This window comes from Notamacropus eugenii, chromosome 3, assembly GCF_028372415.1.
Source record: "Notamacropus eugenii isolate mMacEug1 chromosome 3, mMacEug1.pri_v2, whole genome shotgun sequence".
Taxonomy (NCBI): Eukaryota; Metazoa; Chordata; class Mammalia; order Diprotodontia; family Macropodidae; genus Notamacropus; species Notamacropus eugenii.
The window spans coordinates 139,697,233-139,841,411 of NC_092874.1; the positions used below are offsets into that span (position 1 = coordinate 139,697,233).

The window sequence follows — 144,179 nt, forward strand, 5'->3', positions numbered from 1 at the left end:
TAGTTACAGGATTAGACTTTAGAACCGAGGTATTCCCAATTCGAGGCCCAGCATTCTAACAACCATGTCATGCTCCTTCAATTGACTATCCAAGTCACCTGAGACTTGATGGAATGAAACTCAGAAAAGTTAAGTTTTGATCGGGAAAATGGAATCAGGGAGATCTGATAATGGGATACTACCTGGAGGAAAGATTTCAGAGGAGTTCTCCAATAAGCGTTCTTTGATTTCTGTTCTGGACGTCAAAATGAGCAAACGGGAATGAGGCAACTCAGAAGGGCAGGAAAAGACAGTGAAAACAACTACCTACTGCATAATTTTATGTCTAGCTAGTTCTTGCACAGACCCTTAGAAGCCTAAACCTTCAAAGGCTTATGAAGTCCTGAGTTCTTTATGAGCACTGAGTTCAACATTTGGCCACATAACTGGTAGGGGTGATAGTGCCAGGTCTTCCTGACTTCAAGTGCGGAGTGTTTTCCACATCAGTGCTTTATGTTTTGTGGCTTAACTGTCCTGATTGGTAGATGACTGAAAACTCACCTCATCACCTGTATCTAGACAGTTCAAGATCATGCTTCACATCCAATCTAGATACAGACCAGGCAGATAGGACCTGTTATATCTAGAACTGTTACTGTCTTTTATATACTTCTGCTGTTTCACAGCTCAGTCTTGGGGGGCCTATAAGTTTTGGGGGCTTATGTGTTCTGGGGAGAAGTCTGTTTACTGCCCTTCTGATCTGTAGTCTACTTCTTCCATAAATAGGCCTTTATTCCCTCATGAGTCCAGTCATGACTACAATGCCACTCTGCCCTGGAACCAAGTAATGGGTGACAGAGATATCAAATGGCACTTGTTTGTATGCTCAATGCTAGGTCAGGGGTCTCACAAGATCTCTTTTTGCTCAGGTTTTCAGTCCCTTTACTATCACTGGGCTCTGGGTTGCTCTCCACAACTGCTGCCTTTGCTGAAGTCAGCTGCTGCTTCTATCTTGCCTTACTACTACTGCTTTGCTCTGCTCCTAACCATCTCTACCCCAGTGTCTGCAGATTTCTCTGTCCTCCTAATACGTCTTAGGTTGGAAAAATGACTTACTGTGACTTTGTGTTTTTTTTTTTTTTAATTTCCTGCATGGAATTGAGTTTGGTGCATTTTCTGTGGCTTATTGTAGAAGCGGTTTTAGGGTAGCTTTGGCACTTATAACTTCTCACTCCACCATCTTGGCGGTTCCCCCTAGTCCTGAATTTTATTCTTATTTCTGTTTTTAGATATTACTGAAAATTACTAGATTTCTGTGATAATTTTCTTCCTATTTTGTACCTGCCACTCTTTATGTCTGCCTTTTCAAATATGTGTGGGCAGTTTTCTCTTTCTTTCATTTTCTGTTTCAAACTCTTTTGATCAGATTTTCAAGATACTAGGCAAATATATATTTTACTAGCCTTCAATATGTATACTTTACCCAAGGCCAAGATTCCATCATTTTTATGTTTTACATCTGTGAGCAATCCAAATCTTATTCCCTGTCACCATCTTAAATAATTTTCCCTTTTGAAATGTCCCTTCCTCTTTTGAAATCCCTGTATAAAACCTACCACTTATGCCCTTAAGGTCTTGTTTCTTATCCAGGACTTTGTAAACCCTAGAAATGCTTTCTCAGATCCTTCTGGCATTATCATTTGCCCCCACATGAGTTACTGGGGGAGTGATGGTCCTGGGTTTGATTCCTAGTTTTGGTTTAAAAATTCATGGTGGGGAAGAAAGTTGCTCTAGGGAAAAGGCAGAAGATGAAAGCAGCAGTCTAAGAGTTTCTATTTTTTTAAAAAAAGAAAAGAAAGTATTTTTAAAACAGCTTAGAAGGGTCTAACAATGACCATTGTTACAGATGGAAATAGCTTGAAACAGTTCCCTCATGCCAGTCATTCGGTCAACAAGCATTTAAATATTAAGATATGTGTGAGACATTGTTCTAACTACTGGAGTGTCAAAGGGAAAAACTATGCAGTTTCTGTGCATATGGAGATCATATTATTCTAATGAAGATAGTATATACAGAATACCTGTGGATGGAATATATTTAAGTATATACACATTTGTGTATATATACACATATATGATAGAAGCAATTACAAAAGACAAAATGAATAATGTTTATGAGTATATTGAGTATATGAAATTGAAAAGCTTGAACATTAACAAAATTAATGCACCTTGCTTAAGAAAAGAATTAGTTGAATGGGAAAAAAAGATCTTTGTATAAAAATGTAACAAATATTTATTAATCAACAACAAAAATAGAGCTTAAAGACACTTGCCTAGATTCACACAATGAGTAGGTATCTGAGACTAAATTTGAACTCATTTTTCTGGCACTTGACCCATGATTCTATCTACTGTGCTACCTAGCTCCCTTATTGTAAATAAGATTTCCTGTGCCAGGAAAGAAAAATAATGCTTGATCCCTATCCTCATGGAGTTTACATGCAATATTTGTTCAGCTAAGTAAATTATAAATGCAAGGATGTTTTTATTTTCATTCTTGTTCTTCTTGCTCTCATTCTCCTTCATTGTTTTCACAACATCAATTAAGAACCGAGCTGAATGGAAATATTTTAAGTTTTTGATGCCTAACTCTGAGCCTCCCCTGTTAGCTGAGGGTGGACTCACTTTTAAAATCTCACCAAGGTCAAAAGGATCTTTGATTTTTTAGAAATAAACAACTAAATAACTGGCACAAACTTATACTAAAACAATTTAATCGCATACAGTGTCTATAATTGGTATGAGACAATTACCATCCAGGCTAGGTCTCTTTCTTGTTTAGGAGCCATTATTATACGATATGTAGTTTTTTTATCTTACTTTGTTTTTTAGAAGAATTGGTTTGGCATAGCATATTGGCATTATAACATACCTGAAAGGAAAAGAGACAAAGAAAATGTGCTGAGATGAGAGTTTTTATTAAAAAGCATGTAGCTTCTAGTGTCATAGGTTTTACATAATTCTTGGAGCTCTTAGAAAGTGTGAAGTCATTGGTTATGTACCTTGTACTACACTTTCAGCAGAAGGTAAAAAACACAAAATGTCTTGGTAAACATATTTTGAATAGCAATGGTTTGGGGAGTAGGAAATCCTTTGCTAATTTTATATTCCTTCCACATGCTATTTTAAATACATAATTAGGAATTGGTTGGCCTCTTTCTTTAGAACAGAATGCAGACATGTTGCTTTCTACAAACCACTTTGACTTTCTAGCTGGAAGGAATGCTCATACAAGGATTAGCCCTAATATTGCCACAGCATGTCCAACTTTTATAATATGGGTAAAATACTTCAAACTCTATCATGTGATTGTGAAACTACCCTTTGTTTTCTAAAACCTCTTGGTATACTATTCTAAGTGTGATGTTGTAAGCATATTCAAATAGCTGTAGATCTTGACTTATGATGTAATATAATATATGATCTCAAGGTTGGCGATCTACTAAAGAGCAAACAATATTCCCAGTATTGAAGGGACTCTTAGTTGTGCATTATCATTTTTATCTGTGACCTAACATAGAATGATCATCATCACTCTCCAAGGATAAGAATCTATATTTGTCTTCTATCACATATATACCCTGAGATAACAAGCCATAGTAGAGAGAATGCTGGACTTGGAGTCGGGAAGATTGAGGTTCAAACCTCACCTCTGACACTAACTCTAAGACCATGTATATGACACTTAAGCTTTCCATTGTATAGGGTAACTTTCTTAAACTATAAGTGGTAGACAGGTTGTTATTTGTGTTGGTAGAGGGAGTTCCTAAAATATGTGGACAAAAAGTTACTGGTCTTTCATGTATTGTTATTGATGTCTCATTGTGTCTTTAGCTTAAAAGACAACAAGATATTGCAGACAAGCAGTGGGCTTAAAGAAGATCTAGGCTTATATCTATTAGTTGTGTGATCTTGGGTAAATCATTTAACCCCTTGCAGGAAAGCAAGTGCCTCAGTTTCTTCAATTGCAAATTAGGAGGGGGGTAGTGGTGGAGGGAGAGGAAGGGATTCAGATTCATTAGCTCTTTAATGTTCCTTCTAGATCTGAACCCTGAGTTCTTGAAGGCTAGGCATGCAAAGTATAAGCTAAAGAAAGTTTGGTCTTCCAATCTGGAAAAATATTGATTTTTGGCCCAGTAGAAGTTTGTGTGTTAAATTCAGTGAAGTTTGTAACTACAGGATTGTCCACAAGGAAATTAATTTTTTTCATCCCAAATAATTCATGAAGATGTCTACTTAAGCTGTGTAAAGGTGTCCGTCTTTGTTGGTGAAGGGATTCTCTACATTCTGTCAAATTATGGAACTTTGAAGTACTGAAATAACTTCATTTGAAACATTAAGGTGATAAAGCCCTTCTGGTTTCTCAATCCTAATCATCCAATATAGCACTTAAATTCAGTAAGGCAAGCTACCTAGTACTATCTACTCACAAGCACTCGTCTTTGTTTAGAAAAGTCCGTCCCCTTTTTGGGTGTACTCTAGTTCCTTAGATGCTGGAAAAGAGTCTATTATATAAGTGATAGAGTAGAAAGAGATGACCAATTCACTTCCTTCCAATTCCAGGATTCTATGAATCTAGGAGATAAAAAGGTCTTCCTATAACTTTCCTGGAATTAAAGCCATGGTATTTTAGGATTTAGTATAAGAATAAACCTCTGAGATCACTTGATCTATCTTAGTCATTTTACATACAATTAATAGAGGTCAAGAGAGGTTAAGTGATACCAATGAGGTCACACAAGTAGTAAGTACCAAATCCTTTGATTTAAACCCACATATCCTGACTTCAAATCAACGGAAATGGAAGGCAGGCAAGGAAATTTATATAGGGGCTCTCTCTGGGGTTCAGCTTCCATTGTCCTTTTGGGGGAATGTGATTCCTTATTCACTTCATAGGACCATAGAGAGTATTTCCCTAGAGTCATTAGTTATCCTTCCTTCACATTATAGAGAACTGTGGGAATCAAGGTTTCTAGGAATCCAGACTGGATGTTGCAGCCAGCCAAGCAGCCAGGCTCTGAGGAATACCAGTCCTAGACTCTAGCTCAGCAGAAGGCAGACCTTTGGCTTTGGACTTGAACTTGACCAGATTAATGTTATATAGGAATTTAACTAAGCTGTTAGTCTAATCCTCCCATTTCCGTTTTCCAGAGACCCAAGTGGTGTAGAGAGGATTATGCCCCCATTGTATTAGGGGTAATGTCTATTCTTGCTACATCTCTGACATAATTATACCTTTGAAAACAAGGTTAAATAAAGTTGGGTTTCTAGTTATCAGGCCCCTAAAGAAATGGAGGAACAAAACTGGAAAGCAGCTTGGCAGAAATTAGATATAGAACACCTCATACTATATACCAAGTAAAATCAAAATGAGTACATGATTTAGACATGAAGGTTATTACTATAAGCAAATCAGGGGAGCATGGAACAGTTTAGTTGTCAGATATATGGATAAGGGAAGAATTTATTACTAAATAAGAGAATATTATGGAATATAAAATTGATAACTTAGAATATTTTAGATTAAAAATGTTTTTACAAATAAAATCAATACAGCTATGATTAGAAGAAAAGCAGAAAACTGGGGGAAATTTTTTTATGAGTTTCTTTGATAAAGATCTCATCTGTCAAATATATAGAGAATTGTGTCAAATTTATGTGGCTACAAGTCACTCCCCAGTTGATAAAATGGCCAAAGCATATGAACAGGCAATTTCAAATGAAGAAATCAAAACTATCTAGAGTCATGAAAAAATGTTCTAAATCACTATTGATTAGAGAAATGCAAATTGAGTTGTAAACTGATCCAACCATTATGGACAGTAATTTGGAACTATGCCCAAAGGGCTATAAAACTGTATAGGCTATAAAACCCTATGACCTACCAATACCATTTCTAGGTCTGTACCCCAAAGAGATCAAAGTAAAAGGAAAAAGACCTCTATGAACAAAAATATTTATAGTCCCTCTTTCTTTGGTAGCAAAGAGTTGGAAAAGGGGATGCCCATCAACTGGGTACTAGCTGAACAAGCTGTGGTATTGTTGTTGTTGCTGTGTTTCTCCTTTGTTCTTGAAGAAGACCACGACAGCAAGATGAGGACGTGACTTGCAGTTGACTTTGATTTGAGTGAGGGAGGGTTGTGCAAGGTCACCAACCTCACTTTCTTCTCCTGAGTCATTTGCGTCCAGTGGCCTGACATTCATCAGGAAGACTGGAGATGGCCAAGGATGCAGTGTGAGACCCTGGCTCTTTCAGGCTAAGGTCTTATCACATTCTCACTTTAAGTGATATTGTGGTATTAGATTGTGATGGAATGATATTGTCATATAAGAAATTATGAGCAGGATGCTTTCAGAAAAACCTGGAAAGAATTGCATGAACTGATGCAAAGCGAAATGAGCAGAACCCAGAGAACATTGTACACAGTAACAGCAATATTATACAATAATCATCTGTGAATGACTTAGCTATTCTCTGCATTATAAAAATCTAAGACAATTCTGAAAGACCTTTGATGAAACATGCTATCCAACCCCAGAGAAAGAACTTATGGAATCTGAATATAGACTGAAGCAAAATGGTTTTTTACTTTATTTTTCTTGTTTTATTTTGTATGTGGTTTTTTTTCCAACATGATTAATATGAAGATAGGTTTTGAATGACTATACACATATATCCTTTATCAAATTGCTTGCCTTCTCAATGAAAAAGGAGGGGAGATAAGGTGAGAGAGAATGCAGAAGTCAAAATTGTAAAAATGGTTAAGATTGTTTTTACATGCACTTGAAAAATGCATTTTAAAAATAAATTTAAAAAAAGATAAAGGAGAGCACAGTTGGAGGCTTGAGCTGATCAAAGAGGAAAAAAATCCCTAGCTCTTTTTAGGGTACTGGAGAATCCTGAGGTAATTATAAAACAGCCTTGGTCCTGAGAGAGTAAGGCCAGAGCAGCCATATTATACATAAATGTCTTATTTTTACAAAGAATAGATACACCCAATAATATGATTTAAAGATCCATATTCAGAAATAAAAATTAAAACCATCAGGGTTTTTATGTACAACCAGCCAAAAGAATGTTTTCACTTAATAAACTTCAAAATGTTTTTACTGGCAAATGTTTTCTCCTAGTATAAAGTCAATGACAAATTCCTCTCTCTGTCAGTTAAAATAACGTAAATCAATAATAATTCTTCCATTCCAACCTCCTCCATGTAAAATGAATAATTACATTTAAATTGAACATTTGTTGAGGTTAATGAATACAGTCAAATGGAATCAATGACTACTGTATTGATGGCCAAGATCTTGTTTTTTGCTCTACTATATTTTTTAACTGAAGGAAGAAAACATTATCTTGTGACAGTGTTTAGTTTGTTGTCCTGATCTCTTAATTAAATATGAAATATTCCTATTAAATTAAATACTTACTTCTGTACAGACTACCCATAAATTCCCAATCTACTTACAATTGGTTAAGAAATCTGAAGTCTTCTGGTTTTTTCTCAGTACGCAGAAATAGTGTTGGATTGTTCTAACATGAGACACTTAAGTAAAAAAAAAAAAGATTGACTGGTAAGAGTTCTGTTTAGTTCTTTTTTATATATTGAAATGGAGAATATTTTTATATAGAAATATATTTTATATAGAGAGAAATGGAAGAAATTACTTTAAGGATATGTGTGTGTCTGTAAGTCTGGAGTGTCTGTAAAGTTGTCTAAGAGCTTTCTACTGTCTCTATCAATCCAAAACTGACATCACTATTTACTAGATTAAGGCAATTTTCAATAATGTGATGAAAATGCCATAATTTTCAAATGAAACTATTTGAACTACAGCTCAAAGGTCAAACAACTATGAAATAAATTCTAATGAGAATGTCCCTCTCTTCCCCTACAAGACAATAAATAATAGTATTTATACACAGGCAACTTTAAGACTTAAGCCAAGAAATTATCAGAACATTGAGGGATCAATAGACAAGCAATTCACTTCTTTATTAAAATGTCAGTAAACCTGTTCTCTCATTTCCTCCCAGAAAAGGGATTTAGAAACAACAAAACACATGATAGTAGCATGTAAATTCTCAGTATTTTGTCCCTTCAACTATAAAAAGAAGCTATCAATTTGCAAAAGCTAATAAAACCTCTATTCTGGGAGATCTGGAGAAAGCATATAATGACCTTGAATTTAGGTACTTGTTACAAAATCCTCTTATGAGCTTCCAGGTTTTGCCCCCTCCTCCCACTAAAATGTCCAGTTTTTAAACTCAGGAATCTTTTAATATTGGGTATCTGCTGTGCCTTTGTAGATTGTTCCTTACTTATGCATAGAGATTTTTATTGAATACAGGAGCATATACTTGTGAACAAAAAGGATATAAATTAATATTGATTATGTCAAGACAAATTTAGCTCAAGGAACAAAACATTAAATTAAATTAAAGAACATTCAAGAGGTGGAGCCAAGATGGCAGAATAAAGGCAGGGCCTTGCCTCAGCTCTTCCCCAAACCCCTCCAAATGCCTTTGAATAATGACTCAAAACAAATTTGAGGGCAGAAAACCCACAAAAAGATGGAGTGAAACAACTTTCCAGTCCAAGACAACTTAGAAGGTCAGCAGTAAATGTCTGCTACACCAGAGTAAGAGGAGCACTGTCCAGGGCGGGCAACATCAGCACAGACCCAGCTCTCACAAACCAGGAGCAGACCTCAGGGCAACTGAATCAGTGGTTGCAGTGGAGGTTTCCAGATCTCTCAACCCACATACAGTAAGGGGATCAGATAACAGTTTAGGAAACTTACAAGGGTCCCTTTGCTGGCACCAGGGACAAAACTCTATTGCGTTGCTTATATTTGGATCTGGGTTATAGTCCTGGGCCGTAGTCCTAGTATGAGGAGGAGCATTAGCACAGCAGAGTTTGCAGCTGTAAGGGAACAGGCCTGAAAAGAGCGCTTGTGGTGGCTCACAAGTCAGTGCACAGTACAGGAGAGTAGGTAACACACCTCTCCCTAGATTATGCCACCTTGAAAGAGCAAAACTTACAGGCCCCCTAAGTACCTGTGAAAACAGCTGCACAAAAAAAACTGATGATTGGGACAGTGCTTTCTCCACTTGGGAAGCAGAGCCCCACTTTAGCAAAGAGTTAAAAGTGAAGAAATAGATTGGAGAATGAACAAACAACAGAAAAAAATTCTGACCACAGAAAGTTACTATGGTAACAAGGAGGATCAAAACATGCTCAGAAGGCAATAAAGTCAAAATTCCAGCATCCAAAGCCTCAAAGAAAAATGTGAATTGGTTTCAGGCCATGGAAGAGCTCAGAAAAGACTTTAAAAATCAAGTAAGAGAGGTAAAGGAAAATTGGGAAGAGAAATAAGAGTGATGCAAGAAAATCATAGACATATCTCAAAAGAGAAAAAAAAACAAAAAAGGAAAAAGACCCACGTGTACAAAAGTATTTATAGCAGCTATTTTCTGGGGGTAAAGAATTAGAAGTTGAGGGGATAGCCATCAATTGAGGAATGGCTGAACAAATTGTGGTATGTGATTATAATGGAATATTATTTTGCTACAAGAGATGATGAACAGGATGCTCTGGAAAGTCTTACATGAGCTGATGCAAAGTGAAACATACTGTGAACAAAGTAACAGCAATATTGTAAGATGATCAGCCATCAATGACTTAGCTATTTTCAGCAATACAATGAAGCAAGACAATTCTGAAGGACTTATGATAAAAATACTACCCATCTCCAGAGAAAGAACTGATGATGTCTGGATACAGAATGAAACATACTTTTTTTACTTTATTTTTCTTGAGTTTTCCTATGTTTTCTTTTACAACATTACTATTAATGAATATGTTTTGCATGCTTACACGTACATGTACAACCTATTTGTAATTGCTTATCTTCTCCATGGGAGTGGGATGGGGAGGAAGGAAGGGAGAGAATTTGGAACTCAAAGTTTTAAAGACAAAAGTTTAAAATTACTTTTACATGTAACTGTGGAAAAATGGAATATTAAATAAAAACTAAACGATTTTAAAAAGAGATAAAAATAAAAAAAAAGAAAATCATGAACACATATTCAACAGTTTGGTAAAGGAGGCACCAAAAAAAAAAAACCTGAAGAAAATAACACCTTAAAAAGCAGAATAGGCCAAATAGTAAAGCACAAAAATCCAGTGAAGAGAAGAATGCCTTGAAAAGTGGAATTGGCAAAATGGAAAAAGATATACAAAAATTCACTGAAGAGAAGAACTTCTTAAAAAATAGAATTGGCCAAAAGGAAAAAGATGTACAAAAGCTCACTGAAGAAAATAATTCCTTAAAAGTTAGAATTGGGTGAGTGGAAGATAATGACTTTATGAAACCAAGAAACAATAAAACAAAATGAAAAGAGGAAGAAATACAACAAAATGTGAAATAACTCATTGGAAAAACAAGAGACCTGGAAAACAGATCCAAGAGAGATGATTTAAGAAATATTGGATCACCTGAAAGTCATGATAAAAAAAAAAAAGACATCATCTTTCAAGAAATTATCAAAGAAAACTGCCTTGATACCCTAGAACCAAAAAATAAAATAGAAATGGAAAGAATCCACCAATCACCTCCTGAAAGAGATCCCCAAATGAAAACTCCCAGGAAAATTATAGCCAAATCCCAGAGCTTCCAGGTCAAGAAGAAAATATTTCAAACAGCCAAAAAGAAACAATTAAAATATCATGGCACCACAGTCAAGATAACACAAGATTTAGCAGCTTTTACATTAAAGAATCAGAGGTCTTGGATATGATATTCTGGAGGGCAAAGGAGCTGTAATTACAACCAAGAATTGCCTACCCAGCAAAGCTGAATAATGTGATTTGTCCTTCATTCTGGAAGAGGATCATGTCATCAGGGATGTGATGACATGACTTGCAGTTGACTTTGATTTGAGAGAGGCAAGGGTTTGCAAAATCATCAGCCTCACTTTCTCCACCAGAGTCATCTGGGTCCAGTGGCTAGATATTAATCAGGATGACTGGAAATAGCCCAGAATGAAGTGGGAGAGCTGCCCCTTTGAAACTAAGATCTTTTCAAGTTTTGAGTGAGGTAATGCCCATTCAGTGAATAGGCTTCTTTAAGAAGAGTCAAGGGATAACCCCTTTAATAAAGAAAGAATGTTAAAATTGTTTGTAGAAGTAATTGCAAAAAATACAATATTAAGATTTAAAAAATAAAAAGAACATTCAATTAATGAAATTACACATGTAAATGAGATATAGATGTATATGTATATATATATGTATTTATGCACATAGACACTATTAGCATTCAGACAGCACTTTAAGGTTTGCAAAGTGCTTGACATATATTATCTTCTTTGATCCTCACAACAACCCTGGGAGGCAGTTGACATTACTATTCCCATTTTAGAAATGCAGAAATGGAGGCAGGCAGAGGTCAAGTGACATGTGCAGAACCACACAGCTAGTACATATCTGAGGCTAGATTTGGACTTAGGTCTCCCTGACTCCTGGTCCAATACTCTTTATATCTCAATCTACACTATGAACACATCACCCCTCTATCAGGAGGTGGGTAGAATGTTTCATCAAGAGTCTTCTGGCATCATGTTTGGCAATCGATATGATCAATTCTTAACTTTCAAAGAGCTGTTGATATTTTGAGAGTCACTGTTTACCTTTTGTAGTACAGACAGAAATATTTGTGAAATTACAAGTATGTGTTGGTGCAGCTTCATGAAGATCATCATCAGATGTGATGTTCCCAAGAGTAAATATTCTGTCAAGTCCATATGGCAGGCTCACTGATCCCTGCCCTCTTGGAACATTCTTTGTGTACTAGATTTTAAGGCCACTACTTGATCTACCTGGATTTAACATACTTTATAATTTCTCATGAATAGCTGATTTTGGTTTTGATTCTGGCTACTCTCTTTAGTCATTTACATTCCCTAGATTATTCTACTGTCACCTACTTAGTCCTAGGATCCCTTTGAGGATGATTTCAGATTAAATCCTATAGACTTCTTCAACTTTCCTGTGAATCATTGCGTGTTTTAGACACTGGGTCCAGAGGTCCAAGAGCGCCTGAGGAATCAAGTCATACATGAGGTTTAAGAGGCCCATGATCACAGGATCAAAGATTTAAAGTTGGAAAGGATATTATTAGCCATTGAGTCCAAAACCCTCATTTTACAGAATTGGAAAATCATGCACTGAAAAATTAAATGACTTTTTTAGGGTCACATAACTAGTATCTGAGGCAAATTCAAGTCTTTCCCAGGTTGAGTATTCTATCCACTACACCCAACTTACATAAGTAGTAAGTGACAGAGACTCAAGTCCTTTGGTTCCCAAGCCTTTGTTGTTTTCACACTGGAAAAAAAGAGTAAAAGAAACTTCAAATCCTCAACTTCTAAAAGTGCTGCCCCCAGAAAGTACAGGCAACCTTATTCTCAAAGACATAGGAGAGCCTCCGGGTCAAATCTATAGCTCACTATGCATCTATTCGTTGTTGTTGAATCATTTCTACGCCCGCCTCCAAACAAAGTGAAGAAATCAGTGCTTTGAAGGGAGCTTCCCCAGATGAAAAATCCATTATCTGTGAAGAATGCTGCCAAAGAATGAAGGTTTCACCTCCCTTCTAGTACTTTAAGAGCTACCATTAGATAGCTTAGTTCTATTCTGTTTTGCTCCAGAAGGTAGAACAGAGAGCAAAATATATAGGTTCCAGTGTGGAAAATAAAAGTTTAACAGCAGGATTCCCGAGCAATTAGAGCTGTTACAGTTGGAATGAGCTACTTGGCTGGTAGTCAGCCCCCCACCACTGGATTCCTTCAAGAGGCTATATAACCCCTTATTGAGCATATGTAGTAGGGATCCTTTTCCAGATATGAGTTGCACTTGCTAGCTGATAAAAACTCTTATAATTTGTAAATTCTATAATTCTATAGTTTTGACTTTTCCACCAACTTTTGGTTTGGCAAAGTCACATTCCTGCCTGCCAGATTATGGCTTAGCTTTTCTTCTTCCATCTTTCAATGACACCACAGGTTTGTAGAAAGAAAAGCAGAGATGGATGAAACATCTTTAAAAAAAAATTCACCGTTATTTCCTGTCCCTTCTCTATGGCTTACTGTTATCAAGCTTTAACTTTAGAATGGGAAATGAACTTGCAGTCTTTGTTCCTACTCCAGTGTTGCTCATTAGAATCTGACAGTAACCTGTACAACCTCATGGAAAATACCTTGAGGAGGTCAGAGAAAACCTTCACCAATGTAGTCTGTAGTTTCTGTCCCTACTTTCATTTTTCCAATTAGGATTGGAGTTGTAATCTATCCTTTCATGGAAAAATCCTGCATAAGATCAGAGAAAACCTTCTCAATTTTCCATATATAATCATTTGTTTAACCTAACCACAACCCTCCATCTTGAAACTTTCATTTTAGATACATTCGTACTTATCAGCACCATGTTCAGCAGCTGGATGTAAACAAATATTGCCAAGTTATTCACTCATGGCCACGTCAGAGCTCTGGGAAACATTTAGCATGTATGCTCTGTGCAGGGACTCCTTTCGAGGTCAATAGGAACAATTCATATGGAAGGGGAGATATATTATGAGTGCAAGAGAGTAGAGCTGAAAGCAAGATATCTGTATCTCTGTTTTTATCATCTCTATTATCTATATCTGTCTATCACTATCTCAGATCATAGTAGCAAAGGAGTCCAGAACCTCAGTGATATGGTCCTCATATTTTTCTCTGCCTCAACTCTTGCTTTTTGCCCTACTCCGAAGTCTCAGATCTCTCTCCACTTATTATCTATCTCCTTTTCCATGTGTAGAGTTACTGTTGACCTCACAGGGAGACCAGGCATAGAGCATGCGTGCTACATGCTGGGAGGACAGAACGCATTGTAATTATCTCCATTTTATAACGGATGAAACTGAGATGCAGAAAGGTTAAGCCATTTGTGCAAAACCACATGTAAGTAAGCATTCTTTGAGATGGAGATAGAAACCTTTAACCAAGAAGAGGTTAAAATGTCATGATTCCAAATCAGAAATAGACGGTCTGAAATGGCAGATTCTTAAGAGAGAATAATTAAAGGAGTTGATGCCTCATTGTCTTTAACGATATTCCTTGCTGTTCCATCAAACCATTGAATAGATAAGAGGTGAGCAATAAGTTTCAAGCTGATCTTTTGTGTAGCCAGACAATTTAGACAAAAGCTCATAGGGATTTGGTGAAAAGTGAATTCACCCACCTGGCTTCCAAACTCCATAATCCTGAGCAGCAGATGACTGAGTGACAAGGAGTTATGTGGAGCAGAGCAAAATGACTCAATAGATTTCAGAAAATGTTTTTTTAATTTGAGGTATCTGAGTGCTGCCTAAGCCAGCTGTAATAAGAGTAGTAGTTGGGAGCTTGGAAAAGGAGACTGTTCAGACATGGTTGGGCCAATGCATTTTATTCATTTCCTACTTTTATTCGTCATAGAGTCTGCAGAATTTATAATTACACAGAGCAAGATTATTAATCACTGCTCTTCAGTATAGTCATTATTATTTTCAGAGCTTAAATGCTCCCCAAAAAATGTCACCTCCCAGCCAGTCAAGAGAAAATTTTCTATTATGTTCTCTCTGTGCCCACCTGAGAAAAGGTTCCACATTTTAAATCCTATGAGACACCCTCTCCACCCTCAATTTATACCCTGATTAGTCTCCTGGGGAAAGGAAATAGTCCATTCCTAAATTTAAAATCTTCACAACCAGGTAGAAATAGTGACAGTATCTATTTATCACATCTCCTCTTAAAACTTGAATTCCCTGATATCTGTTTGTAATGGATTATTTCTTTCACATATTCATTTTTTAATATAGAGCTATACTTTAAAAAAATGATTTTATAGTAGTCTAAGCATTCTTGGATTCCCAATTCAACTAGTCATCATCCATATCCTGTAGATTTTTGTTAAGATGATTATTGCTATATTTGGTGGAGTGGAGGTATCCAAACAGTAGCTACAAATCATGCCATGACATTCAGGCAAATAAATATAGCAAGGATCTTCATAAACCATGGCCCCTTATGGAATTCTCTGAATATAGTTCAGTAAATGGTGACTGGTTGACTCATTAAGAACTAATAAGTCTTGGTACTGAGAGGTCCCTAGTATGACTGGGGAGTACAGTGGGGGGAATCATTCAATCATGGCAATGAATGTGCATTCTCTTGCCACTGAAGGTGTGACAGGAGGGCCTTGTCATGTGTGGAGCCAGTTTCAAGTTCTTTATCAGCACTGGATCAACCTGTATTTGCAGGGGTAAAGAGGACTAGAACAATTTCCTTTCATGATTTAATTTATCTTAAAAATCTGACTCTCTGATTTGGGAAGGATGGAGAGTTAGGATGATAGATCTAGCTCTGAAAGGAACCTCAGAGGCTATTAAAGTCAAGTTCACTCAACTGTAACTTTTATGTATACTCTGGTGCCAATGGAACCACTTGTAAACAACCTTTCAATAATAAATAATAATAGCTAGCATTTACAGAGCACTTTAAGGATTGCAAAGTGCATTACTTATCTCATATGATTAATTAACTAAGGAATCATTTTTGACAAATAATTATTAAATGCCAATTTTGTTCAAGGGATCGTGTTAGTACCCTGAAAGAGATTACTAACTATAATCCTTTTGTAAACTATATCATGCCAGGTAAATTACTTAACTACTCAAGTTTCAATTTCTTCATCTTTCTTTTTTAAAGAGAGGGAAAAGAAAGAGCCCAGGGAGAGAAAGAGACAGTAGCAATGCTATTTATTTCACTCTTTCTGATTCACAGCCCAGTAGAAGGCAATGGTACTCTTGTTCCATAGTGAGGAATCTAGAGACCTTAACTTGTCAACATCAAACCATTACTTTCCTTCTTTAGAAAGATAATGCAAATCATCTGCTTATATCATGCCTTCCCTCTTTACATTATTGTTGTCATCTGCCAGACTCCAGGACATTGTGACCTTTCTAAATGCTTTTAATTCCTGGTTCAGAGCTTTTCTCTCCATCTTGGAAGATCCACATTACTCATGACTTTTCTCATCTTCTGAACTCAGAGTTCCATATCTTCATTAACTCGTATGTTCTCTATCTCAACTATATTTTATCTTCACACCAGAATAGCCAAACTTGAGGTCTTACCTTCATTCAAAATAATTCCATTCCCCAAATCCTGACATCCAGTGTTCCCCTCTCTGACCACTATGTCTTTTTATCTGTCTCTCTTACGCTTTCAAAGGATGATATTTTGGATTTAATGAATTTTAGAGTTGGGAATAGTAGAGACCATCTAGTCCATTACTGTCTCTTTCTTTCTCTAGGCTCTCCTCCCTCCCTTTAAAAAAAGATGAAGAAACTGAAAGTTGAGCAGTTTGGTAACTTACCTGGGATGATAAAGTTCATAAATGGATTACAGTTAGTGTAACGATTCAAATCTAGGTCTTCTGACTCCTAATCTGGTGCTCTTTCCATTATATAATGATTCTTCCTGCTTGAACCTGCCTTTTTCATCCTCATCATGTTTTCAGGCCCTTCCTAATTTTCTCATTTCATTACCTTTGTTTTGTCTTCATTCACCTTGTTATATTTCTTTGAACACTTATGGAGCAGGCATTTCACAAGATCACAGAATCATTGATTTAAGAGAGAAGGGACATTAGATATCACTGAGTCTAACATCTTCATTTTACAGATGATAACACTTAGACTCAGAGAGGTTAGGGGACTTTGCCAGGGTCACACAGCTAGCAAAGGTGAGATTTGAATCCTAGTCTTCCTCACTTTGAGTTCACTGCCCTATCTAATGTGGCACAGAACACCTTTTCAATCATGTACTTGTCTTGGATCTTGAATCCCTTGCTCCCTTGACTTTCAAAACCATTTCTTTCTTGTTAGTCTCCAACCTGAGTTATACTAACTATCTGCCTTCTATACAACAAAGCCGCCATACACTGTTGGATTGTTACATTACTGTGAAAATGGAACAGAATAAAAATTCATGTTATCCAAAATGAACTGATTCTTTGCTGTTACATGGTAATGCTATTTTTTACAAAATTTAAACTATTACATATTGAGACTTCATCTTTATCTATTGAATATTTTTATTTTATTTTAGTATTTAAAAAATTTTATTTTTTATAACATTTATTTTACCTAAATATTAAATAGTTATTTTAAATAAAATTTTTATTTCATTTATTTTATTACCTATTGAATCACTCATTTCTCTGACTCAATGGATGACATGAACTCTTACTTTGTGAAGAGATCAAGGCACTATAAGTCTCATAATTCTCCAGTCCATACCTCAAAACCTTTTGCTGCTTCTAAGTATCTTTTTCTCCTTCCATTTAATCTTCAAGAATGAGGTGATTTTTCCAAAGGTAACTAACCACTCCATCTGCAAAGTCTTCTCTGAGAGTTTTGCTTCATTGATCCTCATAGATTCATCTTAGAATCCCTAGCTCAGCATAAGTGCCATCTCCTATGTCAGGCCTCTTCCAGTCTCTGTACTTTACAATGCCTCCCTTCCCCTCATCACCTTGTGTTAACATTATAAATATTTTGTACCTACTTATGTGTGTACATTTATGTTTTCCCCAGTAGAAGTTAAACTCTTTGAAAGCAGGGATTGGTTTTTGGTGCTGCTCTTATCTTGTTATTCTTGCCTGGCATGGGAGCTGGTTGTCCCTTTGTGCTCCAAGATTACAAAAACAACATCGCTATGTCAGGGTCAAAACAGAGTGCCCAACTGCAGCTGATCAGACAGATATGAGCTGAGAAGGCTCTACCACAGGTCAGGCACAAACAGTCCATATGAACATTTGGAGTGGAGATGTCTCTAAATTGGGGCATCTTATTTCCTTTGACCTTCTGCAATTCTGCTTTGCTCACAGAGCACAGTGTGTTCTTTGATGTGAGCATGCCATGCTGGGTAGTCCTGTGCCAGTGTCCCCCATGTCTCACAATCAATTCCAAAGTCCCTCAGAAAGACCTGTAGAGTGTCCTTGTATCGCTTCTTTTGACCTCCATATAAGCAGTTACTTTGTGTGAGTTCTCAGGAAAATAGTCTTTTAGGCAAACGTACTTTTGGCATTTGAACAATGTGGCCAGCCCATTGAAGGTGTTCTCTGTGTTATAGAGCTGGAATGTTTGGCAGGACCTCAGCATCTGATACTTTATCTTGCTAGGGATCTTCAGAATCTTCCTGAGACAACTCAAATGGAAGTAATACAGCTTCCTGGAATGGTGCTGGTATACTGTTCAGGTTTCAAAGGCATAAATTGGGGATATCAGCCCAATGGCTACGTAGACCTTCAGTTGGATATGGACTCTAATACCTCTTCTCTCTCACTTTTTCCTTTGGAGTCTCCCAAATACCAAGGTAGTAGTAGTAGTAAAAGGAAGAGGAGCAGGAGGAAGAGAAAGAGAAGGAGATGGCACTTAATAATTGCTTCCTGGTTGATTAACTAACTGATTACTCTTTCTATGGAACATTTATCTATTTCCACTAGCTCCTATGACTTTTTTTCTATCTTTACATTCTCTTTCTTTTACCTTAGAATTCTTCCCCTCAAACTGTGATCACAAAAGTCAAATTACATGCCATGTAATGTTGAGTCTAATATAAATAATAATGACTGTTGGTATGTGAGACAAGATGATTTTTTGTGACTTATAAACATGCCTAATAAGAACAAGGACGCACTTGCTAGCTATATGACCTTGCACAAGCAACATAACTTTTTTGGGTCCTGGTTTTCTCACATTTAAGATAAAACTATCATCTTCTAAGCTCCCTTCTAGCCTAAACATGCTACGAGATGGTATTTTTATATAATATTTTTCTTCAAAAAATCTCAGGGTATTTTCAAATACTGTCTGATGAATCCTTAAAAGGAATGCTGAGGTAGGTGGGTGGCAGATATTTCATATATTAAAAGCCTCTAGCTCTTGAATATAATTATTCCAATTGGTTTAAGTCTAAACAAAATAATTTAGGAACACTGAACTTTTAAGGAACTTTTAACCTGTAAAGTCTCTTCCAACTTCAAGAATTTATGATTTTATGATTAAAGACCAAAAATAAAGTAGAAAAGATCTCTTTCTTAGCTGATAAATTCAGTCCTATCCAGAGCTTCAGTTGGTACATACTACCCCTGATTTTAGCTCTTAGAAGTAAAAAACAATAGAGAGTGTGCGAAATGAAGGGGTTAGACAATAGAAATTCAGCTGGCATTTACAAGTATTTCTAGTCATGCATATGTATGTAATATAGACTTCTATATACATATGAGCATACATTTTATGTTTAAATACTAAATCTTTGGTTTCATATGTTCCTTTATATGAACCTTTAAGGCCTTTGACTTCCAAAAAAAAATTTAAACTGAATAGAACAAAATAAGGTGATATTTTATTTATTAAGTGGCTAACAATATAATGCAATATGTTAGTTGAAAAGGAATTCTAGGAAGGAATCATGTTTTGTTTTGTTTTTAAAGCAGAGGTGATAGTACATATAAAAAAATGGATGTTAGTCTCTTCTCTGTTACTCAAAAGAAACAAGACAATGTGAATTTGGATGGCACATAGAAAAACACCATGTCATGGGGTTGCAGGTGGATCATGCTTCTCTCCACAACCCCAGAGAGACACATTCTATAGTATCACATTCATCTGCGGGCACCTCATTATCAGAAAAAATATAGGCAAACTGAAAGGAGTTCAGAAAGAAGTAACAAAATGATAAAAAGCACTGGAGGGATTGACATGTGAGAAAAGATTTAAAAAGATGAAATCTCTATGCTTTTGCTAAGTGGTGACTAAGGAGGAACATGACAACTGTCTACAATTAAATGAAGGTTATAAACTCCAAAGAGAGACAGTGATTACCATGAATCAAGGGAGTACTACTTTGTAAAAAGATAAGATTAAGAAAAGAAACTTTAGGGCAAATATCAGGGACATTTTTGAAAGCTGAGATGTATTATGTTCTTTATGACAGCACTTTTGTCCTTTGAAATGTTTAAAATGGAACAAATTGGAAGTGCGTATAGCGCTTGTTGAGGTATGCCTTCAACAACATGACTTGGAGTGGACTCAGTGACCTCAGTAGACAGATTTTTCTACCAGTTCTCATTATTTTATAATTTGTGAGCCATGAGAGTTGTAATCAGTTGCTTCTTTTCTAATTCTTTTACCCTCCTATCGCTAATATACTTCAGATACCTTGGATAATAGCTGGTCATAGGAACTAAGGTTTCAGGAGAATGTCTCTCTGTGGTGTGTTATGTTATATGTATGGGGTAAGGAGGGAATAAGAACTTGTATAGCATCATGACAACCTCTTTTCCAGTATTTTATTGGGTCACACAGAGTAATATCTTAGTTTTGTTGTGTTGGGGATATATGAAAGACTTGAATTCAATTCAATAAGCATTTACTTAACAACTACTTTGTACAAGGTGCTAGGAATACAGAACAGACGGTACCTTCATTGAATTTATATTCTATGGAGAGATACAAAATTTGCACAAATAAATAGATAATTTGAGGAAGGTAAGAGTATTAACCACAAGAGTGACCAGAAAAGGCTTCCTGTAGAAGGGCACCAAAATTGAGTCTTAAAGTATGTTAAATATCTATGGAGACAGATATAAGAAGGTAGTCCAATCTAGGCATAGAGATGGTAAATTGCATGCTGAGTTCAGGAAATAAAAATTAGGTTGGTTTGACTGAAATGTAGCGTTGTATTAGAGGAGTACAATAAGGGAAGCAATGTAAAAGAAGCCTAGAAAGGCTGAAACCAGATTGTAAAGGACTTAAATGCCAAACTGAGGACTTTGTATTTCTTTCATAGGCAGTTGGGATTCATTGAAGATTATTTAACAGTGAGTGACACAGACCTATGCTGAAGGGTGATTTTCTTTTTGGGGGGCAGATGTGTGTAGGATGGATTGGATAAAGGAGAAAATGGAATCAGGGAAATCAATTATGAGGTGGTTGCCCTAATTCAGATATAAAGTGATGAGGGTCTGAACTAGAGTGGGGGTTATGCGACTAAAGAAAAGAAGTTGAAAACTATAACAGAGTTAGAACTGACAGGAGTTTTACCACTGACTGGACACTAAGGGTGAGAACAGAGAGCAAAAGATTGAAGATGACTGAAGTTTCAAACCTGAGTGACTGGCAGGATGGTGCGGCAACTGGAAATCAGCTGAACATTGTGTATACTTGATTCCTTTCAGGGACAAGTTCACCTTACCAATGAGCATCTTTAATATGTTGAAGTCAAGTAGTTCATGGCATTTTTATGCATTTTCCTACAGATTAATTAAAAGGAATCAAATAATTTTTTAAAAAATAACATATTCAAGCAGATTCTCTCCAGGTGCAAAGTAGGTACTTCCTATTGAGAAATGTACTCCTCTGGAAAGTACAGTAGCACTTAGTACCTAACAATACCTATGTATGTACCCCAAAAGACTTAATAGTAACTTCCAAATGTGGAAAGCCTTTTCTGACTCCCTTACATGTTAATGTTCTTTCACTCTTCATGTATGTACTTATTTGTTGGTAAAATGTAAGTTCTTTGAAAAGAAGAGTCTTGGTACAGTGGAAAGAGTACAGGGACTGAGGGTTCAAGTACCACTTCTGATGTTTACTCCTTGTGTGACCTTGGGAAAGCCTCTTCATTTTCCAGGACCTCAGTTTCCAAATCTATGAAATGAGGTGTTTGTATTAGATGGCTTTGGAGTTCCATTCAGCTCTAAATGAATGCTCCCATGACTTTAAAAAAAATATATAGGCTTACTGGTTTGATTTAGATTGGTGCCTAATTTACAGCAGGGTGTAGCAGAGGCCTAGAGATCATCTGGCCTCTACGTATGCCAAAAAGATGCACTGATTTCATCCAAGACACGACTGAGTATGATAACAAACCAAACCAAACATCAACAAACATGAACAGTTTCATCTCTAATGGAAATTGGTTCAAGTGACACATTTTCAGACTTCTAACAAGGGAGATTCAGATTTCAAAATGCCACTTTGGGGGTTTGTCCATAGATGAACACATAATTTTTTAAAAGTGAGGACTAAATGTGAAGCTTACCCTGGACAGAGTAACATTGATGTGATCAAATTAAAGGCCTTTGGAAAACTGGCCAGCATAGTTTACACGCCAGTGCTTCTATTTTTAGGTGTGACTCCCTTCTGCAATGTCAACTGTAACATTATCCTTGTTTTAAATCTCAGTATCTCAAATATCAGTTGCTACTAGTTGTCCAGTTCTCCCTTGGTTTATATCAGAGAGCCCAATGGAGCCTTCTGAAGAAACTGTACAGATTAACAAGGATAACTTTTTAGAAGTTCCCAGTTTATCTGATTCCCTTTCTGAAGATGAAGAAATTAAAGAAACCTTCAAGCCTGGCTTCTCCCCTCTCCCAAGGAGACGAGGCTCTGATTCTTCTGAATCAGATTATCCATATGTGGATACTCCTACTTCAGGTTCACGAAGAGTTTCCTTTGCTGATACCTTTGGATTCAATCTTGTATCTGTTAAAGAATTTGACAGCTGGGAGTTACCAGGAGCATCATCACATTTTGACTTAAGAGATGATGTTTTCCACACAGAGGAATATACTTTGTCTCCACTGTTTGATTTACCTGCCTCAAAAGAAGTGCTGATGCAGAAACTGCAGCTTCAGAAGGCAATCCTGGAGTCGACGGAGTTCCTACCTGGGGTTACAAGTATGAAGGGCACTATCCGAGTTTTGAATATTTCTTTTGAGAAGTTAGTATATGTTAGAATGTCTTTAGATAACTGGCAGACACATTATGATATTTTAGCAGAGTATGTCCCTAATTCTTGTGATGGTGAAACTGATCAATTCTCCTTTAAGATTTCATTGACTCCTCCTTATCAAAAAGATGGCGCTAGAGTTGAATTTTGTATACGTTATGAAACTTCTGTTGGCACATTTTGGTCAAACAATAATGGCGGAAACTATACCTTGATCTGTCAAAAGAAGGAAAGGGAGCAAGATCCTGAAAAATCACGGGAAGTAATAACTAGCAAACAGCTAAGAGGCTGCTTAAAGGTAAAATCAAGGTGAGGTTACATCTTATGGTTTTTTTAGTCTTGAGAGGCATGAATATTTGATGTCATACATTTTTCACTAGTTAAAAGAAATAGTCATTGTACTTCAGACTGTATTGTATGATATGTATTTAAAACCTTACTTGATTTTAATGATGTTCATTTTATTCAAAGTCTTATTACTTAATAGAGCATACCTCTTCTAAATCATAAAGAAAATATATAGATGTATGGTAGAAGATGAGCAGGAAGCTGAGTATGTGCACTGTTAATTGATACAGTTTTCTGAAGGAGTCTAAAGCAAGAGAGAGCACCAAATATTTTTAATCCCTTAAGATCTCACAGTGCTACCAATGGCTGATTCAAGGTAGACTGGGAAATTTGTAGGTGCTCCCCCCCTGCTCCCTAATATAAAACTTAATTCCTTCACATGTAAAAATGATAAATGAAGCTATAAGTCCTTTGATTCCCAGTCAATGTGCCTAAAAGTGTACTCTGAAACTTAAATAAATGAAAAAGATTTCTTCAAAAACTGAATACTACTTGGTTTTCCAACTGGAAAAAAATTACTTCCCACAATCTTATAATGTAGCTTAAAACCTGAAACAGATAAATTTTCTGAGTGACTTTTTTAGTTCATTTGTAAGGAACATTTGAGTGATGTCCCTGATTAGTCATATTTTGAGAGCAATGATTACAATATTAAAATGAAAAAGACACAATGAGGTGATGGGTAGAAGTATCTAAGAATTTTGACTGTGATCAAGCAAGTCAGTATAGTACTTACATACTAAAATGTAATAGGCTATCATGGTAAATACATCCCTAAAGAAATTACAAACAATAAGCTAAATGTGGTTAAAAAAATGAACAGAGACCAAGCAATTCAGATATACTGGTCTATGTTTGGGAGCTGTTAACATCTTTAGTAGACTTGAAAACCCATTTATAATTATAATAAAGAATGTCTGGTTTTTATTACCTCCATACCATAGATTGATTAAATTCCCATGGTATCAGGCTACCAGATCATCCTTTTAAAAAGGGAAGGTTAGTCTACTGCTGCTTTTCCTCAGCTCCTGCTAGAAAAGTCCCCAAATAAAAAATAAAACTATTGCTCCATAAATCACTGATCTGACTGTTTTTTGAGATTGTCCATTCTGTCAGTTCCTAATGTGGGAGAGGAGTGTGCCTTCAAACCATGTTGAAAATTGTGCTATGGAAAAAGCACTGTACTTAGTGCTAAAAAATACAGGCTCTTGTTCCAGCTCTGTCACTAACATTGTGTGAATAGTCATGAATCACAACCTCTCTGTCATCTAGTTTTTCAGTTTTTGAAGATTCATCCAGATAATGTAAGTGACACCTGAAAAAGCAGAAAGTGCTGTATAGATAGAAGTCATTGATTTAAAAAATAATGGTCTATTATTTTTAAAATAGTTGCAACAATGAAGCATTTGTGTTTTCTCCCTCAGATTTCTTAGGGTTTGTGCTTTGTACTCAGCTCTGTTAAGTGTGAATAAAGTTCCCTCCAATCTGCATTGTAAAGTTACCTGTAAATTGAAAAGTAGAGTTATAGCATCTGTGTATGCTAAGAGGATTATTTGTCCATTCACCATAAGATTTGGTTAACCCTCCCTTAAAAAATCTTCATTTATGGAATTCTTGAAACATAGATAATATCATGATCAAAATTTCATAATACATATCTTCGGCATTATAAGTTTGCATATATTTGAGACATTCAACGAGATCTTCATGAGTAGATATTTATTTAGCATTTTACAACTTGCTACTTTTCAGAAAAACAGGACTTTGGAAACAGTTCTTAGGGCTAAAAACAAAATATTATTTTACCAAGTGGATTATTACGTAGGATTAAAATGTGGTTTTGAAAGTGTATGCATTATCTGCTGTAATCTGGTACAGATCGGAAGTTCTCTATGCTTACCAAACTTGACTTGATGCCAAGAACAAAGAAAAGGCATCTCAGGCTTAACCTATTTCTATTTTTTTTTTTCACTGAAGAAAACTATATAGTAATACTAACTGAAGTTTTGCCCAAGGAATGAATAAGCGTATCTAGGATAAAAATAAGTGCATACATACACATGTATACATATACATAACATACATATGTACATATGCATATACATTCAGACATATGTACATCTGCACATATACACATACATGTGGAGAGAGAGAAAGAAAGAGAGAAATTTTTCAGAAGAGCTATCATTGAATTATAACAGACACCACCATTCAAGTCCTAATATCACTTTAGGGAAAAACCTGAGTCCTAAGCCACAAAATGGTCTGAAGGCCTGTAAAGTTTCCTAATGAGTTATAAAAATGGAAAAAAAGTCTTCCCCCTCAAACCCACAAATACATTTTCTGCAGTTCTATAACTTAAAAATGACCAATATAATTCAAACCACATTTTGAAAAAAACATTTGCCTCTGGAGAAGGCTTTCTGTGCTGAGTTTCAGTCCAACATGAATTTTTACATCTGATTTATATACCACTCAAAATGGAGTGTATAAAGGAAATCCTGACAGATCCTTAGAACAGCATGTGCCATAATAGAATATTTATACAGCTTTTCCATAATATAATTTATATGCAATGGGTTTCAAATATTCCTAAAACTCACACAAGAGAGTGCTATCAAATTTCAAAATGAAAATTACAGTTGCTTTCCATTGCAAGGGGCTTTGTCAGGGAAAAAAAATCCTTTTACCTTATTAGTGTGATATCACAAAATGTAATATAGTTTCCTAAAAGAAGGATGAGCTTAGTCTACTTTGATCAAATGAATTATTGTTTTTGACACATGGTTGTTGTTGCATTAGTGAAAGTAACTTTACAGTTGTTACTAGGAAAGGCAGACAAGCACTGTAGACAGAGTGATTGTCTAGGTGTCAAGAAGATCTGAATTCAAGTTTTCTCTCTATTATATACTTTTGTTTGGAGGCAATCAGGGTTAAGTGACTTGCCCAGGGTCACACAGCTAGTAACTGTCTGAGACCATATTTGAATTCAGATCCTCCTGACTCCAGGGCCAGTGTTCTATTCACTACACCACTTAGCTGCCCCTCTTATGTACTTTGTATGCCACTCAAACTCTTAATCACCAACGGAACTCTGCACAATTGTATGTTACAGATAAGTTACTGATCTGCATCAGTGGAGTCAATTTCCACATTGGGAATTCTCCACGCTGGTGAAATTATAGATCGGGACTAAAAACAAATAAGTGATATATTTACATAGCATCTAAAGAGATCAATTTATTGGCCACTTCCTTCTAGAAGAGAAAAAAGCATGGGAGATTTACTTCATGTACGCCTGTGTGCATGGAGCCAAATAATTGATACTCTAGTCTATAAACAGTAGTTAAAATCAAAATGAGGGATCTCTTCCACAAGCAGTAATATCTGCTTGGATTCTAAAAAGGAATGTCAATTCTTTTTAAACTGTATTTCCTTTTGGGATCTCTTAGATTGTCCCTCATGAAAGTGTCAACAATCTCTACTTGGAAGTTTATAGTGAAATGGGGCAACACGTAGAGAAGGGAATAGTCTCTGCCATTCCAGTCACTCTGCCATGTACTATATTTCCTTTAAAATTTTTTTCATTTTAAAATTTAAACTTTTAAAATGAAAAAAAATTTAAATTTATGAAGTTAAGCATTTTCTTAATACAGTAGGAAAAAAGTGATTGTATATGAAACTGCAAACTAATTATCTACAAATATAGATATTCTCAAGCCAAAACTTGCACATCTCCACTTTGGCATGGCCAGTTTGTTTTTTATTTTACAGCTTATTTTATTTTTTGCTGGTCTGTCTGCTTTGGATTGACTAAAAAAATGAAGAAAGATAGGAAAATACAGTTACTAAAATCCTGGGCATTAAGGTATTTAATCAAGGACATTTAATTGCACTGAAGTTAAATTGAATGTTCAGTGTTTTTTGTTGTTGTTGTTGTTGTTGTTGTTGTTGTGTTTTTGGTCTTTCTTTGTATCTCCAGGACTCAGAAGAGAACCTAGCACATAGTAGGTGCTGAATAAATGCTAATTGATAACTGACATATAGGTCATGAGCCAATCTTCATAGACATGTCTTTGCTATATGAACAAGTCAAATGGACTTAGATGATGCTTTCAGGAAGTAGATACAAAAATATGTTATGAATTCTGATGTAAATGAAATGTATACAAACATATATGACTGTCTTGAGAAGATAATGAGGTTTAGTGAAAAAAGAATTAGCTTTGGATTCAGAGGTCCTGGGTTCAAATCCTGTTTCTGATACTCTCTGACTTATCCATGTGCAAGTGACTCAAACTAACTATACCTCAATTCCAGTCTATAAAATCAACAGACTGAATAAGATTATTGCTGAGGTTACTTCCAGCTTAAATTTCTGACCCTATGATCTTTAAGAGCAGGTTAAGTGTAATATCATCCGCCCAATGGAGGAAAATACTTCAGAAGACTCTACTGTGCCTCAAATATGTCACCCACTGCTTTCTACAAAGCCTGTAGTGTTCCCAATTAAAGCTCTTCATTCCTTTTGGGCCTTGAAGGACTTTTCATTCTTCAAGAGCCCTCTATTAAAATGCAAATATCCCTGAGAAGAATAACACCTGAAGCAATTATGAGTAAAGCCATAGTAAAGAATCTAATTCATCAGAGCATTTCCGAATATGATAGATAATTGGGAGTAAAACCCATTGGAAATGAAACATAGCTTAGTTATTTAGTGGGTGTGTGTGTGTGGGGGAATCAGAAACACAAAGAAGCATAGAGGAAAAGGGAAAATGCCAAAGAAAACTTCACCTTTTTCAAGGTTGGCCTTGCTGATTTGCAATGGAAATGAAGGAATCTATTACAGACTTAAAATAAATAAATTTAGAAGAAATATGTAGGTTACATTTTCTCTTAGTTAAGACAGGTGTCATGGAATGTGCAGAATGCATTGTTATCAGTGGAATCTGTGGTTCAGGGTGGTCTATGATAGGACGTCACTTGTTCTAGTCACCAAAAACATGTCTGTTCAGCTTCAACCACAATATTTTTTTTCTTAAACGAACCAAATCTAGAAAATTTCAAAGTAGAGAAATTATGTAGTATGGATACAAGGTGGGGTGTAAAAGCATGGACAGAGAGCAGTAAAGAAATCCCTGAGTGATATGAATGTCAAAGATAATGTTCAGTATAAACCTAAGAAGCAAGGCATAGAAACAAGCAGAGTCAACAATAAAAAGAAAAAAAATCTAACAATTTCATTTAAAAATATAGTTTTCCTATGCAGAGTGGTAAAATCATGACGAAACTGGAAAATGGAGGCGAAAGCACATGGTCATGCAGTATATTCTAATTACTGACTCTGAATTTACTGATTGTAGGTTTCTAAATGCTTTGCAATTTCTATCCAAGGAGGTGTAGATAGGTTCAAGGCAGACTCAAGGATTTGTTCACTTTGGGATCAGTTCAGTCCTGGTAGAAGGGCCTATTTAAAGGGAAGGAATCTTAGATGATAATAACTCCATCAATCCATCAGCAAGAATTTATCAAGTGTTTACTATGTTCCATGCTCTGTGCTAAGATCTGGGGATACAAAAGGTAGTTTGGGGGCAGAAAACAATTGTCAATGAGATTAAATTCTAATAGGAGCTAATAAGGATTTAGGTATATAAATGATATTTCCAGAGTATGTGAGGGTAATCTTAAAGGGGGAGACCCTAGTAACTGGGTGGGGGAGGGATGACCTACAGAAGCTGGGATTTGATCTGAGTTTTTACAGAAACCAGGAAAACTAGGAAGCAGCGACAAGGGGCAGAGCATTCCAGGCAAGTAACAGTACTCCATAAAAATTTAAGAATAATGTCTTTGGTAGATATTTCCATTTCAAAAACTCAGAATCTCCAAGATACATGAAACAAAAAGTTTTTGAAATATAGAGACCCAGCAGAGGAGATCAGAAGCATGTGGAAAGAGGATGAGATATCTAATCTCAATTGTCCTTTCTGCTAGTGGAGTTGCACTTAGGATGCTTTCAGTGAGTCTATATAGGGTGAACTTAACATCTTGATATTTTCTTAATTACAAAAAGCAATTATTTTATCCATATGTATTACAGTCTATAGGACATTAAATATAAAGGAATGGTATCAGAATTTTGCTTGGTTCATCAAGGGAGGTCCTTGTCTCAGGACTGTTTTTGATTGAATACCATACGAGAACAAAATGAACATGACGATGATGATGATAGTTGATATTTATATAGCACTAAAAGAGCTGAAAAGTGTTTTACATACATTTTTTCATTTGGTTCCTAGAGTCCTGTCATCAAGTGCTACTGGTATTATTATTTCCCTTTTATAAGTGCAGAAACTAATAGAGTTTAATTGATTAGTCCATGCCCAATAGTCATTAAATATTAGAAACAAGATAAGGATTCCAGATTTCTCCTGACTTTAAGTCTGACTATTAAACCTGACCTCAGTAAAGCCACATTAGGCAGCAGAACAGAAAATGAGGTTGCAGAGAACGTGCCAATGGCAGGTGTCTTGGGAGCTTCCAGTTGGCAGGCAGGGGATAGCCCTGCCTGTGGCACTGAGGAAACTGCCCTCCAGTTTCTATTTTGATAGGCACCCACAAGTGCCCTAATACATTTCTGCTCAGAGAAGGTCCACTCCAGATCTATAAACATTGGTATTGTCTTAAAGTTGATTAGAAACCCTGGAGGGAGAGTAGAGCCAAAAACAGCGCTCCGCCCCCCCCCCCCCCCCCCCCCACTGCCACCACACTCCCTTAGCTTATTGCAACCACTAGCTAAATGCTCATTCTTGGAGCTAAAAACAAAAATTCATTTCTGGCATCACACTCCCTAGAGCCTATGAAACTGCCTTGGGATATTGCATTCCAAGCAGAGAAGTCAGCAAATACATGAAGATGTATGTTTTTGGCATTTTTCTGTCTTCTTTCTATGCCACCTCTCCCCCTCCTGCTCCCATCCCCGGGAACCCATTATCTGCATGCTTCATGCTTTGGAATCCAACTCAAGACTGTTCTTCCCCATAACCCATCCTTGCACACTCTCCTATCAAAGCTATTTTCAGCTATTTGCCATGTGGCAGGGGATAATAAGTTAATGTATATTAAGGAGTTAATGACTGATAAAGTATTAATATTAATAGTGGACAATGCTTTCACATAAAGGAGTGAAACTCTAATGGTGACTATCAGTCAGCTAGTGGTATATATATATATATACACAAATGCACGCATTTATTTACACATATACATATATGTGTATACATGTGCACACATACATGCATATATAAACATAATTATACACACATATGAACATATTTATACACACATATGTGTATCTATCTATCTGAAAACAGGGGGCCTTCTCAGATCCTCACAAATTATCTAGAATAATTCTTACCCTAAGTATGAATTCCATCTATATCAACACTCGCCTCTGTTTGTATCCAGCTATGGGGAATTCACTATCCTCCAAGGCAGTCTGTCCTATCTTGGCATAGGTCTAACTGTTAAGAAGTTTTCCTTATTTTGAGCTAAAATGTTTCCTCTTATAATTTCCTTCCAATGAGCCTAGTTCTGACCTTTGGGATTAAAAAGAACAAAGCTCTTCCATATGACAATCCTTTAAATATCTGAATATGTTGTTATGTTCCACCTAAGTTCTGTCTTGTTCAGGCTAAATGGTATTAGAGACTCTTGTAACAATGTTTTAAGTCACTTTACCATCCTACTTGCTATGCTCTGGAGACTTAGTGGATTATCAATATTTCTAACATGTCTCTGAGAAAGTGACATGAAAAATTGGACATTTTTTGGATGTGGTCTGTCTTAGGAAAAGTAAAGTGGGAATAAAACCTTCTTAATGTGAGATTTGTGAACTTGCTTTAAAAATATTTTGAAAATGATTTTAATAGAATTAATTTCATTTGCAATCATGTCTGTGTATATGTATATGTATTGCACCGCTCTTTTATTTTCTGCATTTAAAAACATTATTCTGAAAAGGGATAGTTTCACTAAATTGCTCTCCATAATGGGTGGATCAGTTCACAACTCCAGCAACAGTGCATGTATCTGTATTTTTCGACATCCCTTCAACATTTGTCATTTCCTTTTTCTGTCACAGTAGCCAACCTGATAGGTATAAGGTGGTATCTTAGACCTATTTTAATTTGCATTTTTCTAATCAATAGTGATTTGAGCATTTTTTAATATGACTCTAGATAGCTTCCATTTCTTCTTCTGAAAACTATCTGTCCATATACTTAGACCATTAATCAATTGGGGAATGACTCATATTCTTATAAATTTGGCTCAGTTCCCTATATATGTAAGAAATGAGAACTTTATTAGAAAAACTTGCTGTAAATTCTACCCTAACCTCCCAAGTTTCTTGCTTCCCTTTTAATTTTGGTTGCATTGATTTTGTTTGTGAAAAACCTTTTGAATTTGATTTAATCAAAATTATCCATTTTACATCCTCTGTATCTCTTGTTTGGTCATAATATTTATGTATATATGGAAACTTTTTTGTTAATGATTTCCTTGGGTATATGTCTAACAGAATCCCTGTGTCACAGGGAATATATATATATGTGTATATGCATGTGTGTATATATGTGTATGTATGTGTATATATATATATATATATATATATATATATATATATATATATAAATATATGCTTTCCAGAATAGTGATGTCAATCAACAATTCTACCAATAATAAATTAATGTCCCTGTCTTTCTACAATACTCCAACATTGACTATTCCCATCTTTTGTCATCAGTGGGACTTTTCTGACTGTGAGGTGAAAGCTCATGCTTGTAATTTGCATTTCTCTTATTATTAGTGATTTGGAACATTCTTTCATATGGCTGTTCATGGTGTGCATTCTTCTTTTGAGAACTTTTTTGTTCATATCCTTTGACCCCATATGTATTGAGAAATGGCCTTTGATCTTATACATTTGTTGGTTGCATATAGATCTTGGATAGCCCAAACATTTTTAAATGTCATTTTTATGTGTTCATCAATCACATTCAACAACCCTGGGACATAGTTTGGGTCAGGGGATTTTAATTCATTTCAGGCAGCTTAGTGATCTTGTACCATTTCACTTTGGTGGGGAGGACCACAATTCATGGAGCAACAGGTTCATAGAAATTAGAGCTAGAAGAAAATTCAAATAATATCTAGTTTTTCCCATGAAATATTTTTGTTTTGTCATCCTTAGTCTACAGATAATTTTCTTTGGATAGGAAAAAACAGGCATGAAATAGAAGTTATGGAATTCCTTTTTTTCCCTCAGAAATCATTTATTTCTTCCCCATTCATCCCAAGCGGGAAGTTCCATCCATGGCAGTCTTCCTCTTGTTCCCAACAGAACTTTAAAAGAATGAACAACAAAAGATATTTTTGTTTTCTTTAGTATTTATGAATTGTAAACATAAACTCACATTGGATTTCCTGTCACTGATTCACAAGACCTCAAATCCTTTCAATTTATCCTGAGTTTACCTGTCCTCTTCTACATGTCACTTAAAAATTTGAGTTCATTAATGAACCCCTTAAGCATCTACATCATTCTCTTTAGACACCACTGCCTTTCCCTCCTTATTGGAATCATTTGCTTCTGTTTTGTCAGAATTTTATTCTTGAAACTCTCTTATCTCTCTTGGGTTGATTTTCCTTTAGGAATGTCAGGCTTTTAGATGTGATTTTTTTCTATCCCTGAAATCTTCTAAAAACACTCTTTTAAAGGCTAAGAGGGAGGTGAGATTATGCTTAATGTGAGGTCACCAAGAATAACAGCATGGTTTTGGAGTTGAGGATGATTGCAAGCTAGTCTTCCTTCAGAAAGGTAGTATGGTGACCTTGAAGTCAGTAGGCATTAAGGATAAGACTGTGGACAAGATGAAGCAATGACCTTATCAAAACACCACAATAATTTAGATAGTGTCACTGTGTGGGAATTTATTCTTTGGGCTCTCTGATTATTTGCATTGTAGTTTATCTGTGGTTCTAGATTTTCTACTGTGCACCTTCTACTACCCTTTTTTCCCTTCCTTAGTTGCTAATTTGGAGAAGAGGTAATATTAAAAGGAAAATATGGGGATTTGAATAGGGACTAGATCAGTAACTTCAATGGTGTACAAAGTTCCTAGTAAGGAACTTCATTTGCCAGTGCATGTTGGCACCTTCTCTGCAACTATTTGAATCCTTATTAATGAACAATGCTGGCAAAAGTGAAAATGGAAAAATAAAGAAGGGCCAAGTTGCGGTTTCTAGATTTCTTGTGGATTTCAATTTCATTTTACATGTATACTTGAGATGTGGCTACATATAATTTGAGTGTAGCTATGCTTTTACTGGATTGAATTTATACTTGAATTTAAGGTAAAAGAGCTACGATTTCAACAGTGTGTGTGTGGGGTACCCACTGTGAGAACTCATTCCACTAACACATTTTAAAATTAACTTTGATTTAATGGTTACTAGGGAGTTACCAGACTAGTCAGTTTCAAAATTGGGATTTGAACCCACAAAGTCTTGACTCTAAGTCTAGTATTCTATCTGCTGTATAACACTGCTTGTTGTTGAATTTAGATACAGAAAACAAACTCGGTTTTTAAAAACATTCCGGTAATTTTTTCAGTCTTCTTTGTTTAAAGACTATATGAAGGAAAAAATCCTCAGGACAGAGCTCTGTAAGCCCCACCATTTTCGATTTCTTTGCTGCCACTCTAAAAGAATCACCCTGTTTAACAGACACAGTGGTGTTATTATCTATTATATAAATAATAACCAGTTTTGAAGTCTTAATCATGCCATCCTGCTGCTTAAAGATTTTATGACAAATAGAAATAAATTGCTAAATTGGACTTTTATACCCCATTGTTTAGTGACAGAGACCAATTGTACATTAAACAAACCTGTCATAGAGAATTTTAACATCCTTTTTCTACCCTCTCCCTCCCCAGGTGATTCTGGAAATGGTCTGTCTGTGTGGCACATGAGGGCTATTCAAATCACAATAAATAGAAATAGAATTCTAACAAAAAAAACTGCTGTAACTGGCATATGTGCAGCTGTGGCTGTGATATTTTGATCCTTTTTCAAATTTTCACTAATACTAATGAACTAAAGGACCTCCTTCTTCCCTCTATCCTCAATGATCTACATAGTATGCATTTGTAATAATGAAACACTGTGCTTGAGAATTATGTAAGACTCATTTCATTAGTAGATTTTATTCTAATAATATTCTGGGTGATTTTTTTTCTAATTCAAAAAAACTTTTTGACTCTGAAGTTTAAAAAAAAAGATCTACATTGCTATAAAATTTTTGTTGTTCTTCTGACCCAGTGGGACTCTCATAGAGTATTGCTTATCTATATCTCGACATCATAATAAGTAAGTTATCAGAATTGAAAATAGGTAAAATGTCCACATTTCACTTATTTCATTGAGATGTAATGGGAAGAGCACTGTGTCTGGAGTCAGTATTAAGGTTCAGATCCCACGTCAGCCACTTATTACATGACCTTGGACAAATCGGTTAGCTCTTGGGGGTTAATTTTCTGATTTATGAGAAGAGCAGGTTGTAGGTGACCTTTAAAGAACCTTCCAACTCAATATGTTTTCCAGTGATCTTCTGAAGATTAGTTCTAGTAGTAAGGACTGTACTTGTGATTTTATTGATGCAGAATCTTTGGGTAAGGAATTCCCTCTAATAATACAGGGGGTTACTTTCTCTGAAATTTAATGCCTGGAGTGCTGAGGTGATAAATGACTTATTCAGGATCACACAGCCAGTGTTTATCAGAGTTAAAACTTAAACCCTTGTCCTGGTCTCAAGACTACCTGCTGTATTCCCTTTGAAAAAACAATATCCACAAATAAATTGCTACAAATATTTCTTCCTCTAATTTCATTAACAAAATTAATTAATTAAATGAATTCAACTTCAAGGGACTTGAAAATTGCATATAGAGAATTTTTTCTCATATTCTGGCATAGGGAAAAGAATTATGCTTTTGATTTAATATCCACTGTAATTCCTTAAGATTATGTTTTCTGGTTTACATACAACTATGATCATTATTATTGATATCAATAGACTGCTGCATAATTTTTAAGAAATTGATATTGAATTATCACACCTTTGGATTCAAACAGAATTATTGTTGAAATCATTCCAAAAGTTTTTTTGTGTCCTTTTCAAATCCTTGGGATGGCTGAAATCCTTCAGAATTTGTTTTAGATTCTGATAATAGCTTCTATGAAGACATTACATCTTCCTGACTTAATGTCTAACTCCTCTTGTAACTTAAATCCGTTTACTCTTTGGCTGTCAGTGGAGATGGAGAATAGAAGAGCATCATCTTTATACTTGAATGCTTGCCGCTAATTACACTGTCTTCCTGAAGGATATCTATTTTCCTGTGTTCGAGAATCCTGCACCCATCCAACCACATGACTACATGCCAGTCATTTAGATAAAACACTGTGCGTAAGAGTCATCCTTGCATATTCCACTTGCTAAACTTTGAGACATCTTTACTAATTTCTTTTTGAAGCTTGCCATGTTGTTCTTTCCATTCTTAAAATATGGAACCTCACTTGGAAGATAGTATTACTAGGCTGGCAGCAAATTCTGTTGTTGTTTAGTTGTTTTCAGTCATATCTGACTTGAGATGTAGTTACATGTAATTTGATTGTAGATATGCTGTCCTATTCTTTGTGACCCCCTTTTGGGGTTTTCTTGGCAAAGTTTTTACTAATTTGTCATTTCCTTCTCCATCTACCTAATTTTACAAATGATGAAACTGAGGCTAACAGGGTTTGGTAAATTGCCCAGGGTCAAAAAGCTAGTAATCTGAGTAAATCTGAGGCCAAATTTGAACTTGGGACTTCCTGACTCCAGGGTTGGCACTCCGTCTACCATGACACCTAGAAGTGATTGGTAATTCCAGAGCCTAGAATGCTATACTTTCCCCTAATTTGTGACTCTGGCTTAGCTTGAAAGCCTCTGAATATAACTTTTTGGGGGATCAGGTTTGAGTTGAGCCAAAGATCCCTCATCTACAGTACAATGGAACAAATGGCAAATTTGGAGTCTGGAGAGAGGTTCAAATCCTGGCTCTGATGCATATCAATTGTGTGAACTTAGTCAAGTCTCTTGACTCTTATAAGGTTCAATGACCTCATTTGTAATTTTATTTAGCTGTATTTATGAAGTGCCTGTAGTGTGGACTTCATAGGCAACTGGAGAGGATTAAAAGTGATGCACTTTATGATCTTAAGGAGCTTATATTCTATCAATACAACAATTACCCAGATAGTAATAATATGGTGAAGAAAAGGATGAGTTAAAGAAGAGATCTACAGAGAGTGGTTACTCTAAAGTACTATTGACCTCATTTCACAGAGAGATAACTGAAGCTTAAATAAGCCAAGGAACTTGTTCATAATTATGCAGCTAGGTATGTTAGAGGCAGGGGTGGTCAGGTCTTTCTGAATCCAGGTCCAGTCCTCTGTGCACTAAACAGATGGGCAATGTAAAATCTGTACACAATTCCCTTTTCTCTTTCAACATAATGACCCATAGAATCAATTCACGAGTTCCTACTGCCTGAAAATCCCTTCACTCTAGAGGTGAATGAGTCAGGAGTAGTCACCTCCTTGGGTAGTACAATGTGTCAGAACAAAAAGACAGAAAATCCCCCTCCCCACACTTTACTATACAAGTCAAAGAAGTGCAAGAGACTGGAACAATCAGACAAAAATTGATCCCAGGAGGGCATTTAGCTTATTCTGTTCTGCAGCTACAGACCAGTATTCAAAACATGCTGAAAAGATATTGTGTCAAAAATTAATTTAATTAGATTAATTAAATTTCTTTTGCTTCATAAATGAGAGTTAATTAATGTTAATTAAAAATTAAGAAATTATACTCTTAGATGTCTAGGTCTAATAGTGTAATTAATACACTAAACTATCTTGATTCTTGTTTGCTTTACATTTGCAAAATTTGATGAAAGAACTTAAATATTCTAGACAAATGGAAATTAAAATAATTTTACTCCCCTCCTTCTTTCATTTGAGCACATGGTAGGCATAGTCATGCTACAATATGTTGCAAAAGACAGCTTTAGTGTTTGACAAATGAAATAAAAAACCTTCTCAAAGACATATAGGACTAGACTAGTCATGTAGTAAAAATGAAAGGTTGAGTGTTACATCTAAAACTCATTGAAAGAAAAAGAACAAGATGGAGGTCCACAATGCCATGGATTGATTCTTCAATTGATAATTTATGAAAAAGCATAGACAAAAATTTCAGAGGATTAAGCAGAAAGAAATTGCAAACTGACTTGGTAGAAGGAATGTACAGAGAGATGGAATTAACAATGAAAGTATCGATTGCATAAAATGAATATTGCATTGGACCAATATTCCTATCAAATTTTTAAACACAGTTGCTATGGCTAGATTATACAACTATACAACTATACTTTCTTAGTGAAGAAAGGCATGATTTCCCATGCCTAGGTCTAGTGCCATTACTTCATGACAAAAGATATAAACTATTATCAAAGGAATTCCTCTTCTCCAGACCAACTTTTTGGTCTGTAGAAGGGAGAGAAAAGTTACTCTATTTTATTTTCCTGTACTATAGATTCTCACTGCTAATGAGACACTATGTCTAATAAGAATTCATAATATAACTTCATAGCCTTCCCAAGCCCCATCGTGGGACTATTTTCCCAGAACTATACTCTTTTTAATTAAACTTTGGGAATCATTATATTTTAATGGTTTGTTTTTATTCCTTTGTGAAAACTGTAATAAGAAAGAATTTATTATGAGATACTTTTGGCTTACACCTTCCCACTGCAATTTTGGCTCTTTTCAGAGAAGGTCTGCAAGTTGGTTGCTGGCCTGTTTTTTTTAATAGGCATGAAAATATATTTTAATGACCATAACCAAACTGTTACAGAGATGAAACATCTATCATTAATTCAAGTGATGATTAATATTTTCCTAATCACTGCCATCTTTACATAGGATCATAGATTTGGAGTTGGAAATCATCATGTTCAAAGCCTATCATTTTACAAACAAGGATGCTGGATATTGACGCTTAGAGTCTCATTTACCTCCTCACAGAGCATTAATTTTGTCCTGGACATAAAAAATTTGAAGTGCTTGAAGTGTTAAACAGTGCTATGGTCACTAGACTTGGAGTTAGGATTGTCTTGGATTTGAATTCAAAGTCTAATGCTTACTAGTTGTGTGCTACTGATGAGCCATTTAATGTTTCTGAACCTCAATTTCCTCTTTAATTCTTGGATACCAAAGGATCATGATGGAAACTTGGTGTGAAAATACCCAGTACCAACAAGAGATCAAATAGATAAGTATTTGTCTTTCTACTTCAATGGCTCCTCTTCCTTCTTTTCCTGACCTCTTAATATGTGGCTGTTCAGTTGGTTTTCAGTCATGTTCAACTCTTTGTGACCCCATTTGGGGCCTTCTTGGCAAAGATACTATAGTAGTTTGCCATTTCCTTCGCCAGCTCATTTTACAGATGAGAAAATTGAGGAAAACAGGGTTAAGTGACTTGCCCAAGGTCGCAGAGATGGTAAGTGTCTTGAGGATGAATTTGAACTCAGGAAGACGAGTCTTCCTGACTCCAGGACCAGCTCTCTATCCACTGCACCACCTAGCTGCCCAACCTCTTAATGAGTATTCTCTGAAGTGAAAATTCTTTCCCTTCACTCATTCATTTCCAAGGTTCAGCAATGACCTCTATGCTTATGATTCCAAAATCTATCTCCAGTCCTGATCTCTTTTCTGGTGACTCTAGACTTACATCTCTAATTAATTATAAGCCATCTCTAAATGGATATTCCTTTATCAATCTCAAACTCACTATATCCTAAACCAAGCATATTAACTTTTTCCCATGTGGCTGCTGTCTCTGGCACCACTATTTATCTTGCTTTCCATATTGCAATCTTGATATTATCTTTGACTATTTCCTCTCTATGACTCTTCATAGACAGTATATTGGGTGGGACTTTTTATTATATCTCTGGGACATCTCATATCTTTTTTTTTTCCTTCCTCTCCATTCCCATAGCCACAACCCTATTAAAGGTCTTCATTACCACTTGGCTATGTAAGTCTTCCTGCCTTTAGTGTCTGAAATCCAACCTTCACACTGCTGTCAAAAGTAATATTTTCTTATATACATATCTGGCTATATGAATATTCTGAATGAAAAATTTTAGTAGCTACCATGCCTACTCATTTCTTTGACATTCAAGGCCCTCCATAATCATAACCTTTCCAAACTTATTTCATGTTACTATGTAGCCTGTGTTCTAACCAAACGGGAACTCTGTCTGCTCTCTGAACATACCCTGCACTGTCAGTTCCCTCACTTTGCTTATGCTGTACCTTATGCTTGAAATTTTCTCTCTCTGTTTTTTTGGTTGTTTTATTCCAACACATACTTTTTAAAAACAAACTCAGATGCTACCTCCTTTCTAACATCCCCTGTTAGTGACCTTTCTCCTTGAACGACTGAGGTACTTTGTTTCGCAACTTTCTAATGCATTTATGATGTAATGTTATGTGTTATGGTCATCTATGTGTCTTATCCTTATTCTAGACTGCCAACACTGGGAAGACTATATCTTATCTCAACTTTGAACTTTCTTCAAGTAGCTAGGATTATAGTATTACAAATTTAAGCTTAGAAGGGATCTGAGAATTCACCTAACTTATCCCCATTACACTACTCCGTTCTATAGGTAACTCCATTTTTTGCCCACTTGAGCCATGATGGTTTCTTGAGAGACAGCTCTGTGGTGTTGTGTAATAGAAGATGTAAGTCCCTGGTCACTGAGAGAAGAGTGAGCCTACAAGACAGCATGCTGGCAAAAGTGGAGAAAAGGTTTCATTAAATTCAGAGCATCGGTTGAGAAAAGTAGAGGAGTTTGAGGAAGAATAAAGAAAGAAAAGGTGAACTTTTGACTGACAGAGGAGCAATCTCTTTGGGACTGAACACAAGAAGGGAAGCTGGCCCTCAATATGTCTCCTGACTTCTAGAGCTTACAACCCTAGAAACTACTAAAGACAGACTCACCCTGGCAAGATTGTTCGTTGGTTGACCCAAGATGCCATCTTGCTTTCAAAAAGCCCATTTACTCTTGTGAATTCATTTATTTAAGTTAATCTATACAACTTCTCTGATTTTCATTTTTTTTGTTTACTGTGATAGAGGTTTACTAGCGGAGCTGTGGTTGGAAAATGGTGAGAATATCCTTCCTGTTAGAGTGACCAGGGAAAATTCCTTTTTTCTGAACCTCTAAAAGAGAAAGTATCATTCCCCTGGACAATAGATATTTTTGCTGTGGTTGATAGGGATAATTCTAGCATAATACCCCTTTTGGAGTCAGGAGAGGGAAAGAGTGATTATCTAGTCATGGCTGGTCTGGATCCCGTCCCTCCAACTCAAAGCTACTGGTGGTATAGCCATGGTCCTCCTACTTTCTTCAAAGGTGGAAATCTCGTTTTCCCTTTGGAGATATGGGATGGAGACTCCCCACATCCCAGACTGGATTTCTAGCCATATCGCACTCTGACCAAGTATTTTATGTTGGATGTATTCATATCTATATTGAATGTTGGTTGGGAGAATAAGCCCAGACAGATTACACACAGATAGGGAAACTGAGGCCCAAAGAGGTTAACATGTCATAGATGTGGTAACAGAATTGAGATTCTAACCCATGTCCTCCAAATCCAATTCCAGTATTCTTTCCTCTGTGCTGTTACCTCTTTAGCATGGAGTGCTATACATAGCAGGCACTTAACATATGTGTGCTAAATAAATGAATTAATTATTTGATGGATGTAGTGTAAGTGCTATTATCCCTTATTTGTCAATGAGGAAACTGAGGTTCACAGAGTCCAAATAAGCAAGAGCTAGATTTTAAATCCAGAGCTTTTGATTCCAAGTCCAGTCCTCTTTCCACTACTACATGATAGCTCTTCTCTCACTACTTTGAAGATTCACATAATTTAGACAAAGTAAAAGTCTAAAAGTCTGAGGCTTTGTATACACAACTGTAAAACAATGAAGTTGAACGGTGGAAAATTGTCAATCAGATGGTTATTCTATTAATGCAAAACCCCTAAATCTGTTCAGTGACATTTAAAAAATAGAATTAGTTGAATAGATTGACTGCTTTGGCCTCACACAGATACATCCTAAATTTAGACAGCTGGCATCAGTTCCCAAAATAGAAGGACAAAGGTCAGCTTAAGTAAGAAACTGACAGTTGGTAAAATATATTACAAGTCCTTCAGACTACCAAATGATTTTTAATACCGTTCTTGTTACCCCTACAAAAGTGACCTCTTTCCTTACTAAGATTTTTGTGATTTCAATGACACGGAGAAGTATGAAGAAATTCCTTGAACAAATGCAGACCAGCAGTTTTTCTGCAACTTATAGCTGCAGACAGCTCCTGGGTCATTGAGATGTTAAGTTGTTTGTCCCGGGTCAGAGAGGGAAGATGTGTTAGAGAACATACTGACTGGAACCCAGGCATTCTTACATACAAGATCAGCTCTCTGTTCATCAGATGAAGCTTCCTCTTAAAAATATTTTTCAATTAGAAGTTAATCATCATTTCCTTGACCCAGTGAGAAACATGATTCATCTGCAGGTCTCTGACTTGGCTATACTCAGTGTCTGTGAGCTGATGGAAACCCATCTTGAGTATACAATGTAAAAAAAGACAAGGAGTATAACTTTTGTCCTCAGATATGAGGACGTATGCCAGTTTATGCTGCTTTTGCTTGCCAACTCTATCCCTCACCTAGTATGGGGGTACCACTTTGCTGTGCTCTGCTTTAGCTAATAACCCTGATTTTTGATTCCTTATATTCTGTAACTTAGACTTTCATCAGCTTTTCTGGGGACTTGTTAATAGTGTCTCTTTAATTATCCCTATTCCACTACTTAGACAGCTTAGGTGGCAAAGTGGATAGAGCACTGAGACTACAGTCAGGAAGACCTGAGTTCAAATCTGTATTCAGACACTTACTCAGACTCCGGGAAGTCACTTAACCCTGTCTGATTCAGTTTCCTCATGTATAAAACGAGCTGGAAAAGGAAATGGCAAACAATTCCAGTATCTTTGCCAAGAAAACCACAAAAGAGGTCTTGGAGAGTCAGACACAATTCAAAATGACTGAAACAATTCCACTGCCTCCATTTTTTATAGCAAAGATTAGTTTAGTCTATATGAAAGAGAAGTAACCCACGGAAAAGTTAAAAAAAATCAGTAGATGAACTAATTTACTTGTCTTTCATGAAACTGCTTTCTTCAGGTTCTCCTCCTGTATAACCACAGCTGTTTTATGTTAATTCTCTCTTCTCTTAAGCATAAGCCCTCTTCAACTCTCTGTCCTATCTCTATCCTTTTTCCATACCTTCTCTTTGGAGGATATCGATTCCCAAGGGTTCAATCATCACCACTACACAAATTGCTTTAATTCTAATGTTACCTTTTTCAGTTGCTTTATGGACATTTTCTCTGGTTATCATCCATTCCTGAAATGCTTTCCCTCCTCATCTCCCCCTAATGGATTCTCTGATTTTCTTTAAGTCTCAACTAAAATTCCATTTCCTACAGGAATCCTTTACTAACTCTTCTCAATTCTAGGGCCCTCCTTCTTTAAATTATGTCCTATTTATCCTGCAAATAGCTTGTTTGTACATATTTGCTTACTTCTTATTGTGAGCTCCTTGAGGATAGGGATGGCCTTTGTCTCTTTTGTATCCACATTTAACATGGTGCCTAGTACATAGTAGGCACTTTTCAGTTGTTGTTCAGGTGTTTTTCCATCATGTTGGGCTCTTTGTAACCCCATTTGCTGTTTTCTTAGCAAAGACATTGGAGAATTATCCCTATCTACCACACCACAAACATTTCCTTCTCTGGATCATTTTAAAGATGAAGAAACTGAGGCAAATAAGGTTAAGTGACTTGTCACATAGCTAGTAAGTGTCTGAGGCCGAATTTGAACTCAGGTCCTTTGGCACTTTATCCACTTGTCCTCCAGTTGCTCCTAGTAGGCACCTAATGAATGTTAATTGACTATCTCTATCTGGTTATTATTCTGACACCTCAAGCTCAGCATGTCTAAATGTGAGCTCACCAAGTTCTGCCTGCTGACTTTTTCTCTTTCCTCTGTTCTCATACTACCTCTCTGTAGATTATTTACTTCTCAGTACATCCAGCCCTAATGTCTCTTGAGGCCCAGTCTCACATCATGAACTGCCTACTAAATGTTTAGTACTATAAGTCCCATAAGCTAATATATGTACATATTAATTCCCCTGTGTGAATACAAGCTTCCTGAGGGCAAGGACTATTTCAGATTTGTTTTTGGGACCAGAGCCCATAGCTTAGTGAGTAGCACATAGTAAATGCTTGTTGACAGATTGACGCTACCTTCAACTTTTCCCTGCTCAAGATTTCCCCTTTTATTTTGAGGGATTCACCTTCTGCCTTACTACTTAAGGCAGTACTACTTACTACTTGGAGAGCAGAAGGAAGGGGAGGGGTAGGCAGACAGGAGAGGAGGAGCTGAGTTACTCAGCTAGCTGGGTCCCCATTTAGCCAGCTGAGTCTGCTCACAGGAGTGCGTTCATCCTTTGTTGCCAAATGAAGAAGACCATGCCATCAGAGAAACAATGACATGACTTGCCCTTGACTTTGTTTTGAGTGAGGGAGGGCTGTGCAGGTCACCAGCCTCACTTCTCCTCCAGAGCCATCTGAATCCAGTGACCAGATATTCATCAGGATGACTGGAGATGACCCAGGATGCACAGAGAGGCCTCACCCTAAGTGGGCCTAAAGGGCCCAAGGTCTCCCAGTCAGCTCCTTTCATGCCACCTTCTTCCAGTCATATTCTCTGTCTATATCCTTGTCTTGTCTATATTCTTGTCCATATCCTCTCATAAACTCATACGCAGGGAGTTCACCCTAGTTACTGGGGTCTTACTCATGACACTGTAGAAGTGTTCATGATACATTGGTGTAAGATTCCATTCAATGGAATACACAGGCTGTTCATAAGTTATTCCTAACTTTCCTCATGATTAGCAACCTTTTCTAGTTTTATTTTTTTGTTTTTACTAGTTTTTCTTTTCTCCCTGATGTTTTCCTATGTATCATTGCTCCTTTATAATTCTTTGTTGATCCCATATTCTAGCCTATTTGTACCTATCATGACCTCCTTGAAATGTCCTGACAGTGAATTCCTCAATACCCTTAAAATTATGTTGATTCCAGTGTTGGCTTCCTCTGTTTGTACTTAGTATAATACAAATTTCCTCCATCTTTGCTTCCTTTGGTGCTAGCTCTATTTCCTCTTGCAGAGCATTAGAGATCATGATGCTAGAGTCCAACTATGGTAGTTCCATAGTCACGTAGAAAAAAATCATTATGAATATCTTACACCAATGTATCATGAACACTTTTTACAAGAAAAGAATTAGGAGGTCCTATACATGGTGTTCACCAAGCAACATTACACACAAATGCATTTGATTATATTTTAATGGTTAGGAAATACCTGGTTAATGATGGTGGTATTCATTCTTGAATTTGCTGGCTGTGCATATAGTCAGATACACAAATTTGCCTGAGCAAAGAATAGAATAAATTTCAAATTACAAGATACCCTGGACCTAAGCTACCCAGTCAACTATAACTCACTTCTGCAAGACAAAGAAATAGGTTCTATTCCATGTTAGGACCGAGAAGGAGCAAAGAGGTTATGTGCTATTGTTGAGAAAGCACTGTGCATAAGAGACTATGTGGGGCACCAAGGATACAAATAAAAAATGAAAGACAGTCCTGGCCCCTCAATGCTACTGAATGGAGGGGAAGACAGTATACAACATGAAAACAGATAAGTATGTACATGATAATCTGAGGAGGAGAACATTAAGAACTAATGAGATGAGGAGGGAATGGAAAGCATTTTTGGAAGAAAGGACATTTGAGGCAAGTCATCAGGCTGGGAAAATATACCCACCATAGTTAGGGCTTTGCATAACCAAAGGCCAGTATGTGGGTGATCAGAAGGAGGAGGTGAAGGACAATTTCATTTATTTTTAAGCTTGCTTGAAATTAATTTACCTCATTCTCCTCCTTCCAGACACTAGTTTAAAAAATAATTTCTACCCAAATAATTAAAGAACCACCTGGGCAATTAGGGGGTATAGTGGATAGAGCACTGGGCTTGGAATCAGGAAACCCATTTTCATGAATTCAAATCTGGCCTTAAATACTTACTACCTATGTGACCCTGTCAAGTCACTTAAAACTGTTTTCCTCAGTTGAAAAAAATAATCAGTCCTAGAGAACCACCCATCCCATTATGTTAGTCTGCAAAGCCTCTGATGGCATGGCGAAAGGAAAAGAACAATGCGGTTACCACCTTATTCTTTAGACCCAGGAATGAGTATCCTCTATAAAGTCTTAAACCTCAATCCACCGAGATCTTTCTCTTCTGAATGTTCATAGCGTTCTAACTCTTCAGCACTGCATCAACTAAAGTAATGTACTATTTAGTAATTTTTCATGTATCAATATCTACTTCCCCATATATCACTTATTATCTCTTCTCTAGGCTTAATTTGAAGAAGGTCCTGTGCCTTTGTTGTTTTTTTTTTTGTTTGCTTTTTAGTTTTGGGTCCTGGTGACCTATACCTCTGTTATCTGTTTTTCTAGGTTATAGACCTGAGAAGTATTCATTAGCCAAATAATCCCTATCTCAAGGAGGAGTCACTTTTAAATAGGGTTATCTATATAGAAGACTTCACCTTTAAACTATAACCCAGATTTGGTATATTATCTTTAGAGTTTGGTGTCCATATAATGAGATTTATCATATTATGACCCATGGTCATCAGCTCAATCACAGTTTCTTATCCTTTTTTTGTTATTCTTTCTGTATTAAACAATTTGAGTTCATTGATGGTTGTCAAGTTAACAGTAAAAAAGAAAATTAAAGTAGTTTGCAAGAACGTTGATCATAACTAAGAAAACAGTCCAGAAGATTATCCTAATTTATTGTATATGTAAGATTAGTCAACAAAAGTTGTGTCTGTATAATGATATCTATAATTCTGATATAGGAGTTTTTATTTTTTCCTTCTGTTATCAACTGCATGGTACCAGCAGGAAAAATTTCAAGACCAAGAAAATGTGTTTTTTTTAAAGTGGTTGATTGTTTTTGGATGAACCCCATCTATACACTGAAGATGTCTAACCAGTGGCATTGCCTCCTTGCACTCCAATGATGTTAAATATTATCCAACAAACTTATGTTTAAAAAGTAATATTAGTATTCAGGATCTTAAGTTTAGGGAGGGACATGAGTCATGATAGGGGAAGCTAGATGTGCAGTGGATAGAGTGCTGGATATGGAGTCAAGAAGACTCATCTTCCTGAATTTTGATCTGATCTCAGACACTTATTAGCTTTGTGACCCTGGGCAAGCCACTTAACTCTATTTGTCTCAGTTTCCTCATCTATAAAAAGGGTTGGAGAAGGAAATGGGAAACCACTCCAGGATCTTTGCCAAGAAAAGTCCAAATGAGATCATGAAGAATGATTGAACCACAACAAAAATGATAGGTCATCAAATGTACCATAGTCCGAGTACATCAATCCTTTTTAAAACAGGCCTGACAAGTAGTGAAATGAATCTCTTTGGAAGGGGTGCTCCAAACTGCTTTTGAGGAGATGATTCTGAGGTTGCTCTTGGGATAAGCCACATGTCACTAAGACATTGGCTAGTGCATCTGGAGTTTGGGTACTCAGAGCTTGGCTTTCTGGACTTGGAACCTTTGAGTTGTTGAGATAAATACCTCATTTATCAATGTCCCTATGGTGAGACATTCAGGATACATTCAAAGGAGTTAAGTCTAAACTCAAATAGACACGATTGGTAGTTTTTGCAACCAGTGCCATTGCCAGTGTATAGGTAGAAATAATCAAATGTATAACTGAACAAATTGGGTATCTTCAATACTTAATCATTTTATTTAACATTATTTAAAGCATCAAAATATGCTAAGACTATTGCATAGATAGAGTTTAAGACTATGCTTTTAAATAAACATTCAGTAATATATTTGAAGGTACCTGCAATGATGTTACTTTATAAGCATCATTCTCCTCTGTATGTTGTTCTCCTCCATTGGAATATAGTTCTTTGAGGGCAGAAATTGTCTTTCTTTTGTAAGTTCTTGGTTCATAGTAAGTGCTTAATGACTACTTTTCATGGATTTATTCATATTCATAAGAAAATATTTGGTTAAGACAGCACCAGTTATAATAATGTATATATGTGTGTGCCTATGTTTATACATGCAATAAACAAATCCATGTAGACTAGAATATATGATAGTGCTTATTGTGCATATATGTGTATATTTGTGGAGGGGAAAGAGTACTAGATGTAGAGAGAAAGAGCTTGGGTTTTACTCTTTACTACTTGTGTGACTCTGGACAAATCACTTAATGTTGGAGCAGCCTCAACGTCCTCATCTGTAAAATTAGGATGTTGGAACAGGTAGTTTTTGACCAGGTTCTCATTATGTTAGTGACACTGTTGTCCAGTCTCTATTTCCTATCACTATGTTTAACCACATTAGTGGTTTAAAAAAATAAGTGATAATTCAAAACATTGTCTATCTGGAATGTGTTTTTATAAGTCCCTTCACTTGCTCATCAAATTTCAGGGAAAGAAAAAAGCAAGCATGGTAGTAGTATTTTACATGAAACATATTCTCACACATGATAAACTCTAAACACATGAAACTATCAGCGTTACCCACAAACCTGCATTTAAATCATTAAATTGCACGTTCTGCCTTTTCAATAACTGTCACCTCATCCCTATTATTTTCACCTCAAGACTCTAATTGTTTCTTTTATGGGAGCTAACCTACTAGTGTCCTTGGCAGTACACTTTATGGCTCATGCATTTACTGTAATTGTTTGGGCAATTTGCCGTAGAGTATAACAACTGGAAAACATTTTGCCAGCACAGGTCCAAATCTTCACAAACACTATCAGTTTGTATAATAAGCTGTATCATTGGGAAACATAAAAATGATGTATATTACCTATGAGGAGCAAAGGGCATGTTGGATTTCCTTTGCTAAAGAGAAAACAAATGTAAAGCCCTCCAAAGTATGGAAAAATAATCCTGATGTCAACTGAGAATTAATTCATTTAGAGGGATTACAAGGACATCAGTACACCAGATAGAAAATATGCCTACCTCTATTAGTTCCAGGTAACTACTTGTGTTTCTACTATCGCATATATAAAGGCCAGTTTACAGCTAAATAAAACCTTGAATGAAACAAATTCTTGAAAGGACTTCATTTTCATACTAACTGTAAAGCCACATAATGAAGTACAACACAGCTTCCTGGAATAAATTAAAAACATGAACTCAAGATCTTTGAGTTTTCATTTTCGGAACACCACAAATGAATCTTAAGAAACCATTTAGTCTGCTTCAATACCCATGAAAAGGCCACTTGTCACCTTTATGCCTCATGAGATTTTGAGTGATGAGTCAATACAAGTATATAAAAGTACACAAATAGTCTACAGGAGGCAGTTAGGGTGATACTGTGGATAGAACGTCAAACCTAGCATCAGGAAGACCCAGTTCAAAATTTACTTTAGACACTTACTAGGTGTGTGACTCTGGTCAAAGTACTTAACCTCTGTCTGCTTCCATTCCTTCATCTTTAAAGCAGGGATAGTAATTGCACCTATCTCCTGGAGTTGTTGTAAAGATCAAATGAGAAAATATAAAGTACTTAGAAAAGCATAGTAGGTACTTAATAAATGGTTATATTCTTCTGAGTAAGGGTACTAAAAGTCTGGTAGATATGATTACTGAGTTACCATAAGTGATATTTGAAAGATCATGGGAGAGGTACCATGGAACACAAATTGGGCGAATATTTTTCCAGTTTTCAAAAAAGGATAGAGATAGAGGTTTGAAACCATGTCAATGAATGTGACTTCAATTCTGGGGAAGATTCTAGAAGAGATTAATAAAGAAATGATTACTAAACAAATGAAAAAAGGAAGCAGTTATCAGAGTACTAGATTAACTTATTTCTTTTTTTTAATGGTGTTACTAAACTGGTAGGTAAGGAAAATACCACAAATATATTTTAGCACCCAGATTTTAGTAAAGTGTTCCTTACTCATATGGAAAGGATCAACAGATGTGGGCTATAGTCAGGGGTGTGCTGGTAAATGTTTAGTAACTGGCATTCCCCTCCCCACTCCCAATCTACATACAACACACTTTTAAGCTTAATTTGAATGATTAAAATTCTCTGTCACTTTTTCGACGTCTAGACAACCAACAAAGCAATAAACTAAGACTGGATCTGTGATTTTCATCAATTTCCTAGGTGTATATATTCACAGTGAAAATTTAACAATTGGCTCTCTCATAAGCTGGTACAAACTAGTTTCTGAATACCCCTGGTACACTACACTTAAATGGGATTCAGCACTGGTTGAATTGATAGTACAAAGTATATTCATTAATCATTTACTGTTACTATTAGCTTGGAAAGAGGTATTCATTGGATTGCCTCAAGGATCTCAGCATGGGCCTATTCTGCATATATATTTTTTGTTAATGTCATAGATAAAGGCATGTTTATCAAATCCGTAGGTGACAAGAATGCTGAGCAAAGTCTGTTAGTGATTAAATTGTAAAGTCTTATACTTCAATCCAAAAAGTCAACCTCACAAATAAAGGTTTGGGAGGAATGGTAGGGAAGGCCATGGTATGGTTGGATAGTTTGCAAAAGACCTGGAGGTTTTAGAGAGTTTGACATGAATTAACTATGTATTACAGCAGTCCAAAGAATGTGATCTCATCCTTTATTACTATATTACTCAACTCAGTAAACATTTATTAAGCTCCTACTATGTGCTAGGTACCATGCTAAGTGCTAGATACAACAAATGGTAAAAAACAGTTCCTACCCTAAAGAACCTTACAGTCTAATGGGGGGACATAACATGCAAGCAAATACACACACACACATACACACACATATGATAAATAGGGAATAATTAACAGAGGAAGGGCATCAGAATTAAAAAGGATTGGGAAAGTCTTTCTGTAAAAGAAGGGATTTTAGTCTGGATCTGAAGGAAGCTAGGAAGTCAGTAGTTGGATGTAAAGAGGGAGAGTATTGCAGGCTCAGGGGACAGCAGAGAAAATGCCTAGATCTGAGGGATGGAGTGTCTTCTTCATGGGATGGTCAGAAGGCTAGTGTCACTGGACTGCAAACTACATGTTGGAAAGTAAGGTACAAGAAGACTGGAAAGGTAGGAGGAGTGCTAGGTTATTGAAAGGACTTTGAATGCCAAACAGAGAACTTTGTATGTGATCCTGGAGGCTCTAGGGAGCCAATGGAGTTTATCGAGTAGCAGGGTGACATGGTTGGATCTACGCTTTAAGACAATCACTGGTGGATGAATGGAGGATGAATTGGAGTAGAGAGAGACTTGAAGAAGGCACATTCACCAGTGGACTATTGCAATAATAAAGGCATGAGGGAATGACTTACACAAGAGTGATGGTAGTGTCGGAGGAGAGAAGGGAGTATATTTGGGAGATGTTGCAAGGGTGAAATTGACAAGCCTTGGCCAGTGCTTAGATATGGGAGGTAAGAGGTAGTAAGACATAAAATAGATGTAGTTGCTAGCAAGGAGTTGATATGGTACTCTGCTCTGGCCTGGGTACCACAGTTTAGGAAGAATATTAAAAAGCTAGAGTAGCTAAATTATCACCCAGGATGGTGAGAGGCCTTGAGTTTATGCTATATTAGGATGAACTGAAGGAACTCAGAGTGTTTAGCCTGGAGAACAGATTTGATAATGTTCTGGGTGGGGGTGGAGGGAGTAGGAGGATGAGAGTTTCCAGTCTATGAAAGACTGTGGTAATGAAAAGAAGTTGGACATGGTCTCTTTGGCCTCAGTGGGGATGACCAAGCAATAGAAGGAAGTTGAAAAGAAACACATGTGGGTTTGACATCAGAAACAGCCTCCTCATAATGAGAGGTTTACAAAAGTGGAAGGGACTGTCTGAGCAGTAGATTCTCCTTCAATGGACATTCTCAAACAGAGGCATGACAGCCACTTATTCACCCATTAGGTATGTTGTGGAGTGGCAGTGAATAGCTATTTGGCTATTGTATGGACTATGTGGCTACTGAGGTTCCTTTCTAGTCTCAACACGAGAAATTCCTCCATGAGCGTAGAAAACATCCCATTTGTGACTGAGTAGATACAGCTTAAAGAAATTGCCTGAGGCAAAATTATGTTAAATAACTTGTCCAGGGTTGCCTAGCTAGTAAGTGTCAGAAGCAGACTTTGACCCGAGATCTTTCTGACACCAAATTCAGCACTTTGTTCAACATACATTGCTGCTAATCCAAGTAGGCTTCTCTTGCAAACATGAAGATATTACAAAAATTCTTTCCTTCAAGTTAGAATGTTGGGCATTTGTAATAATTTCCTACTGTTTTGGATTAGTGAAATGTTTTGAAGTTGTGAAATAATCTGCTCCTTCTCCTCTGCCTTCTTCCCATCTTTAATATACTTGTTAAGGATACATTGAGGGCAATCTTATGAGGATTGGGGATAGCCTTTCAAGGTCTCTTTTCAATCTGCCATTGGGTCTTCTCTTAACGTAAGATAGAAAGAGATACAGTGTTATCAGCAGAAATGACCCTAAAGAAGATGGATTACCATCTGTTCTGCTGTTCTTCCCTAAAGACCTATGGGCTTTTCCATTTGACTGGCAGTTGAAATCTCCCATATGTGTTATCTGCCCTTTAGAATATGAGATTTGATAAGGATTGTTTTATTTATCTCTTTGTATATCCAGAGTTTATCCACTATGTGCTTTATGTATAGAAAGTGTTTAAAATTTTTTTAAAATCATAAATGCTTTTTCATTCATCCATTGAGGGTTCCAAAAAGAAGTTCATTGTTTTCAAGTGTGAACAGTTTAATTTTTCATTGTCTAAAGATTTGACCACAAAACTGAAAATATGGTCTCCCCTATATGTATTGTCTGAACTAGTATGTAAGGCTAATGTTGAACATTTTTGAATTTTTGAATATCAGGAATAACTACATAGACTGAAAAACTAATATAAAAGTTTTATTTTAAATAGTTTTTAATGAAAAATTATTCCAAAGATCTTTAATTAGCCTTATAAGCATAATGCTTATATTTCTAACAAGCAAAGTTGAGAAATCATCATAATTTTTAGAGAAATGATATTTTATGAATTCATGCTTCCTACTCCAACAAGTAAATGAAAGTCAACAGTTGCAAACACCTTTATCTCTGCCTATCCCTGACATCTTGTATAGAGTTAATTTAGAGTTCTTAAGTAAAGAACCAGGGTGATGTTTCTTTCCAAGTTAGCAAGTGTTCTGCTATATACATGTTAGCTTCCCCATTAGAATGTAAACTCTTTGAGGCCAGGGACTTTTTTTTTTTTTGCTTTTTCTTTGTAACTCCAATGCTTGGCACATTGTAAATTCGTAATAAATGCTTGTTGATTGACTGGTAGTGAATATTCTTATATTGTAAACCATGCTAGAATAATAAAGTAATATGAACAGGAATAATTAAAGTAAGCAGCTAATTAATTAATTAATTAAGGCAGGCTTCCTTTCACACCAAAGATACTCCAGTCAGTAAGCCAGTCAATGAATAAGTATTTAAGCACCTACTGTGTACCAGGTATGGGGCTAAGCAGGGGGCATACAAAGAAAGGCAAAAAACAGTCCCTGCTACCAAGGAGTTCACAGTTCAGCAAGGGAGACAATGTACAAACAACTGACTACAAAAAAGGAATATATGCACATACTTGTATAATATGTATGTGTACATACATGCACACAAATAAATATATATGTGTACGTATTTTATATAAAAATATGTATATACTTTTTGTAGCTAGTTGTTCTGTGTGTTTATGTATGTAAAATAATAAACACAGGAATGGCACTAGTATTAAGGGAGATTAATCAAGGCTTCCTGTAAAAGGTGATATTTTAGTTGAGATGTATAGGAAGCCAAGAATCTGGGAGTCTGAGATGAAGAGAGAGAGCATTCCGGGCAAATTCATCACAAACTTGCTCCAATCTATTTCCTCCTTCCTCTTGGCAGCCTCCTCAACAGTTGCCTTAAGGTATCTTTGGGTCTCTATCTCCTTATAAGGTGGTACCCTACTCCTCCCTCAAATGAATTGCCCTGCGCCCCATAATTGCTAGTGATGGATCTGAATATGGGTTCAATAATGGACTATGAGTAGAATGAATAGTCTCTAAGTTTGGAGAGAATAATTATCCTCATTTGGCAATTTCCTTTTTTTGGTAGAGGGGTGGTGAGGAGGCTAGAATACAGCAACTCATAAAGATTTTCTACTAAGGTGTGGAAGGGGAGTGATTGGTGTAAATGGAGACAGTTCTCACATTGACAAAGTCATGGATCTTTAGAAATATTTAAGTACAATTCCACTGCAGGAAACAAACAAAAAAGGGATCTTCATCTCTGTCCCTATTATGGAAACTCAAAGTGTGAGTATCATTTGATCACTCTTATGTGAAACTAGTTTCTTCAAATGCCAAACCTCTTGCTGATTCTATGGGGGATCAATCATTACCCGAATCCTACACCAGGCACAAAACATGAACCTCAGCATTATCTTTTCTCTAAACTTTCCCCTATTCTATTTGTTCAATTATATCCTTTCTTTAAAAAAAAAAAAGCTTCTCTCTAAAGTGCCTTTCTGTGTCTTTTTTATAATAATAGTCATCATTTATGTAACATTTTCAGATTTAGGAAGAACTTTACAAATATAATCTCAATTTATTCTTACAACAACCCTGAGAGATGGGTGCTATTATTATTTCCAATTTACAGATGAGGAAGCTGAGACAAACAGAAATTAAGTGATTTGCTTTGGCTCACACAGTCAATATGTATTTGAGGTTGGACCTGAACTCAGGTCTTCCTGACTCTAGGTCCGGGACTTCAGCTGCACCACTTAATTCCCTGTCTCATCAATTAATAAATACTTATTTGTGCTACTCTGTGCTAGACACTGTGCTAAGTGATAGTGATAAAAAAAAAGAGGCAAAACAGAGTTCCTGTCCTCAAGGAGCTTCTAGTCTAATGGGGGAGATAACATGCAAATAAATACGTATAGAAGTAGAAAGCAATTAACACAGGGAAGGTAGTAGAATCAAGAGGGAATGGGAAAGGCTTCCAGTAAAAGAAGGGATTTTAGATGAGGCTTAAAGGAAGCTAGAGAGGTCAATAGGAAGAGCCCAGGAGGGAGAGCATTCGAGGCATCAGGGAAAGCCAGAGAGAAAGCACAGAAATGAGAGACTGAGGGACTTACTCATTATATATTATAATACAGTGTTATTGGATCAGAGAGTACATGCTGGAGAGACAGGAGGGGGCTGCGTTATGGAGGACTTTGAGTGCCAAATAGAACCTTTTGTATTTGATCCAATGGGCAATAGGGAGCTACTGGAGTTTGTTGAGTAGGGGATGACATGGTCAGGCCTGAGGTTTCGGGAAATTGCTTTGGAGGCTGAGTGGAGAATGGACTGAAGTGGGGGAAACTTGAGGCAGGCTGACCCAACAGCAGGCTATTACAATAATTTAGACATGAGGTGATGGAGAGGTGTGCTTCATTAGAATAGTACCACCTCAAGGGGCTTATATTCTTTTAGAGGACACACATTCAAAGGGAAATGGTAGCCAAGGAAGGGAGTTCAGGTCTGGGGAGTTATAGGAATGGTAAGTGAAACTATCGGACAGGATATTGTTATATTCTTTCTTGAAACAATGGTGATATTGATTTACTTATGATACCCAGGCTAAAAGTCAGACTATTTCGGGATGAGGCAGAGCAGGTAGTGAAATGGCCTGAATGAATGGGAGATCACAGGATGGGATATGAAGTATGGTCTGGGAGTACCTACATATTCTGTCAGATAAATTCAAAAAACAAAAGTCCAAATGGCTCATGTGTATTGAAAGAACTTAAACCTACTTGGCTGACTTGGAGGAAAAGGTTTTATGTGAATTCTGCACCAGCCCAGAACTCATTTCATGGTGTTTGATGGCAGAGGAGAGAGGAAAAGGAGTATTTCAGAGGTGTGGGTGAGGGGGTGGATGAGAGAATGTTCTGTAAAATGTGGACAATTTGAGAGCTATGCTTTAGTCTGTTGTGTTAATAATGTGCATATTAAAAAGTCACGATTCTACACATTAATGAATTCTTAACTAGTCTCTGACACAATAGACTGATATGTCCCTGGAGGAGTCATTATGGCCTATCATGTCAATGATCTGCATATTAATGAATCTCTTACATACTCATCAACAGGTAGTCACATAGACTTCCATTGAGTTCTTCTTCATTTGATTTTTAAATGTGTTTCCCCCCAATTCCCCTTTCTCTTTTGTAATACTATTGTGAAGAAAAGATAAAAAGGTGCATTAAGATAATTTTAATATGTGACGTAAGTTCACAAAAGCATCAAATTTAGAGATAATGCCTTAAGATTTACTGAAGCTACTGCCTGGAAAACTTTGCAGCAGATTTTCTACATAGCCAGACTGAGACTTATTGGGATTTAGCACAAGGCCATTTCTTTCTTTCTTTTTTTTTTTTTTTCAAAATAATGTCTTTTATTTTTCCAAATACATCCATGTGAGACTTGATTACAACTAACTAGAACTGCTTTTGAAATGTGCTTATGAAGCTACATTGTTCTAAAATGAAAATTCCTCACTGTAACTCTCAAAATCATGTTTTAGCTAAAACATTTATTTAAAAAATAACTTTGAAAAAAGAGTAATTGCTAGTAGAAAAAACTTTGAAAGTATAAAAGATACACCAGCCATGTCTTTGATTGCATAGTGAATGGAAAAATGCACCATACCTCTTCAAAATGACTTTCTCACATATACTCCTTTTTACTTAGATACAGCCCCAGGAGGACTTTCAGCACCTTAACATTTCCACCTTCACTCCACATGCTTTGACTTTTGTTGGATCCAATTAGGACATGTAAGAAACTCAATGCACTTTGAAACATAGTTCTTTGGTCAGGAATACAAGCAGTGTCTTCTTTGTGTGAGGATGCAGAAGATTACACTTCCTGCATTTTTCTTGAATTACTCTTCAAAGATGAGAGGCACCTTTTCCCTGAATTGTTCTCTAGATTCTGGAAGGACTATTGATCAAGGATCTCAATCTAGCAGATGACCAGAATGCAAAGTTCCTTCCCAACAGAGATGCTCTTGCCCCTGCCGGCACTGCTCAAAGGATGTTAAACTAGCATCATTCTGCCTGAGAGATTATAAGTGATATTGACAAGGTGCCTTCATGCTCACTGTGCTGTATTATAAAGCACAAGGGTTTTGATAAATACTTACTTTCTGGGAGGCAGTAGGACCAAAGGAGGGTCATCACCGCAATCAATATAAAGGACAATGAGTACACATTAATTAACGGGAGCATGGTGTAGTGAAAAGAATAGTGGACTAGAAATCAAGAGACATGGGTTCTAATGCCAGCTCCACCACTTCTATTCTGTGTGACCATGAGCAAATCCCTTAGCCTTTTTGAGCCTCGGGTTCTTACTCTGTTAAATGGGAATGATAATATTTCCTTTGGCAGTCTGACAGGGTTGTTATGAAAATCAAATGAGAGGAAGATCACAGAGTCCTAGGATTTAGACCTGGAAAGGAACCCTGAAGATCCTTTTAGCTATGCCCCATTATTTTTGCAGATGAGGTAATAAATGTTATATTGATGTATATGATATAAGTTAATTAAGTTATATAAAAGAGATAATGGTACTGTAGAAGAATAGAAATAGAAACAGAATCTGTGGTTTCATTGGTATATTGAACTTCTTGGTGAAGAAAGTCACTTTACCAAAGCAGGTTAGCATCTTCTCTTATAGTTATAGGGAGGTGCCTGGAATACTGACATCAAGTGATTTGTCCTGAGTCACACAGTCAGTACCTGTTAGGGACAGGACTTAAACCCAGGTCTCTTTGTATCTGAGATCAGTTCTCCAGATCACACTGCCTTTCAGTGCAGGGAAAACAGCAGAATTTGGAACTGGGGGACCTTGGTTTGAATCCCAGACATGGTATGTGCTATCTTTGTGATCTTCAGCAAGTTATTAATGTCTCTATCTCCCCAGTTCCCCTCCCCGCCAATTTCCCCTGTATAATGAATGAAGAGGTCAGGTCTCGAGCTTCAGAGCTATGATCAAATTAATTTAACAAGCATTTCATAAGAGCCTACACTGCTAAGCAGTGTACTAAGTGATGGGGATAGAAAAGAAGGCAAAAATAGTCCCTGTCCTCAAGACACTTACAATTGAATGGGGGAGAAAACATACAAACAACTGTGTGAGAGCAAGATATAGGCAGGATAAATGGAGAGAATCATAGACAGGAGGCATTAGCATTAAGTAGGAATGAATGAGGTGGAATTTAGCTGATACTTAAAGTAATCTGGGCAAGCTAGGAGATGGAGATGAGGAAGGAGAGCATTTCAGACATGGGGAACAGTAAGTGAAAATGCAGGAAAATGGATGAGGGAGTGTCTTATCTGAGGAAAACGAGGAGGAAAATGCTGTTGGATCAGAGAGTGTGTGATGTGGAGTAAGCCATAAGATCATCTGAATGAAACATTTATTAAACAACATTTATATATAAGTCGTCGGGCCTAGAGCTACAAAGACAATGTATCTGCCTCCTCCAAAGAGGTTATAATCCAATAAAAGAATAACACACTAGCAAAGATAGGATAACACAATATCCTAGAAAAGTATTTTGTGTGGTCTGAAAGAGGTCATTACCAAATTTTCTTAAGCAAGTGGTATTAGAATTTTGGTTTTAAGGGATGGATAGGAATTCATTAGGTAAAGATGAGGAATGAGGACATTTCAGGTATAGAAAATAGCCTAATAAAGACACAACTAGAAAGCATGTGCATCTGTGGGAAAAGATGAGAAAAAAATAGTTCATTTTGGATGGTATGTAGTGTGTGTGTGTGTGTTCATCCTTCATTGCTGAAGAAGACCATGCCATCAGAGAAATAATGACATGACTTGCACTTGACTTTGTTTTGAATGAGGGAGGGCTGTGCAGGTCACCAGCCTCACTTCTCCTCCAGAGCCATCTGAATCCAGTGACCAGATATTCATCAGGATGACTGGAGATGACCCAGGATGAGACAATTGGGGTTAAATGACTTGCCCAAGGTCACACAGCTAGTGAGTGTCAAGTGTCTGAGGTGAGATTTGAACTCAGGTCCTCCTGACTCCTGCATTGGTGCTCTATCCACTGCACCACCTAGCTGCCTGGATGATATGTAAAGTATGTGGAGAATAACCTAGAATAAGGTGTACTTGGTGAGGGTATACCCCCTGAGGAGGATCATGAATTTACTTGATAGCCAGTAATTAAGACCTTTCAGTCAGAGAGTGAAATGATCAGATCTCTTTATAAGGAAGATTATTCCCCAAAGTATGAAGGATGAATTGATTAGGGAGGGAATGGAGGCAGGAGAGTGCACAGCATTTATCACAGTGCCATTTATCACATAGTAGGCATTTAATAAATGCTAAGTTGACTGACTGATTGATATAAGGAGGCTATTTTGATAGTATATAGTACTTAGATATTGATATATGGACCTTTCCTAAGGTGGTAACTGAAAAATTTTAAAAAGGGGAAGGATTCAAGAGATATATTGGGAGTTGAAATGGATAGAACTTGTGAACTGAATGAATACAAAACTGGAGTGTAAGAAAGAATTAAAGACAAGACTAAATCATGACAATGGGAGACTGAATGGTATTACAGATAAAATAGTGAAGTGAGGAGGTATAAATGGAAAGATAATGTACTCTATTTGTGATATGCTGACATTGAAGTGCCAGAGGAACAGTTAATGGCAGATTTTTTTATAGCCAGCCAGGAATTCAGTCTTGACATCAGAAAATAGCAGCACTGGAGATATTAATTTGAGAATCCTTTACATAAAGGCAGCAGTTGAAGCAGCTGAAATGGATTCAGATCCTGACACTGAAACTTATACTGGTCATGTGATTCTGGGCAGGTCACAAAGTTTCTGTAGATCTCAGATAACTCCCTTGACCTTGAAACCTAAGTCAAATATGAGTTATGATCAGCATTGGTAAAGGGAATTCTCACACCAAGAGTTTCCACTGTGACAAAAATATATTTTTTGTTTTGTGACTGTTTTGTGACTATAAATATAGATGCTGCTTAGGTACACTGTTAGCAAATTTGTAAAGCTTTTTCAGTCATAAGTGATTGGCACTGAACAAAGAAAATAGGGAATAATTCTGTAGAGCTTGGGTATTTTTTGGTTTTAAAAAACTACTTCTTTTTAGGAACTTAGATAATAAAATAGTCTCACACAAATTATACATTCTCAGATACTAATCCGGTATCTTAGTGCATTCCTATTGTTTCGCAGTTTCAATATCATATCTTCCTAACCATCATTTGGGGAAGCAGTTCCTGTGGAGAAGGAGCTGGCCATCCCCAGCAACTCTCAAACAATAGACTCACGCACTGGACAGTCAATACAAACTAGCTGAATTATCAAGGCACCCTGGGGGAGAGAGAAGAGGTAGCCATGTGCCAGGCAAATTAAGCCATCTTCACCACCTTGACAACCATCTCCCCTCAGATGCAGATGTAGATAGCTCAGAGCCCCCAACACAAAAGCCTTGGGATTATAACAATGCTTTCATACCAATGCCCTCAACCATCTTTCTCGGAAACAAACTTTATGGAGAAGTAGCTTGACATCTGCTTCTGCAGGCACTATAGCCATAGATACTGAAGACCCAGAAAAGAAAGTTCTCATCACCAAAGTCTTTGGCACTGTCAAATAGTTCATCAGGATTATGATTCAATCAAATTTTATGAGAGAATGACATTAAAGAAGTACCAGCATTCACTTTGCAGCTGCACCCTAAAGACACGAGACTTTTCCATCGGACTTGCTGCTGAAGCTTGCCAAATGTGTCTCCCTATTAGAATGTGAGCTTCTTGGGACCACAAACCATCTTACTTTTCTGTTTTTGCATCCTCAGCATTTAAAAAATTCTACTTATTTTATTCTGAATTTGAGAAGTAATCATCTTTTTTTTTTATTCCATAACATAGTAGAATAGAAAAAAAAGACGATTGCACATGAAACTGCAAATCTATTGTGCACAACTTGCTATTCCTTCTAAATATATAATAAAATTATCATGTAACTTTCCTTTTTTTCCCTTTCCTCTTCCCTCTTCCCTAGAGATGGCTACCGTTAGACATAAATATTTTTGTATATATATATTAGATATATATAACATATATAGATAGATAGATACATATATACATATACACACATTTGTGTATGTATGTATAATATATGTAAAAGCATTTTACACAAGCTTCTATTTATCAGTTTCTTTCTGATAAATACTTCTTTCTGATGCAGATGGAATCTTCCTTCATAGTTAATTTGGGTATTTTTAATAATCAAAATGACTTAGCTGAAGTTGTTCTTAAAACAATATTGCTTTTGCTGTATACAACATTCTTTTGGTTTTTCTCATTTTGTTCTTCATTTAGGGTGTCTGTGTTTTTCTAAGATCATTGAGCTCATCATTTATTATAGCACAATAGTATTCCATCATGATTACAGACCACAACTTGGTCAGTCACTCCCCAATTAAAGGACGTCACCACAATTTCTAGTTCTTTGTCATCACAAAGAGAGCTTCTACCAATATTTTAGAATATATAGGTTCTTTGCCTTTTTCCCTAATCATCCTGGGAAACAGACCTAAAATAGGGTTTGTATATAGTTAATGCCTTATTCATTCATTTATTTATACTCAGACTCCCTTTGGCTAATAAATATATGACCTTCTTATTAATTTTTGTTTCTGAACTATGTATTATGATGGGGCATTTATGTCAAAGGCTTTCACTTCCTCTTCCCTTAGCAACTTGTGCAATGCTTTCAAATACCACTGGTGATAATACACATTGAGTCTTGTCTCCTCTTTCCTTATTAAAAGAAAAATATCGATTAATAAAAGGTTATACAGAACAGTTGCAGATAGACTGGAGGGACAGAATTAACACAGGATCACAGACAGGCATGAGGAAAGGACTTAAGTTTTTTGCAGGTGAGGAAACTGAGAGGTAGACAAGTTAGGGGACCTTCTCAAGAATTCATAGGGAGAGATATTGGGTTCGAAGTCTTGTGACTGATTTATAATAGTGGCAGTAATAATAACTAGGATATATACAGCACTTTATAGTTTGCAAAGTGCTTTACAAATATTATTTCATTTTATCTTATAACAACTTTGGGAGTTAGGGCTTCCTGATCCCATGTCCAACACTCTTTTCACTGCTCTGTGGTGCCTGATGCCTTTCTCTTACTTTAATGAAACAAATAATTTAGTTGTTACACACTGACTGTACAATGCACACTTATTTATCCATGATGCTTAAAATTTTTTTTTAAGATAGAGTTTCTCTATTTCATCTAACCTGGAAGTGTAGTGGTCACTCATGGCTGACCAGACCCTTTTTAAGTATTGACCTGTTCTGTTTCCAGCATAGGATGATTCAGCCCCTTTTTGATAATGTAGGGCTGAGCCTTTCCCCACCTATATTCAAACTCTAGATTTTATACTGGATTGGTTTTAGCCCTATTGCAGCTCACAACTCACAAACTCAAGAGGTCTATCAGCCTCAGCCTCTGAAGCAGCGGAGACTACAGGCATGCTCATGGTTCTCCACGATGCTTTTAGCTTCAATTAACTGACTCAATAATAATGATCTTTTATTGTTGACTTATGAAAAATGGTCATTTGTGAGTCAGTGGTGGAGGAAATCGACAATCTTCAAGTCAAAAACTTGAACTTCAATTAATGGGAAAATAACCAGGCAATGAGAAGAGTACACAGTTTTTCAAAAGTATATTGTGAAGGACTGTCTATAGTTTAATTCTGTTATATACATTTGGGGTAGAATGACTCAGCTAAATGTTTAATGAGTTGGACACTGAATAGTTCTAATAATTTGTTTACTCTAACAGGGAAAGCTGACCCCTTTAAGAGAACATGTGAGTAGATAACTTTATAAACTGTGATCTCAGATCAGTAGCTTCTAATGTTCTGTTGATATACTAGGTTCTCCATTATACCCTATCACTCAATGAAGAAAAATAAATGATTAGATTCTCCCTTTATTGTTACTTAAGCAGCTTTACTTGTTTTTTTTTAAACTTAATATTCATGGGGTTCACTTGCAAATTCTTTTAATCTATAAGACAGAAAATAATGGGGGGGGTGACCAACTTTAAGGGGCATTTGTACTTCTTTGAATCTCTAAGGGACCAGAGATTTTCTTAAATCTTCATCATTTTGTGCCTCCCTTGGAAAGTATGCTTTGTACTGTTCCTGGGACAAGGTGAATTTCCATTTTCTATTCACTCCAGGTTCCTTTCAGGGGAGCAGTAAAATACATTTGCTGCTTTGACTCATGAGAAGTGATTGGTTTTCTTCTTATTGATTAAATCATAAGCAACACTACCCCTTGAGAACCCTATAGTGAATGATGTCAAAGAATCCTTTAACACAATTGATTCCAGTTTTCATCATTGTTTTTTACTCTGGAAAATTCTGAACAGCCATGGAATTTCCCTGTTTCGTAAATGAAAAGAAGCATCCGTTTCAGAACTTCTTCAGTATCAAGAACTACAGTAGTGTACTAATTAATTTAGAGATGGAAATAAGGAGAATTCTTGGGAATATAGTAGCATAGCTTTGTGCAAAACAGGAAAATGAATCAATAAAACCATAGGCCAATAATATGATGGTGTTTTTGTTGGCTACTTGACTACATGAACAGCCCTTCAGTTTCCTGAGGGGTTTGCCATAGTTATGTATATTTTAAAATGTAATAAATCACAGTCTTGGTAAAAGCTCTTATCAATTATTTTCATATCATGATGTTCATTGCTGGATTTTATATTCAAATTCACTTTTTTTTATGAGGCAATTGAGTTTAAGTGACTTCCCCAGGGTCACACAGAAAGTAACTGTCAAGTGACTGAGGCTGGATTTGACCTCATAACTGGTGCTCTACCTACTGCACCACCTAGCTGTTCCAAATTCACTTTTAAAAATATTCCTATTAATGTTATTTTATTCATTTAATAAAAATGTATAAATTATACATATACCACTAAAGAAGAAGACATGGATGAATTGATTTCATCATGGCTAATAAGATGGCACACATAGGGAAATCATGAATTCACCAAAGTATCAGTAGAATTTTAAGATAAGATGATGTTGTAGAGCAATCATTTCTTCCAGAATACACATCTGGAGCTAACAGAGTTAATAAGATGCCAGTTTGGAAAAGTTAACAATGGTTTCTCTATAGATGTTACTTTCAGACTCTGAAAGATGTATGATATCTTTGATGTTTTTATTAATGCTAATGACAGAACATGATCCACCCATGCAAACTGAGATCTCATTTGTAGCCTCTGTAAGTCTTCTACAAGAGTACACCCAGTCTGGTGGAGGCCTTTCTCTAGACATCTTGAGATTACTCAGGTACTAATGGAGTATGTGATGTAGGCTATCTGTCAGTTACTCTCTACTTTTGCTCCATGATTGACCCATCTCTTTTTCCATCCATCAGTCTTTTTGAGGCTATCCTTCATGCTACTTCTTCAATGTGATTCTTGATTGGTAACACAACGCAGTCTATTCAAGCCACAATATATCTCTCCATTGGCCTTTGGGTGACCTAAACTTCCTTTCTTCAGAGACTCTGGTACTTCATCACTTACAAATATATAGCATCACTGGAAGAATACTTTAGTAAAAAGACAGACTTTGATTTTATGGAAAAATGTGAGGTGATTAAGAGCATTGTGCAGTCTTCTAAGGGCAAATCAGTCTACCCTCTTCCATCTATCCAATTCTGGCCCTAGTTAATTATTTATCCATAGGGTCTACTCAAAAACTATGTACAGAAGCAGCTTGGTGGCACAGTGGATAGAATGCCGAACCTGGAATCAGGAAGACTTGAATTCAAATTCTGCCTTGGACACTTAGCAGCTATATGACTCTTGGCAAGTCACTTAATCTCTGTCTATCTATTTTGTCAACTGTAAAATGGAGAAAATAATAGCATATGATTCCCAGAGTTGTTAAAAAAGATAAGAGAAGATAATATTTATGAAATTCTTTGTGAACTTGAAAGCACTAAATCCTAATTATTACTGATGGACCATATCTAGGGGTTGCCATTCCAACTATATACCTTAGTCTGTGTTAGAGATATCCAACACATGGCCATGGACCACATGGAGTTTTCAATCCTCCCAAGTATAGCCCAGAACAAATTAAAATTTAATTGTAAAATGCTTAAGAAACTAAATAAAATATAGTAAAATGTAAATAATACTACATTTCAAAATTAATCAGTATGCAACTCATCAGGATCCTTATTATGGATTAGAAGCACTTGTTTCTATTTGAGTTTAATACCATTTCTCTATATAATAAGCATCATTCATCCATGTGGGTTTTCCATGGTGAAAGTCAAGTTGAACTCCTTGGAAATCTAAATAAATAATAATCAATGATGGCGATAATAAAAAAAAAAGATTTTGATGGGGAAATAATTCATTCTTTGTAGAATTACAACTACTATTTGCTCTTTGTTGGCATTACTTAACAGTATGCTTTGAATCATTTCCTTGATAAAACTCTCAATTGACCATTACTAAGGGATGTCATCAAAGAAGGCTATGATTAAATAAGATTGAAAAAGAAGATGAGCAGGGCATATGGTGAGGGCACGGGATCACACATAGATATTTTAAGTATTCTACTGCTATCCTTGCAACATCAGGAGAAAGCAAGAAAGAGTGCCAGTATATTGGACAAACATTCTGTGGTGAATTTGGGGGAGAACATATATAGGAATCATGAATTATGGGCAGTCATGGATGGGTTGTGATCCATTTTTGAGAGAAAATTCCAGTATTGTTTCTTATTTCAATTCCTACTTAATAATGTAAAACTTACCTGCAAAATTCTCTCCCTTTCTGGCTTCTCCATTAAAAGTCCAGGCATCTTTATATCTCATACCTTAGCAGTACACCTAGATTTTAGTGGGTTTCTTTTAAATCTACCATAGCTGTCATTAAAGAAAGTTTCTCTGTTGCTGTTGACCTTTACAAGTGGAGCTATAAACATTTATTCACTGGCATTGACAGGTCATTTAATATAGCGGATACAGTTCTCGTCTTGGCACCAGGGAAACCTAAGTTTGAATCTCAACTTTGTTACTAGATGACCTTGAGCAAATTGCTTATCAGCTCTGAAACTCAGTTTCCTCATCTGAAAAATAGGTAGGATAATATTATAGCATCTACCTTACAGGATTAATGGTAGGGGACCATATGTCTGTATTTATGTATATGTATACTTATATATATATTTAAAACTCAAAGTAATATCTGTATGCAACTATTTTTGCTTTTATATTATAAGCGAAGAATACTCCTACTTTGTGAAAGGTCTCTTGTGACAACGTAAAACAATTAAGTAACAATTTATTATAGCAAGATCATTTGAAAATGCCTGTAGTATTCTTCAACTCTTTACAAATAAATACATATAGATATCACACACACACACACACACACACACACACACACACACACGAAATCTGTTTTATCTCCCTCTCACTTTGTACCTCACTAAAAAAAAAAGTTTAATGTAATAAATACATATAGTCAAATACAACAACTTCTCTCCCTCATTCTGTGCATATGTATACACACATACATGTGTGTGTATGGATATATGTATGTGCATTATATGTTATATAATATTATTATATAATACACATGTATATCATACATATTTTTTCTGTAACTAAAATTTTATCATGGATAACATGTTTGATCACATATCTTTGGATTCATGAGTGGCCACTGTTTTTACCATAATTCTTAGAGCCTTCAAAGTTGTTTGTTTTTACAGTATTGCTTTTGTGTAAAATGTTCTTCTGATTCTGTTTTCTTCATTCTTAATCAGTTGACAAAATTCCTCAAAGTTGTTCATTTTTATAATGTTAAGGTTATAGTAAAAATTGTTCTTTTTGATTTGGTTCACTTCCCTCTGCATCAGTTCATATAACTCCATAACTTTTAAAATTCATTCATTTCTTTATTTGTTATGGCATAGTAATACTCCAGCACATTTATATCAATTTATTTAACTATTCCACCATTGATGGGCATCCCTCAAGTTTCCAGTTTTTTGTTTTTGCCACCACAGAAAGAACTGCTTCAAATATTTTTGCATGAATAAGCCCCTTTTTCCCCCCTCAGATCTCTTCTGGGTATAGGCTTATGAGTGGTATAGCTGGGTCAGAGAATATGCAGAATTTAGTAACTTTTTACAAACAATTCCAAACTCCTTTCAGTTTATGAAATGCTTTACATGTGAAATATGATACTATTATTCTATATTTCTAGCAAAGTGGTTGAAGCTGAATCTGGGAGAGAAAAGTCAGCTTGGTATGGCAGATAAAATGCTGGTCCTGGAATCGAGAGAGCACTCAGTTCAAATTACTTTTGACACTTATTAGCTGCATGTTTGTTAGCAAGTCACTTAATCTCCTAAACCTTAGTCTTATCATCTATTAAAAGGAATTAATTAGTATCTATAGTACTTACCTAACAAGATGGGTTGTAAAGATTGAATAATATATTATGTGGATTATATATAATCACATATAACATAAATATATTATGAGCTATACATATTTATTATATATTATCATATCATATATAAAGAGCTGTGCAAAACTTTAAGTGATGTGTAAACGTTAATATTCTACAATTAGTGAAACTTTATTTCATGAATGAAAAAGATTAATGTAATTGTATTCCACAGAAAAATCTTTTCAACATAACTTTAAGTAGACTCTTACAACATATGGCTTCACAACCAAGTTAAATTATATTTGTTCTTAAATTTTTTCATATCTAGAATGACCTTCCTTTTATTTTAGACTTTAATAGGAAAAATTAAATGAGATCACAAGGCTTGGAGAGAATCGATCAGACGGCTTTTTGAAACGTTTAGCATTTCGTTATTCGCTGTTTTCATAGAGCATGAGTGGTTTTGCCAAAGAGCTCCAAGTTCTGTTCTCTTTAGGCAGTGCTAAGTGCTCTCAAGATTAGTTTTAAAGAAACACAAACACAACATTCATGAATCACTTTGGAAATCATCCTTTTTATGCCAGATTCCTTGTTCTGCTTGGAATAGAGTTGTGCTTTTGCTGCCTAAAATCTAAGCCTGTCATCCACCTTGACTGAAACAGCTTTAGGTAATTCCATCACATCAGATCTGGATGTTTTTTTTGTGTGTATCTGTACAGTAAGCTTATTTTTATCTTGAAGGAGAAGAGAACTAGGGAGGTCTCAGTATAGCACAGGATGGTATAGGTGTCATAAGAAAGAAACCTACCATATTGTGAATAGATTGCTTTTCATTCAATAAATATTGATTGATAGCACTGTGTGTGTCTATTCTAATGATAAAAATAAATTTTGATTGAAACTAAAACAGACTACATAATTTTAGAAATGGTAGAAAGCACTATATTATTAATATAGTACAGTAGAATATATGTGAGTTAACTAAATATTGAGATGTGGCTTGTAGATAGCATGGATAACTATGATCTGAGGTCTGGTCCATCTCTGCAGGAAACAAGAGGGAGGTTCTGCCTGCACTGCATGTAGTTCGGTTGGGGGAAGGATTATGTAAGGCTACCAAGACTAGGAGATTTCTTGTGTTTGAAAGAGGTATTAGGACAGAATTCTTACTTCTACCCTTCAAATATATCAAGTCATATATATGTGTCTAGCCTCAGAAGAGATCAGCTTCCCTGATTGCTCTTAAGAAAGAAGGTAGCCCTTAGCTCGTACTCATCAACTTATACTTACCCTCTTCACCAAACACTGGCTACACTGAAAACTCTCAAAAATATCGAGTAAGCATATTTATTCAAGAAAAATGGTGAAGAGAAATTGGAATTCTATTTCTTAAAACTTACTAACAAATATACAATAATATCCGAGCCCTTCCATTGAGTGATATAAGAATTCAGCTGAGGGAATGGTGTCAGGAGAGGGAATGATGTCATGCTGGTGAGGTCCCCTCTTAACAGTCTCTAGAATTGTGAGTCTTGGACATCAAGAAACATTATATATCTAGATATAGATGTATTCTCTCTTTCCATATACATACATACATACATATATATATGAATAATCTCTATCTCTATCTATGACTCTTGTACATGGTAGGCTCCAAGGGCTCCAAACCACTATTCAAGTTTATCTCTTCTGACTCTTTCCTTGAAGTTTCTCTCCCCACAGATCAATCCGTTAATAAACATTTATTAGGTATCTACTATGTGCCAAGCACTACGTGTCTGAAGTCTCTGCTACACATTTAAACAAAGCCCCTTAGACATTCAGTGCCTCTTTCCGCATCCTCTCAGCTAAACCAGAAGTCATATCTTTCTCTACACTGTAGCACATAATATAGGACTTTCACAACACAACACAAAACAAAAGGCTTGGAGGAAAGTAGGGTTACATAGTCACATTTTCATTAGCATCCCCTCAATCAATAAGCATTTATTAAGCACCAATTCTGTGTGAGGTACTGTGATTGACACTGGAAATAAGGGGCATAATTGAACCTGTAATTTTATTGGTATAGGGAAGTCTCATGTAAGTTTCATGTAATAAATTCCCTTTATCAATGCTGATCAGCACCTCTTCTAAAATTTAGAATCTTAGAGAGTTGCCCAGAGCCTTGGGAAGATTAAATAACATATCCAGTGACAAAGAATCAGTATGTTTCAGAAGTGAAACTTGAACTCAGGTTTTCTTAGTTTCAACTTTAGTTCTCTAGTCACTATATAATATTGTCTTTCAGTTAGCAATAAAACTTAACAGTCACCGTCTTTGCTTAAATGCCACTTGTTTTTGTAATACTACAGTTCTAGGCACAGATCAGAAAAGAGTTCAATAACTACTTGTTGATAGGTTATAATTTCCTCAGTTGCTAGCAGTCTCTCCCTCCTGAAATTACTTCCTATATACTTGCATTTACTTATTATTGTTTGTATTGGATTCCCTTGTAGAAGGCAGGGACTGTTTTGGTTGTGTCTTTGTATTCTCAGAGTCTGGTAAAGTAACTGGCTGTGCAGATCATCAGTGTTTAATGAGCACTTGTTAATGAAGTGAATTCAGTGATTCACCACTGAGTAGATGTATAGATATCTGGATGCATCATGCAAGAAACAGTGTGTATACAGACTGCCTTCAGAACCTTATTGTTGGTGATTCAGTTCTGACAAAAATTTTTCAATATTTGTCATAGCTGTTATCAAGAAAACTGTAGGAAGTAGGCTATGACATTCATGATCGGTTATGTCCCAAAGAAAGACAAGATATAGTTGTTCAATATATATTTAGTTTGGTTTGAAGTCTAATACCATGTTGCAGCTATGTTCTATCTGCAAGCTTCCTAAAAGACATACTGGCTTTTGGGGTTCCATTTTCTACTTCTTTTTCTATCACTGTACCACTATTTAAAAGTATATTTTTGTCTGGCACAAAGCCTTGCATGAAGTAGGTGCTTAATAAGTCCTTATCTTTTTGATTATCAGGGTATAGACTCTACTGTATTTGAATTCACCAAAAACAACTACAGGAGAAAATCAGAACTGCTCAATTTTTAGTTTGTTTCCATTTTCTCTGCCAAGGAGAATGATATTTGAATTCCAAAGGACCCAACAAAAATGACTACTAGGGAAGTGATACTCAAGGAAAATGAGAAATAGATAGCAGCAGTCTGTCCTTGATGAGTTCAAGACCACAGGCCAGGATGAATTGCATTCCTAAGGTACTGAAAGAAGTGGTAGATATGTTTTTTGAACCATTTTCAGAGACTTAGGACAGCTCTTGGAGAACTTATCATAGTACTGAAGAAATAAAATCAAATGTCTAATTTTCAAAAAGAGTAAGAGAAAAGAAATGTGCAAACTGTAAGGCAGTGAATTTGACTTTGATTTCTAGAAGAAAAAATCTAAACTATACTATTAAAGAGATGAGATTCAATGTGACATAATAGAAATAATGCTGATTCTGAAATCAGAGATTCTGGATTTGAATTCTAAACTCTATCACTTACTGTAAACTTTGGGGAAGTCACTTAACATTTCTAGACTTCAATTTCCTTAATTAAAAAACTAAAATATTGGAATGGACGGCTTCAAAAGTCTTTTCCAGCTTTATGCATGTGTTCTATGGTTTCTTTGTTCGGTTTGTGAAAAATAGAGAAAGATGCATTGATCACAAACAACATGGCTTTATCATACTAGGCTAAGATAATTTTCTTTTTTTATGATAAGGTGACTGACAATTCAAAGAAATGTTACAGATATAATTCACCTAGGTTTTAGCAAAAATGTTTCACAAATTTTCTTATGTAATTCTTATAAAAAAAGAAAGATGTGAATTTGATAAGAATATATTCATATTGATTTGGAACTTGTTAAATGGATTGAACCAATGAGGAGTCATCAATGGGACTATATAAGGTTGAAAGGAAGAGTTCCTCAATGATCTGTATTTGGCCTTGAGCTATTTTACATTTTTATCAACCAGTTACAGAAGGGCTTAGATGTTTGCTTATTACATTTGGAGACTACACAAAACTGGAAAGTAGAGTTAACTCAATGCATGACAAAGTCAGGATGTAAACAGATCTTGTTAGGTTTGAACATGGCCAAATCTAAGAAGAAAAAAATGAAAAGATTTATACTTAGAGAAACTAAATTCATTTCATGAGTACAAATAAAGGATACATTTCTACATAACAGTTTGTTTGAAAAAACCTGGGTTTTTTAGTGGATTGTGAGTTCAACATGCATTGCTGCTGCGTTTGTCCTTTATTCTTGAAGAGGACCATGACATCAGGGAGATGATGACATGACTTGCAGTTGACTTTTATTTGAGTAAGAGAGGGCTGTGCAAGGTCACCAATCTCAAGTTCCCCTCCAGAGCCATCTGGGTCCAGTGGCCAGATAGTCATCAGGACAACTGGAGATGGCCCAGTGTGCAGTGAGACCCTGGTCCTTTTAGGCTAAAGTCTTTTAAGGCTCTCACTTTCAGTGAGATAACACCCATTCAGTGAATAGGCCTCATAAGTAGTTACTCAAGGAATGGCCCCTTTAATCAAAAAAATCAAATCAAACTGGGAGGAAAAGGTCCTCAGGGTTCCTGACCAAAAGAGCTTTATGTTACCCAAGAAGCTAAAACAATTTTGAGCTACTCTCAGAGGGACATGGATAGCATCTGGGACTACTGAGGTGCTAACTGTTATACTCTAACCTATTTGGTTGTGTTTAAATCTAGATTTTCTTTTAAGAAGGATATTGATAAGCTAGAGACAATCCAAAGGAGGGCTCCTAGTATAGTGAAGAGTTTTAAGAGTAAATCACATGAAGTTTCCTTGAAGAAAATGGGGATATTTGGGCTGAAAAAGAGACTATTCAGGAGAAGCAAGGTAACTGTCATATGGAAGAGGGATTAGACATTCTTTTTTGTCTCAAGGGGTAGAATTAGGAAGAAAGAGAGAGTGCTTCAAAGGATCCAATTTAGACTTGGTAAAGAACAGCTTTATATATAAATAGATGGTTCAGAAAGTAGAATGGGTATCTCAGAAGGTCACAAGATCATAGATTTAGGGTAAGAAGAACCATCTGGATAAGTAGTGTCAAACTTGAATAGAATGGGAACCACTCACCCATATGTAAGGATTCTCATGAACCACAGTGTCTTCATTTTAAAATGCAATATTTATTTATATTTTATTGGGGCAGTTACGTATTACAGCGCATACAGTGCTTGGCCTGGAGTCAGGAAGACTCATCTTTGTGATTTCAAATCTGGCTTCAGACACATGTACTAGCTGTGTGACCATGGGCAAGTCACCTGACCCAGTTTTTTTGTCTCAGTTTCCTTATCTGTAAAATGAGCTGGAGAAGGAAATGGCGAACTGCTCCAGTATTTTTGCAAGAGAACCCCAAATGAGATCATGAAGAGGCAGATATGATTGAAATGACTGAACAACAAAAATGTTTTGTTATATTTTTACTTATTTTGTTAAATATTTTCCCAGTTACATTTTCATCTGGTTCAGGCCTCTGTTGTGGACTGTATGAGGGCCATATGCCTTGTGTTTGACACCTCTGTTCTGCACCAATCCTTGCAGGAAACTGAAGCCCAGGGACATTAAATAACTTGCTGTTGGTCATAGAGTTAATAAATATCAAAGGTGAAGTTTGAATTTAAGTCCTATGACTCTGGATCCAGTGCTTTTTCCATTGTACCAACAGAATGTGCTTTCCAGTGCTTCCCAATAGAAGAAGTACATTAGCCAGGAAACAAAATTGGGTCTCCTGTGTAGGAAATGAGAATTCTACCATTAATGCCAAGGAAGATGAGGACAATGAGAAAGAGAGGATAGGCGGCTTGACCAAGGTCAAATAACTACTAACTGTCTCAGGCTGGGTTTGAACCCAGGTTTCCTTGACTCTATTACACCGCCACTCAGTATAAAGACTGCCTTGCCCAGCGTAGAGCATTGTGGCTGTTCACAGGAACACTCCCACTGCTTATCAGCAGGGGAAGTAAGTGATTGAGTGACCATTTATTTGGTATCTTAAGGACTGTGGTGGTGGGGGTCATTCTTCATTTATTAGTTAGATTGGATGACAGGTGATGTCATTCCAACACTGAAATTCTGTGATTTTGAGATTATGTGAAAATATTTCGTTTCTAAATTGCTAAAGGAAATACCTGATGACAGGGAGTCTGGTGCTTTCAGACTTCTTTAAGCTTCCTGTTCTGATATGTAGAATCATGAGTGCTTCAAAATCAGAAAAAGTACGGTGACACAGTGAAAAGAGTACCAGTTTAAGATTATACTCTTAGATTGGCTACTTATTACTGATGTGACCTTGCTGTTTTATTCAGTCATTTCAGTCGTGTCTGATGCTTCATGACTCCATTTGGGGTTTTCTTGGCAAAGATCCTGGAGTGGTTTGCCATTTCCTTCTCCAACTCATTTTACAGAGAGGCAGCTAATGCAAACAGGCTCAAGTGACTTGCTCAGGGTCACACAGCTAGTGAGTGTCTGAAGTCAGATTTGAACTCATGAAGAGGAGTTTTCCTGACTCCAGGCCTGGCATTCTATCCACTGTGCCATCTAACCATGGGCAGCATTTAAATCCTTGAGTCTTGCCTTTTTTTTTAATGAAAGCATTCAACTGTGTAGTTTTGAAGGTTCCCTCATTTCTAAATCTATGATATTAAATATGGGGGCTACTGTGGGAGTGCGTCCAAAGGGGGATAGTCATTGACATTTAGATCTAGGAATGGTTGCCTCATTAGAGCTTTGTTCTTGAAGTCACTTTCTCTTCAGGTGAAGCTATTTATCTGAGGTCTGGTGGTTAAATAATGTCTTCCAGTACTTTCATTATATGTCTGAAAAGATCTCCAGTTATAACTAGAAATTTTGGCACCTCAGGAAATTTAGTGGAGAAGAGGGGAAACCTTGAGGCATTGCAAGAATATTGGAAGATTTCACCTAGGATGTAGCTGAAAGTTAAGAATAAGCATAACACCTGGTAGCTTACTATTTTTACTGAACATTCCCACCAAAAAGGTGCTGAACTCATTTGTTTCTAGCTGCAGTCTCTAAATACAGCTCTCTGGAGCAAAGCTTTAGTCACACCTCTCTCCCCCAGCTAAATTTTGACAATGAAACATGAAAGAGAATTTACAAATATAAATAATGTCACTATTATGGGCAAAAAGAAGCTGTATTTTTCTCATTAGGTATATCTGGATATGTGTCTTAATTTTGTTTTCTAGGGTGTGTGTGTATGTGTTCATGCTTCATTGCTGAAGAAGACCATGCCATCAGAGAAACGATGACATGACTTGCACTTGACTGTTGTTTTTTTTTTTTGTGAGGGAGGGCTGTGTAGATCATCAGCTTCACTTCTCCTCCAGAGTCATCTGAATCCAGTGACCAGATATTCATCAAGATGACTGGAGATGACCTAGGATGAGGCAATTGGGGTTAAGTGACTTGCCCAAGGTCACACAGCTAGTGAGTGTCAAGTGTCTGAGGTGAGATTTGAACTCAGGTCCTCCTGACTCCTGCATTGGTGCTCTATCCACTGTACCACCTAATTGCTCTAGGGTACCTTTAGGAAGACATAACTATTTAAAAATATCTTTCAGCTTTTCTCATAATTTCTATTTCTAATCTTTAATTCTAGCCAGTTTTATATACTAGTAAAATTTCTTTGATTCCCTAAGACATTCTAGCCATGGAAATGTAACTTACCCCAAGGATGGACAAGAATCCAAGAAATTGTTGAGCAAATCCACGTTTTACCAGGATCTGTTCCCTTGCCATGTATGAAAATAAGTTAGCATAGATTATGTCATATTGCCAGACAGACTGATAGTTTGTGTAGAATCTAGCTTGACTGACAGACATGTTGGAAAGCTGCCCAAGTGAAGCTGTATCATTGTAGGTTGCATTATAGAACTCTAATTTACGTATTTATTTTAATTAGTGTTTGATCTATATATTCAATGTATATATACATATATGCATATATTACATATATATTTCTTGTAAATAAAGAACTCTTCAGTAATGCTTTGTAGAAGTCAGTTTGTTTGTCTTAATATGAACTAACCAGGATTACATGAATGTGCTTACTTGTATTTGTGTTTTTAGCATGTAGTATAGCATAAATACAAAATAAATGCTTATGAATTGATTCCTTCGTCCCACAATGGGCAAGATGTCACTTTTTTGTCATCTTATTTGGCTAGCTTTTTGGCATTATGAAGTTGAAACCTTATCCAACTGATTTTCATCCTAAGTTTTTGACCTTCATACAAGAAGGTAGCAATACTGGGAAATCACTTGTAGTATATGTTCTTTGAGTTAGTTTTCCTGCATGGTGATAGACTCTTTACCCAATCCTATTAGTGATCAAAAACATCTATTCTTGGAGAGAATGGGGAGGAAAAAAAGAAAAAAAAATATATTTTTAGATGACTGTTTGAGGTTATAGATACATGTATAGCCATGATCTTAGATGCCTGACAAGCTGATAAAACCCATGGTTTTAGCATTCATTAAGTGCTTACTACTTTCCAGGAACTAAGCACTATGGAGCTCACATTCTAAGGTGGGAGACGATATGCATACAACTAGATGAGAGATATGTAACATTCAGTATAAATATATATATATAACCACATATATATACGTGCACACATATACACATGAATAACACAAATAATGCATTAATATGTGTATGCATAATAACAAAATATATAACATGTAACTACACATACATATATATTCATATCTATATACACATATGCATCTATGTAATCATTCATATATACATATATACATACACACATCCTAAATACAGGGTAAGCGAGGTAATCTCAGAGGGAAAGCTCTAGCACTAAGGGGAACTGGGAAAGATTTGGTGCAAAAGATGAGGTTTATTTGAGACTTGAAAGATTCCAGGAAAGTCAGGAGGTGGAAGTGAAAAGGGAAAGCATTCCAGGCATGGGGGACAGCCTATGAAAATGTATGAGTTGGGAGACAGAATATCTTCTACAAGGTTAGTGTTACTGAAATGCAGAGTATAAGGTGCTTTAAAAGCCAAATGGAGGATTTCTTATTTTACCCTTCAGGTAATATGAAGCCAACAGAGTTTATTGAGTAGGGTGAGTTTCTGTGTGGAGAGGAACAGAGTGACATGGTCAGACTTGCTCTTTAGGGAGATCATTTTGGCAATTGCATCAAAAATAGACCTGAGTGGGGAGAGACATGTGGCATGAAGATAAATCAGAAAGCTATCGCAATAATCCGGGTGGTGAGGGACTGCACTACATTGGTGGTCAGAGGAGAAGAGGGAGGTATAATGAGAGGTTTGATGAGGCAGAATCAACAAGACTTAGCAATAGATTGGTTATGGGGAGTGGGAGAGTGCTGAGGATGCTACCTAGCTTGTCAGCTTAGGTGAATGGGAGGATTATGGTGCCCTCAATAATAATAGCGAAGGTTTAGAGAGAAAGATAATTAGTTCAGTCTTGGACTTCATCATTAACAAAATTGTACTCAAGTCAATAGGGTTCATTGTATCATGGCTAAGTACAAGCCGTTTTGTGGGAAATTTCACGCTCAGTGACTTTAGAGGGATGGACTGTAGGTGATTTGGACAAAGCAAATAATAGTAACATTGATACAAAAACCTTTAGATAGCACTTTAAGGTTTGCAAAGTACTTCATGAATATTACCTCCTTTTATCTTGACCACAGTCCTGAAAGATGGATGCTATTATTATCTCCGTTTTAGAAATGAGGAAACTGAGGCAAACAGGCTTGCCCAAAGTCACACAGTAACTAAGGCTATATTTAAATTCATGTCTTTCTGAATCCAAGCCCAAGCTCTATGCATTGCACCATTTAGCTATCTAATAGTAAATAGCTTCATAACTCTGCTTTTCACAGAATGCTACAGATACCCTTGGTAGAAGACATTTGTCATAGACAATTTTTTTTAACCTTCAAAGTAGTAAGTTGTCCAAGTTACGAATTCTTGCTCATTTGGCTTGATGAAAAGCAAACTTCCTTGAGACACTTGTCAGGCAGACTTTTGATCTGTAAGATTTGATTTGGTACTATTTTCTTTCCATTTAATTAGTATTCTACTGTTCCCTTTCATCTTTACAATAATTCAATACTTCAAAATTTAATTTTAGTTTTTATTGATTCTCTCTCAGTTTATGGTCTAAGCAGGGGGGTCTCAAAAAGTGATGATCACAGCTGTTCCTAAAAAGTTGTTGGTGTTATTTGTCCCTAAAAATCATCACTGTGGTCCAACCTTTCGGTCATGAGCTTTTCCTCATTTGTCACACTTGTTCCTTTTACAACAAACATCACTAGGCTAAGAATGGAAATAGTGCCAATTTTGTAGGACCTGCAGGAGCTTATGCTCTTCTGTTAAAAGATATGTGACCTTTGAGAAAAAAACAATACACGGAAACATAAAATTAATTATAATAGCTAGTTTTTGTACATTGCTTTAAGGTTTACAAAGTACAATATATATGTACGATATATTATATGTATGTATGCATGTAGAATATTCTTTGATTGCATATGATATATGTATATATGCATATATGTGCACATGTGTATATATTTAAATATATGTGTATTCTCATCTGATCTTCACAACAACCCTGTGAAGTAGGTGCTATTATTATAACCATTTTAAAGAAGAGGAAGTAGACACTTAAATTAAATGACTTGACCAAATTTGAATGGCTCCTAAAGAATCTGAGGCAGGATTCAAACTCAGGTCTTCCTGTCTCCAAAATAGTACTTTATCCAGTATGCCACTTAGCTGCCAAGGTTTTGTGGGTGGCCTCCTTCCATGGAAAAGCCCAGAAAAAATTTTAACTGTTGGAATACCAGGAGCTGGTGCAATCAAAAGACCAAAGTATCAGATATTAGGTTGCCAAAGTTTTGTTTCTCATTCCCAGTCTTGGTACATTCATACCTTATTACAACCAATGATAAATCGTTTCCCCAAACATTGACCATAACAGGAACACATTCTCAGAAATGCTGAATCTGCATTCCAATGGTTATTTTATTCTTCAAGGATCAAAATCTGTGATTTATTTGGTTAGCAAAGAAAAAAGTATTTAAGAAAAGAGATATGCATCCTAGTCCTGAGTTTGTCAATAACTAACTGTATGAACCTAGGCAATTTTATTCAATTCAGTTCCATCCGAAAAATATATAGAAGTCTACTACGTGTAATGAATTGGTTTTTAAAAACATTTTACTGATACTATTTAAAAAATAATTCAGTCATTTCCACCAACAGAACACTGTCCTATAAAAAAAAAGTATAGTCAATCAAAATCAACAAGTTGGTAATGTCTATGTGAATTCATGACTAGAAGATAAGCTTCACCCTTTCTCCAGTAAAGTAGTGATCAGCCCCTGCACCGATCAGAGTTCAGCAGGCTTTCAAGGTTGTTTTCCTTTCTATAACTGTGGTTATTATATAAACTCTACTTCTGGTTCTACTTACTTTCTCTGTATCATCAATTTATAAATTCTTCACAACTTTCTCTGAATTCTTCACATTTGTCATTTTTTAAACTGTAGAATAAAATTCATTCATATACCATAATTTGTTTAACCATTCCCCATTTAATAAGCAGCCAACAACACTGGGTCAAAGGGCAAATACAGTTTTGTAACTTTTTCAGCATAATTTTAAATTGTTTTCTGGACTGGTTGGACAAATTTATAGCTCAACCAATAGTGCATCAGTATGTTCTTTCTGGAATCCTTTCAACATTTGTTGTTTTTGTCCTTTAGTTATATTGGCCTACTTGAAGGGTATGATGTAGAACCTCAGAGTTATTTTAATCCCAATGCATTATGCTAGGCACTAGATATACAGAAATGAAATAAGAAGGCATGCTATCCACACTTTGGGGTCTGTAAAATGAGGGGAGTGGATTGCTTGATGCTTAAGGTGCCCTCCACTTAGAAAATTCTATGACTGCATAAGTTTGCAGTTTGCAAACATTAAAGTATTACGCGTGTTAATTTATTACTCCATAACTTTGTATTGCTATTATTATTGTCATTGCTGTTACATTTTTGAAATGATCAAGGGTGTGCTGGAGAAGGGGCTGCCTATGAAATCTTTGGTGTAAGCATTTACAGCTTGGAAATCAGCAAATATCAGGGCTTGATTTACTGTCTTGTGTATTCTTCAGGCTTAAGAAAGTGATGGAGAAAATGTTAATGATGCACGTTAAATTTAGGAGGTATGAACTACGTACATTTTCCCCCTAGTTGTTACATACTTACCAGCACACTCTGGGGCATTGTATGATGGACAAACAGCTGGTCTTAGAATTAGGAAAATCTGGATTCAAATCCTGTTTCTGACTTTGGCTGTGATCAATTGGACAAGTCTCTTAAGCTCTTATTGACTAAGAATGATCTTCACTGCTAAGAGGAGTCTTTTTTTACTGGACATTCCCTACAGCAATGAAATCACCGGCCCATTCCAAAAATTGTTTTATTATTACTTTAGGATTCAAAAGCTGATTTGAAGTAGGGGTCCACATAATGTTCTTAAGGTTAGCACAATAGTCATTTAACCCTCTCTAGTATTACTATTCATGTTTATTCATCTTTTCTCATTCTAGAGGACATATTCATAATTTCTCTCAAATCCACCTCCTTTCTCTATGTTCCTTTATCCAGGGCTTATCTATCTATCTATCTATCTATCTATCTATCTATCTATCTATCTATCATCTATCATCAATCTATCCACATATGTGTATATGTGTATGTATATAGGTATATATATATGTATATATATATTTATACACACACACATCTTTAATTATCATCAGTCTTGTGAATAGGAGTACTTATTATGGTGTGATTACAGAGGCATCAAGAAGACGTATCCCTGAATATCACCACCACTGACTCACTTATTTCTGAAATTCAACTAGTAGTCCTTTGTTCCTTTGAATTAAGATTTTACCCCTTTATAAAATATAACTGTCCCTGAGAAGAGCAGCTCTTTAATCCTGATTAGTCATTTAAACCTTTGTATGAATCCTTTCATAGACTCATAGAGATGATCAGGGATCAACTAAACTAACCACTTCACAGAAGAGAAAAATGAGGCTCAGAGAGGTAGAAGGACTAGTCTAATGTCAGACCTAGTAAATGTTAAAACTGGAATTCAAATCAAGGTCTTCTACCTTCAAATTCAGCACCTTTTCTTATACAGTGGGTAGCCTCCCTGAACAGGAGGTTTTAATGGAATGAGATATGGTGACATAATGCTGCACTCCTGAGGGGAATGGAAGTAAAAAGGGGTGCTACTAAGGGGAAGAAAAGGACATGAAGAGTAAAAACTAAGGGTGTTGAGATAAATATTGTCTACTTCATTTTGTCCAGTACTGCTCGTGCCTTTAACTATCTCTTTGTTGTTATTGAGTCATTTCCAGTCATGTTCTACTATTCTTGACTCCATTTGGGGTTTTCTTAGTGAAGATAGTAGAGTAGTTTGCCATTTCCTTTTCCAGCTCATGTTACATACGAGGAAACTGAGGAAAACAGGGTTAAGTGACTGCCCAGGGTCACACAGCTAAGTGTCTGAGGCTGGACTTGAACTCACAAAGATGAGTCTTCCTGACTTCAGTCTCAGTACTCTATCTACTGCACCACCTAGCTGCCCTTTTAGCTTCCTATTATTGCCAAATAATAGTCTTTTTTCTAGATTTTTCTAAGGCCATGTCAACTGTTTAGATTTAATTGAGCAAATCACTCAATGAAAAACATCAATGAAACTTGAGCTTTACATTCCCAAATGATCAAAGGTATTATGTAAGCAGGTAGATTATGTTCTAACCCTCAACTGGATTATAAAGTGCGTTTGTTTCTGTTTTTACTCTCCATTGCTGGGATTAGTTTGTTTGCTTTCCAATGTATGATTTATGTATTTTATTTAATTTCTTGTATTTTTGTATTCCTGTGCATATTATTAAGCTTTTTCACACTGTATATATATGTATACATCAACATTGTCTGTTTTAAATTGTAAGCTTATAGAGCAGAAGCATTGTGTCTACTTAAAGTTCTTAGTATTGTAACCAGTAGAGGATAATGCACAGGTGGGTACCTAATGAATGTTTTCCAAAAATGAGCTAAAAGGAAGCTCTATTCCATTTGATTTGAGTGCTTTTCAAAAGCAGAAGCATTTTAGAGACCTCAGAATAATGATTGATAACATTTTGGTTTTAAAAACAGTGAAAGGAATCTTTGAAATGCCATTGTTTTTCTACTACAAATGGAATTGTGAGTTTTGTTAAAGGAATGAAGAGGAAGCTGGAGCTATTAAAAGATGCTTAATAGGTCACATTTGAAAAGAGTAGAACTCATGTATGTGAATGAGTTTCGAGTTACATTTGCAAAACTGAGACTTTTTATTTTTTTAAATATAGCAGATTTAATGTTCCAATAGGGCAACCATTATTTTTCCTTGTCAAAATGCTAATAAAGCATTCCAATTTCCCTTTCTGTGACCATTAGATGTATTCAATTCTTCACTTCAAGCTAAAAGCTAAACATCACATAACTATCTGAGTACTATAAAAAGGCTAATCTAGCATAAATGTAAGGGAAAGGGAAAGTTGAACAGTTCTCTTATAATTTGAGGCACTATAAGAGACCCACACGATTCCAGGGCCAAAAACTTGACGTTGAAGGTAAAGCTATCCAACTTGTTTGTCTACACCGGACAAATCAATCAACCAACTCGCCCGTCTCTTTGCTTTGCTTTGATTGGCAGATATGGTCTTGTATGAATGTAGAATTTTTCACTGGGAAAAAACCACTAGAATAGGAATTTAGCTATAATTGTACAAAGAAAACTCTTTATGCAATCCTATATTCCTTATGGATTTACTAAAGATACTGCTACATATAAACCCATGAGACTTAATTTACTAGATTCACTAAAATTTTCTGACTGGATGTGATTTTGAGACTTTAAAAAAATCACCCTGCAAATATACTGAGGGAAGGTTAAGTTTAAACCAAAAAGGAGATGTGTGTATTTTAAGTCCAGATCTCGAATGAGAAGGGGAAGGAAGTACATCTAGAATAATCCTTTACATAAGAAAATGTAAACTTGCATATGAGAAGTCTGCAATCTCAGTTATAAAATTAGCCTATGGCAATACATATATAAATTCTTTCAAATGAGTATATATTTGGCTGCTTCCTTCAGTTTTTAGTTACATTTATTTTCCAAAGGAGTTAATGTAATATTGAGTCAAATGGGAAAAAAATTAACGATTGAAATATTAGAAAACAATTTCTATCATCACAATGGACTGGTAGTTCATAAACCTTTATCATTAAAACCTAGAGAAAAATATTCTTACTTGTGAAGATTAAATCTATGAATGATAAAATGATTTTATTGCTTTTATTATGATTACATAAGTTTTAAAATAGATAAAGCATCCTCTTTTCCAAATATCATATTGTGATTTTTTTCTTTTATTGCTTTTGTACCTGCATTTATTACTATATAATTTTAAAAGATTGATCTGATTTCTAAAAATATTTAGAAGAATACAGTGAAACTTGTAAGATTACACAGAATTTCCATAGTTTTTGTGAACTATAACTATTACATAGTAAAACATATTTCTTAGAAGGCTGAATCTTGGAATAATTCCTAACACTTTTTTTTAACTTAACAGCAAAGAGGAATCAGAAACATTAGAGGAGAATAACTGTAATAATTCAAGAACTACAGGTACTGTTTCTCTTTCATTTCTAACAATTTTTAAAATTTCTTATAGTTATAACCTACGGCAGGGGGAAAAAGTCTTACACAGCTATAATTATACTCACTTTTCAGATACCTCTTTCCCAATAATTATTTGTTCTCATGAGGATAAGGAAGATGTGGAAGCCAGTGGTCAAAATGTAAAAGATGCAAACAGGGAACATGATGAACACAGCGAAACAGAATCAGAGCTGATGGTAAGTATGCTGGTTGCCACAGTGTTGGAGGATATGAAACCATTTATGCTTCAAAGATGGCAAAATGTCTCCTTTTCATCGACTAATGTAATTTAAAAAAGGGAAATGGTCTGTGTTGTCATTGTATCTCTAGCTTGATCAAAAAGACTCTGATTTCAGAAGGTTGTTTTCACTCTTTGTAGTCTTAAACTAATAATTTTTATTTCTTATCTCTTTACCAGTGGCTATAAATAAAAGTTTTTAGGAATTATAGGAGAGGTAACCCAATATCGATGCCTATTGCTAATCTTCATGACAAGTATAAACTCTTCCCTTTTAAAAATGAAAGGACTGGATGAAATACTCTCTAGGCTCTCTTTCAGCTCTGGCAATCTAGAATTCTTTCAGTTTCGTGGTATTCCTTTATTTACTTCTTTCCTCATGAGACTGCAATGGTTTACAATGCTGTAAAGTACTGAATTGCCCAGCAGGAACAAGAGAGGCATTTCCTATAATTTTTAAATAAGAAAAAAATTCTATAGTATTCAATTTAGTATTAAATTTGTTATCATAAATTTCACACCCGGTGAACATCCAATCCATTTAGATTTTTTTTTGATGGTTTAACTTACGTTTTTCATCACAAAGGGAGAAATAGCAGTAAATGAGTCACATAATGCAATTTATCCTTACCAGTGTCTAGTTTGAGCTTAGAGCATTGGAATACGTGGATTCATAATAATCTAAGATTAAATGACTTTTGCCTCTTCAAGTGTCAGTGCTGAAGCAGGAAAGAAATAGAGCTCATCTCTTCCCCCTTTCCCCCCACCAAAGTACCACCTTTTCTAGAGTGATATGGAGGATGCATCACAAAAGTATGTAATTTACTTTGCTCCAACTTTAAGTAACTACAAAGTTGTCACCCATTGTGAGAATTCTCACCAGCTGAAAGTTAACATTGCCACTTTTTTCAAACCACAGAATATAATGAAAGGACCCTGAAAAATCACATACTTCACCAATGCACCTCATTACAATGAGCAGGCTCAAATATAAAAGTTTGTTTAGAAGTCACTGAGATTGTACGTCCAATAAATGAACAGGGAACGGTAATTTAGATGCTAATTTGCACCATGCCGATGTTAATGCATAAAACAATGAAGCTCTATAATAGATGGAAATACAACCAAATCTGTGAAACCCACAGGCATTGGCTTGCAAGACAGCTGTGCAGTTGACAAGTAACATGAGCCTTATGTGAGAAGAAGGGGAAATCGTAAGATTTGCATATAATTATTGAGATCATGCAAATGTCAGTTATGAGGAGAAAAAAAAACACAGGCATCTCACTGTTAAATCCTGACAGTTGGCATCACTGAGGAGCTCAAATACATTTGAGTACCAGTTGGCAGAGGGTCATTAAAACAGAATTTGCAGAGACATTAACTCCCTCACTTTTCTTTGAGTGACGTTTTTCTATTAATAGTTTGCAGAGGCTTTGCAGAAAACATATTAATAAGAGAAACTGTAATGGGGGCACCTACAGCAAGTATAAATGTAGCAAGGGGCACCCAGGAAGCTACTATGTAATTGATTAGCATGGAGCTATCAATGTATATATCCTAAGTGAGGAGAGAAAGTAATGACAAGTAAAAGCCGTTGAATAATAGAATGTGATATTTGGAGGCTGGGAAGGAGAATGATTAGTTTTTGGCCTTTTCCTTAGTAATCTCATTCCCAAATCATACTTAGCAGGATTCCCAAAAAAACATCCTGCTTCGAAGCCTATTAGAAACCCATAAGTGAAATGAGGAAACGGGACTATGCATGGGACTTACTAGCTGGACAGATGAAATCGACTTAATTCATTTTGCGTATTTTAAAAAGCTCTTTTGGTCATTGTTTTCTATTTTTTCCGCCCAAAGCTAAATCAGGACTCAGAAAGAACTAGAAGTCCTTCTACAAGAGATGAAAGTTCATTTGCAACAGAGAGAGGTAATTTTCCAGATACAGCTGAAGAATCTGAGAATCAGCGAACCCTTGGTGAGAAAAGCGGGACCTTGCTCAGGAGGCCTTTGTCTCCCAGTTCATCAGCAGAAAATCCCTTAAGGGGAGAATTATACAGCAACCCAAAGCATACCTTGAGAAATGAAGCTAGTCACCAACTGGCAGAGGAACTCACTTCAGGTCTAGCAAGCAGCAGCAAACCATCACCAAGATACACTGATAGTGGTGAGATCTCTCCAATACTTGGAAGTCTTATAAAGCAACAGGATGAATGCCCTCATTGTTCAGATGAGTCAGAGAGGAAGGGAATAAAATGCGTGGATATTTCAAAAAGTCAAACAGATGATACCGTAGGAAATGAGATGGTGGATAGATCATTTACCAGCCAGGGGGATGCTCATAACCACAAAAAGAACTATGAAATGACACTGGAAACAGTTTCTTCAGAGGATGATAAATTAGTGCCATTAGGCAACCGTGGCATGGAAATACTAGATGATAATGCCAATCCAGCAGGAGAGGGTCACAAACTGCAAACATCTTGTCCAACTGCCTATCTGCCCATGGCAGGCAATGCTGATCAAGGCAAAGAAGCTCAACGATCCCAGAAAATTGAAGTCAAAGATTGGGAATGTCCAACAAGAGAGTCTCTTGCCTATGTACCTGCCCATATGAATGTTTCCAAAGAATGCCCAGTTACAGAAAACAGAACTTCTAGAAAAGGGTGTAGGAATGATAAAGAAAAGGAGGAGCAAAGAATAAAGTTCAGCATTAGTGAAAGGCAAAAAGAAAATGTAGTGTCAATCTCGACTGACAACCAAGGGAGAAGAGGGCATGCTGAAATAGGTCAAGCTACTAAAAAATCCTTATGTGACCCTCAAAGCAAAGTAAATCAAATCTCTGCTAGCTCCTGTGATTTGGCACCTGAAGCTGATAGATCGCATTCTCTCAGAACTTTAGCTAGCCCCAAAGATGTGTTTACAACCCAAAGAAGCGGTCTAGTGGATTCAGAAAGCATTGCTTCAGAAAGAATTCATGGCCAAGTTTGCTCAACAGAAAATGGAAATGTCTTGCAAACCAATCTGCATCTTCCCCAGGTTCAAAAAGAGAAATCAGATAGGAATATTCCTGACAATCAGAATAAGATAGCATGTGGAAATCAAAGTTGGAATGTTCTGGAAAGTCAGGTAGTTTTAAGAGAGAGTAAGACAAACAGAACAGAACAGATCAAGGAGCAAGCAGATGGTGAAGACATGTGGGAAATAAGAGATAATACAAGAAACCTGAATGTTACTCCTACAGAAGAATTGTTTACCTGCCAAGAAACAGTGAGATGTGAACTGTCTTCTGTAGCTGATCATGGTATTACCGAGAAAGAAGCAGGTACAGCTTATATAATTAAGACAACATCAGAAAGTACTCTAGAAAGCATGTCTGCTAGAGAAAAAGCAATAATTGCTAAGCTACCTCAAGAGACTTCTCTAAGTGACAGGCCCACTGAGGGAAAGGAAACAGCGTTTGATCCACATGAAGGGAGAAATGATGATTCACATTATACCCTTTGTCATCGGGATTCAGTGGATGTAATCTATGACACTGACTTTGAAAAGAAATCACATTTGGGTATTTATAATGTACACATAGATGAAACACGAAAAGAAGAAACTATGTCTCAGTACAGTTCTGGGGAAATACTTGACAGGGCAGAGCATGGCATTAGAAATACTGCAACTGTAGGAGAATCTCTGCAGGTCACTCCTGAGAATGGAAAAGCAAGCTCAGAACTGGATGTCTACTCCACACAGTTACCTACTGTTCCAAAAATTGTGAAGAAAAATATATGTCCTGCAGAGGCCCAAGGACTCCCTCAGAAGAATACTGATTTGGTGGCTCTTGCACATCAAAGTTTCTGTTCGGAAAGAAGCCCATGTCCTCAAAGTAGCACTCCTGTTTCCACTTGCCCCAATAAAACTCAATCCAGTGAGGAAACATGCAGTACAGAGTATCCGATGGCTGCCATGCCATTCAAGTCCATTTCTCCTACATCAGGGCGCAAATGTGATCCCCACAGTGAAGTCCAGTGTACAGAGACAAATCAACATCCTGGGTCTGTACCTCAAGAAAATAATAAAAGGTCAGTCATATTGACTTCCGGTGATGGGAGAGAAAGGTCTATAGCTGAAAGTTTCCAACAAGCAGAAAATAACATGGAGAAGTCTTTAGGGCCCATGATTTTAATCAGTGAACCTGTCGAGGAGGTGGAAGAGACAAGTTGTGAAACTGCTGAGTTCAGAAGCTATGGACAAGAAATAGCCTCGCCAGGTAACAGGTCTGATTCCTCCAGCCTCCCTGCCCCGAACAATCAAACTCTGGCCAGTGAGTCCCTGCTTTCAAAAGACATCAACTCTAAAATATGCTATCTCCTTTTGTTCATTCTGTTTCTCCTAACAACCTACTATTATGACTTGATGATTGGCTTGGCAGTCTACCTTTTTTCATTGTACTGGCTATCTTGGGAAGGAGAGAGACCCCAAGAACCTGTCAAAAAGAAGTAATCTTGTAGATTTTATTATTCACTTAAAATCTAAGATATTATGCCCCAAACATTTTGATTGTTAAAAGGGAATATTCATTGTTCAAAGAACCAGTGCAGTTTTTCTCTTGAAGGATCGTTTAAAAAGGAATGCGTATGAAGTTCACTCCTTCATATAAGTAATTATTCTATATAGGACCATTATGTTTGGATCATTAAATACCTATATGAATATGAGATCTGAAGCACGTCAAGTTAAAATTAGGTACAGCTGTTGCTCCTTAGCAGGCTATGAAGATGCAATGCTTCATGTCTCTTCACTACTTAAAGTGCCATTTTCTTGCATTCATTTTTTTTTTACAATAAAGCTTCAATCTCTTCCACCACCACCCCACAAGGTTTTACAAAATAGTTTAAGAAATATTTAAAATGTAGTCAATGGCATGAGGACCTTTATGAAAGTCCCTCAGTACTGGCCATACAATTTTTGTATTTCCCACTTGTGTTAGTATTATTTCCCAGAACAATTTGAGAGAGGAAAATAGTTCTTTTCATTTCCATTTCATTGTTTAAGGACATTATCTGCATATTGGGAAACAGAGCTCAAGCACCATAAATTCAACAAGTCTGTATGTGTCAGATTTTGGCAAGATAAAAGTAGGTACTTCCATACTAAAAAGCTAATAAAGATTGGAACAATTGGTAGCTTATCACTCAATTGCACAAAACTTTTTTTGGGTGAGTGTTTTTCATATTGTTTTTAACATTGTAAAGTAGACTGTGTAGCACAATGAACAATTTCATTGACAAGTATCATTTGAGATAGAAACTTTGAATTCATTTTTTCATAAGCATTGCTTCGGAAAGCATTTATACCTATGAAGTGTAAAGCATTAAATAATAATTAAAATGAACTTATGGTACTTGGTACATTTACAAGGGATTTCTAATTTCTTAAACAAAAGAGGTGAAATTAATATTTTAATTCATTTTCATTTTAAAACATCAGAAGTCTCCAAAAGGAAATGGACATCTTTCCATGCATAAAAACACAACACTTAGGCACTAGTCACAATAATAACTTCCAATTGATTAGTTTATAAAGGTGATAAAATTGATTTTAAAGTTGGTAATAAGCAGTTTCAAGAATGTATTTCAGCAGGAAATAAACTTCTGGTATAGAGGTAACTGGCAGCATCTATTATTACCTATGGTTAATTTTATGGAATAGTGGAATTGATCATTTTATCAAGTGGAAGTAACATTAAAATTTTGATGGCATTATTTTACTTTGGACACCCCTTGGAGCCCCTCCCAAGTGGTGAACTTTGGTATGTTTGAGTCTGTTTAGTCACTTCCAGAGACCATGAGAGAGACTCCCTACAAGCCACTCCATCCGTAGGATTTTTTGATGTCTATCTCAAAGAAGTGGATAGAATACTTAATTTATCCTCAGAAATAACAATATTTCATTTCATGAAAATGACAAACCAAAAGATCACAAGTTATACATAAAGTCACATGCATCTAAGAAATATTTCTTAAACTTCATTTTCTATATCATAATGAAGACTCTGGATGCATTGTGTAAAGAGAAAGTTATAATAAAATGTTTTTAGCTGATCCTAATGCAATAGGAGAATGTATCTTTCTCTCTTCATATTATATAATTTCAGAAACCTTACTTGTTCCAGACTATATGATTCCATCCATCCCTTAAATGCTATTCAGACTAAATGACTGACATTGGCTTTTTAGACTAACATATATAAACATCCTGAGGTAGAACTTGGGGCACATATTTGATTGTTTGAGCTAGCATATTTTCATTTAAATACAAGTGGAATACTGTAGGCAACATCTAGAATACTATCTCTAAAACCACTGGGTTGATAATTTTGTTGACAGGTCTATACAAAGTTTGGAGAAACAAGGTAGTTAATGTTAGCATTTCTTCAAGTCGTAATGGTATGATTTTTACATTCTACCTTTAAGGGTTTTAGTCAATATGTCATATTTTATTATTGCAAAACAAAACACTATATTATTTTATTGAACTAGGTGCCTGAACTACAATTATGCATTTAAAAGAACAAAGTGACCCATTTTACTGCCTGTATTTGATTTTTGATAACATTTTACTTTCAAAATTATCTCAGTACTTATTTGTAGTATGATATCAGTAACTTCCTTAGGATGGAAAAATATCCAGTTGCATATTTATCTGAGTACAGTGCAAAAATGGAACCTGGATTAGGCACCAACTTTTCCACCACTACTTGGAGCAGTTTTCACATGCAGAATGAAATAAAGTGATAAGCACTCAGGGTAATCTTGATAGGTAGGTTGAAAGATAGATTTAGGCAAGTCTGTTTTGGTCATATCCCTATACTGAATAGGAAAAATGGCATGCAGTGAATACTAGCAATCTCCACTTACCCAAGATCTATCTTTGAGTTAACATGGCAGGTATAATCTTTACAAGTATCATTGCCATCAACATCCATCCCTAAGCATTTGTTGAGTGCTCAAAGGGTGTGTGGCACTGTAGTAAGCAAAGTGAGGTGAATCACATGTCTACTGCCTGAACTGTGTAAGAAATGTGAACTGTTAAACCTTCATATTCCATCTTGCCTAGTATGCTGGCTACACGTCAGAAAGACAACTCTAAAAATTAACTAGCAGCATGAGCTATGCTACTAGTAGAAGTAATTGGTTTAGAAATTCAAATTTGTATAAGTCATCCCAAGCCTTTTCAATAGGCTCCTTATTGTAAAAGAAAGCAAGCCTGCTAGCGTTGTTCCCATGTATCAGAATTTCAATAGAACAGAGAATGGACAGCCTCATCTCCTCCTTGTTTAGAAGCACTTTTAAGAAATCTCAGGAAAGCACAAGAAGGCATCCCTTTTTATTCTGAGAGAGTACCATGACCTCAATCACACAGTTTCTTCTCTCTCAAGGAGACAGATGGATTGCTCTTCAAATTCTTTTTTAAGAAATCAAGACCCAACGTTGGCGAATCCATCCTTGTAATCATGTTGCATACTTTTACCTCCTTCCCAGTTATCAGGCTGACTGGCTGTTTCATAATCCTCACTCTTAACGAAATCAAAAATGACTGGAACCAAGAGTCAAGTATTACCTCAAGGACCAACCCTCTCATCTGTTTCACACAATGCTTTACTACTTCACTGAAGGCTTTAATACAGATCAACATGGTCAATTAAATCTAATGTAACATGAGTTTTCCTGACTATAGGAGTCTCTGTCCTATAAAATTATTTGTGAAATCACCCATTCTGGACTCTGATTTTGTGCACTGAAGGCATTCTGCCTCTCATATTTAAAGACTGAGCATAAGACCATGGTGCTTGTTTCATGGTTCTTAGAGGACATAAGCGGATGTGATTAGTGTACTCCACCTTCAAGGCATGGACATCTGCTAAACGCTAATATGAATGTATTTAAAGAAAGGATTTTTTATTGTTGTTTTTTATGTCATCTTGTTCTGTTACTATGAGACCATATTCTAATTTTTCCCTATGATTCCAAAGGAAGGAGACACTGACCTACTACTACTATAACCTCTCCAGCCTGAGAAGAGCAAGAAGTCAATTTAGGTGGAGTGGTAGAGTGGATAGAGGGCCAAATTTGGAATCAGGAAGACTGTATTCAAGTCATGCCTCTGAAGCAAACTAGCTGTGTGACTATTGGAGAAGCAATGCAATGTTTCAGGTTTCCAGGAAGCTCTCTAAGACTAAAAGTTACTGAGGTGGTTACAGATATCCAGCATTGACATAATGAGTACCCACACCAGGAGATCCCTAACTGAAGAAATCACAGGCAATTGTCCAAACGTATTATTAATTCATACCGGGAGGACAGTTTCTCCTCATCGATTTAATATTGATTTGATTGTCTACTATATTTCCTCACAACTATCCTGAAACTCTGTTCTAGTAGTCTGTGATTTTATTTTGGGGAAAATAAATGCTTTTAAGTGTCACAAGATAGACAGTTATTGAAAATGTTAAAAATTTTAAAAGGCCCATCATCCTAAGTTCAGCATTTTGCCTGAAACCTTCATCTCATTTTTCAAAGTAGAAAACCCCCCAGAATATATGGCATTTCAACAATGAAAAATTTCCAAGCTCTTTTCAACATGTTCAATTCATGATAGTCATACCAATGTAAGAAACCAGAGGCATGGATAATCCAAAAGAGTAGACAATTTTAAAAAAATTATTTATATTTGACTGATATCCATGACCTTATTGGTTTTGGCAGAAGATTTAGATTTCTAATGGTGTTGAATCAGGCTACTGTTTAAATGAACTTGCTCTTTTGCCCAGCTGCATTTATCCAACCTGCACTCTCCTTACTCCCTAAGTCATACCCTGTACCAAAAAGAGCCCAACAGATTCTCTTATTCCTAGAACAACTTCTGCTTAATTCTTTCTTAGTTCTCTTTTTTTATGCATGCTGTCCCCTTTATTTGAACCTTTCTAAATTTTAGTCAGTTTCCAATGTCAATTCCAATACCTCTGTCACAAAACCTTCCCTAAGACTGCTCTAACCCACACTTATTTCTCCTTTCCACGAAACCTTATTGTACATACTGTTTGAAATACTTATTTGGAAACAATCATGTACTTCTTTGTATGATTATTGTTTGTATATTTTATTTTTCACAGTAGATTGGAAATTCCGAAAGAGCTTTCAAAGAAGACACACTGTTGGGTACATATATAGCAGGTATTCAACAAAATATTTATTAAAACTAATTAGCAGGAATATAATTGGTAATGTGGATAATAGTATAAGAAGCACAATAAATAAAGCATTTTAAAAGTTTGACAATCCTTGACAGGCAATGATCAGAGAATACTTCTCCAAGAAGAGAAATTTTGTATATGTGAGGGAAGAAGGCTTTGGGAACTTGAATTAAAAAAAATCATATAAAATTGACCAAAAATCATTGAGTTATTTTAGGAAAATATTTAGAAGGTAGGAAGAGAGAGATAGGTATAAGAACTAGGTCTGTAATTTAATTTGAAAAGGAACTTCCCAGGTGAAGAAACTTCCTCTATTGATATGGATCCATTTCTTCACTGCAATTTCAATCTCAGTTTTGCTGCTTGAAGCCCTAAGGAGTTAAGTGACTTACCCAAGATCACATAGCCAGTATGTGTCAGTAGCAGGAATTGAATGATATTTTCATGGCTTTCAGGATATACCTCTACGCACTATGCTCCCTTCCCCAGTCAATTCTTAAGAGGAAGGTGACCAAAGTAAAAGTGAAAAGATGATTGAGACATATAAGTAAAACTATCATGGGCTACTGGGTGTAGAAAAAAGGGAAATGATTCGTTCCTTCTGTTCCTCTTAAATATTAATTAGCTTTTCTTTCTCTTCAACATTCCCAAAGTAGCCACATCCCCTTCATATGCTATAACACACAGATTGCAAATTAGAAGAACAGTTCCATAAGTTAGTAGCTAATATGGAAGTTGATGGTACAAGGCAAAGTTTTTTAGATGAAGTAGCTCATTAGCTTTAAAAGCATCAACCTTCACAAGGTTTAAAGTGCAAGAAATTCAATCCTAGCAACTGCTGTTATGACCTTTGAGACCAGCTGATCTAGTCAATTTTACACCTGTGCTGTACATCAACGTTTAAGGCAAGCAAATAGAGTCACAAACACGGGAAGTGAACTGGATTTCTTTTACACCGATTATCACACTCATCTTCCACTTTGACCAGAAATCATTAAATACAACATCCTAAATGATATAATTAATGTCAATTAAGTAATTTAAAAAGACAGCTGGTAATACAAATATGAAATGCATTCAATGCTGTGTTTTTTATGTTAAAGGTATTTTTGCTTTAATAGCGTTATTCTAACAGGTTTTGAATTTTATCTTCTCTGTAACTATTTGATCTATGGTGTTTCAAAAGTATTAAATATCCATCTACTAATAAAATTAGTCTTTATTCCCACCTGATTCTATAAAAAGTGAAATGATTTCTTTTGTACCTATCTCTGATGGAACTTGCAAGGAGAAATGGTTCAACAGTAAGAAATTCAATGTGCTTCAAAAAAGCACTAGTCTCTTATGGTTGTAATACATGTCTTCTTCACCATGATACTCATTAATATGGCATATTGGTTAATTTGGTTCCGGGTGGAAATAAATTTAAAATGTCCTTAAGACACACTTTATAAAGTAGATAATTAAGCAACAGAAAGAGACAGATGCTGGGGGAAAGAAGAGGGATGGATTTGTTTCTTTATGATGCTATACAACCCCTTTCCTTTTTCAGTCAGTCAACCAATCAACTAACTCTTAAGTACTTACTACATGCCAATTACTTTACTGAAGAAAGGTCCAAATATTGCCCCTTCCCTCAAGGAACTCACATACTAAGGAGGGAGAGAACATGTAAATAACTGTTTACATACAAGAGATACACAAAGTAAATTAAGGAAAACTCTAGGTAAAACACTTTTTCTTCACTGATATTTATTTTCCTGAGATGCTTCCCCTGTTTGTTTGTTTTTTTCACAAGTCAAGATGTTGTTTAGGGATTGATATTCAAACTGGTGATTCCTACTGTGTTTCCTGACTACTCCTGCCATTAGCCTCCTTTCCTACATGTCTTTCACTGTCAGATGCAGGAACCAAGGATTCTGGTTCTTCCTTAATCTTGAAGAAAAAAACACCATCAGGTTAAGGGCAGGAGATCTGGATTCTATCCCCTGCTTAGTGGCTCCCTCATTGGCTTTATTGGCAGAATCACTTCACCCAAACTCATCATTCTCCATTTTCTCTATATTTAAAATGGGAAGTGAGGAATCTGGTAGGGTTAGTGCTACACAGGTTGTGGTTTTGGTGTCTGCTTCAGTTAGCTGGATAGCTTTGAAAAGACCAGAAGTTGTTTTTCAGGACCCTTCATGCGGACTGGTGGAGGTGAGAGTTGAACTAGATCATTTCTAAGGTCCAAATAGTGTGGTGGAAGAAACCTTAGATTTACAATCGGAGAACCTGGATCTGAGACCTGGTTCTGCTATGCAATACTTTGATAATCCTGGAAAAGGTACTTAATTTCTCTTGACTTCAGTTTCTTCATTTTTAAAATAAGGGAAGTGGACTAGACAATCTCTAAGGTCTCTTTCTGTTCTAAACTCTTTAAGAAAGCACCTGATATTCATTGTGATGGATTGAAAATCGTAGCTCTTATGCACTTAAATCATCCAGGATTTGCTTTTAGCAGTTTCGCATGTGGTGATTTCATAAAAGTGTTTGTAAAAATATATATTTTTGGTGAACCAAAGAGCATTTGTGAAAATATCACAAAGCAAATCTCATTTTGTAACTATCCAATAAAATTAAATTTCTGCATGCTTTTGCATGACTTCTATGCAGTAAACACCTCTTCTCATAGAGGCAAAAAACTACTTTTGTGAATATAATTCAAGAAATGCCTTTTCCTTTCACCATTTAGGTGAAACTTTGCCATTTTATAAAGTGAAACTAGTTTCTACTTGCTAACTAAAAAAAAGTCCAAGAGAAGATATTCACAAGAATATCAAGTTTTCTGAGTTCATACACAGAGAGGAAGTATTTGAGACAACTTTTTCCAAGTTGGAAAGGCAGCTAGGATCCTTAAAATAAGAGAATGAAAACCACTTTCACATTCCAAATTAATTTTCACAAAGTATTTCACTGAAACTCCTTAGAAAGTCTCCTAATCAGAGGGGGAACATTCAAACCAGATAGCCCTAGAAAGGATCTAGCCATGGACTTTAGGTTTCACTTATCCAGCTCCAATACATAGGTCACACCAAAGTTCACACCCCACAAACTCTGTTTTTACAGGCTCCTCCATGATCAGTTCCTTGACCCTTTTACCCTCCTACCTCCCTTTTCAGATATCATTTAATTCTAGTTCACTGGTCCACCTGTCACACTGGATGAAATAAGATTGACAGCATGACCTTTCAAAAGCAAGGCATCTAGTTTCAGCCCAAGTCTTTTGGAATTAGGCAGAATTATCAACAACTATTTCTGACATTATGTATGTGTTTGTGGGAAGGAGGCAGAAGGAAAAAAAGTCAAGCTGGAGGGGTGAAATGTGTACAGTTCCATCCCTAATTTTAAAATATTTGTGTGTATCCCTGCACTAGGCACTTGATATATATGCATGTTACATGGTAATATATTTTATATTAATATCTTTATATAAAAATATACTATATAAAGAATAAGAACTCACATTCATATAGGATCAAAGATTTAGAGCTGGAGGGATCTTAGGAATCATCTAGTTCAACCCCTTTATCCATTATGCAATTGAGGAAACTGAGATCTCATTTCAACTCCAGATCCATCACTTTCTCAATTTTTAAATTGCTTTCCTTTTTCCTGACTTCCTAAGTCTGTATTTGAACTAGCATCTTCTAACTGAAAATCCAAGGCTCCCCTCAACCATACCTACCATTGCTTCAAGGAACATTTCTTGGGCATGGACATTTATCACAATGACACAAGTTACCTATATCTTCTTAGCTGACATCCTTGTGGCTGAAAATTTTCATCTGTGGCTGAAATAAAGATATCACCTGGTAGCTGTACTTTTAATGATAGCCCTTTGAAATTAATTAATGGATGCCCATAGAGCACGTTGTCAGTTATCCTCCAAGTTTTTCTGGCTTAGGAGCACATATTTCCTTTGAAACAATTTGTTGGTAATATCTAATAACCTGGTCATGCCTACCATGTACTCTACCATTAACCTTTGAATGGTTCTCAATTCTATTTTTACAGAAACTCTAATATTCCATGATATTCCATGACTCACAACCACACAGAATAATGTATTCAAAAGAGAAAAGTTCCTAAGTGGGCAACAAGAGATTTTACATCAATAATAATAATAGTTTCACTTAAAAGGATTATCATTTACCAGCTTAAGAACTTGGCCTTCAAGCATGTTTCTATAGAAAAACAGAAACTATATTTCTATAAAGCACAGAAACAGCATTTCTATAAAAGAAAGAAACTGCATTTTTATAAAAATACAGAAGTAGATTATGGCTAGGAAATTCTAGGCTATAAAATAGGCACATACCTATAGAATTCATATATATTCTCTCTTACTCTCAGTGACTCATAGTAAGACTGAATTTTAAATTTAAGAGAACCTCAGGTATATTAACAAATGATCTTAGTTGACAACAGTCTAATTACTTTTCTAATCCTTTCTGTTTACTGGTATTACTCCAAGCTCCTCTGTGAGAATAGTATTCTTGCTTTTTTCTTTTATAAACTTTATAAAATGTAGAGTTTGATTCTATCAATAAGAATCAAGTGAATGGATTGTTTTTTCTGACGTTGTTGGGACAATGCTTATTAAAATTTTTTTTTTCAGTATTATGATTCCACAGCAGCCTCAAAAAGCAATTGTACCACTCACTGACAGGCTTAGGAATGTCCTTTTGGAGTAACTGCTGTCATGTCCTTGATGTTAATATAAGAGAACATGTATGTTAATAGTAAGATATAATAATAAGAAGCAAAACAAACCTGGAAGAAACCAAAAAAGAGAACCTAGGCTTTCTAAATCTAATACCAAAACCTCTTCTCCTGAACTGTGCTTCCTTCTCATAGCCTTTACCACTTTTTTTGAGACATTCTCAGGCTTTCTAAAATTTAAAACCAAATTCCAATACCTCATAATATTATAAGACTAGGTCAAAAGGGAATTTATATCCTCCAGAAGATGTGAGTACACATAACAGAAATGAAGGAGTTTAAATTACTTCTAATGTTATGGAGTTTATCAAATTGTCTTAATTGACTCTCATTCTAAAACATATAGGGCAAAAGTGTTATTCTGATAACTCATTACAAGGCTCTCAAAAGTATGCCAGTGGAGCACAAATTCTGACAAGCCCTATCCAGCTAGAAAGGCTGTGAGGATGAGAACAGTAATGGAATAAAGGTCTGTTATCTAAGATCAGCCAAGTTAGGTCTGAAGAACCTCATCTCTAGGTTTACAGCAGGATAATGATTTTTTTGGGCAAAGCAGCTCTCCAAATACATATACTGACATACCAATGAAATCACAGATCCTTAAAGTACTGAAACATAGCTACACATAAGAATTTATATATGTATATATGTGTGTGTATGTGTATACATATGTATATACATATAGAGATGACTATATACCCATATATACACATACATATATATGTGTGTGTGGAGAGAGACAGAGAAAGAGAGAGAGACAGAGACAGAGAGAGAGACAGAGACAGAGAGAGCATCTAGGGATTCTTCATCTTTTTTGTGTCATTGGTTCCTATGACCATCTGGTGAAGCCTTTGAATTCTTTTGCAGAATAATATTTTTTAATAATTGAAGGAAATGCTAAATTTTAACTAGTTAAGGAAAATAAATAGATATTTTTCTTTCAAGTTCATGTATCCCCTGGGACCTAACCACAAACCCTTTGGGTATTCATGAATTTCAGGTTAAGAATGCTTAATCATGATGTACCGATTTAAAACATGTAGATGACATTCATCTTCCCCTAAAGTCTTACTCCAATGTTTTACCATGGCATAGAAGTGACCTTGGTTTTTTTTTGTGTATTTGTTTGTTTTAAAGATATTGCAGTAGAATGAAAACTTGGGCTGATCTAACCATACTGGAAAAGCTTTGATTACTGACAGAATTAGTCCACCCAAGAACCAGTCTTGATAAGTTCAGAGAATTTTACTATGAGAGAGTTAATCGAGTGAGTTGTTTTTGTTGGGGTGGAGTAGGGAGAGGAAGAAAGGCACAGGAAATCATTAAGTTAGTTACCAAGGTAGTGAGGCACGTGATCTAGGTTTTAGCCACTTATGTTGTCATGGGAGGTTCAAGCTTCCCCTGCTTGGAGATATTTAAGTAGAAACTAAACAATCACTTCTCTGGTATGTTATAGTGAGGATTCCTTTGTGTAAAGGATGGATTAAATGGCTGCTGAAATCCCTTCTGATTCCATAATGCTATGATTCTTTGAGTACCTATAAAGATGACATAACAAACACTTGAACAAGTATTGAAATACATATGTCTGTCTATCTATCTATCTTCGATCAGCTTAGTTGGACCTATTATTTCTTTGTTGTAGGCAACTGTTGGTGAGGAAACTACCACCATCGATGCTATTTTGCAATTTGTAGTCTAGAAAGTTGCCAGTATGTGTTATAGGCAGGTCTTGAATTTAAGTCATTCTGATTCCAGGCCTGGCTCTCTGCTACATTATGTTATCTTCCCATCATTCACATACACATGCAAATAAATATCCTTCTAAGGGCATGACAAGGAGAAATAAAAGTATTTGCACAGGTGTATATGTATGCACAGATAAAAAAACCTACAAATATATTTATATACAATATTTGCTCAATTGTCTATGCTTTACATATTGAAAATATGTGTGCAGCATGTGCACATATGTGTTTGTATGTAATTGTTGAGAAGCTTCAGGGTGAAGTGACTAGAAAAGCCATCTTGGAGTCAAAAAAGATTTGATTTCAGGTTCTGCCTTTGAGGCATATGTGTATAAATCCATCCATCCATACACAAACACATATATACTAGTCTAAAACAAATATGCAATTTATATATGTATGTATATACACATTTATTTCTCTTTATCTAGGATCTAATATAGTGTCACATAGGAATAAGTTCTGCATGTTCTATATTTTTCTTTTCAAAATTACTGATTTATGTGTGACATGGTATAAAATCCCATACAAAGAGAAATTATGAAAAAATGGGGAAAAAATCTTCCTTTTAGAGGTTTTCAGACTGAAATTAGCATAGATAAATAAGTGAATAAAAATAAAGAAGATGTCTTTCTAAAGAAGAAAAGGATGAAGTTACCTTAGATGATAATATCACTTATTAATGAGCATTTGGCTGACCTACATTACAATTTAGATTCTCCAAAACAAGATTAATATGTTGGAAAGTCAAGACGTCTTACAACAATCTATCTTATAGTTACTTGTGCTACATCTCTGAGTCACACCTTTTGCATGACTAACCTAACAAGGAACCAGATTCTGACAGGTATAGGAAAATCCTTTTGATCCATGCCCAGGGAAAATGCTTAGGATTTATTTACTTTTAATTATAGGAAAAGTCATCTTTATGGATTGCCTCATCAAAACATGCTTGAAAATATATCCCAGGAAATTGACTATGATTCCTCAGCTACCAAAACAATTCCTATATGGGGATGGATTGAGTTAAATTGAGATTTCTTTAGCATACTGAATAAACATTGCACAGGTCCATAGATTCAGACCTAGAAGGGATCTTACAGGTCATTTAGTTCAACCTCCTTATTTTAGAAATCTAGATCTGAAGCCTAGAGGGGTAAGGTCATTTACCTAGTCTTCAAAACATTAACTTGACATAGGAATTTTTTTCATTGAAAATTTGGATTCTACTGTAGGTATGACAGAAGACAGGTAAATGGTTTGGCACAAGCTACAAGCGATATCTTTAGGAGCAAAAGAGAGTATTTCTCCTCCATCCTTTTTACTGACTTTCAGATAAATAATATCTTTCACTCTGAGAACATCTGAAGTTAAGGAAGGTGGGAACCCAGGGACACTTCACTTTAGGAAGTAGTGACTTAGAATTTAATTCAACAAACGTTTATTAATTGTTTACTATGCACAAAGTGTTATGCTAAGTATTGAAGAAGCAAAGTTAAAAATAAAACTGTTCTTGCCCTCAGGGACAGCATAATGTGTGTGAGGAGGAGATCATGAGGAGCATATTCGAAAAGAAGACAAAGAATTAAACACAGGATAATTAAAGGGAGGGAGATAACCCTTCCAATCAGAAGAATCAGGGAAGACTTCCTACAAGCGACTGCACACAAAATGAGTTTAGGAGAAAGAAAAAGTGCTTGGGGCCAGGCCTAACTCAGGAGCCATAGATAGTTTGTAAGGATTTATTAAAGGAAAGAAGAAGGAAGAGTGCTTTTTCCCCCAAATAAGAAGGATGTCTAAAATTAATGTATGAAAGCAGGAGATGGGATACCTAGTTCTAGGACCATGTGCATCAGCTTGGCATAGTAGATGGAGTGTTAGACTTAGAATCAGAAAAACATGGATTTAAACCCTGCTTTGGCTATTTACTAGCTATGTGGATCTGGAACAAAGACTTAAATAAGACTAGAAAATGTAGAATAAGCAGATTGTGGTGGCCCTTAGGTAGCTAAAAATCTATATGTATACATACATGCACACATATAGTTCATGTCCATATATATATATGGAGGTAAAAAATTATAGTAGATACATTATATATTACGTATATATACACATTTATATATATACATAGATATATATACATATACATATAGATAGACTGTAGAAATACATATACATATCCACACATCTATCTATCTACACATATGCACGCACTGGGAATTGATGAATTCACATGGCCATCTGGCCATTATCCTCACTCAGGTCCCCAGTAGAAGATCTTTAAGCAAAAGGTAGATGATCTCTCATTGGACATATAAATTTTTCCAGGAACAAATTAGACTAAATGGCCTCAAAAGTCTCTGTAATTATATGATCCAATCATATCATTTAGAGAAGAAATATAGAATGAAAAGAAGAGAAGAGAACAGAAGAGAGGGAAAGGAGTGGAGAGAGAGAAGAGGAAATGAAAGGAAAGGGAGGGGAGGTCAGGAGAAAAGTTAGGGCTAGAAGTAAGAGAACATTGGGAAACTTTGAAAGAGAAGTTTCAGCAGTGATAGGGGTAAAAGCCAGAAAACAAAGTGTTGAAAAGTACCTGGGCAATAAGTATGGGCAGTAAATGTCATTGGCTCATACTAAGAGTTCATCGTGAAAGCTGGAGACATAGTGGACGGTAGCTTGAGGCTGATGATAGAGTAAAATGATTTTTTAAAATTAAAAAAATTAATTGTGCCACCTACCCCAAACACTCTCTATTTTCTCTTTCTTTTCTATCCCCCAGAAAACAAGAAAAACAAAATCCCCTGAAATAAACTTGTGTCAAGTAAATCACATTCCCAGATTGGTCATGTGCCCACACCTCCTCACCTCCACACGTCTCACTCTGTACTCTGAGCCTATCATGCCTCTATCAGGAGACTGGTAGCCTATTTCCTCATGGCTCCAGAGCTGCTAATATTTTCAAAGTTGATTTCTTTACAATATTGTTGTTACGGTATAAATTGTTCTCTTGGTTTTGCTCACTGCATTAGTTTATATGTCTTCTCATGCTTTTCTGAAACCATTCTCTTTATCATTTTTATAGCATAATGGATAGTAATTCATCACTTTCATAAACCATAAGTCATACTCAATTGATAGGCATTCCCTCACACCCCAGTTTCCAATTTTTGTCACCACAGAGCTGCTAAAATTATTTTTGAACTTAGTTGTTCTTTTCTACTTTCAAAAAAAAATCTCTTTGGGGTATAATCCTAGCAGGAGTATTTCTGTCTAAAGGTTTACACAGTTTACTAGTGTTTTGGCTCATAGTTCTAAATTGTTATCCAGAATGACTGGATCAGGTGGTAGCTTCACCAATAGGACATTATGTCACTTGTTTTCCCACAAGTCCTTCAGCATTTGCTATTTTCCTTTTTGTAAACTTTGCCAATTTGATGGATGTGAGATAGACTCTCAGCATTATTTTAATTTTCATTTCTCTGATGAATGACTTTGAGTATTTATTTTCAAATGGTTATTGTTAGTTTGAATTTCTCCAAAAAACTGTTCATACCCTTTGAACATATAGTAATTGGGCAAGGCTATTATTTTTATAGATTTGAATCAACCATTCAATCAATAAACATTTATTAAGGGATTACTTGTGCCAGTTACTGTGCCAATTGTTGAATGAGTTCCTTATGTATCCTAGAAATGATACCCTTATCAAAGAAACTTGATGAAATACTTTCCCCTTTACCTTTTTCTCTTTTGCTGTTAGTTGCATTGGTTTTATTTATGGAAAAATCTCTTTAATTTTATGTAATCCACATTGTCCTCTTTCCTTTATGTCATCCTCTGTAGCTCTTGGTTTATGATGTCACCTTTCAGGTCTAAGTCTTGTACAGCTTTGGAGCTTATTTTGGCATAGGGTATGAGATACTGCTTTTCATTGAGTTTCTGCCAGATTGCTTTCTATTTTCCCCCAGTTTTTGTCAAATAATAAGCTATGAGATCTTCAGATTTATCAATCACTAGGCCACTGTTCTCATTTGTTTCTGTATACTTTGTACATAATCTATTCCACTGATCAATCTCCCTCATATCCAATGACAAATTGTTTTTGGTGTTGACTGCTTTGTAGTATAGTTTGAAACCTAGTAGGCCTCCTTCTTTCTCACTTTTCTTTCATTCATTTCCTTGAGATTCTTGACTTTTTGTTCCTGTGGATGAATTACAGTTTTTTAAAAGAATGGAGAAGATTTAAGTGTGTTTGCATGACAGTAGGAAGGATCCAGTAGGTAAGTAGGAAAATGAAAAACCAAATACTGGAGAAGAAGCCAGGACAAATTCAATCAATCCAATAAACAGTTATTAAGCACCTGAGTTCAAATCTGGCCTCCGACATTCACTACCTCTGTGACCCTGGGTAAATAATTGAATATCTGTTTGCCTTAATCCAGTGGAAAAGGAAATAGCAAACTACTCCATCATCTTTGCCAAGAAAACTCCTTATGAGAACCTGAAGCCACCAACAACAATGTGCTAGGCATTGTGCAAAGTGCTAGGGATCCAATAAATAAAAAGATAATCCCTGCTCTCAAGGAGCTGACAATGGAATAGAGGGAGATAACACATAAACAAAAGAAGGAATGGGAAGGAGAGGACCCAGCAAGGGATACCTGGCACAGAAGAATCATGTTCTATGAGGTTGGGTTCTGGCAGAGCAGTAGATGCCAAGTGGAGAGAACTGAGCCAAGTTCAGTTTCTACTGTTTATAAAGAAAGGCATTTGGGGGAGCTGGGTACTTCTCCCTCTAATTCTCCGATCAGAGGGGAGAGGAGAATGAGACAGATGATACAATAGAGGTCTGGTTAAGCAGCATGGTGATGAGACTTGAAGAGGTGGTTTGACCTGAAAGGGATATCTTGTTCCATGGAATTGAAGCTAGGCAGATGCCAAGTGGAAATAACTGGGTTTTAGTGAGTACAAGAAGATGGAAATAATAATTATAGCTAACATTTTTATAGTGTTTCAAGGTTTGCAAAGTACTTTACAAATATTTCACTTGACCCTCACAACCATTCTTGGCAGTAGGTATTATTATTATCCCCTTTGCACAGAAGAGTGAAGGGAGGCAAAATGGCTGAGTGACTTATCCAGGGTCGCATAGCTAGGTTTTGAGGATATATATGAACTCAGGTCTTTAAGATTTTAAGTTCAGCACTCTATCCACTGCACTATTTAAGCTTTCTGGCGTGAAATGAAGAGATGGGAAAATGGTGATTTAAGAGGGATAAGACTGAGTTGGATGAGAAGAAAGTATAAGAAAATGTGCAGCAGCAGGGGAAAGGGCTTTTCATCTTTGCAAATGATGACTCAGTTATAGGGCTTAAGGGGATCAGGAGGTGGGATTTTGTTACATTTACATTTCAGTCTCATACTAATGGCACAAAAGGAAGAGAAGTGGATATAGAAATAAATAAAGAAATAAATGAGGCCAGGAAGTTAGAGGGGAAGGAAAGTGGGGCAGTCTCACCAGAGAAGAGCTTGGACATCCATCTCTGATACCTGGACCTATCTTCTTTCAGGTCTAGTATACATAAAACACACGTGCACACACACATACACACACACAACAATGCTAAATATAATTCCATTTCTTGTTGGGTAAACGAAAAGTTAATTCAATATAATTAGTTGAAAATAGAAATTTATTGTTAGAATGAAAGAATGAGTGAATGAATGAAAAAGCATTAAGTGCTTACTAGGTACCAACTGCTGGGGATACAAATACAAAGCAAAAATAGTCCCTACCCTCAAGAAGTTTACATCCTAACGGGGGAGTCAACACACATGTAGGAGTGGAATTATCCACTATCCATTCACAATTCTTCTTGAAAAGAATAATGGATTATGAAAGGAAAAGTGGGAGGATAGGAAAGATTCTGGTGGGAATGAGGTGGCTCAATAGTTGTGGTTTGGGGTCTTTCTCTAGTGACATGCCATTCTTATGGGGCTCAGAGGCCTAGCCTAGTTGTTAATACTTAAGGAGGACAATAGATAGAGTGAATGGTCTTTGTGTGGTCCCTATGAAACTCTTCCTGTCCAGGTTAGTACAATGCAAGTGGTGCTTCTGATGAACTTCTAACTCCAAGTTCAGTAGACACAGCATACTCGTTGAGCCTTGTCAGAGACAATCCTCATTGTGAGGGTATGGATGGCAGAGGCTAAAAGCCTCAGGTAGAAGCTAACATAAACTCTACTATATGACATTCTTTTAACCAGAATTGGCATTTGTGCATATCTACTGTATAACGATAACTGATATTTTTAATAATGACCCCGAGGCACTGCAAATCCTGAAGGATCTTCTGAATCATCAAAATAAACCAAATTATATTCAGTATAGTTTTATTAAATGCATTTTATTGTAGCCTGTCTTGTTGAAAATTAGTAATCCATGTATGTACATATGGTAATTCTCTAATTAACTGGAACATTGCATTCCAATGATTCCATTTGATAACTGGGAATTTATTATACTTGACAAAAGATCAAGACTTTTAATGTAATACAGATAGAGCTCAGGCCATCTTTTCTTAAAAAAAAATCACTGGGAAAAGAATGCAAACCCAGGTTTTGTTGCCTATCATTATTCTGTAAACTGTGCACCAGGATTAAAACTATATGGCCTGAATTTGAACGGACCTTAAAGTTCATCTAGTTCAACTTGTAGCTAAAGCCTGAATCATCCCCATAACATTCCTGACACCTGACTACCCAGCCTCTGCTTACAATTCTCCATAGGTGGAAAACTTCCTGTCTCTTGGAGCATCCCATTCCATTTTTTTAACAGTTGTAATGGTTAGGAAGTGTTTCCATTATAGTAAGCTAAAATCTGCCTATCTATCACTTCTACCCATTGTTTCTACTTCTGCCCTCTGGGGCCAAGCAGAATAAGTGTAATTCCTCTTCCACATGACAATTTTTCAAATCAGATTTGAAGACAGTGATCCTGTTGCCTGAAAGTCTTCTTGAGGCTATACACACCCTATTTCTTTTAAGGAATCTTCCTATGGCATAGTTTTGAGTCCCCTTATCACGCTGGTCACGCTCCTCTGAACACACTCTGGCTCATCTTTTCCTAAGAAGGGCTACTTTTGTCATTGTTTAGTCATTTCCAGTCATAGTATGATTCTTCACAACCTCATTTTGGTATTTTCTTGGCAAAGATACTTGAGTAGTTGGCCATTTCCTTCTGCAGCTCATTTTACAGATGAAGAAACTGAGACAGAGTTAAGTGACTTGCTCAGGGTCACACAGTGAGCAAGTTTGTGAGGCTGGATTTGAACTCAGGTCTTCCTAACTCTATGCCTGATCATCTATCCACTGTGTTACCTAGCTGCCTCTGGGCTACCTATAACGAAACACAATGTCCTAGATGACCAGTCTTCATTTTGGACAACATTCTGCTAGAAATGCTGTGAGATAGCTTTCTCTGCTACAGCTGCATAAAGGTAACTCATGCTTGACCCCAGCCAGGTCTTTTCTTTGTAAAAGAACCTGCTTTCTAGTCAAATCTTCCCTATCTATATTCAAGTGCAGGGCTTAATACTAGAGACTGTGGAAAAGTGTCCTTCTAAACCCCCTTCACAAATATAAAATCTAAGCCCACAGTACTATACTTTTTACACAAAGTCCAGAAAAATAATCATGCTTGGATTTTTTGCATAAACTTTCATATTAAAAAAAAAGTGACAAGTCACCAAACCATGATAAGGAGTCAGTAAAATATGATATTTCTTTAAATGTTTGCAAAAAGTGACAAAGGAGGGTCTCATTTCATTCAGGATGTGATTAATTCTTCCCACAAACCAGACCTACTAAGCCTCATCAGTGGGGTAGGATATAAAGAGTTACTTAAATATCTTAAATATTCATTTTCATAAGTCAAGAGGATAATTGTTCAAGGATCACTTAAAAATCTTACCAAAAGGCAGAAGACAGCTAGATAGGATAGAGGGTTAGAGAAACAAATAGATAGAAGATAGACAAATAGGTATATATATATATAATATAAATAAATATGCATACAAGTATATGTCTGCCTCTCCATCCATTCATCTATCATCTATCTGTCTCTTTATCTATCTATCTATCTATCTATCTATCTATCTATCTATCTATCTATCTATCATCTATCTATCTATCTATCTATCTATCTATCTATCTATCTATCTATCTATCTGTCTGTCTGTCTGTCTTGCCTTTTTCAAATAATGAAGAAAGCTTCTCTCAAGTTTAATGGGTATTATTCAGGAATTTTTTGTTATGATTTTCATATCATATTTTCACAATGCTATCAGAATAAATACAGAATAAATCAATTGGTGTTTTGAATCTGAATGTCCCCTAGACACAAAAAGATATTACCTTATATCAAACAAGTATTGTAGATCCAAGTAACCATTAGGAGTAAATCTCAAAACTAATTATGGTTCTTCAAGTTGAGAGTTTTTCAAGAGCCACTTTCCCATTTCTGTCAAACATTTGCAGTTCTAGTACAAATACATTTATTTTTTTCAGAATTAATTCACTTGTATTTAAACTTCAAAGCAGTGTTTGCTTTTCATTGTGAAATAAAAAAAGGTTATGAAGAAATTTCCAGGGCATTTTAGAGAATTTAACTCTTTGTATCCTTGCATTGTTTTACTAAAATGCTGTCAGACTGGTCATAACAAGCAAAGAGCAGCAAAGTTGTCCAATGAACTTAGGATAGGTTAAGTCAGGCTAATCAAAGATTTCAGGTTTTTAGGTAAAAGCAGTTTTAAAAATGAACTCTTTGAATTGATTAGGTGACATGACAAATATGAGTGCTGAATTTGGAGTCAAAGAATCTGGGTTCAGATCCTAGCTCTGCTACTTACTACTTATGAGACCTTGGCTAAGTCACTTAACCTCTTTGGGACTCAGTTTCCCTCTCTGCAAAATGAATTTAGACCAGATGACTTCTAAGTTTCTTTCCATACTCATTACTGCCACACTTCTCTATAATCCTATGAACTGACTGGGGTAGAAGATTTATGTAATTTTTCATCTCCTTCCCACCTCTGGCTCTTGGTCACAGGAGAGAATAAAGCTCAACTTTTCTTCTAATAACTTATTTTCTTTTTCTAAATAAGAGTAATCTCATTTTACTTCTCACATTTATCAACAGCTAATAGTCAAAAAATGAAAAATGTAAACATTATTTCTACACACATGCTCACACACACACACACACACACACACACACACACTGGATTTATACTTCTAGACTACTATAGAAGCTTTGTTTATTGGCACCATCTAACTAAAATAATTCCCCAAAGGGTCACTTATAATATTTGTTTATATTCATCTTTTGCCTCGAAATGGAGGGTATTATTTAGAACTTTCTTGCAAATCCAGTGAAATGCACAAAGTGAGTAGTGCTAATGGAGTTTACATAACACATTTCTCTGATGACACTCAAGAGTATATCAGTTTAATAAAGTTAAAAGTTGTGATTTATTCCCCTTCTAGTTCCTTGTTGTTTGACTGCACTCAATACCTTAGTCAAGAGAATGAGAAAAAAAAATGTTTCTGAAAACTATTATCTACTAGCAAACACAGTGAATCAACTTCCACACAAAAAGATCAACATTAAACTTTCCCAAAGGCATATATCAGGTTGAAATCATTATATTGTACAATATCCTAAAAAATTCCTTGATGAATAGTAAATCTTAAGAGTATATTACATTATTCCTATGACATACTACCTGTCAACAGGTAAATTATCATTCAAAACCTAAACAGAGGAAAGGAATGCCCTGTAATACCAGTGACCCCTACTGGTGTGTAGATAAGGAATAAAATGAATTGGACTTATGTCCTGCTATTCTACAACACTTCTTAGCACTTACTACTACCATAGTATTTTATATTTATCAGTAAGATCATTAAAGCCAGTCACTATAGTTCTACTTGATAACTGAGAGTGCTGTAACTCGGGTTTCTTAGTCAGGATATCATATGGATTCATAAAATAGAATAAGGATGCATTTTTGCATATGTTGGGTTATTAAGCTTTTGCTAAGCATCTAAACTTGTGCATCTAAACTGCAGTTGTCACAGAAAACTACCCATGACTAAGGATGTATTTTTTTTAATTTAGTGACATTAGATCATAAATCTCCAAAAAACTCTTCTTTAAATGCTTGAGCCTAGACTGCAACTAAACTAACTCTAAATAAATCAGCTTCTATATCAACTAAGTTACATATATACGTAATATATATATATATAATATCCTCAAAAGATCAACAAATTAATAGCTTATGTTTATGTTCATATTTTATTTCCTAACCTTTATGTTCTTTTTTAATCTAATGGTCCTTCTAGAGATGGCATTTTGTAGCAAGAAGCATGCTACTCTAAGTCAGAAAGACCTGGGTGAAAATTCTACCTCCAACAATGACTAGACGCGTGATCTCCTAGGGGCTCAAGTAACTCCCTAGGGCTTACCTACTAAATCAGGAGTGGGCTGTATTTGTGGAGGGAGTCCCCACATGGGATTTTCCCAAACATTAAGAAATCATAGGTCCTTCTGATGTTCCATATTCTAAGCTCCTAGAACATGAGAATGGTGCTGAAGTCTACCCATAATTATCCTGAGGCTTACCCTTAGTAGAAGTTTACCATATCATTGCTGAACTTTGTGTAAACAAATCAGTTTAGCCCACTGCATCTCAGGATGCCCAAGCTCAAGAGATCTTCCAGCTTCAGCATCCCTAGCTGGGAGTATAGGTGTATATTAACACTATACATGGAGACTATTAAAATATATAATTGAGTCATTTATAACAGTGCATTTGTGTGGTTTAATCTAGCTAGAGAAGAGAAATTTTCACTTTTCAATAAGTTACATTGGTATCGTAATATACCATAGTAACAAGCACATCTCAAGCATGGATGTTAGAATGTAATAGTTTCCCTCCTCCAGCCCCCATCCAATGCAGAGGTAATGCATACAGGCATGAAAACATAACGTTAGCCAATTCTAATAGCTTTGGATAAATCAGAACAATTAATGTTCAGTCATTTTTGATCTGTTAAATTAATTGTAAAGTAGCAAATACACTACATTCCAGTTCCTTATGGGCAAGGCAGGTTTCTTTCTTTTCTCTTTTCTTTTCCCTCCCTTCTACTCTTCCTTTCCTTCCTTCCTTCTCCACCTCCTCTCACTCTTGCTGTTGATCTTTCATTCTTTTTTTCCTTCCTCCTTCCCCTGCCCCTCTCTCATTTCCTCTTCTTCATTTCCCTTACAATTAACTGGTGGCCACACTTCGAGCTTAATATGTGTTTGTTGGCTATATGAACAAATGAATGATGGTTCTCTGATTTTTTTTAATGCGACAAATGTTAGAAGATTGGAAAGATAAGAAAAATCAACTTAAATTCAAAATATGACTTTAACAAATAAAGCAGGGGTTGGTTTTGTTGGGACAGCACATGCTCTGGGTCAGTAGCATGAAACACAAATATAAATGGATCTGCTAAACCATACATAAGGATCACTACAGGTTGCACATTTACTTAGTTTTAAAATAAAATATTAATTATATTTTATTTATTTTGTCGAACATTTCCCAGTTACACTTTAATCTGGTATAGGCCACACTTGGGAGTGTTGTGCACTGCATCTGTATACCTGATATCTTTCCTCTGGCTTCACCAAACCCCATTCACTGGCAGGATGATTCCCCACAGTTTGGATCCCTTTGGGATCTAGGAATAGCCCTGAGTGGTTGTGGAATGTTTCTAATGCCAAAGCTCTTGAGCCCCCCACTAGCCTGCTTCCTTCCATAATGAGCTGATATAAATTAGCCAGACTTAATTAACTTTAAGAAAGGAGTATTTAACAAGGTGATATAATAAGAAGAGTTGACAGAAAAAAATGCCCCTCAAAAGTCTGTAATACAGTTTGAAAATATATACAGAGCTCAGGGGAAAAGTGGATTTAAGCTTGGAGTACATATGTGGCAAAAACATCATTTATAGCTCCTAGAAGTCCTTTCAAAGGTAGAGACTTAAGATATTCTCCTTAGATAGAATGTAGTTTTTCTACTGATCACCTTACTTTTCTTGACTGTGTCCTTGCATTTTGATGCAGTTATTTGATGATGCTATCCTGAGAATACTGATTAGGTATTGATGAAAAGCCCAAATCCTCTGTTCCTCCAAAATCCACAAGATCCTCCTCCAAGGAGGGGTAGGGTTGAGGGTGGAGACCAAGACCAAGCCAAGATTGGTACCCTTCTAACCCCAAGCAATTCCCTCTTATGGCTTGTCTGGAAGACTTCCACTCTACCAGAAACTCAAATTCTTGGGTTCCAAAATGGCTTACTATTTCAGAGATGATCCACAGAGCATGACAAAATTTTGTTAAGATATTCAAACATATTTTCTGTGCAATATCATACTGTTTTAGCCAAGAGCTTTTAAGGACATCTAAATTCATTAGGGAATTTTTTCACTTAATCTAATTCCTGTGATTGATTCAAAGGACAAATGTTTTTACCCGGTTAAATTAACAAGGTGTAGAATCTTGTCACTTATTTAAGTGGAGTGCAATAATTAATTGACTTAGTGGATCTCCACCTTAAACTGGTATAAGTTCCTTTTTCTTCTAATGAGCAAAAGAGGCATATTGGAAATCTCTACTTTACCAGGAACTCAAACTCCTGGGTTCCAAGAATGGCTTACTATTTTATAGATGACTCATAGGGCGACAAAATTTTGCCAATAAACCCAAACACACTTTCTATGCAATATCACACTGTTTTAGCCAAGAACTTTCAAAGATATCTAAATCTATTAGGGAAGTTTTTGACTTAATGATTGACTTAGTTGACTCCCACCTTACACTGGTATAAGCTTCTTCTTTTTCTTTTAATGAGCAAAAGAGGAACTTTTTTCTCATTTGGAAATACTAGATGCTTTTTTTTTCTAACTTGCAATATAGCAGAACCAAGAATTTAACCGAGAATACATAACCCTATATTCTTCAAACAAAATGTGCTACTTTACCAAACCTAAGGAAACACAAAAACTATGAGAAATGGTAGCAGAACACAATAACATTTTATCTTTAACCTTGAATGACTTAAATTTGGGTTTGGTCAGTGGCATGACAGCCAAAAATAAGTCAATAAATGAACATAGTGTTTGTTACTAAAACTATCTTTTCTCTCCTCTTCCTCTGACTCATACATGCCCAATTTAGTGACACAAACAAATTTTTATTACTGTCATCTTTACAGCTTCAATATAGCTGTAGACAAGCAAGCTATATCCCATCTCCCTCATGCATCTTTAACAATAGTGCCAACTGTGGAAGAATGCCAAAAATCTTCTTTATTGGTGATGACGTACAAGACTGATAGAACACAACCTAATTTTTTCCCAGAGATATATGAAGTCAAGCTCACAGTGCTCTAAGTCAGAAAAAAAATCTTGTTTTTAAGAGTTGTAAACTGAATATAACTTTTTGAATGCATTCATATGCACAGTATTAAAATAACTTATATGTGCCTGAAATTCTAGATACCAAAAATAGCCCATGGGGAGAAGGGGAGAGCACTGGATTTCTGTGACCTTTGCTTTCTGTTTCTGTAGTCAGTAGAGTTTTCTCAATGCTGTCTTTCCTGCATACTCTCATTTACCATCCATTTTAACCAACAAACTAAAGCATAGAGCCAGATGAGATATGCAACTATACTCTCTATCATTCACTTTTCTGTGTCACTGTCAAAATCAATAAATACTCATTCAAAGAGGCTGAGGTTAAGCTAGTCATTAATCTGCCTGTTCACTGCTTCCAAAATATGGGCGGCTTGTTATGTGCTTTCTAAAAATCCACAATGCAAAGCAAGCTTCAAGGAGCTAGCAATAAATAGAGTTGCTACTTGAATAGGGTGAGGAAAATACCAGTGATATTTGAACTGGTTTTATGTGTGTTCCAGCGTTTGACCACTTCTGTCATTTACCCAAGAACATCTCTCTTTTTTATTCAGGAACTGTGTTACCTTTGTTTTCAGAATATCATACAAGTCTGGTACAATCTCATTGTAAAAATTTGTTCTTGAAGATAAACAATGCTCTGGAAAACATCAATTAACCCCCCCCCCCCAACACTTTTCAAAAGCACAAAGGGAAAGAAAGAATAAGTTCTTCAAAAATCAAAGGTATGAAAAGTGACCTGTTGGAGTGAATAGTGAAGGAGAAGCTGAATAGTCTATACCAGAAATTCATCTGAAGAATGTGGAAATTAACACGATATAAATTCATTTATAATAATAAGGGTTAATAGAAAGTCATACAATTGAAGACTCTGAAACAATCTATGTGCTTGGTTCTCTCTCATTCCTCGACTCATAATTAGATCTGCTATAACATGGATTACTCTTCCTAGCTTTTGTTGCCTCAAGTTTGGGAGTTTTTACTGTTATTCCTGATGAATTTTCTAACTCTAAGAACAGCAGTGTGAAAAACAACATCAGCCTGATCTCAGTAACCTCATTTTTTTTTAGTTTGACTTGGCTAAAAGCCATTAGAGCTGCTGTTTATTATTTCAAAACACCATTAATACTTACTATGTGATTCATTTCCATGTAAATTCTCCTTCTAGAGAGCTTTGATTTAGGGCAATATATGCATTAGGATGAAAACATCATATAATTATTTACTCAAAAAACAAGAGAGGAGGAGGGTTGTAAGAGAGCATATCCCAAGAGATTTAAGACTGACAGATTAGTAGCAGAAAACCTTTTGTCTGGAAAGAAAGAAAATGATCCTAGAACCAAGCACAATATACCTCTCAACTTGTCAAAACCACAGAAGGTGCTTTATGTGTGTGAATAGCCCATCCCCAAAACTCACACACTGATATCTGGATTGGAAATCTTGCCCTTTATTTTCATTTGGAAAACTGGGAAACAAAATTTATAGCCAGAAATTCAAACTTTAAAAAGCAAAATATGAAATGAACTTTAAAAATTTCTGCCCTTCTTTTACAATTCCACATATATATTCTAATATTATATCTAATTGATAGGGCATAGATAAAATTACAGTATCTATAAATTGTGACTTTAAAGCACAATATACTATACTCAGTGACAGTTGGATGTCACTCAATGTTTATATAGAGAAATAATGGGGAGGGCGTTCTTGGCAGGAGGAATGAGTTGAGTATATGTAATAAACAGTGTGGCAGGAACCCAATTGTTGAACAAAGGATAAAGATTATAATGGGGGTCAGAAGAGGATGGGTGGCTATTGTAGGTCCAGTTTGTAGATCAACTTGAAAGCTAAGGACAAGAGTTTAGGCTTTACCTGATGGGAAATTGATAGACTGCAAGGGTTCAGCCGAAGAGGGTAAGAGGAAAGTAGTGTGTTAGAAGAATTAATCTGGAACTCTTAGCTAACTGTGCCTCTCTTGAGGGCAGGGACCACATCTTAGAAGCAAAATGAATGGGCTATTTTATGAAGTAGAAAATTCTGCACCACTGAATGTGTTTAATCATAAGCACATTAAAGATACTATAGGCAGGATGTTTGCATTCGGTGGAACGTTGAATAACTACATGGATTGTGATGTTTTTTCTACTACCTGCTTCACAGAATTACTATACAAATTTGAGAAAACGTATGAAGGCAACTTTGCAGATCCTAAATTGCCATATAAATGTGAGATACTAAAATTCTACAATCAGAATTGAGCCAGTCCTACTGGCTCAGTGAAGGCTTCCTATGAATTTAGATACAATTATTTTGTTTAGCATTCAATTTTATGCCACTTTATGTTATTTACTAATTGTCTTGAATAATCACTTCCTCTTTGTAAATCATGTCTCCCCCCAAATAATAGCATTTTTGAGGGTTGAAATAATGTCATTCTTTTTTTGGTAGCCTTGCAAGCAGTTGGTATCAATAAATACTTACTGAGTGATAGTCTAACACTACAAGGCATATATGACCCCACTGATATAGTTTTACAGATCATAATCTATCTGTGTCTCCTCCCCCACTCTGTCACCAATATGCTTTGGGTCTTCCTTGAGTTCTCTGTCTCTTTCTGTCTTTCTGTCTCTCTCTGTCTCTCTCTCTGACTCTCTCTCCTTTGCTGGGAGGCAATTGGGGTTAAGTGACTTGCCCAGAGTCACATAGCTAGGAAGCTAGTAAGTATTTGAGATTTTTTTTAACTCAGGTCCTTCTGACTCCAGAGCTGGTGCTCTGTCCACTGTACTACCTAGCTACCCTTGAGTTCTCTTGATAGTGCATGGATATCAATGGAAAGCTATTTGTCCATCAGTGGTTCCCCGCTCTGTGATCAGGCCATTTTTTTTTCCTGGTGGTATGTTTCTCTGATAATATCCTTTACATCTCCTCTTCTGTATAATTCCTTGTTTGAAATGTATAGCAGCCTGTTCAGGTTAGTTGATACAGTGGTTAGAGTGCTGGACCTGGAGTTAGGAAGATCTGAGCTCAAGTTTGAGCTCAAGACACTCACTGGTTCTGTGGCCCTGGGCAAATCATCTTTGTCTGCCTCATTTTTCTCAACTGGATGATAACCTGCCTCCCAGGGTTGTTGTGAGGACCAGGTGAGATGAAATTTGTAAAAGTGCCTAGCACAGTGCCTGGCACATAGTAGATAGTTTTATAAATGCTTATTTCCTTCTTTTCTCTTCTTCATGCACATGAAGGTCCTCTCCCTCTCCTTTTGGGTGACCTGTAGTGTTTGTTCCATAACCCATAGCTATACAACACCTCTGATAGAATATTAATGTTAAAAAGTTGGGCCTTTGTTTAAGAAAAATATTGGGTCACTAAAAAAAATCATGAGGTTTCCCAAGGGCAATCCCACTTCCTGAGAGAGTCAAGGTCTTGTAGCAAGCAGGTCCTCATGTCAGGAAGAACTAAGTTTAAGGCATACCTTCAATATGTCAACTGGATGCCCAACCCTGAGAAAATTGTCTAGATTTTTATATAGATGGAAGACCATCTCTCAGTATCTCCAGAGACTCTCTAAGATTATAAATTGCAAAACAGTTGCTGAATTCAGAGAGTTCTCCTCTTCTGTGTTTAATTCTGGGTGTAGCTTATTGTCCATTTCTGGAGTCTGTCCAAAAATGGTGTGATGGAAGAGCTCTGAGTTGCTTATCCAGCTGTAGTAAATAAACTTCATCCACTTGATTTTTCCTATATGGATAGTCTACTTGATGAACTGAATTTATTAAATTATTCCAGGTCCAGTTATTCAGTTTCCAAATATCAAGTGAGTACCTACAGTGAGCAAGGTGCATAAGCACTCCTGGGGACACAAAGAAATTTAAAACACTAAGCCTTATAGGAATTCATTGCCTTCAGGGAAGTGGCACCCTGCCAGAACAACAATCATATTTATTCCTTTCTCACTTCAGTTTGGCTGAATTCCTCCTAATTCTATTACAAATTTTAGAATGTTAATAACTCTAGAGCAAGGATTCTTAACCTGTGATCCATGAATTTTGTTTAAAAAAATTCTGAAGACTGTATTTCAATAATTTTTTCATTTGTAATGCAAATGCTCAAGGCTCCAGAATGTGACTGAGGAAAGATTGCGCCCAAATCAGGTACAATTAAAGATGTAGGCAGTTCCAGCTATACAGCCAATGGAAAAAGGCTTCTCTGATCCAGTGGTAGGCCAATGAAGTCTGTCTTCTCCTGGAAGTAGGTCTGTGGCATCTCTTATAAGTGTGCCTTCATCTTGGATGATCTGGCATATGCTAAACCTCACTACCAATTCAAGAACGTTATTTTAAGAAAGGCTTCTCCAGACTGTTAAAGGGATCTCTGACACATACAAAAATTAAGAACTTCTGCTATGGAGGTTATTTCTTCCCACAAGAGATCTGAATGGTTTGTCTTTTGGTCCAATGTAACCCTTCTTCAAAAAAATGCCAATAGAAGCTCTAAGAACTTTTATTTAGTAGGAAGACAATTAGAGTATGTCAATTTAATTTTCTATCTATCTAAAATAGGAATTCTCTCTCTGCCTGTCTCTATCTCTCATTTGTGTGTGTGTGTGCATACACATAATAGAGGTATTGTAGTATCCACATGTACATATACATATACACATGCACATACTTAGTAACAGTCAGCAGTCTTCTACCACTAAATGACTGATAAGTACAAACATTCATCCTTCCCTGCCTCAGTAGAACTCCCATTGCTCCTGCTGTGGAAGATACTGTGGGAAAAATATGGACCTTATACTCTATATAAACTGACATAAGGATATGCTGATTCATTCATTAAAATGTAAGTTCTTTGAAGGAAGTGGCTGTTTCATTTTTAAGGTTTTTTTTTCCTTCTTTCCTTTCTTACTTCCCTGCCTCCCTCCATCTCTGTCTCATTGCCATTTCACTTTAATCTTTATATCTCCAACACTTAGCAGCACTATACCTGGCATAGCGAAGACACTTCAATGCTTTTTGCTTGTTTGTCTAGTTGACTTTGGATTTAAAAATGAAGGCAGTAAAGAAATTATGACAAACAACAAGAATTTGGAAAAGTTTACTCTGAAGACAGGCTTACTGGAGAGATTGACTTGAGAAGAGGGTCAAGTAACTTTACAGTGTTACATTGCCTGGAATCCTAAAATTAGGGAATCATTTGTCTAACAAAATTAAAGTGAGATAACCATAGTCAGGTTAAAGGGCTGTAATTTTCACCTTGGAGTGAATTAGTCGAATTGTATTCCTAATACCTAAGACTATGTACATTGAAGTAATAGACTTTTGAGTGTTAAGAAAGAAAGGTGTGAAATTTTGGAACTTGGAATATTTGGGGAGTGGGGGTAGATATGGCATATCTGAGTGGGCTGCTCTAGTGGGGGGATTTAAGTTATAACGAGGGCACTGGATACTTAGGGAAAGTGCCCTATGCAGAGGACAACAAAAATATGTCCAATATAACTTAGACCCACTTCAGACATTTCTTAAGAGCATCTTTGAGTCCAGGAACAGGGAAGAAAATTCTCCTTTCTTTTATGTACCAAATAGCCTCCCATTTTCAGGACAGGGAACTCAAAATCATACTATCAATATTGTAGCTCAGCCACATTATGGATTGAATAGGCTTTTGTGGTCTGTCAAGGAGGCCTAATCACTATAACATTGTTTTTATGGGAAAATGCAACGCATGTTCCAAGCAACTGACTTAGAAAGGGGCTTTTGGAACCCAATCCATTCAGTGCTTAAGGATTACTTACAACCTTATTAACTCTAAAAAAAGACAATTAACCTTGAATTTAAAATAAGACAACTAAAAATGGTTATGCACAAAAATTAATGTACCTAATGATGTAAACTTCTCATTAATTAATTACCTAAAGTTATATTATTTTTCTCATGCTTTATTACTATTGCCCTTCAGTTTTTATACCCATATCTCTTCATCAGTTACAGAACCGTCACTTCCTTCCCTGTCCTTAATTCTTCACTTATATCCTCTTCACTATTCTCAATTTCTTTGAACTTAAAGAAATCATCTTCAACTACATTTGCAGAATTTGGAGCAAAGCATTAAACAACGTCAATGACAATTTCTTGGTTTCTCTTCATCTATACCATCTTATTCCAATGACAAAAAAAGCGATGTTATTAGTTTCATTGTTTTCCGTATTTGGACTGAGAAGCTTCATCTATGGACAGTACTACTGGGGGTTTAAAATTCTCATTCTCATTTAAAAATTCTCTTGTGAGAATTCAAAGAAATAGTGTCAAGGATGGGCAAATCATGAACGCCCTCTTCAATAAGGTTCAATGCCTGGATAAAATGAGACACTTACAGGTCATCAAATAGTTAGCAAAAGGAGTTTACTTAGCGGTAGTACAGAAAAGATGCAGGCAAGGATACAGTAGTACTTAGCTTCAACTGTGGCGGTTATAGCCTCTCTTACCCACTTATGGAAAAAGTTTAGAAATCAGAGTGATGGTCAATATGGTGATTTGGTCAGTATGGTAGATGCAACAGGACTTAAAGGTGGCAGGGGCCAATCAGGTCCTTGGGAGAGTGCTGTCACCTTTTAGGGAAAACTAACTCTTATTTCAGGGAGGTATGAGTTAAATCCATGTTGCTTGGTAACTCTGGTAGATATTCGTCCTATCCCCATTGGGAAGACTTGTAAATAATGATGCTGAGAAAAGTAAGTAGAACCAGAAGAACAATACACCCTGTTACTAAAATCATGTAAACAACATTGAGACGAAAAGATAGCAAAACTCAGATTAAACACAATGTGCAACCTTGACCCTTAAACAGATGAAAAATCATACTTCCTTCCTCTAATTAGAGTTTAGTATCTTGTCTACATTGTTGGCCTCCCCAGAAGTGGTCCTGAGGATGTTTTCCCTCAGTCAATAGAATCGAGGGTACAATTTTAGTTGTCTTTTCTAAAGATTGCTTGTTATGGCTATAGACCAGTGGGCTTAATTTTGATTTCTGAAATATTCTAGATCAAAATAACAATATATATTACTGTCTGTAGCAAGGGAAGCAGCTATTACTATGATCCAGTATGGTTTTAACAAGATCAGATTACTTGAGGGTAATCTCATTTTCTTTGATTGACAGGGTCATTTGATCTGGGGACTGCTGTAGGCACAGTTGACCTAGAGTTCAGCAAAGCATTGAATAAAGTTTCTTACGTTATCATTGTGGTTGAAGTGTAGAGATGTGGGCTAGCTTCATGGCTATAATTATGTGGATTCAGATCTTGTTTAAATGACTGGGCCTAAAGACTAGTCATTAATGTCAGCTTGGAAGATGCCAACTTGGAGGAGGATTTTCCTTGACCCTGTGCTATTCAATATTTTTATCCACAGCTTTCATTAAGGTAAAGCTAAAATGGTTATTAAAATTGTAGTTACACAAAGCTGAGAGGGATAGCTAATATCGGATGACAGAGGCAGGGATTCAAAAAGATCTTGACACACCAGGAAAATGGGCCAAATATAATAAGACAAACTCTAATATAAGTAAATGTAAAGTCTAGCAATTGGGGAAAAAAAATCAATTCCTCAAGTATATGATGGGAGAGATATAACTGTATAAATGTGTGTGTTCATCCTTTGTTGCTGAAGAAAACCATGCCATCAGAGGAAATATTGACATGACTTGCACTTGACTTTGTTTTTTGGGGTTTTTTTTTTGAATGAGGGAGGGCTGTGCAGGTCACCAGCCTCACTTCTCCTCCAGAGCCATCTGAATCCAGTGACCAGATATTCATCAGGATGACTGGGGATGACCCAGGATGAGGCAACTGGGGTTAAGTGACTTGCCCAAGGTCACACAGCTAGTGAGTGTCAAGTGTCTGAGGTGAGATTTGAACTCAGGTCCTCATGACTCCTGAACTGGTGCTCTATCTACCACACTACCTAGCTGCCCCAGATAACTGCATAATTGTTTCTGTGGAAAGAATCTGGGAACTTACTGCAAGCTTAACCTTAATATCAGTAACTGCTTATGGCCTTTTTAATAAAGTAAAAATTTTTCATCCTGGCATCTAAAGCTCTCTGCAGTCTGGCTCCAATCTAAGTGTACCTTTTCACAAAAATTAACAAAAATGAATCACTTCCCATCCCTAGTTCTTGTCCAGCCTTGTTCATGCTGTTCTCCATGGCTAAAATAGATTCTAGCCTTATTCCTCATGGTTCCTGTTACTCCAACTCTATGTCCAACTTTAGGGACATCCACCTTTGCTTCGATGTTCTATTCAGACTTTACCTTCTCCATGTAGCTTTTTCTGATACTTCTGGATTGCCCCCAGTTTAGTTGATCAACATTCCTATATTAAATTCTATTTCAGGAACTGAGCCTAACACTGGGAATATACAGATAAAAAGTGAATTCTTGCTCTCAAAGTTTTTACACCAGATAAAAATTCACTCTTCCTCCTCAGATTTCTCATAACATTTTGCCTGGACCTCCCCTCCACACTTGGATTCATTCTTCTTCATATCATATTTATTTTTGAACTTGTCCTTCTCTGCATTAGATTATAAGCTCATAAAGAACAGGGCCTGTGTTGTATCTAACTGTATTTTCAGTGCCTAGCACCATTTCTTGCACATACATACTACGTGTTTAATAAATGTCTTTAATTAAATTGTTGAATAAAACTCTGAATTTTTGGATTAAACAAATGTGGTAGAGAATGGCAATAATCACTGATCCTACCCTCAATTTTTTTGATTTGGTTGGAAAGTTTTATTACCCTGTAACTCTCCTTTGCCCAAGAGATGGTGATCATGTGGGATTTAAGGAGTCACCTTATTTTTACATAAAACACCCATACTTGGGGAAAGCTCTCTCTTTCGCAGATAATATATACATAGATAGATGTGATAATTCAATTGAAGGGTAGCTAAGTGGCACAGGGGATAGACTGCCAGGTCTGAAGTCAGGAATTTATCTTCCTGAGTTCAAATCTGTCCTCAGACACTTCCTAGCCGTGTTACCTTGGGCAAGTCACATAATCCTCTTTGCTTTAATTTCCTCATCTGTAAAATCAGCTGGAGAAGGAAATGGCAAACCACTCTAGTAGCTTTGCCAAAAAAAAACCTTAAACGGGGTCATGAAGAGTAAGACATGAGTGAAAATGACTGAATAACAACAAGAAATTCAATTGAATTTGCTCAAATCTCAAAATAATCATAAATGCTATTAAAATAATTTGAAAACTTTTTCAAATTGTCCAAAGAAAAGTACCATAAAAGTACATATTTATAAGTTTTATTTCATAATTAGAATGTGACTAAATAGATATACAAATGTATAGTTTTATGACATCATAATTTAATTTTTTTAGAAATAAGAAAGCAATGACCAGACCTATCATATGTATATATCTATAGATATAGATAGAGATATATATGTAACATGACACAAAAGTAACAATATCTGACATTTCCTTAGCATTCTGGGTTTACAAAGAACTTTTCCTTCTATAAATTTGACTTAACTTCATTGCCTCTTCTGTGGGGTTTCAGAGGCCACTTATTTGCAGTTGAGTTGAGTAGTTATTAGATGTGTCTTGGGTCTTTTGGTTACTATGACCTGCTATCCAAACCATTCTGCCCATCAAGGAGGGTGATATGAGAAAATGAACTTTGTTAGTAAAATACAACTATATAATGAGTTCCTAAGTGATACTAAGAAAAGAATTATCCTTTATAGCAAATGTTTAAAATACACATTTTAAAAATTTACATTCAAAATCTGAGCAGTTGTTTTCTACACACATCGTTTAAATAAGTATTTTTATCTAGAATCATAAAATTTCCAAACTCTAAAGACCCTTACAGCCAATCTAGTTCAATCACTTCATTTTACATATAAAGAAACTAATACTTATAAAGGTTAAGTGATTTGCACATGGTTACACAATTAGCAAAGAACTGAGTCTAAAACCTAGCACTACTTCTGAGCAACCCAGGATGTACTGCTTCTATATTCTCCCAAATACATGTGACAGCTTGGCCTCAAATGAATTGTCTTTGTGGGAAGCCTTCTGTGAGCGTCTTGTTAGCTAAAAGGCCCGAGAATCATTTCAACTTGGACTGAAGCTAAAGGCCACAAAGGATGAAAAACAAACAAACCAAAACCCAAAAAAAAACCCAAACCATTTTCCTTTCAACTTAAATAACTAGGAACCTACATTATCTTAACTGGCTGCTCCAGTTTGCTATAGATGTTGATGCTCTTGGATCTTTCCCTCACCTTCTCCCCCAACCCCAACCTTTTTCAGAACTTGATTCAAATTACCAATTAAAAAAACTAAAACAAAAAAAAAAAGATAAGATGGGAGCTATCACTTCCTCCCTAGAAAGTCTCCTTGCACAAAGCAGGTGCTTAATGGTTGGAAATATCTCCATATTCATTGTTGGATTCTCATAACTTTCAATGGGTCAAAAACCTTTGGAATTTGGGTAGAGCTAGTAATATGGGTGGTCTCACAATTAGCTCATGATCTGTCTCCCCACGTCTGTCTCTTACTCTCCTTTATTTCTCCTCTTCTTTTTTCCTTCTTCCTTTTCTCTTTCTTCTTCTTTTCTCTTTTCCTTTCTTCCTTCTCTTCTTCCTCCTTCCTCTTCTCTTATCTCCTCTCCTTTTCTTCCATTCTCCTCTCTCCTCTACATCAAACTCCATGGTCTCAAATTATTTAAAGGAAGTTACTCTGCACAAAGAAGGGAGTTCATTGCATTTTCTACTGTCTTAGGGCTTTCAGCTGAAATTTATTGACTGATGCACACATTGAGTTATTACCAATAGAAACCGTTTCATTATTTGTTCTTAACCAAAAATGCAGGAAAACATACAAACAGTTCTCATATCATAACTGTTATGCTGTGGAGGAAAAATGCTGACATTACAGGACCTGGAGGAGGGAAGAAACCATAGAAACTTGCTACTTGTGGAATGCTGGGCAAATCTTAATGTACTGGGCTTCATTTTCCCATTTGTACAATGAAGTAGCACGTGATGACCTCTACGGTCTTTCCAGCTCTAGACCAATGATCCTGTGATCAACTGTCCTTCATGTTGTTTCTACCAGTCATTAAACCATTCTCAAGGTCTTTGGGAGGTTACCTGGACACACTATAAACTAGAGTAATAATAAAAATTAACAATAATAGCTAGTATTTATCTAGCTCTTTAAAGTGTGCATTGTACTTTATAAGTATTACCTCATCTGATCCCTGCAATAACCCTGGGAGCTAGATGCTATTATTATACCCATTTTATGGATGAGGAAACTGAGTCAGATAGAGTTTAAGTGACTTGTCTAGGGTCACAAAACTAGTATCTAAAGCCAGATTTGAATGCAGATCTCCCTAACTCCATGTTCAACAGTCTATTGTGTCATTTAGTTGCCTATTATCTTAATATACAGAATGGAAAACGTTATTTAGGACTGCTATATGCTATTTTATCTACTTACAAAGTATTCTCTTTTAACATGTTTTATTATGTTTGTGAAGGTAACAGAAACTTTAATACGTTTTCTGTATCAAATGATGAAACAAAAATATCCCTATAGGTTTAAGTCGCAAATGAAGTCAAATTATAAACTGGACCATAAAGTATAAATACAGTATATACAGATGAAATAGTAATATACATGAATAAAGCAGGTATAATGGGTGGCCATAAAATATGATTAGCGTAGTTGAAAGGAAAGGCCTCTGTAACTCACAAGTGGTGAACTCATTAGTGGGTTATAGGAGTTTCCACATGAGTGAAGAAATCATGTATAACGGTTGCTCATTACATACCCTATTTATTCCTAGGGTGTCTTTGGAGAAGCTTGTTTTTTTCCATTAAATTTAGGCATGTAGAAAGAAAGGCATGAGAAAGAGAAAACCAAATACTGACTTAAATATTATATTTCATAGTTGAAAATTTCTGTTTCATGAGTGAAAAAATTTCAGAGTAGGACACATTAATGTGCATGCCATTAGTATGATAAAATTAACTAATATTATTAGCTTTCTTAACAAAAAAAAGCAAAGATCTTTAGGAAACAAATTTCATGTGTTTTTTTAAAGATTCAACACCTCCCCTCTTTCTTTTATAGACCCATAGTAATAGTGCAAATCCATGAAATGTTCTCCCTATTCGTGGGGCCAGGGATGGGTGTGACAGGTATTTTAGTGTTTCTAAAATATCAGCTCCAGGAAACTGGGGCCACCCACAGCTAGTGAATGAGTTCTGACAGTCTGGCTACCTCTGAGAATTAGTGGTGGTGTTCCCAAATTACACATATACTCAGCTCTTTTTTTCATACTCGCATCATTTTTGTGGCAAATTTTTTGGAGATTGAAACCATGCTGGCTTTCTCCGATTCTAAAGACTGTGTACATGTTAACACCCCATTGTCTTTCTTTCAGAACAGTCTGTACCCTGAAACCTAGCCAATCTGCTGAGGCCAACTGTGGTGCAGTAGAAAGAATAGTATCTTTTGAGTCAGCTCTGTCACTTACTATGTACGTACCTACCTGTGGTGTAGGAGGGGCAACACTAAAACCAGCATCTCCTTGGTTTAGGTTCAACGTTGAGACAAAGTGAGCTACTGTAAGTCACTGGCCATCGGGCAAACAAAGGAAGTTTACTCTGCCCTAACATAGCAAGGCTATACAACAAGGATATGGTGAAATTTTCATTCTCTGGACTTGGCCCCATTCGTCTCCATCTGGAAACACTTCTAGTTGATGATGATCAGTGCATAGAGACTTGTGTGGTCTGGGGTACCTAGCACATCTGAGAGACCCAGGCTCCCTTGGCTGGGACTTTTTGTGCCCTTAGATGACCAGGAAGCTGAGTCAGGGAAGGTGAGGCCATCAGACCCTGAGGCTGCTTCATATTCTTTCAGATAAAGTCTCAGCATGCTGTGGGTGGAAAGAATGAAATTGCATCAGGAAAGCAGGAGACTAATCCTATCACATAAGGGCAAGTCAAAACTCTTGGAGCCTCATTTTCTTTATCTGAAAAATAATAGGGTTGGACCAGTCTCCAAGGCACTTCCAGTTCTAAATGAAAAGAATTCTACAGAAAAAGAGTCACTGTCTAATTATGAAAAATACAATACATTTAAGCAATTCCAACTTAAACGAGCAGCTAGATGGCACAGTCAAAAGAGAACGCTAGGTCTGAAGTCAGACCTGCAGTCCAATCTGCTTCAGACACTTAACTAGTGGTGTGACCCTGAGCAAGTCACTTAACTTAACAAGTTGGTTTCCTCAACATTAGCACTTATGTCCTAGGATTGTTGAAAGTATCCAATGAGATAATAGTTGGAAAGCACTTAGCATAGTACTGGGTATATAGTAGGCATTAAATAAACATTTGCTTTCTTTCTTCATGTACACATGTATAAACATATACATATGTTTAAAATGTTGGTTGAAAGCTTATCTAGTACCATTTTGACTACCATGCTAGATTAAAGGATTTTTTTTTTTCAAATTTGGCTGTGATATGGAGTGTCTAGAACTGTCATAGTACAGCAAGTACTAGTTTCCTAATGTAATTTTGAGTTAGTTAAAATATGATATGAATGGTACATAATTCAGGATCATAGAACTATTAGGCTGAGAGAATTCAAAATGAAGTGGTAAGTTGTAGCAAAATTTAGTGAATTAGATTAACAGAGACCAGAGGTATCAAACATATGTCTTGCAGGCCACATGCAGACCATAATACTCTTCAATGTGACCCAAATCAGATTAAAATGTAGCTGAGAAATATTTAATAAAAAAAATACTATAAAGTATAGATAATACAACATTTTAAAACCAAGTCAGTATGTGAACCACAACAATCCTTAAGTGTGGTTTATCTATTTGAGTCTGATACCGCTAGTGTAGACTGTCAGTCTAAACAGTACAGACCAAAATACCTTATTATTTCTCCAGGGCAATTTTTCCCCCTGAATCATGCAGTTGGGATAACATTCCTTATACTTTGTCTAGCTAACAAAATGCAAAGTGAATAGTTGTGTATTAAATTTTAATATCAAAATATTATCTTTGGGGTCCAACTTACTGGTTTCATTGATTTATTTATTAAATTAGCAAGTTTATCAAAAACAAGTCTCTTCATATTGTAATCAATTCAACAAATGTTTATTAAGTGACTGCTAATTACAAAACACTAGAAATGTAAAGCCAAAATAAGGTACAGTTCTTGTCCAAAAGGAGTTTATAAGTAGTAGGATAAGGTACACCTTTGCAATGCCTTCCTGGCCTTGAGCTTATGTTTCCAATTCATGTCACAACTGCCAAGTTGGGGACCTGTTCCTACTCCTGGGTCATAGTAACCTATGAGTAGCCATCCTCCTAAACAGTGACTCTTAAGCCCCAACCTGTGTCTTTACTCTTAATCAGCCAGTAGATTCAGTTGTTTAGCAAATGCATGTACTCAAAAAGCATAAGAAGAAAAATAGTTATAAAGCATTTCCCTCACCACCAGCAGTACTCTCTCCCACCAATATACCCAGAGACCAGGAGAGGCAGAAGAGTGGGCACAAACTAATGTACCATGGTAGTAAGACATACACATTCAAGGCAACTCACAATTTGGAAACTAAGGTAACTCATTACTTTAGAATCAATCAATAAGCATTTATTAAGCACCTACCCTTCAGGTGCCAGGCACCATGCTAAGTGCCAAGGATACAAAATGAGACAAAAAACCAGTCTCTGACCTCAAGGAGCCTACGGTCTATAAGAAAGCTGTAGGGCCACAAGGCACCTCACAACTCTAGAACTGTAGGACTGAAACTTCAGCTAGAATGGGCCAATATGCTGCTGATCTGGGTTGAACAGGTCATGTGGTAATTGTATTTACTCACCAGGATATTCTGCTGCTGGATTGAGCTAGGAAAGCCATTCAATGACTGTGCTGGCTACTTACTAGGATCCACTACTGCTAGCATGGTCTGGGGAGCTACTACCTAGCAGCTGCCATATGGGACTGGGCAGGTAGCTTTGTCACTGGACAGCTATTACCAGCTCAGCCTTGGGGCTCTTTCTGTGATGCAATCTTTGGAGAATCCTCTCTTCTCCTGGGATTATTTTTCCTTAGGGAGGTACAGTCATTTTCCACCTTCAGCTACTGGCTAGGATGGGTGGTACTGTGCTCTACTCACCATGCTTTTTTCAGTTGGAGTGCTACAAAGGTCTTTCAGGATAATAACTGAGTCTGGAATAGCCAAAGCTTTTTCATTTCATCTTCCCTAGAGCAAAAGCTCTGGGGTTTTTAGCAACTCAAGAGGAGGAAACAGAAGAAAGCCAACCTAAGCTTTCTTCTATGAAAAAAGTGAGAAAGTCCCTTTCCTCATTAAGCCTCTCCATGTTGCCTTTGATTGATTACTTTCACATAAGTCGTTTTCACTCTCCATACTCCTTTGGAAATGTTATGTAGATGAATGATAAAGAACAAAGGCATAAATGCAGACTATATTCTGAAGGCATTTTCATCAACTTATTGGCCTCCTCACTCAACCCACCCTTTCTAGGGTAGGAAATATCTATTTTGTATCATTTTTACCTTTCAGTGACTCTGACTTTTAGCTCTGAAGACCTTTAGTTTTTCCTTAAGTCTCACTGGAGGCACCCTTCTTACATATATAAATAGCTATAATACAAGGTTTAACAAAAAAACAAGTTAAATTGGCAACATGGTATAGAGTGCTAGGTTTAAAGTCCAGGAAGATCTGGGTCAAATCTTGCTTCTGACACTTTCTAACCAAGTCACCTGTAACAGCAAGGACCCCAGCATACATAGGAAGGCCTGCTATACAGGTTAACAGATCTGTTTTTCTAAAAAGAAAGTAATTTTTGAGGGGTCAAAAATCTACTTTAATAAAGCACATATATGTCAGCACCCTGAACTTCAGAAAAAATACAAATAGAAATTACAAGTACAAATTACAAACAGAACAACCAACAGACAGGGCTTCCAACTGTCTGATTATAAGCAATACATACATCACAGATCAACAGACAGAACCAACGGTGTGACCATACATACATAGTTGCCAGAGGGAGAAGCACCAACATCTGGGTTTTCAAAGCAGAGGGGCTCCTTAGCTGCTACCCAGAGTCTTGTCTGATCAAACAAACATTTCCAATGAGTAAGCTCCAAAGTAAAACCTCACCCTCAGAGTATTTATACACTTTTCAGAGCCTGAGGGCATGATCCTCTGACCCAGTGCCTCAACAGAAATTAACAAAAGGTATTGAGGCCTATTAATGGGTGAGATCTTTTACTCTTTCTCCCACCCACCATTAACCTTACATTAACATTACATCACCTCAACTTCATTTTCTTTAAGACTTCTTTACCTAGTCACAAATGGGTTATGAGCTGTCTTGGTGGTCTTTACCATAGTTAAAATAACCAATCCTACAGTATGTTTTCTGACCAGGTTTAATTATGACTAAGGGCATGGTAGAGGTCAAACAGATTTGTATGAGAGGTTCAGGGAAGAAAGATTCCTATCTAGCTGAGAACTTCAAAGGAGGCTTCTTGGAAGTAGAGGTAACCAAGTTGGACCTTGAAGAGGGTAGAAATAGGGAAAGGAAAAATTCTAGGCTTAGGAGAAAATGTATATAAAGCTATGGAGACTGAAGAGGTCAGGATTAAATGTGGTAAAGGAAAATTGACCAACATAAGATCATAGATTTAGAGCTGAAAGGAACTTAGAAGACATCTGGTACAACTCTCCCATGTTACAGATGAGGAAACTGAGGTCAACAAAGGTTAAATGTCTTGCCTAGGAATGCAGTCTACAGGGCATGAAAGAGGTATTGTAGAATAAGATAAGAAAGGCAGGAGGAGCATAACTGAATTCAAGGCTAAGGCATTTTTATTTTATTTTGCTAGGTACTGAAGGTCCTTGAAGAGAGGAATGACAGCAGCATAAGCACATTGTACATAAGAAATTGAGAGACAGGGTGATACAGCATAATACAACTTTGGGCCAGAAGTCTAAAGACCTGGGTTCAAGTTCGGAGCTCTGCCCTCACTACATGTACAACCTTGTATAAGTTGCTTAGCATTGTACTATCATATATTTAGAACTGGAAGGCATCTTAGGGATCATCTAGATAATTTTCCAAAAGAGGCCTAGAAGGTTGAGTGACTTAGCAAAGGTCATACAAGATGCGATGCCATTTAGCCTCAGCCTCCTCATTTGTAAGATAATAATATGATGATACTTGCATTCTCAACTCATGGGATTTTGTTGAGGATCATCTGGCTTGTGTGCAAAGCCCTTTGTAACTCTTTAAAGGACCAGATAAATGTAAATTCTGCATATAATCAACTGTAAGTTCACTGTAAAATAGAATAAACTAAGAGACCCATTAATCCCAGATAATTTAATGAATACTTGTCAAGGACAAGAAATACTGCCATGAGTGCTGAGACTAAAGCTTAAAAATGCACACCCTAGGTGGAGCCAAGATGGTGGACAAGAAAGACATACATAGGCAGGCTCTCGCCACACAGACCATAAAATACCTGTAGAGAGGGACTCTCAACAAATTTTGGAGCAGCAGAAGTGGAGAACAACAGAGTGGAGGAGATTTTTCAGCCCAGGGTGACCTGAAAGGCCCACAGGAAACATCAGTTTCAATGGACATGGAGCAGAGCCCAGCCAAACCTTGGCCACAGGGCTCGGGAACAGCCCTCGGGGCAGAATCTCCAGTCGCTGAATGCCCAGTACCATCAGCAGCAGGTTCGAAGATCCCTCAACCCACAGGCACCGAAGGTCAGTGATGGGGTTTTTCAGCTGGCTGGGAAGGGAGAAGGGCCTTCCCATACCTCCAGCCTCAGGAAGCAGCCCGTAGAGGCCACATCAGGCAGGTGGCAGCAGTTCTCACAGCAGCCATACAGTCACCCGCATCCATTGTTGGAGCGTAAAAACCCCTGGAGGCACTGAGGAGCTGAATATTACCTCAGTCCTGTGTAGAGGCCCTGAGGGAACTGATCTTTATCTCACACTGAATGGTGGCCCTGCCCATCTAGCTTATCTGAAAATCAGCCCCCATCACTGACTTGGCAGAACAGGAGGCCAGGTGGCTGTGGAGAGGTAACTGCTAAGATTCTGGGCATAAAAATCTCTTCTTGCTCCCAGACCAGTGTACATGCTTGATTGTGCCACCTTGGAGGAACTGAGATCTTACAGACTCCCAGAGTATACCCTACTCTTGACAAAGCACCCAAAAGTCAAGTAACTGATTGGGAAAATGCCCAAAAAAGGGAAAAAAGAATAAGACTATAGAAGGTTGCTTTCTTGGTGAACAGATATCTTCTCCCATCTTTTTGGTTGAGGAAGAACAATGTTTGCCATCAGGGAAAGACATAAAAGTCAAGGCTTCTGTATCCCAAACATCTAAAATAAATATTCTGTGGTCTCAGACCTTGGAAGAGCTCAAAAAGGATTTTGAAAATCAAGTTAGAGAGGTGGAGGAAAAATTGGGAAGAGAAATGAGAGAGATGCAAGAAAAGCATGAAAAGTGGGTCAACACCTTACTAAAGGAGACCCAAAAAAATGCTAAAGAAAATAACACCTTTAAAAATAGGCTAACTTAATTGGAAAAAGAGGTTCAAAAAGCCAATGAGGAGAAGAATGCTTTCAAAAGCAGAATTAGTCAAATGGAAAAGGAGGTTCAAAAGCTCACTGAAGAAAATACTTCTTTAAAAATTAAAATGGAACAGATGGAAGCTAATGACTTTATGAGAAACCAAGAAATCACAAAACAAGACCAAAAGAATGAAAAAATGGAAGATAATGTGAAATATCTCATTGGAAAAACAACTGACCTGGAAAATAGATCCAGGAGAGACAATCTAAAAATTATGGGACTACCTGAAAGCCTTGATAAGAAAAAGAGCCTAGACATCATCTTTCATGAAATTATCAAGGAAAACTGCCTTGATATTCTAGAACCAGGGGGCAAAACAAATATTGAAAGAATCCACCAATCACCTCCTGAAAGAGATCCTAAAAGAGAAACTCCTAGGAACATTGTGGCCAAATTCCAGAGTTCTCTAGCCAAGGAGAAAATATTGCAAGCAGCTAGAAAGAAACAATTCAAGTATTATAGAAATACAATCAGTATAACACAAGATCTAGCAGCTTCTACATTAAGGGATTGAAGGGCATGGAACATAATATTTCAGAAGTCAAAGGAACTAGGACTAAAACCAAGAATCACCTACTCAGCAAAACTGAGTATAATACTTTAGGGGAAAAATTGGTCTTTCAATGAAATAGAGGACTTTCAAGCATTCTTGATGAAAAGACAAGAGCTGAAAAGAAAATCTGACCTTCAAACACAAGAATCAAGAGATGCATGAAAAAGTAAACATCAAAGAGAAATCATAAGGGACTTACTAAAGTGGAACTGTTTACATTCCTACATGGAAAGACAATATTTGTAACTCTTGAAACCTTTTTCAATATCTGGGTAGTTGGTGAGATTATACACACACACACACACACACACACACACACACACTCACACACACTCACACACACATACACACACATAGAGAGAAAGACAGAGAGCACAGGGTGAATTGAATAGGATGGGATCATATCTTAAAAGAAATGAAATTAAGCGATGAGAGAGAAATATATTGGGAGAAGAAAGGGAGAAATGGAATGGGGCAAATTATCTCTCATAAAAGAGGCGAGTAAAAGACTTTTCAGTGGAGGGAAAAAGTGAGAGGTGAGAGAGAAAACATGAAGCTTACTCTCATCACATTCAACTAAAGAAGGAATAAAATGCACACTCATTTTGGTGTGAAAACCTATCTTACAATACAGGAAAGTGGGGGAGAAGGGGATAAGCAGGGTGGGGGGGATGATGGAAGGGAGGGCAGTGGGAGGAGGGAGCAATTAGAAGTCAACACTCTTGGGGAGGGACAGGATCAAAAGAAAGAATAGAAGAAATAGGGGGCAGGATAGGATGGAGGGAAATATAGTCAGTCTTACACAACAGGACTATTATGGAAGTCATTTGCAAAACTACACAGATATGGTCTATATTGAATTGCTTGCCCTCCCAAAGGGAATGAGTGGGGAGGGAGGGAGGAAGAGAAGTCACAACTCAAAGTTTTAGGAACAACTGCTGACTATTGTTCCTGCATACAACTAGGAAAAGAGAAATACAGATAATGGGGTATAGAAAGTTGTCTTGTCCTACACGACAAAAGAGAAGATGGGGATAAGGGAAGGGAGGGATGTTAGAAGGGAGGGCAGAATGGTGATAGGGGTAATTAGAATGCTCAGTGTTTGGGGGTGGGGGGAAGGGAGAAATGGGAAGAAAATTTGGAACCCAAAATCTTGTGGAAATGAATGCTGAAAACTTAAATAAATTAATTTAAAAAAATAAAAATCTGACATTTCCCTGATACTCCAAAAGTTAAATGATATAAACTTAAAAATCCTGAACCTGAATATCTTAATCATTCAGTAAAGCACTAATGCTAGTAATAGCATCATAACATCAGTGAATGGACAATGATTTTGTTCCAGTGATGTAATGAACCCAATTTAGCATACAGTACTGTCACTTGATAGCTTACTGTCTGACATGGAACTCTTCTGCCCAACCTAAACCTGTCCCTCTCCCAACTTTCCCTTTTTTTGCACTGCTATCAAGTCATCTTGGTTAAGGAATCTCAGTGTATCATTTGACTCTTCCCTTTTCCTTAAGCTAGTATGAGTTATCCAATATGTTGCTAAATTCTCTTAATTTTATTTCCAGAACATCGCTCCCCCTGTCCCCTTCTCTTCATTCACATAGCTACCACCCCAATTCAGATCCTCATCAACTTTTGCCCGGACTACTGCAATAGTCTTCTACATTCTGTTTCCAGTCTCTACCCTCTCCAATCCATTCTTTCCACACCTGCCAAAGTAATCTTGTTCAGGCATGGGTCCAATCATGTCATCAATCCTCTCAAAAACCATCAACAGTTCCCTGTTGTTAGTAAGGGAAAATACAAATTCTCAGTCTGGCATTCAAGGTCCTCTGTAATCTGCATCCAAAACACCTTCTCAGCCTCGTTTCATGCTAATCTCCTTTCCAAACTCTGCATTGTGCCAAAACTGCACTCTTCCTCCCACTTCTCTAATCTTTTCTATTTAAAACAGATGTCATTATACAGTTTACTTTTATATCACCAAAATTTCCCCTATATCCACCCTTCCTCCTCCCAGAGGACCATCTCATACAACAAAGATTTTTTAAGAGAAAAAAATTCAGGAACACTGATGATTACATGGAAAAAATCTGACATTTCTTGCAGTGTCCCATGCCTGTGGGAAATTCTTCCCCTGCTTTTTCAAAGGAGTTAGGGAATCTTCTCATATCTCTTCTTTCCTAAACTTGTTCTTTCTAATTTTGCTACATTCATTTTTGATTATTTTGTAATTTTCCTTTTATTTACATTGTTGTCATTGTGTAGTGTAGAATATATTGGTTTTTTGATGGCTTATTTCACTCTGCATCAGTTCATGCAAGTATTTCCATGTTTCTCTGAATTCACCATATGTGTTGTACTATCCAGTACTGCAATATCTCATTATAATCATGTACCACAATTTGTTTAGCCATTCCTTAAATGACGGACATCTGCTTTCAGTTCTTTGCTACCTTAAAAAAATGCTGCTATAAATATTCTGTTGTAAATGGAACCTTTCTTCTTGTCAGTGACTTCTTTGGGATACATGCCTAGCAGTGAAATCTCTGGGTCAAAGGGTATGAACATTTTAGCCATTTTATTTGCATAATTCCAAATTGCTCTTCAGAATGGCTGAGCTAATTGACAGTCCCATTAACAATGCATTAGTATGCCTATCTTTCTACAACTGCTCCAAAATTATTTATTCCTATTTTTTGTCATCTTTGACAATTTGCTGGCTATGAGGTGAAACCTCAGGGTTGTTTTGATTTGCATTTCTATTATTATTAGTGATTTGGAACAGAGTTTTATATAGATATTAACAGTTTTCAATTCTTGTTTCCCTCTCACTCTCTTCTAAACTATGTAATCTACTTTCTGACCTCAGCATTCCACTGAAACTACTTTCCCAAAGTTATCAATGATTTCTTAATTGACAAATTCAGTGGCCTTTTTTCAATCCTCATCTTTCTTGACCTCTGCAGAATTTGACACTGTTAATTACTTTCTCCTGTATTGTCTCTTCTCTACGGGATGTCATGACTCTTTTCTCTCCTGATTTCCAACTTGCCTGTTCCTTCTCAATTCCCTGTTCTACCTTTCCATTCATGCTATGCCCATTAGTTGTGGGTGTCCCCCAAGCCTACATTATGGGATCTCTTTTGCTTTTGTTCTCTACTATCTCACTTGATGAGCTCAACAGCTGCCATGGGTTCAATGCAAATGATTCACAGATGCAGACAAAAAGCCCTAATCTCTTTCTTGTACTCCAGTCACACATCTCTGCCATTTTAGACATCTCATAATGGACATTCCATAGGTACATAAAACTCAACATGTCTAAAGCAGAATTCGTTTTCTTCACATCTCCCTCCCAATGCTACCTACAACCGTTCCCTCTTCCCAACTTGCATATTACTGTCCAGGGTAATGGATCCTCCCAGTCACCCAGAATGGCAACTTTAGTTTCTGCTCTACTCCTCACTGTCATTCACTCTCTATATAGAATCCATTGCCAAATCTTATCATTTCTACCTTTACAACATTAGTGTCTCCTCTCCATTCACAAAGCTGCTACCTTACTCTAGATCCTCATCACTTCACTCCTGGATTATTTCAATAGACTTCTGGTATGTCTCCCTGCTTCAAGTCTTACTTTATTATATATTTAGAAAAAATATGAAATTGTCTCAGGCCATGGAAGACCTCAAAAAGGATTTTGAAAATCAAGTTTGAGAAGTAGAGCAAAAAAATGGGAAGAGAAATGAGAGTGATGCAAGAAAATCACGAAAAATGAGTCAATAGTTTGCTAAAGGAGACCCCCAAAAATGCTGAAGAAAATAACACTTTTAAAAATAGACTAACCCAAATGGCAAAAGAGGTCCAAAAACCCAATGAGGAGAAGAATGCTTTAAAAAGCAGAATTGGTCAAATGGTAAAAGAAGTCCAAAGCTCACTAAAGAAAATAATTCCTTCAAAATTAGAATGGAACAAATGGAAGCTAGTGACTCTATGAGAAATCAAGAAATTATAAAACAAAACCAAAAGAATGAAAAAATAGCAATGTGAAATATCTAATTGGAAAAATAACTGACTTGGAAAATGGATCCAGGAAAGATAATTTTAAATTATTGGTCTATCTGAGAACCATAATAAAAAAGATGCCTTGACATGATCTTTTAAGAAATTATCAGGCAAAACTGCCCTGATATTCTAGAAACACAGGGTAAAATAGAAATGGAAAGACTCCACTAATCATCTCCTAAAAGGGATCCCAAAAGGAAAACTCTAGGAATATTTTAGCCAAATTCCAGAGTTCCCAGATCAAGGGGAAAATATTACAAGCAGCTAGAAAGAAACAATATAAGTATTGTGGAAATACAATGAGGATAACACAAGTTTTAGAAGCTTCTACACTAAGGGATCAGAGGGCTTGGAATATGATATTCCAGAAGTCAAAGGAGGTAGGATCAAAACCAAGAATCTCCTACCCAGCAAAACTGAGCATAATACTTCAGGGGAAAAAATGTAATTTCAATGAAATAGAGGACTTCAAAGCATTCTTGTTGAGAAGAACAGAGCATAATAGAAAATTTGACTTTCAAATATGAGAATCAAGAGAAACATGAAAAGGTAAACAAGAAAGAGAAGCCATAAGGGACTCATTAAAGTCAAACTGTTTACATTCCTACATGGAAAGATGATATTTCTAAGTCATGAGACGTTTCTTGGTATTAGGGTAGTTAGAATACACACACACACACACACACAGATATATACATGTGTGTATGTAATTATGTGTATATGTATATATGTGTGTATATATGTATATGTGTGTATATATATATATGTAACATATATATATCATATATATATATATATATATATATGGAGAGAGAGAGACAGAGACAGAGATAGAGACAGAGAGACAGAGAGAGAGAAAGAGTGCACAGAGTGAGATAATTATGAAGGTAGGATACCCAAAAAAACAAAATTAAGTATTGAGAGGAATGTACTGGGAGAAAGAGAATTGAAGAGGTAGAATGTAGCATATCACTTCATATAAAAGAGGCAAGAAAGAGCTTTGAAAATGGAGGGGAAGAAGAGGGACCTGAGAGGGAATGAGTGAGTCTTTCATCACATTTGGCTTAAAAAGGGAATTACACACATTCAATTGGGTATGGAAATCTATCTTACCCTGTAGGAAGGCAGGGGGGAGAGGATAGGAGAGGGAAGATAACAGAATGAATGGCAGACTGGGGAAAGGATAATCAGAAGCAAACACTGTTGTGGGGGAATAGGTCAAGGGAGAGACTGAAATAAATGGAGGGCAGGACAGGATAAAGAGACATGTGGTTAGTCTCTAGGAACATGACTGTTATGGAAGTGTTTTGCATAGCTATACATGTATGACCTATATCAAATTGTTTGCTTTCTCAATGAGGGTGGATGGGGAGGGAGGAAGGGAGACAATGTGGAACTCAAACCTTTAAAAATGAATGTTAAAAACTGTTTTTATACGCAAGTGGGAAATAAGTTGTACAGGCAATGGGGTATAGAAATCTATCTTGCACCATAGGCAAATAGAGGTGAGAGAGATGGGAGAAGGGGGTGATAAAAGCAAGGTCATATTGGGAAAAGGAGTGATTGGGGTGCATGCTGTCCTGGGATGGGGTGAGGGGAGAAATAGGAATAAAATTTAGAATTCAAAATCTTGTGGAAGTGAATGTTGAAAACTGAAAATAAATAAATCAATTATATTAAAAATAAGAAGAAAAAAAGAAAGAGAAAGAGAGTGTTACTAATATGCTCAATCTGCATTCAGATTCCAAAGTTCTCTCTGGATGTGGACAGCATTTTCCACCATGAGGCTTCTGGAGTTGTCTTAGATCCTCGCGATGCTAAGAAGAGATGTCTATCAAAGTTAGTCATCATACAATATGGCTGTCACTGGATATAATGTTCTCCTGGGTCTGGTCATCTCTCTCAGCATCAGTTCATGTAAGTCTTTCCAGGTTTTTCTGAAGTCTTCCTGCTCATCATTTCTTATAGCACAATAGTATTCCATTGTATTCATATATCACTACCTTTTCAGCTACTCCCCAACCAATGGGCATCCCCTCAACTTGCAATTCTTGGCCACCACAAAAAAGAGCTATCATAAATATTTTTGCACATGTGGGTCCTTTTCCCATTTGTGTGATCTCTTTGGAATACAGGCCTAGAAGTGGTATTGCTGGGTCAAAGGATATGCACAGTTTTATAGCCCTTTGTGCATAGTTCCAAATTGCTCTCCAGAATAGCTAGATCAGTTCACAACTGTACCAACAATGCATTAATTAGTGTTCTAATTTTCCCACATCTTCTCCAGCATTTATCATCTTCCTGTTTTGTCATGTTAGCCAATATGATAGTGTGATGTGGTACCTCAGAGTTGTTCTGATTTGCATTTCTCTAATCAATAGTGATTTAGAGCATTTTTTCATATAACTATAGATAGTTTTAATTTCTTCCTCTGAAAACTGCCTCTTCATATCCTTTGACCATTTATCAACTGGGGAATGAATTGTATTCTTATAAATTTGACTCAGTTCTCTATATACTTTAGAAATGAGACCTTTTATCAAAGACATGGGTTTTAAAAATTCTTTCCCAGTTTTCTGCTTCCCTCCCAATCTTGATTGTGTTGACTTCATGCAAAACCTTTTTGATTTAATGTAATCAAAATTATCCATCTTTCATTTCATAATGTTCTTTATCTCTTGTTTGGTCAGAAATTCTTCCATTCTCCATAAATCTGACAGTTAAATTATTCCTTACTCCCCCAATTTGCTTACATTATCAGCCTTATAACTAAATCATGTACCTATCTTGACTTTATTTTGGTATACAGTGTAAGATGTTGATCAATGTCTAGTTTCTGCCATATAATTTTTCAATTTTCCGAGCAGCTTTTGTCAAATAATTAGTTCTTATCCCAGAAACTGGGTTTTTTGGATTTATCAAACATTACCATAGTCATTGACTACTGTGTTTTATGTATCTAACCTATTCCACTGATCCACCACTCTATTTCTTAGCCAATATCAAGTAGTTTTGAAGATTGCTGCTTTAAAATACATTTAAGATCTGGTATGGCTAGGCCACCTTCCCTAGCATTCAGGAGGCCTTTCTTGGGCCCCTAAATTTCCTGCTGAGATTAATTTCAATCTATTCTGTAGCTATCTTTTATTTATATAGTTATTGACATGTTGTCTCCCTAATCATAATGTAAGCTCCCTGAGGACAAATACTATTTTGCCTTTCGTTGTATTGTCAGTGCTAAGCTCAATGCCTGGCATATAGTAATTATTTAATAAATGCTTAGTGACTGATATGTAATGTATTTGTAAGAAGGTTTGCTAAGACAAACTAGACAACATATTAAATGAATATATGATTTGAATGAACAGAAATGGGACTTTTTTTGTATTACAGATCATTCTTAATACTTTTCCAGATAAGTAACAGAAATATTTTCATTAATCCAAAGGCTTTAGCTAATCAGTTAGTACTAATTTCAATAACTGATTTATAATTTTTAGTGGAGCAACTGGTTAGCAGAGTGGATAGAGTACAGCGCCTCATCTTCCTGAGCTTAAATTGGGACTTAGACATAGTAGCTGTATGATCCTAGGCAAGTTGCTTAACTCTGCCTCTGTTTCCTCATTTGTAAAATGAACTGAGAAGGAAATGGCAAACTACTCCAATATCTCTGCCAAGAAAATCCTAAATGTGGTCACAAAGAGTTGAACATGACTTAGATGACTGAACAAGAAATTTAAAATAAAGCTAAAACCTATAGCTATTTCTCAGAGTCTTAGAAATAAGACAAAAAGGACACAGTACTTACAAAATTGGGAAATTAATGTCTAGAACTCCTCGTGGTAAGAGGGAGGAAAACAGAGGTAATTGCAGAAAAAAACGAAGTAAACAAAAGGACAACTTTAAAAAACATAAGTTATCATTTCATTAAACAAAATTACAACAAATAGACAATGTATCAAAATTTATGGATGCAACCAAAGTGGTACCTTAGGGGAAAATTTGTATCTCTAATTCCTTACATAAATAAAATAGAGAAAAAGCATATCAATGAATTGGGCATACAACTAAAAAAACTAGAAAAAGAACAAACTAAAAGTCCCCAATTCAACAGCAAACTGGAAATCCTGAAAGAGAAAGGAGAGATTAATAAAATTGGAAGTAAGAAAACCATTGAACCAATCAATAAAATTAGAGGCTGATTCTATGAAAAAAAACCCAAAATATATAACAAGTAACTAATTTGATTTAAAAAAGAAAAAAATAAAACTGACTAGTATCAAAACTGAAAGAAGTGAATTCACCATGAATGAAGGGGAAATTAAGACAACTGTTAGAAGCTATTTTGCCCAATTAAATGTCAATAAATTTAAAAATATAAATGAAATGGTTGGATAACTAAAAAAAATATAAATTACCCAGATTAACAGAAGAAGAAGTAAAATACTTAAATAAGCCAAGAAAAATAAACTGAACAACCCATCATTGAACTTCCTAACAAAAATCCCCAGGACCAGATGGATTCACAAGTGAATTCTACCAAATATGTAAAGAATAATTAATTCCAAACTATATAAATTCTTTGGAAAAGTAGGTAAAGGAGTCCTGCCCCTTTTACAACACAAATATGGTGCTGATACTCAAACTAAGAAAAGCCAAAACAAAGAAATTATAGTCCAATTTTCCAAATGAATATTGATGCAAAAATTTTTACATAAAATATTAGCAAAGAAATTACAGCAATATATCACACAGATCACACACTATGACTAGGTGAGGTTTATACCAGAAATGCAGGGCTGGTTAAATATTAGGACAATTGTCAACGAAATTGACCATGTCAATAACAAAAAACCACAGAAAACATATGGCTATCTCATTACATGCAGAAAACTGCTTTGGCAAAATATAGCACCCATTCCTATTAAAAACATTAGAGACCATAGAAATAAATGGAGCTTACCATAAAATAGTAAGTATTATCTACCTAAAATCATCAGCAATCATCATCTATAAGTGAAGTAAGTTAGAAGCCTTCCCAATGTAATCAGATGAAGCAAGGACAGCCATTATCATGTCTATTATTTAATAGTTTATTAGAAATGTTAGCTACAGCAATGAGAAGAAAAAGAAATTTAAGGAATTAGAATAGGTAAAGAGGAAACAAAACTATCACTCTTGGCATATGATGTTATACTTAGAAAATCCTAGAGAATCAACTTAAAAACTACTTCAAATTATTAAGAACTTTAGCAAAGTTGTGGGGTTCTCCCATTGCAATCTGGGCCATCTCCAGTCATCCTGATGAATATCTGGTCACTGGATCCAGATGGCTCAGGAGGAGAAAGTGAGGCTGGTGCCCTTGCACAGCCTTACCTCACTCAAAACAAAGTCAACTGCAAATCATATCATCATTTCTCTGGTGTCATGGTCTTCTTTGAAAATGAAGGACAAACACAACAACAACAACAAGGGCACAAAATAAACCCACATAAGTCATCAGTATTTGTGTATATTACCAATAAAATCTAGCAGCAAGAGATAGAAAAAGAAATTCTATTTAAAATAACTGCAGATAATATAAAATATTTGGGAGTCTACTTGCCAAGACAAACCCAGGAACTATATGAACATAACTATAAAACAATTTCCATACAAAAAAGTCAGATCTAAACAACTGGAAAAATATTAATTGTTCATGGGTAGTCTGAGCAAATATAATACTAATGACAATTCTACCTAAATTGATTCATTTATTCAATGCCATACCAATGAAACTATCAAAAAATTATTTTATAGAGCTAGAAAAAGTAATTATAAAGTTCATCTGGAAAAAACAAAAGTTCAAGGATATCAAAGGAATCAATGAAAAAATAAAGAGGGTAGTGTAGACATATCAGAACTAAAATTGTATCAGAAAGCAATAATTATCAAAAATAATCTGGTACTAGCTAAGAAACAGAGCAGTGGATCACTGGAATAGATTACATACAAATTATGCTATAGTATATGACCATAGTGATCTAGCATACAATAAACCCAAAGATACAAGCTTTTGGAACACAATTCATTTAAAAAAAATTGCTGGGAAAACTGGAAAACAGTGTGGCAGAAACTAGATATAGACTAACCTCTCATATCATATACCAAGATAAAGTAAAAATGGGTACATGATTTACACATAAAGGGTGATACCTAAGCAATTTAAGAGAACATGGAATAATTTATCTGTCAGATTAATGGATAAGGGAAGAATTTAGATCCAAAGAAGACATATTACATTCACAAAATGCAAAATAGATCATTTTGATTATATTAGATTAAAAAGTTTTTCCAGAAAAGAAATGAATGCAACCAAAATTAAAAGGAAAGCAAAAAATTGGGTGTGCGGGAAGATTTGCAATAAGTATATTTGATATAGACCTCATGTCTCAAATATATAGAGAACTGAGTAGAATTTATAAAAATACAAGTCATTCTCCAATTAACCAATGGTCAAAGGATATGAACAGGCAGTGTTCAGACAGAGAAATCAAAGCTATCTGTAGTCACATAAAAAAAATTGCTCTAAATCACTTATTGATCAGAAAAATGCAAATAAATTAAAACAATTCTGAGGTACCTTCTCACACCTTTAAGAGTGGCTAATATGACAAAAAAGGAAATTGGGACATTGATGTATTGTTGGAGTTGTGAACTGATCCAACCATTATGGAGAGCAATTTGGAACTATGCCCGAAGGGCCATAAAATGTGCATACTTTTTGATTCATTAATTCCACTGCTAGATCTTATTCCAAAAACATCCCAGAAAAGGGAAAAGGAGTTATTTGTACAAAAATATTTATAACAACTCTTTTTATTGTGGCTAAGAATTGGCAATCAAAGTGATATCCATCAATTGGAGAATGACTAAACAAGCTGTAGTATATGATTATAATAAAATATTATTTTGCTGTAAGAAATGACAAGCAGGATGATTTCAGAAAAACCCGGAAACACTTGTATGAACTGATGCAAAGTGAAATGAACAGAACCTGGAGAATGTTGTATATAGTAACAGAAATGCTGTTTGATGAACTGTGAGTGACTTAGCTACTTTCAGTAAGTAATACAATGATCCAAAATAGTCCCAAAGGACTAATGATAAAGTATACTATCTGCCTCCAGAGAAGGATTGAATACAGAGACAGAAGCATGCTATTTTTCTTTTTCTTTCTTTCATCTTTTTCTTTTAATTGAGTCTTCTTGTACAAAATGACAAATATGGAAATGTTTTACATAACTGCACATGTATAACCTATACCTAAATGTTTACCATCTCAGGGAGGAGGGAAAGATAGAATCTGGAACTCAAAACTTCAGATAAAAATGTCTAAAAAATTAAAGAAAAAATCTATCTAAAAGGTTACAACTTAGATAAAAATCAAAAAATAAATAAATAGAAATCTTTTTCCTGAAAAAACCCTGAGGAAGTTAAGGAACTATGTTATTCTTTATGTAGTGTTAAGGAAATAGAAATATAAATAAAGCTTTGATTTTGTCCTTGTTAAAAAAAATTACTTCCTGTAACTTAAATGCCAAAGTAGAACCTGGTGGGAATTCTGGAAATGAATAACCTCAAAAGATGTGTTGGCTCCACGTTGCTTAAATAAAATCTGGGGAAGATTAATAGGGCATATTGGGAGGATGGGGGACTTTTTTCTGAACTGTTTGAAAATGATTTCTTCACTAACTGTAGATCTCTCCAGCTAGCAGGTGCCCAGAAAACAGTGATTAACCTAAACATAGGCACCTTTCCTCACGATTCACTTATTTTGTGTTCCTCCTAGGAACTGAAGGTAAAAAGCAGTGTCCTTCAAGGCAGCTGAGGCTTTAATGAGGGTGAGTCATAGCACTTAGGGAGGCAAACCTATTTATTTTTATTACACAACACTTTTAACTGGGCTCATTTTAAAAAGGCCAAATGACAGGCAGGGGCCAAGATTAGATGCCTCTTTGGGAGACTGCGTGAGTATGCTCCTGACAAAGTAAAGATTTAGAAGAG

General features: G+C 36.1%; 1 protein-coding gene across 1 annotated transcript; it reads left to right on the top strand.

Moving 5' to 3' along the window:
* Positions 1-22,442: 22,442 nt before the first annotated feature.
* Positions 22,443-93,937, top strand: PPP1R3A (protein phosphatase 1 regulatory subunit 3A). The gene is made up of 4 exons (XM_072652993.1): positions 22,443-23,236; positions 83,136-83,191; positions 83,297-83,421; positions 85,326-93,937. Exons 1-4 carry the CDS (start codon positions 22,443-22,445, stop codon positions 87,960-87,962), a joined length of 3,612 nt encoding a protein of 1,203 aa, XP_072509094.1. The 3' UTR covers positions 87,963-93,937.
* The last annotated feature ends 50,242 nt before the right edge of the window (positions 93,938-144,179 follow it).

Excerpts from the sequence above, each read along its gene's own strand:
- PPP1R3A (XM_072652993.1), top strand. The coding sequence starts at position 22,443 with ATGGAGCCTTCTGAAGAAACTGTACAGATTAACAAGGATAACTTTTTA. Across the intron at positions 83,192-83,296 it reads TAATAATTCAAGAACTACAG|ATACCTCTTTCCCAATAATT; the intron begins GTACTGTTTCTC and ends CTCACTTTTCAG. Across the intron at positions 83,422-85,325 it reads AAACAGAATCAGAGCTGATG|CTAAATCAGGACTCAGAAAG; the intron begins GTAAGTATGCTG and ends TTCCGCCCAAAG.